Below are 144,179 nucleotides of genomic sequence, written 5' to 3'. Positions count from 1 at the left end.
TCAGGTCATTTCTGATGAGGGAAGTTTTTTCTAAGCTTTAAGGTAGATAACAACAGTATTTAGGCTTACTTGCTATTCCAAATCTGTTCCCAGTGGATTTATAACCATGGTCACACAGATTTAACAGCATCCATCATCAGATTATCTAAGTGCCACTTCTGTTCTTCCTGGACATTTGCCATGCTTTATCAGTCAAAAAAACTCAATTTTCATTTTTCATGTTCCTCAAAAAAGGGCAACTGAACAGTGAAATTTATTGAGATCACTTTATATTCTACTTGAAATCTACCACTTTGTTATAAAGCATGCATTTCCACTGCAAGTGTGGCTGAGAGCAGCAAAGCTACTTGTGGCATCTGGATACCTAAATATTGTCAGAGAGGTGAGGACTGGCACTATCAGTAAGACTTGTACGTCCTTCCTCCAAAGCAAAGTAAAACTAGAGATGAATAATCTGCACGTTTCAGAATACAGACAGAATTCTTCTGAACCTGCTTGGTCATTTTGAGCAGAGTAAATGCAACCTACTTGTGCTGACAGTTTCACAAGTCATATCTAAAAGAGCAATTAGTTGCTACTGGTATCTCAGCAATAAGAATTCAGATAATTTCCTAGTGTTGTCGCCTCCACTGACAATGTATGAACAAGTGTGACTGCTTCCAAGATTAAAATAAGAGTCAGGATACGCTTCATCAAAATGATTAATAAAGGCTTGAAAAAACAAATACTACAGCAGTTTTAAAATGTTACTCTAGCATGATGTTGCATGACTGTGAATTTTACTGAGGAACTGTTTCAAATTAATTCTGAAGCATACCTTTCATCGGTCTAGGTCTGAACCACTGGATTTGCCCCTTACAGAACAAATGAAAAGGCCAAAAAAACAGTCAAAAGGCCAAAATGCTGCAGTTTTAATACCTTACTATAACAAGTCCTGTTATGGAACTCCTGAGGGTTGTTTTTCTACTACTAAAGAGAAGTGTTATTATGGCAATTACTGAGCATGCTTTTATGGAGAAGGCTCCTCTGTGTGATTTCAAAGATGATTTTGATTTTTTTTTTTTTTTTTTTTTTTAATAAATGTTAAGAGATGACTGAAGGTTCAGCTCCTGTCCTGATGCTTTGCACTTCTGGTACAACTCAGACAGTTTTTACTTTCCTCTTTACAAAAGACTAGAAACTATGACACAACACTAGACATGTCAGTGAGCCTAAAACATTCCATGTAAGTCCTGTTCTTTTGCCTGCACACCTGGGTTATAATTAACATTTCTTGGAAACTAGAGACACACTGCTGTGTTGTTATTAACTGAACGAGACAATACAGCACAATGGATGCCTGGTGGGTGAATGACAGTGAAATGTGCTGTCATGCAACACAGGGAATTAACGTCCTCAGCTCTTAACTGTAGCAAAAGAACATCAGAACATGCCAAAGAACCAATATATCTCTTAATTCTGAAAACTGACCAATCACATATTGCAGGAATGATACCAGAGGCTGGGAAACAAAGTTTCAACAGATGTATTTTGAATATTAATAAAAAGCCTGCATAGATTCTTTCTTTCAGACAGCTCTGTTCAAGGCAACCAGTAGAGGAAAGATACACATCGTTACATCTCAATGCACAGACATGAATACTTTATAAAGAATAAGGTTTCCAATTTGGGAGAGGAGGGAAAATGTGTAATTTTTACACAAAAAAAGAATGGAGGAGCTCCACCTTATTTGATATATGGAACAGACTGTTGGCATGGAAAATTAACACCAATCTAAATTATTTAAGGAAGAAGTTGATGGAAAGTCAGTAAGTGTTAAAGAACACAAGCTGCACTGTGACATTTTGCTAGAGATATATTGTAGAGAATGAAGACTACAGACAACCTGGACAAAAGACTGACTGAAAGGCATTTTTTTATTTTATTGTCTGACACTGTACTAAACACTGGCACACAGAAACAAGTAAAAACTGCATACTCCACATGTCCAATATTAAAAGTCAAAGTAATTATAACAGCAACTGAGCATGAGAGACATAGGTTAATGTAACAACAGTGTCACTGAATGACAAATGCCAATGGGCACCATGATACCTTGTTATAAATTAGAGGAAAGTCAAATTCAGATGCAGAAATGGAAAACTGACAGACATGAAAACTAAGGGGAAGTGTCAGGCAGAAGGAAAACATAGTGAAAAGTGGCCACAAGCTTTGAAAATGAAGGAGATGCACGTTAAGGTACCAAGTGAAGAAAATTAGAGTGTAGTGCTTAGGTTTTACTGCATTTACTTCAAATCTGTCCAAAGGCAAGCAGCAGTAAGCTATTTATTCAGATGGTTAAGTCTACTTGAACTATGAAACTGTGACTTCAAGGAAAAAATATAACCTCCACTTCTCGTGACTTTAGAGATAATTATCTTAATTGTCTTAATCATCCAACTAGAGAAAAAATGCTGGCAAACAGAAGCTCTTTGTATCAATCTACTACTACATGATAGCTAATGATTAATGAAATAAAACAAAGCAGAAATTATTTTTTATAATCACCCTATTCAAGTATCTGCGACATTTAAGAAAACATGATGACACTTATGCATGACTGGGTAATGTTTCTAAACTTTAGTGAATTATGCAAACAGAAGAACACACCTGGTACAAACAGGCTACCGTTCCAAGAAAAAATGCAATAACATAGCTGAAATCTTCACCTTCATTCTGCAAGAATAAAACAAAAAGCCATGTTTTACAATGTTTCAGTAAAATACCAGGCATTTACAGTATGAAAGTTATGAATTATTGCATGCTAAAATAGTTTCACATAGAGATTTATAATAATTCCTTTACCGCAGTAAAATGAAAGTTAGGACTAACCAGTGCTTACTTACATGTCTGTGAACAAATCATGGTGATCTGGAGTCTGACCAAAATGTTTGTGCACAACAAACAACTCCTGCCAAGATTTTCAAAAGCTTTAAAGAAGTCCAGCTCTAACACTGGACACTTACCTTCTCCAGATGCCTTTGAAAATTCAAGTCTAAACACTGGTAACTACCTGTAATAGCAACTTTGTAGAATTGTGCCTTCCTAAAGCTTCAGAAAATGGAAATGAAGTAACAGAAAGGACGCAAACTGGCCACTAGGGTGGGGTAAAACTCTACACACAGAATAACGAAGGCAGCTTTGTGCTCATGCAGTGAGAGCGAACAGCAGCACAGGAATTTATCAGACTTGGAAAATAATGCTTTCTTGAAGGAAAGATGGAAAAATTTACTTGAAGTGACAGGTTTTTCTTCTATGTATTTAGAAAACAAAACAAATCCTTTAACTTTTTCAAACAAATTGTTACAGCTCCTATAGAGAGCTGAACAGAGTGAATTTACATGCTCAGTGACTATTTTACCTGCATTTCTAACAAACATCTGCAACCACCAAAAACTTTCCCAAGAAAACAATGGGTACTCATGCAAATGTTCTTCCTTGAGAGCAAATACCACTTTGAGAAGATGGTGGTCCATTCACAAAGATGTTCAGTGTGAAGCATTTCCATCTCCAATGTTGACTAGGAAAAACTTTGCATGTCTGCACATAAAAATGACTTCCACAACAGAGTAACTACTACCCAGTACGTCTCTGCCCCAGTGCCACTGCATATCTGGTGGAGTACAGTTACAGATTGTAACAGAATTTTACTAACAGCCAAATAAAAACACTGATTATAAAGCAAACAGTAATTCAAAGAGATGCTTTTGAATGACTTCTCAGAACACGTTCCATTAACTGTGTTTTTGATTACTTCTCCCTAAACCTTGTGGATTTTTCTATAATAAAATTAATTAAGAGAAATTTTAATGGATTTTTAGTGTGCCTCATTTGTCAGAAATGAAAATTATCTTCCATCTGTACTGCAATCTATTACCTCCAGACGCAGTAACATAGAGAATAAAATTAACTGGATGTCCTGTCATCACTTAAATCGATGAATCTAACATTGGCATTCCTTTTAAAAAAATCAGCTGCAGAAAGGTAACAAAATAGTTTTAGCAACATCACACTAACTGACAGAAATCTGTTCAGTACTATTTGTACTTGGCCTAGAGACCAAGACTTATAAGGAGCAGCTGAGGAAACTGGGGCTGTTTAGCCTGAAGAAGAGGAGGCTCAGGAGAGAACTTACTGCTCTCTGCAACTACCTTAAAAAGGACGCTGTAGCAAGGTGGGGGTGGGGCTCTTCTACCAAGTAACATGGGGTAAGATGAGAGGAAACGGCCTCGTTGCACCAGGGGAAAAATTTCTTCACTGAAAGGGCTGTCAAGCTGCCCAGAGAAGAGGTTGAGTCACCATCCCTGAAGGAATTTAAAAGCTTTGTAGATGAGGCACTTTGGAACGTGGTTTAGTGAACTTGGCAGCGCTGGGTTATGGTTGGACTCAGGTCTTTTCCAACCCAAATGACTATAAAGTCCAGATAAGTTTGAATAAAAGACTATCTATCAGTCAAGCAAGAGGATTACCATTTTCTTTCAGAAAACTTCCATGGGGCTTTTAGTTTCTATGTCTATCACCATAATAACAGCCACTAAATAGTAAGGAAGTCTTTTTTTTTCTTTTTGTGGCAACACACATGAACTTTCTGTGCATGCCTGCAAGCACTACCAGCATATTCACCTGAATTGCTTGAAAGCAAAAACCATTATTAGTGACACTGTAGCACTTGTGAGAATACAACCAGCACAAGAAATGGAATAGAAAGAAACTGAAAGGCTACAGGGAGGGTCACAGTAGAGATTTTACAGAAAATTTGGGTTTGGGAGACTTTGTTTGGGGAGGGGGGTGTTGTTTGAGGAGGTGAGGGGAGTTTAGAAGAAATCACTTGACTATTTTCCAACACTGATCCTTTCAGCACACAATGAGAAATAAGGTTTATTTTAAAAAACTAAAAAAGTTCTCTAAAAAACGATTTTACAGAATCTGTTTAAAGATTCCCGCTCTCTGGACTTTTCAAAAACGCTGCCCCGATTTTCAAAGCTGTTCATCATTTCACTCAAGTGCTTTTAAATAGCATCTATAGAAATTAAACGCCTCAAACCCTGGCATAAATTTAGAAAACAGAACATTATGTTCACATCCTCACTGCTACCAAGGTACCAGGGAAGGAGCTGGCCACCCACCTTCCACTGCTGTTGAAACTCACAGCCTTGATGAATGAGGCAGCACACTCAAGGAGGATGCACAGATCACAAACAATACAGGTTTCATAACAGAGGCCTGAGCTCACAAACAGTACTTCTGAAATAAAACTTAGTACTTCTGAAATATGACTTAGTTCATATAGCATCTTCTAAAATGAAAATTGTGATTGCTATGATGCATAACTTTTAAATTTATAAACATGTACAATACCTGGAGAAGGCTTTCTATGGCATGGAAGCCACGGATTAAATTCAAAGCTCCACATAACAGACTAAGCACAAATGAAACAATCCCTGGCAGAGTCACAGGTTCCAGACGCTGATGAGGAGCTGCAAAGCAGATCACAAAAAGATATCAAAGGTCAAAGCAATGCCTTCAGAAATTCAGTAAAATAACAATGTCATTTTTCAGTGGCTTCTGGCTCAAGAGATCACTGAAGCAAACCACAGAATGTCAAGTTTTTTTCTAAAAAGACAAATCTTTCAGCACAAGGTTTAGCAAAAAGTAAACTTTCCTCCAGTTCACATATATAATTGTCTTGTTATATTTAGTCTTTATCTCAATATGTTCCATTTATTCAGTATGGTACTGATGGCTGCTCAAACAGGCCAGGAAATCAATAGTAAAAGATGCACTTGCTAGTGAAATCTGTCCATAATTAGTAACCTGCTAAAAAGTCAGAGCTTCTCTCAAAACCTCTACTCTTCTTTAACACAAATGCATTAGTGAGACATTGAGACTGATTTAGCTTGTTTGCTGAACAGAACATTTGAGGCAAAGCTATCAAGTCCCCTTCCTTAAAAAACAGTGAGTGCTACCAAAGACACACATGCAGAGACAGCTCTGAAACTTCCAGATTGTGCTTAGCCGCTTATAAGTAAAACACATTAAATTGAAACACTCTTTCTTTCCATGCACACCCGCTCTTTCAAGCTTATCTAGGGTCACAAGTATGTAACAACCATGTATGTTCCTCATTACTGTCCTTTTCCATAATGAATAACAGAAAGCAAATGTGAAAAAACAATGCAAAACTCTTAACAGTCTGGGCAACACTGGGAAAACAATGGGACTACTGAGCTGCACTCGAATCATTCTGTTCAAATCAACCAAGTGTAAAGATGTGAACAATGAGGTTAATGAACTGTAACATTAATAGAGAGAGGGGTGTCAATCCCGGTTGTTTGTATTGCACAGATCCAGGAAAAAGGTTTCTCTAACAGTTTATGAAGTTATGGAACCTAAAAAAAACCCAACAAAAGCTATTTCACATTGATAAGCAGGCAGGGCTGTCTAATTATGAGTGTACAATAACACAAAAATAAAATACAGGATGAGTTCAGTTAATTCATTTGTGCTGAATTTAATAGTGTATAATTTAATAGTTGGGGGTTTTTTTAAACAAAGGCATAACCCACGTTTAACTTTGAGAGCTCACTGCTTTTCTAACTGTAGGGCACATTACTCCCAGTAATCACTCAGTTAAGGTTAGATATGCTAGATATGCTATCTGCATACCAAACCACTCTTTCTCAATGACTCCCAACTGGTTGTTTTGTTTTGGCTTTTTTTAAACCATCTCATCTAGAGAGTGGAAAAAGCTGAGGGTGTGTATGACTGTTTTTAGCCAAAAGTAATTCTATTCCATTAACTGGTGGATAAAATTAGTTCACTGCTCTCCACTCACAGCTCTCCAGAAAATCTCCTTTTCCCCATGTATTGGGTAACTTAAAATCATCATGTGCTAAAACAGCATTTAAAACACCTCTCTGAGAACCATGGAGGGAAAAGAGTCTGGTCAGCTAAATCAAGATGGTCTACGAAGGTTCTTAAAATACTAACTTCTCTTTTATTAAAATATGAAAAAAATCCAAAAAAAAATGTAAAGGACATTGTGCACCACTACTAATGTCATTAAACTCTCCAGAGACTGACAAATTTTAGTGTGACAATCAAAGCAACAAGGGTCATTTATACACAAAAAGATGAAGGCAAAACCAAAAGAATGAAGAAGGAATGTCAGAGAAGGCATGGTAAAGGACAATTGACTTTGAATTGGTACATCCATCAATCTTAGAAATATGGTAAGTGCTGTATCAAAAATTCTCAGTTCAAATAAAGCAGAAATTCTGAATTTAATGTTGACATTTAAATAAAAATTCAGGAAATTTACAGGACATGAGAAACTGCACTACTCATACGGATGTTTATTTCAAACTAAAATGTAAAAAAAAAACCCAAACCCAAAAGCATGGAGTATACCATCAGGCAAAAAACCCCTTCAATTTGACAACTGTTCCTTCACTGTAAAAAAGTTCAGAAAATAGTAATTTTATCCTAATCTGAAACATCACACATCAGCATGCTGTGACCCTATTTCTAATGCCTGCCAACACCTACATGTACCTTTGAAGCAAGATTCTATCCATAATCTGCACACTTTATGCTTCCCACATGCAGAATTACCCCTACTCCTCACTGCAGTGCATAACTCTCTGAGGGAAAAGGCCTGCTGCTGCAAGCACTCTGCCAACACAGGAGGCCTGGACACCATACCCTGGCTACACATCCAGTTACAGTGTGAGCAAGTAAGAGCCACTGCTTCCCCACTGCCCCAAACTAATGCCTCCAACTCTGCTATTCTGCATAACAAAACGAGATTTGCATCCACCTAACTTCCTACCTCTGCATGCTCTCCAACTTCATTTAACACAGTCCACTTATAGCACAGTCCTACTTTTTAACAGCACAGCATATTCAGGAAATTCCACTAGGCAAAACATATCCTTTTGTGAGAATCTGTCCTTAGAGCAAAAGGAGAAACTTGGAAGTCTAGCCAACTGAGTGGGCAGCAAACATGCAGGGAAAGTTCTTTTCAAGGGTGGAGAGAAGTGTTGAATGTAAAGAACTACAAAACTATTAGCAGACTTGCTAAAAAAGACTGTTATTCAATAGCATCTAAAATGTGAAGAGCTGAAGAAGGAGCAAAGTGCCAACCTCTCGTAACGTACAGCCCTTTGATGGTGAGTTTCTACAGCAACTCAAGGAAGGAAGTGGATAACTGAACAGAGATCTATGGAATTCAGAGGAAGAAGTTAAAAACAACTGAAAGAGAAACAGAAGAAAATCGACATGGAAAGAAAAGAGGACAACAGAACTACTTCTGTAAGCAGTTGTAGAGAGGTAAGTAAAAAAAATTAGAAGATCACCTGGAAATTATTCTCAAATCTTCTTTTTTAGTAAAAAGGGAAATGGTCCCTGTGTATTTTAATTTAGGCCTATATTACCTTCTAATACTCTTACCCAAAAAAGTGATGAAAATCACATCTCCCACTACAAGGACTACTTTTATGACACAGCCAATTTTGACACAGGCTGAGTTCTCTCATGCTTACTGCTTTTTCTCTTCACAGTTGCACGAAGTTCGAATCTAGACAATTTTCAGAGCTAACCAGCTGCCACTTCTGCCACCATTACCCTTTCCACAAAGCAGGATTACACCAGAACAGTAGGAGTAAACAACAATGTAAGAAGCAAAAGTGGCAAAAGAGTGGTATCACAGCATTACATACCTTTTAAAAGAGCCCACACATGTAAAAAGATGACAAAGGTATGTACAGCGCTTAAACGATTCCATTCTTTTAAACAATTTAAACACCTTCACACTTTTCCTTTATAAATCTTTCTGAATCTAACTCTAATACTGTTAAATTGCAAATACAGAGATTGTAAGCTATTTCTACACTGTCTCATAGCACCTGGAATTCTCAGAATCAGGGCCCCAGAGTATGAACAGGGCACCCTACTGATTTTGTCTGGTTTTCATCTTCCATAGAAAGCAGTTTTCAATCTTCTAGAGTAATCCTTATGAGTAAGTACGTAGTAAGAATACTATACAGGCAAAGAGATCCTATTAATACATACATATACATAAACTGCACAAAATCTCATTTATTACAACATTGGTTAGATGTTTAGATTTACAATTGCAATTCTATGATTTACGATTGCACCCTGACACTGTCAAGTGAACAGCATCAGTGTGCGCCTTCTCAGAATAATTTAGAGACAGAGGTACTTTTGGGAAAAAAAAGGGAAATACATTAACTAATTAAAATCAACACTTCCTTCCATTATATTTATGATTTTGCTTCACTAAACTTGGAGAACTGAAATCAGATGATGTCAGTTTCACATGTGGAGTCCATGTACCAGTGCAAGGATTTGGCATTTTCTTTCTGTCCTGCTGGGAAACATCTGAGGGTTGGCCTCAAACCAATTCAGAAGATTCACTTAATAGCACAAACCTTTAACCCAGCTCAACCCCACAATTCCACATTTAACTCCTACATGAAATAAATTAAATTCGTTTAAAAAAATTAACAACTACTTAAATGAAATTGGCAGTTTTGTACAAAATTGCAATTCTTAACATGGTACACAGGGCACTCATTTTAGACAGTGCATCTTTTAGCCAGCAGAGCTCTTTGGATTTTCACCATTGCAAAGGCTTCCAAAAGAGATGCTTCTCCCTCCAGCTGCTCTAACTCCTGACACTGTCCTCAGCTTATGACAACACTAAGTCTTACTGGACAGAAACAATAAAAATTTTCAGAAGGTCAGAAAAAGATCATCTTCTTGTGAAGTGTTCATCTTCATTTGCAGGGATTTTTTCCTTCAATAAAGCCATACACTTAAGAGACCCATTTCTCCCTCTGAGTGCCTTGGGAAAGTAAGCATTTGGAACAGGGGATAAAACAGACGTCTGAGCTAAAATACACATTAGGTCATTCCAGCTTTACCTTTTAGAAACATGAAAAAAAGCTTTTTAAAGAAAAACAATGAATTTTGTTGCATCTGTTTCATTTAAGGATACAACTACAGAAGCCTGGAACTTACCTGCAGATATCTTACCAGTATTCTTATACTCCCCCACAGATATATGTGAAAAGCCGTTGGCTGAACCAAGTTCTGACACAGAAATTTGGTACGGTGGTCTCAGTTTGATTTCTGTCTGCATATCAGCAAGATTCATCTTTGTTGACAAAGAACGTGTGTTGTTGTATCTCTGTTTGGTCCTCTGAATGAAATTATCTGTGCAAAATTTAAAATAAAAAAGTGTGGTTTTGTTATTTACTTAATCCAGGACCATGCATCTTTTCAGTTCACAAATTGAAATATATTGTTTGAAATATTTGTATTTATCTTAGATTTTAAACACTATTTCTGTTTTGTGCCTAATACATCATGGGTTATTTAATTCTGCAGTTCAAAAAAAATTAAGCTCTAAAAATATAATTACATAGTAACTGTGAATAAACCAATGACTTTTCATTGCATGAGACCAAATGCATTTCTAATATAATGGATTTACTGCACTTATTCTAGCTTTTCTGTTAGTTTAGTAAATATCCTTATGAAAAAATTATGTTGTGGAAGGAAAAAAGTGTTCATAGAAATTTTCAAAAGGAGGACAATAATGTTATATAGAAATTGTCAACAACTGACTGACTGAACTATAGACAGAAATTAACCAACTGGAATATCTTCCCCCATGTTTCTAAAATTGTTGTTCTTCTTGCTCTAATGTGTTTTATAAGAATATCCAATTACAGTAATTTCTAATATATAGTACTAAAGCAACATAAATTAATGGAATTCATAACAGCTGTTATCTGGTATATATGAGATGCATTTGGAGTCTGAAGATTAAATGCTTCCCTACATGTCAGACAAATAAAAATTTCTCCCTTTCGTGTATTGAAGAAAAGGTAGCATAGCTACGAGCTAACATGAAACTGAGAAATTTCACTTGAGACAATTTCTGAAGCTCAATGACTTCACAGGTTAAGTATTTCAACAGGTATGAAGTCAAACAACTCCTAGTAATATTATCTAGAAGATGAACTCCAGAGTTGGTCACACAAGGCTTAAACCAAAACCTACTGGAATGAACAGAAATAAGTTTGGACAAAACCCTAGTAGCCTAATTTAATGCCCCCAGAAGAATTTCTTTATTGACTCTAACAGGAGTTAAATCAGATTCTAAATCCACCTGAAACAGAGCTATAAACTGCTTTGGACATTTTTTGTGTGTGTGCATTAAGTTGCATCTATTTAAATACTCATTTGTCTTAGTACGAGAATGAAGGGGGGAAAAGTCAGATCCTTACCAAACTCTATGAAACAGTACGGTCTGATAGCAGTATTTGTCTTCATCATATTGTAGGTAGTGATGAACTCCTTCTGAAGCTCATCCAGGAAACAGAAAGCCAGGACACTGGGATAATTTTCAGTGCACAACATCATATAGCTTACTCCCAGAGAACTTATAAAGCTAGAATTGATAAAACATATTCAAAATTTCAAATTTAAATCCAGTGAATTAACTGCTTCTCTAGTCTGATCTCATATTCTATAATCAGAAAAACAAAAACTTATCTGGGACAGCAAAGGAATAAATGTTTACTGAAAAGTCCAACACTATTCTAGAAGAAAAACAAGTTACTTTTACGTGATGTTTTACTTGAACACCACAATGTAGAATCATGTAAGAAGCTGTATTACACACATGTGAAAGAGAAAACAAGAAAGCTTTCAGGATGCAGAAACACAGCAGGTTTGTCCCATAACGGCTTTACACTCATCTCAAATGTACAATATCTGAGCTGGTACAGCCCAAAAATGCAAAACCTTATTTTCAGATTGGGAGGGTAGGGCTGTTGGTTCTTTTTAGAACATGGGAAGAAAGAAAACTGCTCTGCAGAATGCAGAATTAATAATTCTCAAAAGATAGTTGCAAGGACAACCAGAGATGGCAAATATGAAATCAGAAAAGGACAGTTTTCAATATACATATTCCCTGTTGGATTTAGGCTATTCATTAGCGTTTTCATCAGGTTTTCATGATACATTCAAATATCTTCAAAATCTTGCTGAATAACTTACAGTATTAAAAGTAATCAAAGACAAAAGTAGTAAAAACTATCCTGATGAAGCCTTACATCTCATTCTTAAAAGTTTATCAGTTTACAGGCCAACTACAGTTGGCCTGCTTGAAAAAAAAAATAAAAGACTGAAACAATTTAGTCCAATCTGGGCCTTAATCCAAGAAATGCTGGAAACTTACATATCCCAATGGAAGATGGAGAGGGCTCACCAGGATCATTCTAGGATCATTCATGTGGTACACTTTCCACCACTGTAACTTCTACATGGTTACTAGAGGCTAAGATGAAATTACTCACCTCATTTAAAACATCTAAATTAGAATCAGAATTAAGGTCAGCTAAAGTGTAAGTGAACTATAACCAATAAAAAGTTCCTTCCAAATATCTAATCCAAACCTATTCATTCAATGTAAAGCCACTCTTCCTATGATGTTGTCCTATGATTTGGTGCCCTTGAAAAGGAACTTCCATGGAAGTTTGTGTAGGTTCAAATCTTCCTACAATTTCTCAGTTTTGAATCAGTTCTAAATTTCTGCTACATAAATAGTGCCAAGAATCTTATTCTGATTAAACTTTTCTAATGTGAACTGTTAACTTTTTAACTTACAGACACACATCACCCAGGATGTTGCAAATACACAAATTAGAAGCCTTACTTTATATTATACTGTCCAGTTTTCAGAGTACATCTGTCAGGAAGCTGAGAAAGTTTTTTTGAGAGCATTTTAAAATATTTTCTACATTCTTGCATTCCCGTGCTCTGGTCATAATCAGTAGATGCAGACAGTGGGAGTCCATCCCTCACACGGACCACAGAGGCAGATAAAATCATAGACATTGCCAACAGAGTTAATGACAACCTGCAACAAAACACATCAGGAGGAACCAGAATTAAGGTAAAAGCAGAAACAACAAAGTCAACTGTGATGAATCAAACTTCTCAAGCTGTACACTGGGTTCAGGCTTCAACTGGGGCACAGTGAGGATTTTCAACTATAACTCAGACTAGAGTCTTAACTCAACAGGACCTATTAATCTACACAAGCCACGAAACAGTTCTTCAAACCTTACATTAAATCAAAACATTCAAAAGTTTAGCTAGAGAAGTATTAAAACAAGGATTACTTATCTGCTAAGCATCAGTACACAAATTTTTTCTCCTACAAGTGGGCGAACTGCTAGAATTTATATGAAGCCAAAAGCAAACACTTCCTCAGCTCTTAACACTGCTCTGCAGACTCCTACCATATACTACACCTATCACTTCAGACACTATGAAAAAATATTTTTGCCTCCCTCGGATGATGGTACTCAAGTTCTATACAGTCACAAACTGCAAAAGGAAACAGATTTTTGGATACAGCTGAAATATGCTTTTGTGTGTGATACTGACATGTTTACAGCACCTTTCAAACCATGACGTTAAGGGTGCTTTACAAGCCTCAGCAGCTGAAGGACTGTATTCTCGCAAGTCAGAAATCCAAAATTTTCCCAAAAAACTACTGCCTCTTCACAAAAGAGAGGAAATAGCTGGTTTTTTAACCTGAACTCTAAACTTCTCTATTTCCCACTCCCCAAAGGTTATATATCCATTAGAATACTTAATGAACAATCAACAATATTCAGGTTTTTCAAGGTTATTTACTCCTCAGAAAAAAAGAGGCATATAATAATTTAAGCACTGAAAATGTGTTGTCATTTTCAGTTTAATAAATTCAGCTTCATCAGCAGTCAAACTTCAACCTCCTTTGAGAGCCATCACATTAGCTGAATAAATTCCAAGTTAATACCCTCGTATTTTACTTGTACAGCACATCAGACTTCCCCAAAGCTGTAACAGCAGTGGAAGCCACTGTTAACTGCAGTCTGATGAATACCTTGGGGCTTTTATCAGGTGCTCTTGTTATTTCAGCACTTCACTAGAGAATTCCCTCCTGAACAAAGTGCTTCCATCAGCTGGACACAGAAACAGAAAACAACCCCTACTCCAAGACTTCCTCTAGATAGGCCTGTTGGCATGAAGCATTCAAGAAACTAAACCCACAGTTCTAGAAACTTTTACCTATCTCTGAGTTCATGCACGTGTTCCCAGAAGGACAATGCACACAGATTCATTTTCTTAACTATGCTGCTAACCATATAACCAAGGCAGAAGCTCAAGAGCACGACAAAATTGCAGAGGAGCTTAAAACTGTAATGGTTCTCTGACAATAACCATCTTTACTGCTTGGAACTCAATCCTGACAGGGACTTTTGGGAGCTGTATCAATATAAACAAAAGAGCAATGATGCAATAGCAAAGTTTAAATACCCCTTCATTAACTTACTTGCACAAAATGTAATTTCATGGATCTGCATTTCCTCTGATGAAACAAATAACTTTTTTAGCACCTAACATGAAGAAAGGAATGTAGCTCCATGTCCTGTTTCAGGAAAAGGCGGTGAATAGGACTGCACTGCAGGAGAAACCCAGAATCCCGTAGCCAGATCTCAGAAGCAAAAATATTATTCTGTTCACTTTTTAAATGATCTCGATGGTTAATGTTCATGTTGAGCTATCTGATGAGATAAGAACAAACAGAAAAAGTTAGTAAATAAATTTACTGGCTAACAACATTCCTCAGCTCTTTTTGTGAGGGCATACATATTGGAAAGGCCTGAACACAGCCAAGGGAGATTACTCAAAAGATACTCAAAGAAAAAGAAAACTAGAATAACATGGATATTAAAATGTTTCTGTGTTCTTTAAGAGAAGTTCAGGAAGTCCCATCACTTGAGGCACTTAAAATGGGAAAGCAAGTTATTTGTCTCCACAGTACAGGAGTAACTCAGGTTTACACAACCTTTGACTCTGAATCCCATCATTCACCTCATCCACTGTTTAATTAATCCATAATCTCCTCTGCTCAGAACACTTCAGGAACATAACACAGAACAACCACAGCTGTATTTCCAAAGCATTAAGGTTTTCAGTGCTCAATCTCATCACAGTTGCTTTGCTCCTACAACTAAGGACAAAGAACATCAATACCACTAACAACAGCATGTATGCACACACAACAGACAAAGCAAATGATAAAGACATCTTTAGAGGTGTTCTTCCAACTTTTATGTCTATTCTGTGTGTAAATAAATATTTGCATAAATCTTGAACAAAACTTTCTTCAAGACTCCTACTTATATTCAGAGAAATGCAGGCTCTATAACAGAAGATAAGCCTTAATTGAAACCTGTCAATTCTCTTAATATACTACGAAATCACACAAGGTAGAAATTGTGTTGAGCTGAAGATCTTAACACCAGTCAGGTTGTTACCATCATCTTAAAAACCCACCCAGTGAAAATACAAACTTTTTCCTCAGCTTCCCAACAGCGAAATCAGAAAGCTATCTAATAACCAAAGTTAATAAAAGAAAATTACTTTGTTTGGAAGATCATACGTATGTCAAGAGATGTATAATACACATACTGCAACAGAACATTCAGCCTTACCTGAAAATGTATTAACAAAGAAAAAAAGTTTACTAAATCTACTTTACCCAGCTCTCAAAACAATACAGCTTTACACAAGGAGCCAAGTGGTAAATTTGATATGCACATATAGATTTAGAGATAGAAGAAAGATAAGAGCTATCCCTAGATGTCTTTTTTAAACATCAAGCTTCAAAGCTGCATGAAGTAGTTCACCAAATCATTACAAATTTCATATGTTTTCCTCCAAAAAATTCTATATCCCTCAATCACCTGAAGATGAGAAAAGACTGCATTTCCAGTACAAATGGTCTATAAATCTATTACAGGTGCAAGGAAATGAACAGGGGTTGGGTTCACTGTCCCATTCCATGACAGAATTGTGGAATAACAAATCCAGCCAGCAGGTGTTTGGCTCACAGGTATCACAGAGGGTCCCTCCCAAAACATGTCACCAGCCAGTGGAACCCCATGTCACAGGCTGTTGTCTGTGCTACAGTGTTATGTGATTTTAAGAGGCAACTGGAAAAGTTCACAGAAAAACTACCAGGGGTATTAAAACCAAATCACAACCCTTTGCTCAGCGGGATTCTGACCCCCACACAAACACCAACAGGGAGAGTACATCACAGAAGCACTACTCCACGTTTGCATTATTCTTGCTTCCCTTAGTTAGTATCTACTTCTGCCCCACCTTTATTAATTTCCCCTTACAACCCTTCACAGCCCTTCCTGCAAATGAGGACTGGGAGAACTCGTGGAAAAGAGGAGCATGGAGAAATCTGGCCACAAACAGATAAGAGTCAGCAGAGTGGCTATTGCTCTGTTACTTCACCTTCCCTAGAGCTGTCCAACTCCTCATGCACATGTCAGCATCCACAGTCTCACAAGCAGGAATTAGCACATGTGCCTGGTTTCATTTTCTACCATGAACGAGAAACCTCAGGTGATGGAAACCAGAGCCTGTTTCACTGTACTTTTTTTTAAGACATATTCGATTATCATGTTGCTTATTGCTGTGTTAAGATGGTATTTGATCCTGAAGCAGCATCTAGAAAAGTCCTAGGAACACTGAAAACAGAAAGTGGAACATTCCAGCCTTTTGTAACAAATTGGTTCTAACTTGTGAACTGACAGTTAATTGCTTTACATCTATCTGACATGGTCTTGTAACACTTTTGACAAGTGTTTGAAAGTGACCTGTGACTATGATTTGTTCAGAACACTTCACCTTAAAAAAGTCTAGCTTTCTCAAAATTCTGAGCAGATCTAGTGTGATGGCAAGCTTACCCTCCTGCACCTGACACCCTTCAGCACCAACTTAATCACAGCATTTCTTGCTGGGATGTCTGCCACTCATGAAAACCTTCTATAAAATATGAAATTGGGAAGTAGGTGCAAGCTGCACTCCTGTCCGACACAGAATGAAAACAAAACTTCTGTGTTTAGCTCAAGTGTACCTAATACTGTTGGACAATTTATTGTCCCCACTTCTGAGGGTTGTGACAGCTGCATTGCACAAGCAGGAGCCAGAATTTTTTCACTCTACAGCATACTACAGAAATTCGTGTAACAAACTGGAGCAGTACAGAAGGACACAACAAATAAAGCTACTTTGACATCATCAGGTATGATGAGACAAGGCAATAATCCTAAACCACGAGTCAATATAATCCTTTCCATAAAGCCAGGGGGAGAGAGATCTCAGAGGCAAAACTAAGATTCACAAAATCAATTAGGCTGGAAAAGACCTCTGAGATCTTCGAGTCCAACCTGTGACTGGACACCACCATGTCACCAGCCACCACTAAGTGCCACGTCCAGTCTTTCCTGAACAGGTGGCTCCAGGCACAGTGACTCCACCACCTCCTTGGCATCCCAATCCAACACATAGTCACCCTTTCTAAAGAAATTCCTCCTAACGTCCAAACAATTCTGAAAAACTAAGGAAACGGAACAAGCTGCATCCCAAAGTTTGGGAGCCGGACCCTTTCACCTACCACCTACTTACGTGGCAGCTCCGACACGACCATCTGCAGCCGCAGCAGAAGCGCTGACTCAGTGGTCACTGACTTAGGCGGATCCGCACCGCCCCAGGTCACAAAACGTCACACAACCTCCTGCAGAGCCTGGAGAGCGGCGGAGACCCCCACACACAGCGGGCTCCTGCTGCCAAGGGGCACTTGCAAGGACCCCGAGCGGCCCTCGCTGCCTCCCGAGCCCACCCTGCCCGTGGCAGCGGTGCTGCCGCCGCCACTACCACCACCCCCCGTGACGGCGGCGGCGCCCCGCGCCCACCGCGGCTGAGGCGCGAACGCAGCCGGCCCCGAGGCTCCGCGGCCGGGCCTGGGGCCGGCAGGGGAGGGCAGGCGGGAGGGGAGGGGAGCGGAGGTGAGGGGAGGCGAGGCCGCGGCGCGGGCAGGGCCGGGGGGAGGGAGGCGGCGGCGGCCGCGGGTCCCGCCCCGCCCGCGCCCCTCAGGGCGCCGGCCCCGCGCGGGGGGCGCGAGCCGTACCTGGGCAGCGGGGCGGCGGCGCGCGGGTCCCGCCGGGCATTGTGGGAGCGGACACGTCCGCGCGCGCCGCAGCGCCCTCGCGCGTTGCGGCCGCGCCGCTGCGGGGCGGGGCCGCCCTGAGGGGCCTCCGGGAGCTCCGGCGCCGTCGGGGCCCGGGGCCGGCCAGCTCCGCTATCAGCCCCGCTATCGGCCCCGCTATCAGCCCCGCTATCAGCCCCGCTATCGGCCCCGCTATCGGCCCGCGGACCCTGCGCAGCTGCGGTGGAGGATGCGGGGCGGCTCCGGGGCCGCTGTGTACGAAGGGGACGCCGCTTCCGCACGATGCCGGCGCCTCTGTGCCCCTGTCCCTGCCGTGCAGGGATCCCGGACGTGGGTGTCTCACACCGCCTGGGCGGGAGCAGCCGAGCCACCGCCAGCGCTGCCTCGCACAGCCTTGGCTGAGGCTGAATTTATCATAGAATCAGTCTGGTTGGAAACGACCTCCGGGATCATCGGGACCAACCTATGACCCAACACCACCATGTTCTGAGTACCACATCCAGTCTTTACTTTAACACCTCCAGGAATGATGACTCCACCACATCTCTGGGCAGCCCATTACAATGTCAAATCACCCTTTCTGTGAAGAAATGCTTCCTAATGTCCAACCCGAACCTCCCCTGCTGCATCTTAAAACTGTCCTCTTGTCCTGTGCCCTGGGAGGAGAGCCCGAGCCGCACCTGGCTCCAGCCTCCTCTCAGGGAGTTGTAGGGAGCGATAAGGTCACTCTCGAGCCTTCGCCAGAATAAGTCGCTCTGTCGTCAGCACATCTGAGCTTTAGGAGCTGTGCTCTTTGGGTTCTCCCGTGTAATGACTGCAGCTGGCAGGTGTTCACCAGGTTTAATGGATCACACAGCCCTTGGCATATGCCTGGCGCTGTGTGAATAACCAGAGGGGTGTTTGGGGTCCTCTGCCGGGGCAGCAAGGACGACTGCTGGCACGTGTGTGATGGGGATGGAGTAGCCACCAGGAAAAGTGCACTGAGATGAGACCAGCTGCTAGGCTACTCTCACTCATTTCCCAACAAATCAACTGGGCATGTTTCAACAACAAATGACAATACAAAAGTGAACGTTTGCAATCCTCATTAGTAACCCTAGAGTGAGGTTCGTATTTTAAAACTACTTTCTTTACTGATACAAGGATAATTTTCTCCCTGTACCACTCTTCACTGTTTTCGTACCAGATCACACAGTTTTAGTCTGTTGGCTCAAATCTCAAATGAAAACAGCTTATTTCCTTGCTAACGCCTTTTAATTTCTCCTTCCATCTGTTACTACTTCACTATCCAAGTGCCTGTAGCACTGCAGTGTTAGGATAGAGGTAACACACCTCACCCTCTGGACTCTCAGGCTCTGCTGGGCTCTACTCAGGGGCAAGGGGATCAGGTGAATGGTGCTGGAGCTCTCCAACCTCAAGTCTGCCTTCTCCAAGCAATTTTAAGTGGACACCTATGGCAACCGTGGATATCAGTGGGACACACCTCACTCCCTACTCCAGTGATCCAGGTGAGGAAAAATGATCTCTTGGGTCTTAGAACCAGGAGTAAGTTGCTATTGCTGGAGATTAATCTCACCCTTTCAGCCTCCAGGCCTTCTTCTCTGTGCTTCAAGCAAAGCTCAGCCAAGCTGAGGGCTCAAGCTCTCTGAGTCAACAAGGCCACTGCAAGGAGTACAAGATCACCTGTGACTCTGGGGCTGAGTAACAGAGGGAAAATTGGTAAAAAGGGAGAAATTGTATTTAGAGCAGACTCAAGACAGGGAAGTGGTGGAGCATGGGGTCAGAAGATGGGGCTGGTGTGGAGATGTGAGAGAGGAAGGAAAGAGCAGGTGAGCAGGGGGGCCACAGCAGGAGAGGTCACCTGCTTGGTGAGGTAGTTTTTTTCTGAACATAAAAGCTCAAGAAAAAGTGATGTCCTGGAGAGTCTTTCCTGAGCATCCTTCTCTCAATAAAAGCTGGCTGTTGGCAGGAACTGCCAAGGATATGCACCAAGAACAGGTCTTGCTAAAGCCTGACACGGGGTGGATGGTGTGCATGTTTGAATACACAGCTTGGCATCTCCAAGTCAGTGTCCTGGCCTGTCAGGAAAAAACTGTTCCCAGTCAGGCTTTTGTAGAGTGGAGCATGGGAACATCTCAATCCTGAGTGACTATGCACAAGTAAAGCACATGTTCAGAAGTTGATACATTAATCTGAATAATTTTCAGAGAGTCCTTACCCTGTATAAACAGAGTGCACAGTATTATAAGCTGCTATACAGTTTAACAGCTTATGATAGCATCTACTATAACACAGAGAACTGGTGATTACTTAATTAGAGGCTGTCTAAAGGTTTGTGATAAGTGCATACGTGTGTAATTTTAATTTTTCTAGTTCTTCTGAACTGTTTATCTTTCAACCCTAAAATTCTTTTAACCTTTCGTAAATGTTTTAAAGAAAAAAGATAAGCATTTTTCATTTACATAAACAGGACTTCAAGTATTGTATATACACCTATTAGTTATGATTCCTAGGGGGAAAAAAAACTTATTATTCTTTATTTTCAGGTGAACCTGGCTCCAAGAGGTTAAATAAATCACACAAGGTCACTTGAGGGAGGTAGTGGCAGAGTCAGAAGCGAGGTTACAGCTCCAACCCTCCCAGCTCTCATGGTGAGCTTAAATCATATCTGTTATTCAAGAATTTGCATGGCTAACAAGCCAGTTACACTTTAAATTGTGTTTTTTTCTTGTCCCATTGACTCCCCTAAGACACGGAAGCAGTAAAACACTGTCAGAGGGGCAGCGTGCAGTGAATGCATTAGTGAAAGCTGCAGCCAGAGGTAAAAGAGATTCATTAGAAGGAAATCCAGTCAGTGCAAAGGGAAGCCAAAGTAGAGGACTATAGATATTTCAGAATGAGGAGAAGAGACAAAGAGGAGCACGAGGCAGGGTATGGACAGTGTCAGAAATTGCAGAGAGAGCAGGATGGGATGGTCTGTTGACAAAGGAGTGCCCATGGTGCCAAACCCCTCAGAAATGCCAGGGAGGTGCATCTCCATGAGCACAGCAAAATAGAGAAGCTATGCACTTGCTGAGTGTGTCATCAGCTGAAGGCAAAGTCCAACAGCAAATGCTCAGAGATGAGTTAGGACAGGATTTACTTCACCAGTGATCTGGAAATTGCCCTCTGTGAAGAAGCTCTTTGTTGCTATTTCTCCTCAGTCACTGCAGGGAGCAGACATGTCTAGCTGCATTTATACACCTCAGCTTTGGATGACTAAAGGTGGGGAAGACAAACCCTTAGGCTCCGTCCACTGGATTTAAACATGACTTTTAAATCAGGTTTCCCCAAGGAAAAATATCCAGCTTGAGGAGCTGGCAGTAGTTGTGCTCATCAGTGATGGAGTCACAGGAGCAACACAGAAGTAAAGTTCTGAAAGAAAAACTCAACTTCAGTTTTCTTTGCAGCAAATTAAACTGTGGAATATATCATATTACTGATCCACTTTGTAACTGTTTTTGTGGGAAAATAAAAGCCTTCTCTGATTTAGACTAATTAAACCCAAAGCCTTCATCTCGTTTTTGCTTTTTTTTTTAAACCCAAAAGACAAAAAAAACCTCCCTTCTGTTTACTACACTTTTCTTGTTCTATTGCTCCTTTCTCTATACCATCTTTTTTTCTTGTATCTTTCTTAAAGTTTGGTGCTTGAAGCTGGAGGTATTGTTCAAGCTGGGGCTTTAGCTAAAAACCAGACTAACAACCATTAATATGCTTCCTGTTTCTTGGATAGTAATGCCAATTCCCATGAAAAAACAGGTATGTTGAATCAGTGAATTGATGTGGAGTGCAGCCCAGCTGCATCGCAAGGCCTCTACTCTCCGAATCAGGCTCCTGAAATCATGGCAGTGGCTAAAAGCCCATGACTTTCTAACAATTCTGCACTCTAAAAAATTGCACCCAATTTTAGAGGTTTTAGAGAAACCTGTGTCCATAATTGCAAGAGCTAGGATTATACTCACTGGAATGAACTGTTCTTGCTAACACAGCATCAGCGAAAGTGTGAGCAAGGTCATAAAAATCATCAGCAGAATATGCAGTTTATTTCCTTGCTTCTCTTTTTAAAAACCTCCTCTGCTGATTCAGTCTTAAGGTCCTGTGCTGGGCCCAAGAGTTTCTTTCATGGAATACCAGTATTTAACTCTCAAGGGCTTTACAAGAATGAAACAACCTTGTAATGTCACAGAAAGTCTCTCACTGGTAATAAATGCAGATGTTAGAATAAAACACAGTGTTATCCCAATGGCTCTCATTGCAGCAGGGCCCAGTATGATCTCCTGCTTAAAGAACATCCTATTTCTGAAAAGTAATCTTCACACTGCATCTCAATTAGTTTGAAAAGCAACGTGTTGTTAATGTATTTTTATTTACAGGACCATAAGCATTATGGGCTTATGGAAATAACATGAGTGAGCTTATCTGATGATCCTGTCCCAAGCCATTCCAACAGTGATGGGCTCTCTTTGGGGCTTTTCTGCTTACTTTATTCCCTCTCTGGTAGAAGCAGCTGATCTGAAAAGCCACATGAATATACTCCTAGTACACATAATCCCTTTAGTTCCCTGCATGACTCTAATTGAACACATTGGCAGACTTTGTTTGTATTTAAATATTTTCATAGAAGGGAAAGTCATTCCAAGCTGATCACTTCATGAGGCCAAAAATTTCATTAGGAGTCATTTGAACAATTACAATAAATAAAAAAAGCATTATTTGTCAGTACAGTTGTGCCATAAACACTATAATTTATATTAAAAGAATTCCTGGTCCGTAATGAAATTTGTCTTTGTTTATGATAATCACCACAACAAATTTATTGAGTAAGAAAGAAAACACATATAGCTTTGTAATCCACAGTTAGGTTGTTCTATTTGAAATTTAATTCAGAAGTATAGAAAGGTTTCTTAGGACTGAAGGGATTATAGGTACAGTAATATCTAATAAGATTATAAAATGGAGGTGGTGGCTCACTGTAATAGAAACCCACTAAAACACAGGATGGGCAGGACTTTCTGGGTTATCAAATCCAGTCCCCAGGTACTGCAGACAACTGGATCACATGATCCATTTAATACATTTTGTGAGCTTCATGCTAAAACTAGGTATGGTTTCATCCCTATAATTTTTATACCCTCACTATGCAGGTGGATAAAGAACACCTAATTGATAGTCTAAATTATTCATGGCAAATTTATACCCACTTGCTCATACACCAAGATGGCCTACCTTTGATATTCCCCCTACATGATGTATTTACAGAAAGCAATCAAACCACATCTCACTCTTCAGCTGCTGGGCTAAACAAGCCCCTTGTGCTCGCTGTCCTTTCATGAAAGGTTTTCCAGTCTCCTCCTCCTCTTAGCAGTCCTTTGCTGTACCCATTTCATTAAGAACCCAGCTTTCTTTTACACAATCAGAATAATGAGTTTTATTCCAAACAAAATCTTGTTGGGGTCTTATTCAAAGATGTTCTTACTTCCTTTGTTTTGCTAGAAATGTCTCTCCTATTGCATTTTAGAGTTTCAGTTGCCTTTTCCATGCCCACGCTGCACTGGGGCAACTTGAAATCTTTCTGTGTCATTGTAGGTTTCCTGGAGAATTTTGCCTGCTGCTTACCTCCCTTACTACTTCTGTGGCCTCACCCTTCAGGGATAGTCAGCTCTTGCTGTGCAATATTCTGAACTTTCTCTACACTGATGATACTCCTAACTTGTTGACTTCAATGTTTTTTTATGATCAGATACCTCTATTTTCCAAATATGTCACTGATGAAAATAATAACAGTCAGTCTTAAGACTTACAGTTTAGGAGCCCTGAATAATTCCCTTTCAATACAGTTCAGCTTCCATACATTCCATGTATGCTTTGCAGTTCGTCTATAAATCTCAGACTTCTCCGTGCAGGAGATATAAATTTATACACGGTTCTTCATCAGCTATTTTATTCAAGTCCAGATAGACAGATTTCCCTTCTTTGTCTAGCTAATTAATTACTCTATCAAAGAAACCTATCAAATTAGTTTGATATTATCTAGCCTTGGTAAATGCCAGTTGCATTTTATTCTGTTTTCCAGTGGCTGTCATGACTTTTACAATTCTCTCCTCCCACATTCTTTCCAAAAGCTTGACATAAAATATTGCTGTACACAAACCAAAATATATTGTGCTTTTTCAGTGAAAAATCCATGTTTTATTTGTCTTTGGTATAGATTAGTTATTTGCATCAATATACAGTTTTGACTAGCAGGTAATGTTGAGCAGCAGTTATAGATTGGTTGACTCTATATTCCCAGCCGAAATGTATATGCATCCTTTTTCATTCTAAATAGTGTTAGTATCATTTTTCAAAAGGATTGGAATACAAATTTGGCATGCTGGTCCAACTGAGACACAGCCCCACATGCAACAGGGTCTCTTCTTGAACAGCTTTACAGTCACCTGATACATATTACCGCAGGCCTGGTTCCTACAGTATATCACCATGTCCCGCAGCCATAGGAAGGAGGAGGAGGAGAAGATCCAGCAGGCAGGAATTGTGCAGCAAGATTGATTGATTTAATTATTTTACAAACTCTTTTATAGACTTTTTTCTTCATAGTCTAATTGGACAAAGGACCAGCCACCCCTTGGGGGTGATTGGCCAAAATCCTAAAACATCTGTTATCAAAATATTTTTCTACTATACCATAAACAAGACTTTCCAAGGTTGCAGGTGGCTTGGTTGTTTACATTCCCTGCTACCTCTTCTGTGAGAGAGAAAAGTCTCTCACGGACTTAGAAAATAACAAAAAATCCTCACTAACAGCATTTTTGTACCTACAGATACATGTTGCAGAAAATCAGAGGACATGTACAATGACTTGTATGGGGATCAGAGGCATTGGGCATGGAAGAAATACAGAAACAGGGAAGAGTTAGGGAGGATTTGGCTGAGAGGTGCTGGATGGTTGTTTCAGATAGAGATAAATTACATATGGTGTTGTTTTCTTTGTGCTTAATTTTAATTATGTTGTGGACAGTACACAAATTGAAAGAAGAGCTGGTAAGAAACTACATCAAGACTTGAATTTCAAGTCCACGACTGACCCACAGACTTTGTGTGTCCTTGGGCAAAAGGCTTTGTTGTTTTTTTTTTCGTCTCACTGCCTCATCTGTAAAACAGAGATAACACTACTTCTTTTATCCCAACCTGACTATTTACATAATAAAAGCCTTTCCATGCATGACAGACTCTTATATATTTGTACAGCATCTAGAATAATGAGGACCTGGATCTTGGGACTACAACACAAACAATACACAACAATTAAGATTATACATCCATCCAAAATATACCTAATGCACCTCATACTACAGTACCTTGCCAGAGAGATATGACTTTATTCCACAGTGAACTCTGTTTCTTTGATTTCTGTGGTCCCTCCTTTTTTGCTGCTCTTTTGCCTAAGAAAAGCTTTGGCAGAGAGGTAGGTTTTACGTAAGTCAGGAGTCCTGTGACAATCCTTTTATGGTGTCCTGCAGGTGGAAGGCATGATGGACCCCGGAGTCTGAAGGGAATTGCATGAAACTGGGCAGCATCTTGCAGCACCTCTGAATTTCTGCAGCAGCTCTCCTGTGGCCCCATTCACCTCCCACTGGATCAGGAGAGATCTGCCTTGAAGGATGCTTGTCCTTCTGTGAAAAGGGAAAAGAAAGAGCCTCTCATCCATATTGTCCCTGGGGAGGACTGTGTACCCACCGCAGGTGAGCCCAGCACAGAACTGTCTTCTTGGTAAGCAAATCCTACACCCTTGGAGAGGTCTCACTACATTCTGGGGATGCAGCAGGAAATGCTGAATCTGCTCATCCTATTCCATGCTTGTGGGGTGGGGTACAGTAATAAGCATCCCCTCACCATCAACCTGGAGGCTACAGGATATCGGACATCCGTTATTGTGCTGCACGTTTTCCTAGAAAATGTTCTCTGAAGAGTTTATGCTCAGCTTGGAGAAAGTCAGCTTTCCCACGCCAGAACCTTTGGGAAATGGGAAGCTTTTTCCCCCTAGCCTGTATGCCCAGAAGGTAATGCCAAAATAGCGTTGGAGGTCGGGCTTGGTCTGCACTGCAATTTCTCTGCGAGCTGAGAGAAAATAAAACAGAGGGTGCTTGGCTGCCCTGAGCTGGTGTGTCCAGGCCCTGAGGCTGGGCTGGCTCTGCAGCTACTTGGCATGGAAAGGAGGAAAAACATGCATAAATTAGGAGCTCTTAAGGCCAGTTTTCTTCTTTGGTCCCAGAATAACTGGCCGAGGGCACTTGTATTGCGGCAGCAGACCAGCCCCTCCCTACTGACAGGTGACATTCTTTAGTGCTTCACTTGTGCTGGCAGAAACACCGCAACATTAATTACACTGTGCAGCACTGCCCTGGCTAAAAAACATGGATGCTTGTCCCCCCTCCTTTTCTTCACGAGATTTCTACAAACAAAAAAGAACAAGAGAAGTGATGGTAACTGCATTATTAGTAATACATAGTTGTAACAGATTAGTTTACTTTCCTGTCCTGCACAAGGAAGATTGCATTGTGCTGTGCCTATTGTTTTATGGGAACTCAGGCTGGATACCAGGTGTCTGTTACAAATGTTGGGCACCAAATTAAACACCCACACATACTGAAAGGACCAGCAACACGACAGGAAGAATTATTCATTTTGCCAGCAGTAAAATGACAAAGCAGAGGAGTGACAAATGCTCTAGATAAACCCAGAGCTCCAATTTAATGCATGGGATAAGGACCTCTTTTTCCAAATAAAGACTCCCAACTCTTGCAGTTTCTTACTTCTCCATAATTTAACTGTGCACATATTTGGCATTTAGAGTGTGACGGATTTACACATTTGCTATCAAATGAGCTGCAAGAGCTAATCAGCTCGGGCAGAATTGCACATATTAATGAAGAAGGCTCTTCTGCATGCCTGCGATGTAGACACCCACTTAACTGGGGCACCAGAGACTAATTTGAAAAGATTTTGTTCACGTAGCTCTTTTCCTATGATGAATGCTTGCAGGGAATCATGCTGTAGAGAGGGAGCAAGCAGTATCTGCAAAATCTGGCTAAATGGTTCTCATTACTGAGTGATGGAAGAGCAATAGGAAAGATAATTTATTAGTGGCTCAAAGCTAATGAGAATAATTAGCACTATGATGCTTTCTAAGCATAGAATAACTGTCCTCAAGGAGCGCTGTCTCCCTGCAGCAGTGCCGAGTGCTCGGGGCAGGAGGACAGGACTTCCAGGGGCAGGAATCTTACAAACCAAGGACCAGGTCGGGCAGCTGTGTGGAAACACCCACACATCCTATGGCCTGCATTAGAGCCATGATTTCCTAAATTTTTGGCTAACAGACCACTTTTTTTATGTCTCAAAACCAGCTACACTGGGCTGATGATTTATACTTAGCTTAACTCCTCAGAAACCAAGGATTGGAAATTGCTGCCTTGGATACTGAGATTTTTTGCAATATTGCATCACACAGTGCCTTCCAAGACCTTGCAAAAGCCAAGCCAGTCGACAGTGCTTTGCAGGAAGTATTTCAGCAGCAATGGTCAGTCCCCAGGAATCCTGGCTGCCAGCAGAAAAAATGGCATTTGGCTTCATTTCCTTTGTAGACACCCAGGTATCCTCCTTCCTCACTCTGTAAATAAAAGCAGGATGTGCAGAGAAAACCTATCATCTTCTTATGACCAGTCAAAGAAACTAATGGGAAAAATTCTGGTTTCCAATCAGTTCCAGCACAGAGCAGTAATGTACACAACCGGATTAGCCAAAGGGCTGCACTCCTGTGGTTCCAGCAGAGCCATGGAACGCTCAGGGATGCTGGGCTGCCAAAGGCAAAGGAAATGCCAGCGTTTGGCTACAGTGCTCAGCACCTGCTGATAAAAGCTGATTTTCCCCGACCTCTCAGTTTTCAGAATTTACTTCTGCAATCCCAGTGTTCCATTATAGACCCAATCACACTAAAGTAAGCTATTAAATTAAAACGAGGTGCACGTGGGCAGCAGTCCCCACTCTCCCGAGTGTCATTTGGAGCAAATAGCTTGTTTCATAGTTTGTAAAACGCAGTTGGCAGGGGTTCAGTGTTATTCTAGGAAATCCATGTAGGCAACATTTCTTTCTTGTAATATAGCACTATCAAGAATATGGAGAGTGATTTTACTTTTTATTTTTTAAAAGGCAAACAGACAAAACATCTGTAGGCTACGTCACCAGGTCTTGACGTTTCTTTTGAACAGCAGTTCGCCTCTAAAATCAAAATCACCCATAAAGCAATTCCATCTGAAACAAGACTCTCTGAAGCATTCTCTTAGAGCTTACTCATAATGGGAGTTTTATCTGCTTTTTTACTCCCAAATTAAATGCTGCACGAACATAGACCTTACCTCTCTCATCTCTTTTCACCAGTGATATCAATCTATCTTTGCAGATGACTATTGAGAGGATCTTAAGTTAGCAAGATTTGGGGACTTAATTTGGTTTAGATAAATTCCCAAGGCTGTTTCACCCAACTGCAACTATTTAGGAAGGGCTTGGGGGTCAACATGGCTGTCAGATCCAAAATGCAATTTAAAGCAGGGGGAAAGAGGAAATGGAGGTTTTTTTAGGCTGCTTTTCTTGACTCAGATTGGAAAGCAAGTCTCTTCCAGCCTCTCTTGGAGGAGTTGCTCTGGTTTGATCAAGTGAGGCCACAGTTACTGGGTAAGAGATAGATGGATTACAACAGAGCCAAATCATCCTCTGGGATCACAGGGACTGGGATAGAAGCCTATACTCATCTTGGGACTCCCAACTTGTGTTTGCCATATCCCAGAGCATTCACTCTCCTGGGAACTTTTCCCTCCTTTTGGCAGATGAAACAAGTCCAACATCTCAGGCTCTTTCATTAGATGGGAAAACCATTTCCTCTTCAGCTTCCAGTATGCACAAAAAGCTTGGCTTTGCTGCCCTTCATCTATTCGTCCAACCACACAGCAGGACTAACACAGCCCTGTGGGCTATTTATATCTTGTTTAAGCCAACACTAGGGAACAAAGTGATGCACAATCCTTGCTCAGCCTCTCTGCTGTGTACATGTTTTACCCTTCCTCGACAAGATTTAATCTGTTTAGGGTTAACTATGTAGCAGATGTCCAAGACCCTTGAATCACACCTTAAAAAGACTGAAAGACCAACCCCATAATTGCAAGAGCAGAATCTCTGATTCACTGCAAACCATTTGTTATCAGCAATTAAGTTTCTTGCTGATAAATGATTCATGACTTGAAAGCCCAGATTACTCACTTTTAACCATGGCAGAAATTCCTGTGTGATTATGAACGCCTGGGCTACGCATCTACTGCGACAGGCTGGAAACTCTGAATGTGTGAAATGACCAACCATTTAAATACAGAAAATAAGAGCTCTTACATATATTTTTCATTCACAGTTTTTAGAAAATAATAACATATTTCAATTTCAATGTGACTGATGTGAATATAAACATAAACTGACTTCACTAGCAAATAAAAACACCAAGTTTTGCTTTACTGGAGGCAACAGAACTAAAACAGTGTGACTGATATCCAGACCTGGCCTACTAATTAAAAAGGCTTGGAAGCAAAGCTCCAAGCTCCTGGTGCACTCTAGTTCACGGTAACTAAGGCTTTTGTCAGCCATTTGATGTAATCATTTATGTTGTTCAAAACTGTATTTTTCAAAAACCATTCAGACCATAAATCAGATGAGTCATGACCCTGTAACAGAAGGTAAAGTATTCTCAAATATTTTATATTTGTGCGTTAACACATGATTAGCCAAGAAAAAAATGAATGCCCAAGTCCAAGAAGTAACTGACAAAAGACTGAAGGGAAAAATGAGAATTCCTGATTTTATTATGGTGTAACCGGCTGTAAGGAATTACTAGTCTGAAGCACAGTGTGCAATTGTCTTATCCTAAACATTTACTAAAGCCTATAATTCAGAATGATCCTGACTAGTGAAGTCACCATTGGCAAGCTATCATTTTTTTCTTTCTTATTTTTGAAGAAGTCTACATTTCTCACCAATTAGCACAAACATAGGCACAGCCTATGCACAGAAATGCTCAACATTTTCTGGAGGCTGTTATTTCGTTAGTGCCAGCTGCTTTGACTCTGAGATCAAAAGAGATGCAGCAAGTTCTGGACTGATCATATTTGATAGTTTGCTAAAAGCAGAAGAATTCCTGTTTGAGATCAAATGACATCAATATGTAGTTTCCTAAATGCAGGGTGGAGTGCCTGCTACTTACGTGAGGATAGCTTGAAATAAAGAATTACCATGATCTTCTGTAAAAGTGCTATACACAACATAAGTAACTGTGCTAATTGAAAGGGAAAAAAACAGAGTAAGAGACTTCATAAATTAAGCTACTTTTACATTTTAACATTATGTACTATCAGGCAGCTGATTTTTTTGGGTGAAGAGGCTCATCAGGTGCCTAATAAGAGAAGATACTTGGCACAGCTCCATGGCCATTCCAACTGATGTCATGGTTAACAAGCTGGCTACCATACAAGGCCAATCAGGCTGCTGGTATTCCACAATACTCACTAATGGCTTCAGCAGCTTAACGGTGCCAAATATACAGTGCCATTAATTAGGCAAGAGAGGGAAGGAAAAAACACCCAGGAAGGAGATAAGATGCCATTCACCTCCTGAGCAGCCCCTCAGCACGGCCTGCAGGTCCAAACTAGAAGAAAACTAGACAGGCAGACTGAGGAGCAAGAGGAATGTTTCAGACCCAGGTCACAGCTCTCTGCTGTGGGAAGCTGTTCTGTGCCCCCTGGAGTGCCAGGGCAGAGGGAGGCTGACCCTCACACCACCACACACCTGCAGTGCTGCCCAGCACTCCCCAAGGCTGGGATGTCCCAGCCACGGGCAGTGGGAACTCGTCCTGCATGCACCGGCTCTTCCTAAGCCACCACCAGCTGTGGTCATTGGCCCAGCGGGGAAGACGCTGAACAAGGCTGATTAATGATAAAAATACTTGTCTTTTTAAAAATTTATTTCTAGTTCAAGGTGAATCCTGCCCCTCCCTCTCCCCTCCTGTGAAGACAGAAGTACTTCCAGATCAACTTTTTTTTTTGCTTAAGCATCAAAAGTGTAACACATTTCAACTGCTGCTGATACAGGTTTTACAGTGATGACTGTCAGAGAGAGATTGTTTGTGCAACTCCTTAAGGAGCAAAAAGGAAAAATCCCTCCTACAAATGAAGATAAACTTTTGGAATGTAAACAGGTAATACACACAATTACTGCATTACTGTAAGTATTATGCATTTAGTATTATGCATTTATCAGAACAGCTGAACATAACACTTTACAACAGATATTTGATATGACCCAATCATAACTTGAAGGGAGACTGTTCCCTGTAAGAGTAACCATGTACCTCTATAAGATAATCATTCCTGCCATAACTCACAGATAATACAGTATTGATGCCAAAGAAGGAGGGTTTTTCATTTCACCCATGCTCTGCTGATTTTTGATGTGTGGCTTAATTCACTCAATAAATTTTATAAAGGTATGTAAACAGTTCTGATTTAAAGACCAGAGAGGTTTAAATGAAATTAACAGATCTGGACTGGTCAATGTTAATGTCTTCATTAACTCAGATACCTTATTTATCCCTGAGCACCTTAAAATTGTTCCCCCCAAATCTCAGTCACAAACACATAACTATTTCACAAGAATGTAAAACTGCATTTGAATAAATCTGTGACTTACAAATCCCATTTTCCTGGACTGATTTAAACAAAATGTAACAAAACAAACCCAAACCAAACCGTGTCCCCTCCCCTTTGTTTTTTACATATACTGCAATACCGGAACAAAAATTTCACCCTAACAAACAACATCACCTACAGACACACTACAGACTACAAAAATATTGCATAGGAGTGTCAGTGGGCATAGTCTCCCAACATGAGAGAGAATGCTAAGTTTTCTTTAAAACATTATGGCAACATTCTAATTTATTTTCCTTTTAAAAATCAAGTGGTTTCACTTTATTTCAAAATTGTACAAAATGGCCATGGCTATTTATAAAAAAAAAGTCTCTGTCTTGAGAATATGTGAAGTCTCAGGTGCATCAACAAAGGACCTGGAACCATTCACAGTGCAGCGGAAAGCTTCTTTTGAGGCAAAAACTACAGTTCATCCTTCTTCTTGCCTACTCTTTCATGATCTCTTTCTCTCAGGGTTCGCATGAAAGTGGTGAATCCAGACTCCTGGTTTTGAAGGAAGAAAAATATGGGTCATATTTTTACCAACAAAGCAAAACAATGCATCAAGAACACTTTGAGCTTCTGTATCCCAGCAGAATATAAACTAAGGAGCAGTTGTTTAGTTTCTGTACCCCATGGCAGAACAGAAACTAAGGAGCAGTTACTGCTTCTGCATTGCCTCATCATACCATGCTCTGCTCCAGTGCTGCTCCAGTGCAATGCAAGGGGAAAATATCCATGCGCATCCCACGTGTCAAACTTTGAAGAGATGGGACACAGAGAAAAAGGCCCTAAAACTCACAGGACAAGGTAAAATCTGTCACTAGAACTGCCATTGATGCCTTTTTGTTGAAAACACTCAAAAGACATTTTCAAGCTGCCTTGTATGTTATTTGTGTCATTTTAAAAGCAGTTACTGGATTGTTTGTTGACTATATACACACTTGCCACTCATCCTCTAACAGTTTTGATCACGATTTTCCTCCTTTTCCAAACATTCCAATGATGGAAATAACTTTTTTTTTAATTACTACTAAAATTACTATCAAAAATTTTCAACCTGGTTGTCTAGATTCCAACCTCTGTATTTCAACAACTTATGATTTAAGGCTGTTGAATGCCAGCAGCTTCCTTTTCCAAGGAAAGCTGTGAACACAGTTCTCAGGCATTTCAGAAGGCTCAGATGGGTGGAGATGTTAACACCTGTGTTGGAATACACTGCCTACTGGTACCCCAACACTGAAGTTTTCTGGGCAAGTAGCACTGCTCCCACCCAATCTGACCATTTTTGCATTTAAACCATCACACAATCTACCACTCAAAACTGATGATGAAGAGGTATTTTCCAAAGGTAGAGAGCAACTAAAAGAAGTCAAAGACTTTAAACAATGCTGGGGAACAACAAAACAAAATAAACCAAAACCAAACCACAAAGCTTTTAGAAGGCTGAACAACAAAAACACTTTCCTAAAACTATTGACTATTCTTCCACTGAAAATAAATGAAGTGACAAGCTTCGGCCATTTGTCACCTGGAGATATCTGGCAATCAACAGCCCCTACAAAAGGCACTGTGCTAAGCACTGCCTCCAGCATTACCATGATAAGAGATAAACCCTAATTCAATGCTGCACAAGCAGAAGCCAGTAGGTCCCCAGAGAGGTGGAAGGGGAACAGCCAACAGCAGAGATATTGGGATGTTCCTGTTGGGTAACTTTTACCCAAGAAAGGTTGGCTGCATATAGGGGATTTGTTAGTCCACTATCCAGCGTAAGGACAAGTATCTCCCAACTGCTGTGCCTCAGAGCACTCCTGTGTTGGATAGAAATTCTTTTTATGAGCCCCCACGGATCCTTTCTTTCATTTATAGTTTCTCTAAGTATGGGTTAGAGATGCAAAAACTGCGGCTGAAATCTTACTTCAATTGTTGGCTACTGCACCCATCTTTACTTTTAAGAAAAGATCCAGAATTGGAACTAAAACTCCATAACAACGGCTGGATCAGCACCATGAAATGGTAATTACTGGGGTCCAAGTATGCTGAAGAAAACTGGGAGGCGAAGCTTCATGAAAGCTTCCCCAAGATCCTGACTAACAGAGAACCTCAGAACCTGGCTTTTAAATTCATGCTTCTACATAATTTTCTGAGCTCTAAGAGCAGCAATAACTTTCAGGTAAGAATCTTTTTTCAAAATCACTGCATGGCTCAAAGACCCCAAGTTTTTCTTGCAGGTAATCAATGGCTGCCTGAGGAGTAACCTCCCTCTAGGAGGTTATGACAAAAGCAGCCCACAAATAATTTAACTGCTTCCTTATTTTCAGGCACTTTACAACCACTGAAGGCATTATGCCATTTCTGCCCCCATTTCTTGCCCTCATAGCATATAATTAGCTGGCCACAGCAGGACAAAAGAATGAAACTTCAGCCCAGGGGTAGATGGCATGATTTTTCTTCCCATCCGGAGTGCCAGGAGTGAATCTGATTCAGGGCAAATGAGATATTTACTTTCCCCTAGTCTCCAAAGGACAGCTTTGTCCTGGCCATAAAACCAATGGTCTGTCACCATTTGGCAGCCTAGTGGACCTGTAACACGTTTGCAGTGTCCATGCAATCCAGAACTGACAGGAGTTAAGTCCTGTGTTTTCTGGCATTTCTGCCAGCAGCACATGCAATAAACCCTTCCCTTTCACTCAGTCCAAATTCACTGACAGACTTCAGCTTAAAGAATAAAATATACAAAGAGCATTACCAAATCTAATCCTTTTTCCTCTTCTCATGTTCCTAAAAATAGACCAAGTGTGTTCCTAATGCAGAGATGTACAGGATTGTGGTACAATCCATGTAAGACAGCAACAGAGGCAGTTCAACATTCTTCCAGCATGGTAGAAATTCACTCTGCAGTGTTCATTTGCAAGGCAGGACAGCCAGGGAGACTTTCCTCCCTGTACCAGGTGATAACTCTTGCTTTCACTTACCCCTCGATCTCCCGTATATTTTTCCACAAATTTCCCATAGTTGTAATAGTTGAAGGTGGGGTAGCCATCAACCCCCTCCTGCTTACACAGGTCATGATTCTGTCCTTTGGCACAGTCCACTGCAGCGTAGGCGATCTGAAACACAAGAGATCATGCTGAGGCAGGAGAAGACAAAGCAAGAGCCCACTTCATGGTGATGCTGCTGCATCTTAGCCTTAGCAATGTGAGAGGTCCAAGTCTTCTGCCAAACATGCAATGGCTTCTGTAAAGGTTCAGCTGTGGAGGGAGAGCAGAGGATGGTCATCACCTGGCCTGTGCAGTTGCATGACATGTTCAACTCACAGAGCAGAAAATCACCTTCCCACTTAGCTCTGCATTCAACTCCAAACAGGAAATCCAGAGGCTGGGTTAATAAAACCAAATCCAAGCACAGTGGTCACAGCTCTGTCATGCTGCAATATTTTTCTTCCACTTTGGTTTTAAGTGATGAACAGTGACAGTGGCTTTGCTGACACTAATGATCCAGCTAACCCATCCTCCTTCCTGTGGCATGGCTAATGCTCGGAGAAGTTACCAAACATGGATGGTCACTTAGCCTATTCAGAGATTAATGATTTCTACTCCAAATAGCTTTTCTAAACTCCATGCAGCTCTTCCAAGGTCAAATGGGGATGGATAAGAGGACAGGGCATTGTCTACCAAGCACTGCACATAGGGAAGAAGGCTGCTTGCTTACAGTCTCAGCCTGGGTTTGTATTTCCTTTCTTGTCTTTTTTCAGGACTGTACATTATATGCAGCCATTAGCAAAATGGGCTTTAATTCCTTTTGAAATCTCTAGATGCTACTGTCACATAGACAAACCCTGAGTAGGAAAGAGCCTTGCCACACTTACAGCCTGTTGGCAGTGGAGCAACACCCTCAGTCCCTGCCTGCTTCCACACAGGCAGGGTGAGGAAACACAACCTCAGAGCCCCAGAGCAGCAGCTCTGAACATTCAAGTCCTGACTGTCTGAAGAATTAAGGAGGGGCTGCCCTTAACAGATCTGATGCTGAAATAAAATGTAATTCATAGGCTTCTACTCAAAGCAACTGAACCCTGTGCTGTGATTTCACCCTGACTGCTCCTGTGAGCAGCAGTTCGGGCTCTGAATGCAGGCTGCTCACACAAGCTCTGCCTTCACAGCGCAAGCCAGGCCCTGCTGAAGGGCAAGCATGTTAAAGTACAATCTATGTAAAAAAAAACAAACAAATCAGAGGAATGACATTTTGCAACTTTTTTGTGGGTTGCAATTTATCAAGTGCTAATTTCAGAGCAGACACATCTTAATTTGAAATTTCCGTTCCACAAGCCTCCTTCAAACAACTGATCGAAATACCTTTTGCTAGCATGACTTTAGGGATGCAGTTGAACTGTGCTTCCATAATTAAAAGATCACTTAATATTCCACAAAGCCCTCCTGCTTCATGGTGACACTGTCAAAATGAGAAAACCTGATCTCATTCTCCTAGCAGTAATTGAAAGAGATTGGCAAAGCCAACTTCAGTTAATTTGCTTGTTTTGTTACGACTTTGAAAGCCCAACAAGACAATACTCAGTATGATCTTGCTTACTCTATCTTCAGGTGGAAAGTACTAGATAAATGAACAGTGTTCTTACCTTAAATATCTGGTTTTTGATTTTAAACATTAATAAGGCTATTACAGAACCAGGATTCTTGAGAGCTGTTAAAAACATGTATGAGCCCTTTTTTTTTTCTTTCTGTAAACACAGACTCCTACACATTCAGGTCCAATTTAAATGAAAGGTTAGAAATAATAAATTGCAGAAGAGTTTCATCTAAGTATTCCTGCCTTCCTGACCTTAGCAACCAGCCAAAATTTAGAGATCTGTTGGCTACTTCTGTGTAAAGAAAGGCTTAGAATGGAGACAAACATTTATTTGATGACACAGCATGAAGGTAGAAAGAATACTGAAGTCCTGGTTTCCTAAAAACTAGAAGAATAAATAAAATAAATTTTTTCTCACTGCTCTAAATATCACACAGAGAGAGATTACAGCCAGAAAAAGGAGAAGGTATGCATGTACTCATCCAGATCTTAGTAGCTGGTTTGAGGCATGAAGCTGTTGTGACTGATGATCCATCTGTTCTTAGTGTCTTGGACATTAAGAAAATTAGTTTTTAGTACACTGGAAGGAAGAAGTAAGAGAAGCTCTCTTTATCTGTACCTCTGGAAACATCTAAACTGGTACTGGCTGGAGCAAAGAGTCCATTTTCATTTACAAAAAGCTTTTGTGAGAACAGCCCCCAGTGAGGAGAGGGTGCAGTGCAGGAATGCAATGCTACAAGCCACTGTTAACCTTGTTCAGAACATCTTCACCTGTTGCCTCACAACAGACGACTGATGGACGTTAAGGAGGTGGCTTCTGACAGAAACACTCAGTAGCGTCCTTGAGACACAGCTCTCCTCAGCACATGGAAACCTAAGCTGGACCATCTGTGTATTAGTTGTGCACACAGAGATCCCAGTCTGCGTCATCCACAGCAGCCACATGAGTCCAATGCTGTGTCTAACAGGTCTAATGGCACATCTGGAATAGCATTTGGGAGACATGTCCGTGGTCTGTCCTCTCTGCAATGCTCCTAATGCAAGCTCCCACACAGCCCCACCACTGCTCCTGCAAACACCGTTTTGAGCCCAGCTCTTCAGAACACACACATTTGGTTGGTTTTACAGCCAGTGAGAGAAGAGGACGGCGATTTTCAAAAGCCTTGTAACTCATACCGACGTGAGCAAAATTTCATAGAGAAACATCTGATTCCCAAGACTGTATCTGAGGCTGCATTTCAATGACTGCTGCCAACAGTGGCTGAGTAAGAGTACTTAGGAGAGCTTGAGTGATTGCTTTAGATTGGAAATGTTAAGGCAGCCTAAATATAGAGGCTGCTACCATCTCTGTGCACTCATTATCATAGCATCACAGTCCTAATTGTCTTGCCTGTCTCACAGCGGAAGATCAAATACAGTGCACTGAGAGAAAAGTGATGCTGGAAAACACTTGTAGCAAAACACACTTCTGGACTGAGGACCAATTCTTCTCTCAATTCTATCAACTCCAGACAGCTGAACTCTGAGACACACCAGAATTTCAACAAATAGCACTGATGCCCTTTTGCTTTGTGTTTTCATGGACTGTCAATACTGAGCTCCATTGCTGGTAGAGGTGTGTCCTACTAGAGTGAATTCCTGCATGGCTCTACTGAAAGGCTGCATGTAGAAAGATGCAGAGTCCTGGCTCAAGTGAGCAGTGATCCACTGTAGGTGGAGTTTCCCCTCATTCTCAACCCTCTTAGCAACAGGCAGCTTTTCTGCTTCACTAAAGAAGGAAACTGAGTCAGGAAAAAAAACACCCCAGAAAATCTCTCTCAAAATGTAGTCAGACTTCTGGAGAATATTCCTCTCAGAATTTATCTTCATATTCAACTACCTGCAACAAGTTACACAGAAGTTCACTGGACAGCACAGGTTCACAAGACCTACATGCTTTGACCTACAAACCCACTAGGTTTATTCAACCAGAAACTGCAGATATTAAGCATAAGGTATCTGTGATAGGTGTCCAGGAGCCAAGACACTTGGCATCACCTCTCACGAATTCCCTCTCATGAAGAGGCAAAAACCCTCTAAAAATCTGTGAAAGAAACTCTGCTAACACTGGTCTCACGTTTATGTGTGTTTGTATATATATATATGTCCATTATGGAAAAATCCACTGTAACAGCTTTCAGAAGGCAAGACTGATTTTATGGAGATTTTGATTGTTAGGGCTAAAATTTAATTTCTTGAGCTTTCCTCTAACCAGAGGGGAAAATCCACTGAAAAAACATTTCAGGGAGAAAAAACTGTAAGTGCTTTATCTGCTACATGCACAAAACTCCATGGGATTATGGATTCTCTATAACCCAAAGCCCTGCTGCCTCAGATATTGACAATACATCATTATATACAAGTTCTTTCTCCAGAGCCAATGCTGTTCAGGTCTATCACCAGCCTGGTTCAGCAGCTGTACCAGGAGTAGAAACATTATCAAATGAAAAGATAATCAATCAGAGACTGTGGACCCCAGAGGAAGTTTCTTGGAGTACATCCAACTTTCTTAATTTTACAGGTAGTTCCTCACCACTGGTATGCACCCTATAATCATTAATAATATCAGGTGAGTACGTGTAGTAATGGATAATATTGATAACAACAGCAACAACAATAACCCACAAAATAAGTATGCATTTTTCCATAGTAAGTACAGGTTAATATGAGTCTAGCAACATATGGGACTGGAAAATACCTTTACTTGAAAAAGGAATACCACAATAATTTTTCATGGTTTTACCAAAAAACTGGGAGCTTAACTACAGGGTTGCAAACTTAACTCAGTATGGCAATAGACCGTGAGCAGTGTATGAGCAGCTCTGAAGAGCTCTGAGGAAGTAGGGCATGGCATGTTTTTCAGATGAAGAGGACTGATCACAAAAGCTGAGCTGTTGCAAAAACCAGAACTTTTCATTTAGGTGCTTCAGTAGAAGTGGAGCTATGCTGAAAATGTGACCACTGATCTCCATGTGCCCCAACTGTACCAGAAGGGTGATGCCTTATTTTGTTACTAAGTGTTAGAAGGAAAGAGAAGTACTTGCAGTATAATCTAATCATACATCATGAATCACAGTTTCCATCCAACAGAATTATGAAATAACTTTTTGCTCTAGAGGGATCTTACAGGTAAGAAACACAATTACATTCAACGGTTCAAACAGCTGTGTAGAAAATTGAAAGTGGGATCCCTTGACCTTCCAGGTAACTCCTCCTTTCTGTTCTTAAAGCTCTTTCTTTTTAACAGTTTGTCTCCCAGTCACCATGTGATGATACAGTAAAAATAACCCCTGCAGTCACAGTTGCTCTCCTGTTAAAGTATGTACTGCCACACACTGGTTTATTGATTCAAGGAAATAAATCCCTGCTAGAGCTAATATTGACTTTTGTTATGAAAATGGAAGTGAATAGCTAACTGAATATTGATTTCAGAGAGGAATGATATTTGATAAGCTTAAAAAAAGCAAAAACAAAATTGCAGCATGGAAATAAATGCTTCCAACCAACATTTTTAAAGTATAATCAATTCCAGATGACAATTACCTGATTACTAGTAAAAAAGTCTGTTGTTGCCAAATGTCTTAAAAACACTTATAAATAAGACAGATGTGCATTCTTCCCTATGATTACTCCATAGGTTTTAATTGATGTCGCCTCTTCTGGATCCTGACAGCAGTTAGGGGCTGGTCTGCTAAAGCTTGTTGCAACGGAGCTACTGTTCTCAAAGTGAAAGGCCTTGCAAATGGGACATTCATTATTAGTTGCCCAGATGTGGCATGGCAGCATTACAGGAGGTGCAGTTCATCAGCTCTTCTCAAAGCAGGCCTATTTGCAAAGGGGACATCCATTAGTGCACCATGATGTACAGTGCTAACATCACCATATTTAATGAGTCTAATTAAAAAGAAATTCAGCACATGCTTTTTAAGCAAACAGGGATCAAATTCCTTGCCGAACTAAAATATTAACTCATTTGGATAACTCTGCACAGTCATTTGATTGGTATAATCATTTTAAACTGTGATTCACAATACACATCAGGGACCCACCAGTTTCACTGCTGACTGGCAGCCCCCCACTAACACCCCAGCTCACCCCACTTGCTGCACCCTTTCCAGCAATCTCTGCCACAGCTGTTTCTGTCAGAACTCACTAGAATGCAGCTGTGGTGCTCTGATTTGGGTCAATGCATTTGTACAGGAACAGTCTCCTGTGAAAATGGAAAGACTGGTCAAAGAGCAGTCCTTTTGCAGGAGTGCCAGAGATTTGTTACTGAGAGGCCTTGAGGAGTCAAGAGCTTTCCTTCTGCAAATCCAAGCTGGAAGATCACAAATCAGTTCCTTCAAGCTGAGCTTTAGGATCAGCCAAAAGGCAGAATGCAGATTTTTTTAAAGATTTCATTTTCAAGAAAGACTATGGAGCAGTTACTGAACATGCCTTCCTGCTCTTCAATCTGTTCAGCCAAGTGACAACCCTCACATTTGCATTTTCTGACGTCCACTGGTCACTGCCAGAACTTGAGCTGTGGGGCACTGGCCAAAGGCTTTCCCCTGGCAGCTGTTTGCTAAGGCCACAGCACCCCAAGGTAAGAATGCTCCAGATGGCTTTTTTTTTTCCTTTTAAATAACTGAAACAATACACTCACTGCCACTGGAGTAGCCTCTCCACTGATCTGGTCGTACTGGCACTGAATTTCTCCAGGAAGATGGAAAGATTGGAGGCTCTGGTTTGTGAGTCCCAGCCCAAGCCGTGCTTTGCAGCAGCCACAGGACTGCCCCAGGCCAGCGAGCAGGCTGGGGATTCCTGCTAAAACCACCAGCAGTGATGTGGCCAATGAGAGCTGACATTTGGGGCCAATGTTCTGAGCAGTGCATTTTTAAACTCCAACTCCAGCAGTGCAGATGATGAAAAAGTACAGAGCATTACACACAGCCCCGGGGGAGGGGGGCTCCTGCGCCAAAACCACCCCCTTGCAGTCAATCTGCAGAGCCAGAGACACATATTTAACAGCTTCAAGCTCTGCTCATCTTCAAAATTCCTATGTAAAGACTCAAAGTCTCCCAAAGGATACCTTTTAAGATACCATTTATAACCAATTCAAGGCTGGAAAGTTTTTGATTGTTCTTTCGCTTCTGCAGGATTAAATGTTTAATTAAAAGACCCTTCTTTTAAAAAGAAGATAAAGTTTAAATGCTACCATACTCTGTTAAGTGAAAAACTTTTCTCCAGGGAAACAAAAAAAGGACACTACTACAGAAATGAAGTAGTGAAAAATAACTACTACTTAAAATGAAAATTAGTAATCTTGCCCTGTTTTTGAAAGCATAAATATTCCTTCCTCTTTAGCAGTGATTTTACCTAAGTTTGAAACCCTACAGAAACTACAAATTAGTTTGAAGGCTCAGTCCAGTTTGAAACATGGGAATATGCCCCGTGCTGCTTCTGGAAACAGCAATGTACCCTTCTAAAGTCTAAACCAGTTTGTTTTCTTTTCCACAATGGCACAAACCGGCAGCAAGGAGCACCTTGGCAGGTTATAGCTGTACACAATTAAATAGGGGCTCCCAACATAATCAATCCCTGGCACTTTCATAAGTCATTGGGGTGGAATAACACCATTCTCCCTAACTGCACACACTTCTTTCTTTAAAACTGTACCAGCCTTAATATTCCCTACTGTCTCTCCTGTTCCAACTCATTACATTTTATATCTCTCCACTTTGGCCTTAAACTGAATCAAGAGTTGCAACTGTCAATCACTGCTCCGCTCTTGCAGTCCTTTCATAACCTGCAGTCTGAAGGAAAAGCTTCCCAGGCCTGCATTTCCCACCACCACCCTGTCCAACTAACTGTGCCATGATTCAGATTGCTTGTTGATACATCCTGGGGCTCTAATAAGCAAGTTTCACATTGTTTGGTACATTTGTTTCACCTCCTCTGACTGAAATTTTAATGAGTTTAGGAAAGAGAGGCTACCTTGGGAACTACCAGAAAAGTGGGAAAACAAGGATACTTTCTGAGAGAGCTTGGAAACAAACAAGTAACCAAAAGGCATCTGAGCAAACTAATTTACAGCAATAGGAGAATTAAAAGCTGCATGCCTATGAATCTACTGTGTGCCAGAGGGCAGAAGCGATGGACTCCTAATTTAATGCAGTCAGTGATACAAGAATGATTTGTTTCTTGCCAATCTGATGCATCTTATGTGAGTTACAGAACAGACGAGAGGAAAAGAAAAAAGTTACAAAAATTCTTCTGTTATGGAGTACAACTGTTACAAAATTACCTCTTCATTTAGAATGTAGAATAGGATAAAATATTTCAGTTGGATGGGACCTACAAGGATTATCTAGTCCAGCCGCCTGACCAATTCAGGCCAAAAGTTAAAGCCTGTTGTTAAGATGTTGTCCAAATGTCCCTTAAACACTGACAGGCTCAGGGCATTGACCACCTCTCTCAGGAAGCCTGTTCCAGGGACTGATCACCATCTTGGTAAAGAAGTGTTTCCTACTGTGCAGTCAGAACCTCCCCTGGCACAGCTCTGAACTATTTCCATGTGTTCTGTCACTGGATTCCAGGGAGAAGAGCTCAGCATCTCCATTTCCCCTCCTGAGGAAGGTGTAGAGAACAATTTCCATATTAAATTGCCAATCTTTTCCTTACCACACCTTAACACAAAGTAATTGTGAAGTTGGAACAAATTCAGAGATCAGAATGAAATACGGTTCACTGAAAGATAACAAACAGGTTCCTAGCTAGTTATCTGGTTAAATCCAGGGGCTCAAGTGGGTTTTTTAAAATCCTAGATCTGCATGTGCTGAGTTAAAATGGTTCAGCTGTTGCAAGGAAATTACCCAGTGTGATTCAGCCATCAGATGCATTTTCAAGGCAGAAGCATCAGGGTCCTAGAGGAACATCCTGGGCTCAAGTCAGCCAATTAACAGAAATAAATTGTATTTTGTGCTATGCAAGCAAGGATTAGTTATATGATTGAGGTTTTCAGGACTATCACACAACTTGTGGTTTCTCTACATGCACCCTAACAGCTGACAAAAGTTGAAGGGGAATGGAGATGATGTGAATTATCTTTATTTAATCCCTCAATGAGAAAGAATTGTGTTTCACTTCATACAAAGTAACTCTTACACAAAGACTTAAACATAAGACAGCAAATTAGGGAAAAAAGAATAGGTTGGAAGTATAACTCAATTTGACCAAAAAAGATACAACCCCTATGATGCAGATACATTTCTTTTAGTGTAACAGGAATTTTATCTACAAACCTATCACCTTATCAATAAGCAAAGCCTATAAAGTACAAATTATGGAAAGCATTCTTAAATATCACAGAAATAATTAACAGCAAGTTACCTTGCGATCTTCTTTAAAGACTTCAGCAGCAGTTGTGAAATGTGGAATGGCATTTTTACAGTGGGGACACCCTGTTTGACACAGGAAGAAAAAGACATCATAAACTTTAGTTGTAGGAAAGATACTGGGACAAAAGTCAAGACACAAGGTGAATCAGTGGGAAATTTGAATTAAAAATTATCCAGTCCTGGGATGAGAAGGACAGAGCATGTGTAGACCATGTGTCAGCTACACAAAAGTAGGCACATATTTAAAATGTCTCTGACTTCAAGGAGTTTAAGTGTACATTTCCAGTTACACAACATCCCATACAGGGGCCATGGCGTAGGGGGCTTTTCTGTACCACCAGTCCCCTAAGGGCACTTTAGGACCACCAGCCACAGACAGATCATTGCCCTGCTCTGTACCTCCTGGTATCACCATGTAGGTTATTACTGCTGTTGCCACAGCTACCAGCTACATTTGGGCATGGGAATAAAGACAGCATGGCTGGGAACAGAAGGAGATTGGAAGTTGGAAAGGAAGTTGCTGGGAGCATTTGTAAGTGTTTGGAAATGGCCTGTGTTAAAGCCAACCCATTGGGAATGTAAGGGAGGGGAAGAGAAGCAAATCCAAAAGGCCAGACACCATTCATGGATGGAGAGCAGGTGTCCAATCCCGGGTTAGGATGACTGTTGCTGGCCTTCCTGGAGACCTTCCTGCTGTTCACCACAAATGGACAACCCCTGAAGAGTTTCACAGACACAGCACACAGGAACCCAGAGTTTTGTATGGGAGATAGGCTGATACTTCTTTGTACCACTGCAGCATTGAACAAAAGGCCAGATGATCCCTTGCTTTAAAATACACTGAATTTACTCAAACATTTCAGAAGAAGTTACAGAAGGGAAACTAGAACTGCTGTCTTGATTCGAGGTCTAGATGTGAGTGCTCTTAATTCAGAAGCAATGTCTACAAGTTATTGTCTATGAATAATCTATCAAAACATCATTACTATACTAAATAAGGCTTTGAAAAGGAAAGTACCTGCAGATGTGTAACAAATTACTTTTTTCAAACCCAGCACAGAGGCTGATCCCAAGCAAAGACTCAGGACACTATTTTTTGCGTAGATGCATATTAAAAAAAGGCCCAGACTGTGTAATGCTGACGAAGGAGTTAATCCTGCTATTATTTCTGGATAGGAACAGAAAAATCACAAATGAGTTGCTCACAAACACCAATTATAGCTTATGCTAGTGTTGTTTACCAGTATTTTACATTATGAGCAAGTGTTACTTTGAAGTCAGGACTGAACAAATGCCCTCTTAGGAGACTTGCAGCCACCTTCCTAAGCTACACTCACTCTTTCAGCTGACAAGAAAAATATTACCTGTGCATAAACACTGCTCACCCCTTTCCATAAAGGAAAGGCTGAATACCCCTTTCAGCTTCACCAAAATGTAACTGCATTGCTTACATGCACTGGTTTGAATTGTAGAGCATTTCTTTCTTTGGAATAGGATTCTGAAAGCACTGCAGTGACACACCTGTGTAAATACACTGAGAGTCTATGCAGTAGCTAAGAACACCAGAAAGTCAAGGGAACGTTTCCTGGGAAACTGAGGCACTTCTGTAAACCCATCTTAATGGCTTCAAACTCTTTATGCAGCACGATGGCAGCTATCCTGTAGCAGCTGTGTTTCAGTGGGAGATAGTGCAGTGTTCTACAGCTTACAAACTATTAACCTTGTTGAGTCATTCAGCATTTGCCTGGGAGAAAACGGTCAAGAAAGAAAAGGAGGAGGAGGACGAGGAGGAAGAGAAGAAAGAAGAGGTGGAGGCTAGGGTTTCAGGCTGCTCCCATGTCCATCAGCCCACTTTGGTGACCCTTCTTCTCTCGTACCACTTGTCTGTCCTGTCTGCCTGATACTGAAGAGCATGCAGGTCAAGCCTGCCTATTAACACATCTTGGATAATTTCCTGTACTGTGGGGGATTGCCTTGGTTGACTTGTTAACATTGCTCTACACAAATAAATCAGAACTGGTGACAACATCTAAAAACAATTTCATAAACAAAAAATGTCATCTAAAACAGGAATACTTGTTCTTAACTACATGCTGCAGTTTTTCTGGAAAACACTTCCAACTGTTACACTAAAACATAAAGGCTCCTAAAAACTTAAACCCTTCAGGTTCCCTTTTTTTGCTTATGATCCTGAGCTTGGAATTTAGATTTCACCAAAGAACATCTTTTAAACCCTTAATAGAAGATGTTTCAGGACAGTAAGGCCTCTCTCAAAGCCTCTAGTGAAGCTGTAGCAGAAAAGCTCTTCATGAGCCCCACTCCTCAAGAAAATCAGAACACAAATAACAAGCATATTGTTCCACACAAAAATACCATATCTGATACCAAATCACGAGAGGTTACCTTCATTTAGCCATCTGAAGCTCCATCCCTCCTCCCTTCACTTCTCTCTTGGCCCAACCGCTTTTCTTTACTGCACTGTGCTCGCAAAACTAAAACACAACCATATGGCTTTTGGCAGAGCTGCCTCCACGTCCAGTAGGCATTTTGTTAGCCTTGGACATCCATCCACGGAACAGATGTGAATGCTACACTGAATTCCCGAGGAGTTTCAAGGAGTCACTGAAAAAGGGGGAAGGAGCACATCATATGGAACAGCAGAACTTCATCTGTTACAACTTAGAAGGATTGCCAAATGCAGCAAACACTTGGAAGTCACCCAACCCAGTCATTCTATTTAAAGCACACATGCCAAAAAAAATAAAAGCAGAGGTTGATGTCTTCATTTTGACAGACGGAAAACTTGTTCTCCCCATTCCCTCTTAGCACCCACTGTCACACATTTATTTTAAGTGTTAACACTATCTTCTAGATTCGAAAGTGCAAAGAAAGGAAATGTACTGAGCACAGTAAATGAGGATAGGAAGTGTGCAGCCTCCTTACAAAGGATTTTTCAGATGGGCTGCAATGGAAAGAGATTAAATCGGTGGCACATGAAGGTGTGGGTAAGGCATCAAGAACCAAAAAGTCCTGCCCCTTCTCAGTCACTATGGACTAAACAAGCGGGAAAATTTCATTTTCGTTGAATAATTTGGATCCTTTGGTAAGCACAGACTTCCTGCAAGGATAAGAAGTAGAGTTTTAATGGAGCAGCATTGAAAGCAGCACTTCTTGGAGCAGAGCCTTCTAACACAGATCCAGGGCTTTGCTTTAACAATTTTCTTTTTTCGTTTTTACAACAGTGTCAAATTTGATCTCAACAGGGTTAAGAGCAGATGTGAACTGAACAGTAATTTCCTGTGCCTGACTTGAGAAATGTGAAAGAAACCTGCTCCTGAAACATCCAGCCTTTCCACAGGATCCCAGTACTGGCACTCAAAACCTCTAATCACTCCTGCACATCTCAAGATAACTCCATTTCCTAATGTAGAAACACAGTTGCATCACCCAGTAGGAAAACGAGAGCTTGACATCTAAGGCACGTGCAGTATGTGCTGAGGCCATTCCCTGTTCTCAGTCAACAAACAATTTAATAGAGCCCTGGCAAGGCACTCTCACCTCTGTGCTCAGAATTTGGCTCTCTTGAGGACCCCCCATACAGTCCATCCTGACATCTGCTCTCCCTGACCTGCCAGGGCACAAGGGCTGCACACTTAAACCACAAGCCCCTGGATTCATGTGAGAACACCTGCAATCGAGGAGTTCTAAAGTTCTCTTTGCCTTTGTGCTACAAATCAGAAAATTTACACAAATCCAGTATTTTCTACAAGGTTTTTCTCCACCATTCCTTGTAAAGTTGGTAGGAGCCAGGAAGGCACACTGTGGTGCAGTCACAGCAGGCACCATCACATTCCTCACCCTGAAAACCAAGTAGTTCTCGACTGATCCAGTATATGAGAAATATGGTTTCTCTGGGAAAAATTCAAGAGGAATGGCTGATGAACAGCAGACAAGGGAAATCAAGCAAGCCAGCAAGCAGGCTTCACTCAGAGCCATTATCACTGAGGGGAGAGGGAGTCAGATTAAATCTCCTCTAATTAGAGAAGCATTTAAAGGAAAGCTAGTGGGTCTTTTGGGAGATGAAGTGGTGGAAAATATATAACCCAGCTTATTTTCCATGGACTGGATTTACTGATAGCAGGAACAACCTCAAGGTACAGCATCTTCTCTGGGTGTCTTTGAAGAAAGACCCAATGACCCAGCATTGGTTTGGGCACAGAAAGGTGCTGGAGCTTCTTTCTCATGGAAACACTGCTCTGAGGGCTGTGAAGAAATAAAGAACTGCAGGGCTGAGCTCGATGTGATTTCCAAAATGATGCCACAACACATTTGTTACATGATGTAAAACAAAGATATCACACAGGGAAATGGAAAAACTTAACTAAGTGCTCACATCATCTTGTGAACTGATTTTTTGTTTTTTAAACAAAAAGCAGACTGAGGAAAAAATAATATAAACCCACTTGTCAGGTAAGGTAAGAATGACACAAAATTGATATGATGTGGTAGCAATTTGATAAATTTTCAGACATCATATCCTGTGAAAACATCTTCCGTAATTGCAGGATCCCATGGGATGCAGAAGGGATACAAAGATTTCAAAGCAATGAAACAATCTAGTGAATAACCTACATGTTTTTATTACATTCAAATGGATAATTTTTCATTGAGGGGCTTCTTTTTTTTAACCAGTGAATTGTTTAGAGACGATAGTGAGTCAAAAGTAAAACTTAAGAGATTCTTAAAACTTCAGTGTACAAAGGTATTAGGACCAGATGGCAATTCTAAAGATGTCTCCAGTGCAGTGCATGAAACAGATGTACCCTGTTGTACAACAGTCACCTCACTACATTTAAAATAAAATTGTGGCAGATTTTCAGAATTGCCTAAAGTAATCAAGTCCTCTTTCCAAAAACCACAGGTTTCTACTTGCTTAAATATGAAAAAACATCCTTTAAGTTACTTCATGCTTTGTTTAATTTGAAACTACAAAGCCCAGTGATAAAATTTAACCTCTCTACAGCTGAACAGTACAAGGTTAATTCAGTTTCCCTAGAAGAGTGGAAGCTGTATTAGCATAGCACATAGAATGAAGGTGAAGCTGTTTTTTAATGAATATAAATCAAAAGCTAACAATTTGTACAAAATAGATAAAGGAAGCAAATGGACATCAAAGCAGTATCTACAGTCAGCAGAGGTAATAATGATGTTTTAACTATATAAGGGGCTTTAAATATATTAGAAGCAAAAGAAATCCAAACAATGCTAGCAATATAGCTTTGAAAGAAAATGATGGAGTTGTCAAAAGGAACTTCACTGAATATATAAATTAAAATAGTAAGTACGTGTGGAGAGCGCCTCTATGCCTGGTACCTCTGAAATGCTGTTTGCCGTTCTGGGCCCACAAATCAACAATAAGCTCAAACTGGAGGGGGCTCAGAAGACCCATAAGAAAAACATCAGTACTGAAAGATGTGTTTCAAGGCAAAGGGAGTCAAGTGTGTCAACAGCTTAAATCCAAAGATTAAGAAGTGATAGAAATGGAGAAAAGTCAGTCTCTAAATTTCATTATAACGAGCTATTCAAGTTGGGTGCCAAGAGCTGAATAAGCTCCAGAGATGGCTGCGTGCTGAAGCCAGTCAAATTTAGATGGAAATTCATATTCCCCATCACTAGTGATTTTTAGTCTGAAAGGAAATGGTTTTCTAAAAGAGAAGCTTTCACACAGTGGCTCTACCTGATCAGAAGGCAGCTGTCCTTGACTTGCATCACTGAGCTGAGACTGCTACAGCAGTGACGTGGTCTGGCTGTCCTCGTGTCACCATCTCCGAGTGGCCGGAGCTGCAGCAGCCAGCACTGCCTGCAGGTCAGGCAAGGACAACATCCCCTGCCAGCCCTAACCTGAGCATCCCAACTAAAGCACTACAGCAGCACAGATCGGGCATTTGGAGTTCAGAAAGCACTACCCTATGCCTTCTGCCCATCATTAATACATAATGATTTATAACCCTACCCATGTCGTTGCTGTGCGTGCTTTTAGCATCTTGTACCTAATAAAATCTTGATAAATAAAGTAGCAAAGTGGTGTGCATATATTTTACATGAGTTTTTTTTTTTTTCAAAGAGATAGTTTAAACATGCACACATTTTAATGTAGGCTGCTTTCATATTAAATACACTAACTTAAACTGTCAGTACTTCCATAACAAAGTCCTGGCCAACTCCTTAGAGGAGATCTGAAAGCCCAGTAATTTGTGAGACCGTGGCATTTGTGCTGTCTGTGCTCTACCCTCAATATGAGAACGGGCTCTGTTCCCTCCTCAGCCCCCGGCTTCCTTTAGTACCTCTCAACGGGTGATCTCAAATGCTTTAACTAATATCAATTAATTACACTTCAAATTGCCCCTAAGAGAGACAGATGTGATTATCCCCCTCTGTCATTACATCCAAGGTTAAATAGAATCAGGAAGAGGTTAAGTGACTCTCAGGGTTCACAATCCTGCCTGACAGGGAGCCGGGCTGCAAGGTGCTGACTCCATTCGTTCAGCTGCACAACCATCAGGGCCTCAGAGGGCTCAGCATGTGGCAGGATGGAGCCCTCAGTGTGCAAAGTGCAGAGCAGAGAATGACTTTCCAATTCCCCATCTCTGCTTGAAATCATCACTGCTTAAATAACAGGGGTAGATAGTGCCCGCCGTTATTGGTTTTTAAATGACTGCAATTCTAAGCAAGTGCAAGCAGCAACCCTGCACAGCTATCAAAGCCAGCCCGGGAGCTTGTACACCGCAGAATCAAGCTAAGCCTATTTCCACTTCAAGAGTTCCAAGCAATTAACTAGAATTAAAACAAGAATATTACTTGGTCAATCAAGGAAAGACAGGCCACAGACAGTAATTGCACAGATAAGAGCTGAAAAAGGGTATACTGCTTAAACCAATGCAATTCATATGGCTACAGGAGTTACTGAATCCACAGGCAGATTTCAGAAAGGCATTTGGAGATGTTACTGAAAGGTTAATTCACTTTGTTTTATCAGTAGAGAACTGGAGGGCCTTTTAATTGAATATCTGGGCCCAAAGCTCATTTGATGACATGACCTGACACCACAGTATAATCATATTTCTAAGACACAAGATATTAGTAATTGAAAGAGGGGGATTTTTATTTTGATTTGAAAAATGTTATGAGGTTTTCAGTTAAGCATCAGGTCAACCAAGGCTTGTCTTACTACTCTTAACAACAGGCACACTACTCCAAATTTCACAGCCTGCTGGTGGATTTTGTTTTTTCCCAAGCTATTGGAACTCTTATTTTGTAGCACTTTGGAGGTATGCAAAGAAGACAAAACATAAAAACCCCAATTATTTGAAAACCATAGCCATGAGACATGAACAATTGCAACAGCAGCAACAAAGTCATTGGAACAGGTCAAACTGCAAAGTGAGGAGAGTAAAAAGACTTGGCACAAAATTCTTGGACTGTTTTATCCACTACAAAAAGCAAGGATATGACTGACTGCAGTGAATTACAAATGGCATGCCAACACTCAGCATTTGGCAACAAGCAATCCTTTTGAGATGGAAAGCTGTACAGCAAGTCACCTCTGGACAGAAAGCGTTAAAGAGCAACAGTTACACCCAGAACAAACCTTAGTGCCAGTTCCAGCAGACCTGCATTTTCCACTGTGTCACTGGCCTATGTAGCTCAAACAAAGCTAGCAGCAGTGGTTAACCAAGTCAGCATCAGCCCTGGTTAACTGCAAACACAGCTACAGTGCAAATGAAAAAATTTTGCCATCTGACATACCAGAAAACATAACTAATAGAAGATACACTGCTGAGTTAGCAACAGCCAGCAGAACACTGGAATTTCAGCTGTGCTGATGTTTAAAAGTAGCTCCTGTTCAGACAATGTTACACATCACCAAAAAAAAGCATCTGTCTTATTGGAAATGGGTTTCCTAACAGTGTATAAGGATGGGTGACATATTCACAGTCTCCTAACGTACCCACACTGAGACTGCACCAACACAACTATGTGTCTGCAGGGAGAGAACTCCATGGGGCAAGAACACGCCCTTCCCTCCCCTTCTCACAAGCTGGAGCTGTTTATATACAGGCAATATTCTGCACACCAAATCAAGCAGCTGTAACACTTTAGGGTTACAAAACAAGAGGAGCTGGATCACCCCAACAAATTTTAGTTTAATGCCCCTGCCCCACCACAGCCACCTCTGAGCACTCTGTGACAGTTATGCACAGCTGGGGAAGCACCTCAACTTCTGAGTTGAGAGCAGTTCAAACTGTTCTCTCAGTGCTAATTATTCTCCTCGGCACAAACACTGGGGCTAAGAGCAGTTCTGCCAGCCTGATTGCAGAGACCACTCTGTAAATCCATCCTTTACCAAACTTAGCCTGTTAAGAGGCTCTGTGGCATCAGCACTATTTACACCGACAGAACACACCTCTGTAACGTGCCTGTAACAAGAGCACCACGGATGCAGGAGAGAAAGCAGTTAGTGGCAGAGCTAACATATCAAAATTCTGCAGTGCCAGCCCACATGGGATTTAAAGCCTCATTATCAGAGGGTCCAGATCTCACCTCTGCCTCCGTCAACAACCAGAAAATCCTTCCTGCAAGGTTTTTTTCCTTCAAAGGGATTCTTTCTGTTCAGCACATTTTTAATAATTTTTTTATAGCTTAAGCTTCATTTACAAACACATACATTTTGTTCAGGCTCTTTGATACAGCCTCCTAATCAAAATTTAACAAGATGTGCTTGCAAGTGACAGGAAAACATCTTGGTGGGAGCCAATCCAAGGCCATTGTGGGACACTAAATTAATCTGTGCTGCTGCTTTGCTCCGCACATCTGAACTCATAAACTCAATTGTCGAGTATGTTCTCCCCCTCTGTGCATACTTCGCACAGAACTATGTCACCCAAGTCTGCTGAGTGACACACCAGAGACCCAGACTGCTCATCTCAGGCCCAGAAGCCACAAGCTGAGGCCTCACAGCCAATAAAATTTGCCATGTTTTGCTACAGCAGTGCAACTTAGCCAAAACACAGCATTATCTCCCCAAAAATGCCTGGGTAAAGGCTGAGATACGATGCAACCACCCTTGTCCAAGCTTGCTCCAGAAAATAGGAAGGATGAAAAGGAAACATTACTGCTTCCTTCAGAACAGCTTTTTGATGACAGCTTGGGTCCCAGGGCTGGAGGAGCACACTGCCCTCCTGGCTGTCATCATTAATACCTAAAAACCATATGCACTGTCTGTGCACACAGTGTGACCCACTCTGGCAAGGAATCTCAGCCAGCTGCTTTTTGTCATTGTATATTCCTTGATGCATAACTTGGACAGAAGAAACCAAGCGGTTTTTGTTGTGAAAACACAGAGAAGGAGCATACCAGGATACAGAATAATTAATATTTTGAACAAAGTTTGTGGGTAAAATGAATGCAGGTTTGCTTAGCTCTCAGCATTTTATGCGTTTGTGATGAAACACACAGGAGTGGGCAGGACTCATTTAGTCAGATCCCTGTCTGATTTCTTATTGCTGAAGAAAGTCCTACCTGATTTCCCACTTATTTCTTAATGCTGCCCAGGAGTTGACCCATCAAGCAGCAGTGATGTAAATATTCCTGCTTTACTGTCTTTGTTTTACATCAGAACAATACCCAGGTACCATCTCCCACAAACAGCTTAGATTAACACACGGCCTTTTAATGGCTCAAACAACATCCCAAAGTCTTCTGGGACTTTATCAGATGCAACACCAATTAGGCACCTTCATTCACTTCTTCCAGCCCTGAAAGAAAAACTCTACAAAAAAGTTTAAGTGAAGAACCAAGGAGGCTGATGTCTTTAACTGCACATCCTCTTGCAGCAGTACAGCCACTTGCTCCATCCAAACACCTCATTAAAATCATCCTCAGGATGGTTTATTTCTGGGTGCTTTCTGGGTAACCCCCATGGGTCAGGCTTCACCAGAAAATTAATTTCATCAGCTGGAAAAAGTTATTTCCAGTGAAGTGAAGTTTCACTGCTGAACACAGAACCAGAATTCAGCTCCCAGCAAAGCATTTATTAAAAATACCCATTCTGCAAACCCTGTTGAGTCCCACAAATCGAGGCTATTTGGCAAGTTAATAACATTGGCAACTGCCACCCTTATGAACCATTAAAAGGGAGCACCTTCCCTTGACTACTTCCCATTGCTGCTGAAAGTCTTTATTTTTTAAGAGTGCTTATTAACTTGTGTTTTGACACTAAAAGTAGAAACTGAATGAGTTTGCTCAGTGCCGAGTCCTGCCATTAAAACTGACTGATCTAAAAACAGAGTGCCCTCCCCCCCATCATTTGGACCTGTTAATGACTGGTCTATTACACATAATTCCTTTCTGACACAGTTGATTCATTTGTAGTCTCTTTGGAAGCAGCAATCTCAACCAAAAAATGACACAAATGTGTTTTCATGTGTTGGTCTCTCATTCTTCTAACTCTAAAGTGGACATTTTCTGTTTCTGTTTGAAAATTAGCAGGGGATGTTATTAAGCCTTTCCTGTTTAGAGAAAATCAGAACTGGATGAGAAGAGGGAAAAACAACCCAAACCACCACAATCAACAAAACCAAACCCCAAACCCAAACTCCAGTATAACTATTCCTAGAAATACAGCATTGCAGTGTTGGAAGGCACTTCTGGAGACCATCTAGTAAAACTCCCTTGCTCAAAACAAGGTCAACTACAGCAGGTTGCTCAGCCCTGTGTCCAGCTTGGGTTTTGAGTATCTCCAAGGATGGAGCCTCTTGGGTCAACCTGTTCAAGTATTCAACCACAACCACAGTAAAAAAATCACCACTTCTAAATGTTTAAGCAAACTTTCCTGTGCTTCAATTCGAGCCCATTGCCTCTTGTCCTGTCCCTGGGCACTGCAGAGAAGAGTCTCACCCAGCTTCAATCACTCTTTTTCCCCCCTTAATTCTGTTTGAATAATGCAGCAAAAACACCTCCAACTGCAAAGACATTATTTACTGGAACTTTTGATACCCTTTGTGATTCTGACAACTAATCACAACCAACTGCTTCTATTTTGCAGTTTTCAGTGCTACAGTAGTAGGAGGTTAAAATTTAATGCATTGTCAAAGTCAAATCTCAATTATCTGGAATAACAGAGTGGAGAGAGCACATAAAAGTAAAAATGCAGATAAAACACATCCAGATAAGCTATATGAACAGGGAGGACAAAAGATAAAGAAAAGTCAGGGCGCTGATCCCAGTAGAGGCACTGGTGCAAACGGGTCAGTCCAGGATGCCTGGCTTTAGTGCTGCAAGCCTTGAACCAAGCTCTGGCTGTAGAGCACAGACCTGCAGCCACTGCCCTCCTGACCCTGGCTGGTTCAGCACTGCAGTCTAACTGCTCTTGTCCATTTGGCTCACTTCCCAATATGCTCCATAGCCCCCAAATCCCGATCATCCACGTACCAGGCTCTGTGTGCACACCAAACTATACTCAGACTAGTTGTCTCCTCTCCCCATTTCTGGACAAAGCCAAACAGTTATAAAAGAAAACCTGGAGTAGTTCATGGAATCCAGTACTCCAAGGACTGGATGAGGGAAAAAGTACAGACACAAATCACATAAACTCTCCCCAAAAGCTTCTTAAATGCTTGTGCATTAATCTTACTGCTTTCAAATACTCCCCTAACCCCTCACAGCAGTCCCCACATGCACCTGTGGCTTCATGCTTCCCTTCTGCAGATGGTATCACTGTCTTCCTCTTATTTCAGGCATTTGAACTTAGACACATGAGTGGGATGACAATTACATCTTCTCAAGAGCTGCACAAGGGTCCAGAGAAGAGGTGGGCAGGTGCTGTGCAGCACAGATGCCAGCAGCCTGCTCCAGGTCCTATCCCTGAGTAGCTCTAACACATGCCAGCCCACACTTCAAGCCTGTGTGGCATGGTACAGACCTACCCAAAGGACATCTGGATGAAGATCTGGTCCCAGGTCATTAACGGCACAAGTAGCACTGGGTTTTCTACAGCAGGCACTTTTTCCCAAGTCAGTATTGGGAACCTGCCCGTAGTCCTGCCTCCTGCCCCAAATCAGTCACTACAGCACACACAGATGCCAGCAGGCAGGAATGGGAATGTGAAATCAAGATCTCTGTGGGTGTCAAGTCCGCAGGGGCGGACTTTCTCCCCCAGTAATTTCAAGAGTTTTGATTCCAATTCTCAGTCCTTAAAAGACTCCACAGGCATGAGGAATAACCTTTATGCTTCACCCATATTCCAGGAGACAGAGTAATGAGTTACCTATCTTTTCCATGTGGATGTAGTCTTCTCTTCCAGAGCTAAATCACTGTGAAGCACTGTTCAGTACCATTAAAGCCCTGCTCAGCTCAGTCCTGAGTTATCAGCACAGCAGCACATTGGTGGCTCTCCTATACATATTAAGTAATTTGGACAGCAAGCTGACACAGAAAAGCCAGCTCTCATTTTAATTTGCATCTAAGATATATATCTGTGGCCTTTACCTAAAGGTTTGTCACTCTAGCTGAAAGCTTGACAAAGGTCAGAATACTCAACTTTCTGCTTTAAATTCTAATGACAGATGAGAGATACATTTCTTACCATAAATATTTATATGTAAACATACTTTATATATGCATGCATACACACACCCCCCCAATCTTAAAATATCTCAGCATATGTGTAAGTGTAACAAATACTGCCACAGAGTCACAAGTGAATGGAGTAGCATACTGTGAGTCTGCCCTCACCCAAGATGTAGATCTGAATAGAAAAAGAAAATTATTTGAGGTAATGGGACCTTGAAACTTTAGCAGTGTTCCTTCTGCACTAAAATAAGCAAGTTAAGATTAATTGGCAGTGTAAGCTCCAAGAGGTCTCAAAATTGAGAAAATGGTAAACAAAAGCTAATCTATCAAATTTATCAGGAGGCACATTATCACTCTAAAAAGCTGAAAAAACATAATGATTTGATTCATTCTAATTATTCTAGTGCATTAATGTTTATTTCATAGAAAACGAGGATTTAAAATATTAATCTGGTGCTTTCCTCTGCACCCAACAAAGTGCAGGCTCGTTGCACTCCCTGTGTGTGTCTTTCTGCTTTGCTCACAGACACTTCCACATTTAGAGAGAACAAATCTGACAAATCAGAAACTGTGTATGACTCACATACTGACACCACAACAGCAACGCTGTCTTAGGAGTCATGGGAAGGCCAGACAGGGTTCCAGTTAACACCTCTTTGTCCTGTATATAGGTGGTCTCATGCAGCACTGTGTCAAAAACAGTGCAAAAATGTGTCTGAAGTGCAGCCTCGAAGGACCCAACAGTTTTACATCATGCAAGCCTTGCTTTTACAGCCTGCTCATGCAGACAGGGCCAGGCTGACCTCCACTCACCCCTTCTGAAGTAAGGTGGTGGTGGAAGTCCAACTGCAAAAAATTAGCCCATCAGGCAAGTTGCCTCATGCTTTCAACCCTGGGAGCTGCATACTCATCACACATAAAGTCTTTGCTTTAAACATGGCCTTCAAAAAGACCAAGAATCTAACTGCTTAAAAAGGTGCAGCTAAAAACCAAAAGTGAAATAAATCTCTCTTATGCAGAAAGTCACTAATTGGGAAAAGAGAACTCAAGAGACAGTGAACTCCTCAATCTTACCATTTCCTGTGCAATCATTTGATTTTAAAATCGCAATTTGCTCTTAACCAGCTGAGGTCTATGAATCAGAAATTCCTGCCATATGGCCAATTTTTAGTCAATAGGTGGTGGGAACTGGAGTGGAGAAGGGATTATGTCCCCTTCTCTTTTCTTTTACAACCTTCCAGAAATCTCCCTCCTGAATTGCACCCCTGCTTTCTCCCACATCCCTTCATGGGAGCCCCAAAGCATTCATGTTTAATTCTCTAACAGAAAAGCAAAATAAGGGGCAGCCTGATCAAACATTAAGGACCTTTTTCTCTCTTTATGGAAAATACCTTCAGTTTAATGGGAACAAGTTGGTAACTGTTTATCTGAAGGTTATCCATTAATTGCTGGCTATGTGATATGGAAGAATTTTTTTTTGCATCTGGTGAGGCTGTAAAGGCACGTTAATAGTATCTAATAATAAATGCCTGGATTATCTTCTCCCTTTGAAAAATCCCTCAAAAGTTAAGAACTTGTACCTAGTCTGCCTGCCTCTGGGACAGCACAGGAACACAGAAGAGGTTCCTCTCATTCACCTTATTTATAAAGGCCTGATTCTAAACTTCTCTAGAAATATTCTCAGGAGCTTGAAAAACAAAGAGATTATGTGGTGCATGCAAAACAATCTAGGAGGAGGAAGCTATGTCCCTAGTCCCAGTGGAGACTTAAATGCAGATTTATTACATGCAAAATTTACTCCATCAAAATTTGTTCTCTGCCTCGTGGACTGGCTCCTCCTACACTACTGTATTGATTTCACTACTGAAGTGCTGCACTAATGAATCAGGCTCTCCATGTCCACTGTGCTACTATAAAGGATCACATTTTGTTATATGGACCATAAAATGCAGCAGAGGAAAATAAATCTGTTTTGTTTTTGTATTGCTGCCAGCTTTGGTGTCTGCATTAAATAATATAACCATTATATACTGTTTTGTTTCCATTTATAAAGATACAAATGATTGTGCCTATGATGGTCCCATGCACTTATATTCAGAATCAGCTCTTTACCCTTAAAAGTCTGGGGACAGTGAGGGAATTATTTCAGGATTTCATAACAACTGTAGGGCTTATAATACCCATCCATGTAGAGAGGTTATTTACTCACATGGTGCATAGAACATGACAAGGGTGTGCTTCTTCTTCTTCAAGGACTCCCTGAAGTCTTCTCCAGCAAGGTGGATAACACTGGTCTGTTTTTCTTCCCATGCAGGCTCAGGTGGAGGTGGTGCTTCAGGACTAGAAAAGAAAGACAATGAAATTGGTTTGAAAATGTTTCTGGAAACAGATAAAGGGACAGCATCATCCTGGTCATAATTAGCATAAGGGAACTGATGTGAAAAATCCTTCAGGGTGCCTGCACAACAGAAAGACATACTCAGTATTTCCAACACCAGGGAACAGCAAAAAAGATGCAAGTTAATTTCTGGAACTCAACAAAAATATAATTTAAGGTATTGTAGTCAGGCATATGAGTAGAAATGTCGAATGAAGACTTCCTACATTGCATCCAACATTTGGGTGGAAAAAACATGGCTTTGTATCACTGTATCATCCACAGGCATGAGCTAAGAAGAACAGCAAGCAGGTGGAATCAAAAGGCAACCGATATAGAACAGCATCTTCCATTCAACCATCCTTTTTGTACTCTTTATCGCCATCACGCAAACTTCTGTAATGAATTTCATGACCTTCTCTAGAATTCAGATATTAAAGCCCAGATGCAATAATCAGCATTGTTCCATCTGGAATACTGGGGGTGACTGAACTGGAATATTTCACCTCGGTAAAGAGAATGTCAGGTTTCAATTATGACTGCACATACTGGCTACATCAGAGCAATCCCGCACACCTAGAGCACCTCTAACAAAAATTCTGCTATTCACTAGCTCACAGACTTCTCTCAGACTCATTAAATTCATTCCTGCTGTATCTTAAATAGTGATTACTTATATAAAATCATCAGAATGGTGCCACAGTATAAAGACCTTCATATGTCGCCTTGGTAATAAATTAGCTTTTCAGACTTTCCTGACACTTTGAATGACACCATATTAAGTTGTATCAGGTACATAAAAACCAAGTGGAGAAAAACTTAATTTTCAAAGCCCTTTCTCAAGGTCACTTGGTGGACATTCACTGTGTTTCCATTGTTACTGATTTTCCAGTTGTTAGAGAAAAAGTTAGATGGGCTGAATTTTCCCACAAACACAGTTGTTTTGAGCTATCACTGATTACAGTTACAGAGGTGTGACTTATTCTCACAAAAACTTTTCCATGCTGACCTGGAATAAGCTACCTAGGAACTGGTAACAACCTAGTGTGGCAGCACAATCACCAGAGAGGAACCAGAGCCAAAACCCACATGGCTGCAACTAGACCACCCATTGAGACAGGTCTCCACAAGCTGTACTTTTATCACCAGCCTGCACCCCAGATGATTCCCTATTTCCACCACCTTCAGTGCAGCTGTGAAAATTCTATCCCTGGTCAGAAAACAAGGATGCTATTCTAATGCCTCTCTAGCTGGGAGAACATTCAGGAGGCAAGAGCAGGAGACAAGTTGTCTGGGTTTCACCTGTATTGCTGACTAGCTGAGGCTGCAGACAAAAATATTCCAGAGGCACAGCAGGATCCAGAAGAATTAACACCCCTTCCCTGTTCCTCATTGCTTATTCACCTGCCAGTATGTACAGGCAGCATCAGCCTGACTGTTTAACTCAGTATAAATTACACAGTGCTCAAAAGAGTCGAGCAAAGCAGTGAAATGAGGACAGTGACTTAACATACAATATGGATACAGCAGCCTGGAGCCTGCGTGGGCAGGGAGGCCATAGGAGTACCATGTCTAAAAGTAAAACACAGATAAAGCTTCCCAACATGCTACAAAGATACTGCCAGACCATATCTATTACCTGATATGAAGCCATCAGAGATGTAATGAGAAAGGAGAAAGGAGAAAAGGGGGAAGGACGAAAGGACAGGAACCAAAAAACCCCACACAACCTCCTCCCCCACAAGATAAGTGGGGAAAAATACAGATTACATTCCTCATGCCAACTGCACGTAACAGTTAAATGATTAAAATATTCACAAAACTCTGGCAGGTTTTCTTCCCCTTGACTAATGCACAAAATACATTAGGCTTACAGTACCTAAAGAAAATACATATTTTATATATATATGCATACTTTTACATACATGCATATATAATGCAAACTTAAAGAGAGAATTTTACCAGCAATTTAATTTGAAATGGAATTATTGTCATCATTTTTATAGCAAACTTAATTCTGCATATTTCAGCACACCACCCAAGAAAAGCTGGTTAGTGCTCTCAGAGGTGCTGGTTTTGTTGGTCTTGCTGGCTTTCCTTCAGCCCCACGTGGGTGGAATTCTAGGCATTGGCTCTGAAATGTTGGAAAGAGAAAAGTACAACTGTAGAAATTCACTTACTAACACTGTGATCTGCTGCTTTGTATAAAGAGGAAACAACAAATGTTCTGTTTATTTTTCACAGCCATTGCTATTCCTTCTCTGGTGAAAGGCTTAAGGCATATTTGAAAAATATTTATTTTGGGAAAGAAATACTGGGACAACTATGAAAAACCCCATAGCAAATAAAGGATTTGGTGTATTAGGGACCATAATTAACATACATGTTTCTGTGGGTTTGAATACTGGAATAGTTTAATTTTGTTAGCAAGGGATTTAGGCAGTGTTGAAGCTCTGTTTAGTTCCTCACCAAAGCCATCTGCAGGAGTCACTAACCAGAAACCCAAATACTATCTCAAAACCCTCAAAACTTACTTTTGCAGCCAGTCAATGATCTTCTTCTTTGTTCTGAGGTGTGGCAGAGTGTATTTCTCCTCTCCATCTTTAAAATATTTCAAAGTAGGAAACCCTGAGATGTGGTATCTTTCTGCCAGCGCCTTGTTGACAGTAGCATCGACTGCTGCAAGGACACCCGGACTCTGAAACAGAGATCACTTACTGTAAATCCCAGCCACATACACACACCCCTTCAGCAGGACACAGTGGGCTTGGGGGCAATCACTCATGGTCTGGGTTCCTTTGCTGCCTCCAGGAGGACATAGTCTTAAGCTGTGCCAGGGGAGGCTTAGATTGGACATGAGTAAGAATTTTTTCACAGAAAAGGTGATTAGACACTGGAATGGGCTGCCCAGGGAGATGGTGGAGTCACCATCCCTGGAGGTGTTTAAGGAAAGACTGGATGTGGCACTTGGTGCCATAGTCTGGTTGACAAGGTGGTGTTTGGTCATGGGTTGGACTCGATTTCAGCGGTCTTTTCCAACCTGATTAATTCTGTGATTCTGAGCACAGACATACAGAAAGACAGAAAGGACTGATACAAAACCAGGAAGGGACATACTATGGACTAAATGTAACCAGAGTCTTACCTGTTCCCCTCCCATTTCTGATAGTATTGTCTGTATATAATTCACTTTATAATGCTTAAGAGCCGTTCTCAGAAATTGCATTTCCTCCCACAAATCCCTATTTCTCCCAGAAGAAACAAGCACTGCTAAAGACAAGTTTACAAATTAATTCTTCCCTAACTTGTGGGCATCTTTTTGTGGATCACTTTTAGATGCACAGAAGAACAGGCATTCGTAGAGTGTGATTCATTGGGTCTTTGTTTTTCTCATCTCCTCCCTCTCCAACAGCAATAAAGGAACTCTAGATGTCTCCACAGAAGATGCTTAAAGTATGGGGGAGACTAATTCTACTTCTCCTCCTGCATGGCATACACAGCACGAGACCAAATCAATAACACTAATACTTGTATTATTGGATCTCTCTTCTCCAGAGAGCTGATGGAGCACTTAAGATGAAGCTAATGGAGCGCTGCAACCATTAAAAACAGGGTATTTGAAACAGGGATCAACCCCTTTTGGTTTTTTCCAAATCTAATTCATAAATAAAAGCCTATGTTTCTTCACATTCAGTGCCTTTAAGTAAGGGGAAAAAAATCCATTTTTGGATTTGATCATATTATGTATAAGGCCTACAGCAGAATACATAAACATTTTTCGATTTTGTTTTCGTTCAAGACAGAATGTTCTTCCTCAGACTTTGGCAGGGCTCATGCATTAGCGATGAGACTGTACTTTGGAAGCACATTTTGAAGGGTCCTGTGGGAGGATGAGAACAGCTGAATTTGTTGTAGGGAGAAAAGTCACTTTTATTACTCTAGTTATTTATTACTGATTATTTGAAGGATTAATAAAGGAAATTAGCTTACATCACTGGTTACATGGAGAAACTCTGCAGCCTTCTCATATTCTGGCTTCATTTTCTTACAGTGCCCACACCCTGCCAAAAAACAAAAATACAATTAAGTTGTATACACCATGGTTATTCATTGACCCATCCAGCCATTATCAAAATCCAAAACCATGTGGTAAAGATTTACTTGAATTTTGTATGCATTTGTAAAGCCTTAGTATGATACAGGATTTTTTCCAAAATGGCCACAATAGTTTAAACAAAGAACTTAATCTATTTAAAAAAAAAAAAAATTAATAATAATAATACACCCCCTGATTTCACACCCACACCTTTTTCCTTACAAAAAGTACTATAAATATTTATCAAGCCCATTGCTTCTAGCATGCTCTTAGGCAAGGCACAACTTCACCCATTTCAGCTTCCAAATCTTTATCTGCTTTAAAAAGAAACAACACAGCTCCTCATGTGACTTTGTGACTTTCAGTGGAGGCTTACACTAGTACAGCTTAATAGAGTAATATAATTTGAATTCAACTGCACTGATAATAAGCCCCGCTTTACAGTGCTGCAGCATGTCCCCCTAGCAAGGATTTGCACTGATTTAATCACATCAGTGTAATTACACCACCACATATGTTCCCAACATAAGCAGGGTCTGTAAAACCGAGATAATGGTGCTTTCTCACTTGTGAGAAGTTCTCCAGAGATCTGCCATTACTTCATTGCTAAGTGCTGACATTACAATAAAATAAAATGAATGCATGAGTGAGAAAAGCAGACTTAGAATAAATTATTTGGGTGTAAATTAAACTGCTTTCAGCTGGTGTAGCTGCTTGCAGGCCCAGGTGAGGTTCCTGCAGCGATGTGAAGTTACACTTTGGTACCTCCAGTGTGATGCTGGGCCTCAGTGACAGCTCCTTCCCTGTCCCCAAGGGACTGGCACAACGGCAGCCTCCCCTGGAACAGTGCACAGGGACGGAGTGGCCGGGATGGGCACCTGGCATGGCCAGGGTCAGGTCTGACTGGAGGTGCAGGGAGCTGGGACAAGGCGCTGGCACAGCCCCGGCACACTGCCCTCACCTGCCCAGTGCGCTGCAATCCCAGTGCAGTGCCTCGCTGCACCTCTCCCTCTTGTCTGCAGCAGCAGCCAGCTCGCTTTCCTGAGCTGTTATTGTTGGAATGGGCACTTGAAAACCCAGACTTCGCTGAGCTTTTGGAAGTTGTATCAGAAGATACGGCTAGAAATGTGTTTCAATGCATGCCAGCAAAAGCCGACGCTGAGGTGTGTGGGTAACAGGGCTGGGGCTATTTTTACACCATTGTCCAAAAGAAAATAAACGAAAGACTCTGAACCTCAGCACTGCTTTGTTTCCCTCTAATGGGATGACTGCTGAAGCCAGCAGACACAAACCTGAGCCTGAACTCAACAAGACAAGCATGTTTTATACAGCACAAGTCAAAAAGCGTTTGCAGCCAAGAGGCGATAAGACATCCAGGTGTAAGTAACTTCACCAGAGCAAACAGAGCTTCAGCCACCACAGCACATCATGGAACACTTTCAGGGCATGTTTATAGAACAGGGTGAACACATTTGAATAACAACTGCAAATCCCACCTAAGAATTACAGCAAATACCGAAGCGGTTGATCTCAGACCAAACCCCAGTTCAAACACCAGCTATAGTCATACCACTTAGTCACCTGCACAGAAACCACAGCATTAAAGAGCCTCATGCCATTCTTTTAAGCAAAACCCAATAATGTGGTAGGAGCAGCAGAACAAGGGGAGGTCAGCTGGTGGAGAAAGCTTTGCTTTAATTTTACACCGTGGTGTGAGAATGCTGGGAACCTGATGTGGCAGCTTCACAGGTGAATTCAGGAAGAAGCTGGGAGAGGCTGAGGAAGAGTTACTGTCTCAGCACTGCTTATCTTGGTTAAAAGCACAAAAGAGGCTGGCAAAATGATTTATTTGCCACCCACAGAAAACTTGCAGGCATATGGCTTTGTGTAAGGGGCTGACAGATCCCTTTGACACCTGCCCAAGTTGATTTATTTCTCCTTCTAGGAGCAGCGAACTTTATTCATTTTGTGCTCTTCCTCACTTCTAAACAAAGGGCATCTCAACTCCCAGCTCAGATACCCGGGAACCTCTCTGAATTAGGTAGCTTAAATTTGTACAAACAATACTTTTCTGCAGGGCTAACTTCACCCTGGTGGGCTTTACACACTGAGTCCTTTAGCCACAGCAAGGTTCATACTATGCTCTGGCCACAGTATCCACTCTATTCCAATTATATTACAATCATTAATTAGATCTGATCAACCAAAGGCATTAAACAACCAGAGTTTTCACAAAGCTATGCAGAGGGGGAAAAACCCAAACCAACAACCCAGGCATATTTTGCCCAGGAAATGAAAAAATATCCAAAGCATCTGAAATTCATGCAAGTAATATTTTGGATCAAGATATCCAGACCATGAAATGCCACTGTTCCAGGTTCTTTCATGAACATCACACAGACAGCACTACTGACTGCCACAAAGCTAACTCACTCATGCTTAAAATAAAGGGAAGAAGCATCAGATCTTTAAAAGGCACTTAAATGCAAACTGAAGTCTTCAAATCTTTATTGTGAATGCTTGTTCTACCCCTGACAGAGGACAGCACGATGTATCAGCCTGGAAAACAGTCACCACATTAAACTGAACCTGAGAGAGGGACAACAAACCTTAAGAGCTTCTCCCACAATAAATGATGCTTTTCTGGCTGTTTTTATGAGAATTTTGCCATTGTGAGCTACAGCCTGCTTTTACCTACCACTGCAGAAAAGGGGAGATACAAATTACAAGTCAGACCTACAAACTGCAAATCAAATAATCTCTCCTATGATTATTTAGCCTATCTTTGAATAATCCTGTGAAGATTGCCATTAAATTTTCAAGGCCAATGAAAAGTTATTTAAATGAATTCCAAGGTCACTGCCTCTCCTTTGATTGCTATATTAGGTTGTTCAGCAGCAGCTTCATCCCTCTGTGCTAAGCTCCTCTAGTTTTAAATGCTTTCTGTTCATAAAATGAGTGGGAAAATAACAACAACCCTACAGACCCTGAGCCCAAATGCTCCTGTGTGCTGCTGACACAATGGAAGGAGTCCACAGGTCTGCAGTGGGCATCTGTGACAGATGTGCTTCTAGAAGATGCACTGTCCTGTTAAGCATATACTGACATTAAAAGACTAAGCAAGGGAAGCAACTCATTCCATCCCAGGTGAGAAGAAAGGCTGCAATCAATACAAGGATGTCCTGTGCCTACTCCAAGCACTGCCATCCTCTGAGCCTCTGTGGGTCATGGCTGGTGGGAACACCCAAAGGTCTTGTAGGTGTCTATCCAAGGGGACTCCCACAGCCTCGTTCTTTTCTTGCAGAAGACAAGTAGCTGCCCTGGGGGTGCAAGACAGAGCTACTCTCCATCTGGCAGCAGAAACCAGTCCAGGTGCTGCTGACCAGGTCAGGACAACTCCTCTGACCTCTCACCCCTCATCTTGATCCTCTTGCACAAAAGGAGCCCCAGGCTGCAAGGGCCATGGCTCGGCTAGAAAGAGCACACAGATGAGCATAAAGGAAGTGTTACAAGACAGGGAAAAGAAGTCAAAACTTACAACAATCAGTGCTAGGACATCTGGTATGCACCCTTGCTAAACATTTTTAAAACAGACGTCTAAATGAAGCAAGAATTCTTCTTTCCCAGTTTATTTATAATCAATCTTCTCATTTGCACTGTGCAGATGGGCAGATAAGCAGCTCTTTCCTTTGGTGTAGTCACTGTCACACAGCTTAGCTCAGCTGCACCCCCAGACAGTGGTGACCAAAGGTCCCCACATCACCTTGGTCACTTCCCTCCAGAATCCCACTGCAGGGCAGAGGACAACACTTGCTCAGCACTATGTCCTTCATAGAGAGTGACCATATGCAAATGTAGAGGCAAAGGCCAAGCGTGGACAGAGCAATGCTGAAGTGAAAGGGTGAGCAGCACACGGACAAAGGAAAGGCTAACAAATGTACCAAGCAACTCTTTTTCCAAGGAAATATCTGTATTTGTTTACAGGAGCCTATTTGGCACCATGGCAAAGATTCACAACACACAGTTGCTCCAAATCTTTTTAGAAATGAACTGATACAAGCACTTCTACTGTTAAAACCAAGTTTTACAGGCAGAAAACCAGTCAAGCAGCTCCAGCTAAGCTCCTGCATATGCTGTCTTAGTGCTGGCCCAAGAATATAAATCTCTGTTTCTGTCATTCAGTGTTTGCTTCTTTCAGGTTATTATGACTATATAAATAAATGCCATGCTTTTGGTCATGTCCTCTCATTTCAAGACAATATTGTCTGAGGATCTGAAGTGTGTGTGACAAGCAAGAGATAAAAGACAACATCCAGGCAGTTGTGAAGAAGCAATTTCTGACATCAAGAACCCTAGAGGCAAACTAAATTGCAAATAAAGATTTTAAAGAATCATTATATTTCTGTCATCAACAGACTGCTCGAATACTCTTATCATGTACCAGCTACTTATTGTATCATGCCAGCTCTACATCCATCTATAGCTGCATACCAAAAATACCTCCATTAGCCTGATGAGAAAATGAATTTGAATCACAAAACAAGTCCTGCTTTCAGCAAGTGGGCCACTGGCAGTTCAGAATACACTCACACTAGATTTACGGACAACTTCAAGCAAAGAAAAAAACTGTCAAAAATTTCAGATGCATCTTTGCTCTCTAAACATTTAACACCTAGGGATGGATAACACTGTTGGTTTCTCCATTCTCAATCCCAAAGGAGCAGTGACCTCTCACAACAGCAGAATAGCCAGTTCTTACATGTGCCCCATTGTTGATCTTGAACTTGCACCCCTACATATAAAAGCAGGAGTATCTACATGGAGCAGGGGCGACACAATCCTTGCAGCCACACACAAATCCCAGCCCTCTTATCACCCATGCAAGAACACAAATGTATTCTCTTCTGCCATGGAAGTCTGTAACACACAGAGACTTCTAATGCATCATGTAAAAGAGGATCTCTCACGTCTGACATGAGGCAGTTTACAGTTCCTTCGCCGGTACAGGAGAGCATAAACTACAACAGCTGCAGACTCCCTTGCATAATTTAGCCATCTGCATTGCAGACATCTGATGGAAAATCATCCACAAATTTGGCAGGGAGGGAGGATGACAAAAGCAGCTGTTTCTCCCCATAATCACAGGTACGATTTGCAATTGTGTTGGTTGCATGTTCACTTAATAGTCACAATAGCCAGAGCAGTCAGGCCGTGCCAGGATCTCCACGTTTCTGCTAAAAAAAAAAACCCAAAAAACCAAAAAAATCCCCCAGAATCATCTTAGGAAGAATCAGGAGCCCAAAGAATTTTGCACCACCTTTTCCCTCTGGGTACTTACTCCCACCAAACCATCCATGTTCTCACCAGCAGCACCGTGCACCCAGGTATAATTCCAGATACTTAAACACAACGAGGTTTTAAGACTTGATGCCTTCTTATAAGAGATGCATCTTCAACATCTTTAACACAATACTGAATTCAAATTTCCAACAGGTAGCGCACACACAAATCCAGACACACGCCACCCCCAATACCATACACTTAAAGGCAGGTTTGGTTTGACCAGGCACTACATTGCTTAGAGATCAGTGACAAGCAAACAGCTTTACGGCTTTACAAAAGACAAAGCCTGTGAAAGGTCAGCCTGGAAAAGACTCCGAGGAACGAGAAATACAGCATTAGGAGAAAGACACTTAAGCAGTCTGGATTATTGCAGTCATGCTACGCTGCTGCGGTTGCAGCCTAACGCCGTGGCTGCGTGGGCTGCACGGTTCATCCCAGCGACCGGAGAGCACGGAGCGACTCGGCCCCGCCGTTATCACCATCTCACTGCCATTACCATGAACTCAGACTGCAGCAATCTGTGCGTGCAAGGAGCTGTGCAAATCCAGTCCCCGCATGGGCACACAGAGGAAAGTCTCTGCCTGCTTCCAGGAGCCCTTCAGTGTGAAGGTGGGGCACAAAATCTTTACAAATTGGTCACTCCTCTTCCTGTCTGTATGACTTGATGAGGTGGTAGTGACCCAAACCCAGACACCATCTTGTCTTTTCTATGGTGGCGTAATTTATTCCCTCCCAGCATCACTGAAACTGCTCAGAAGAGTCATAACAGTTTTAGACAGTTGTAGTATGAGTTAAAACTATTTACTTGTTTTTGAAAAAGACAGTCAGATGCATTACATGAATCAGATCAAACTGAGAAGAGAGCTTAACTATACGTGTCCTCTGGGAAACCTGTCTGTATCCGTGTTGTGTTCACAGCTCTGGCAGAAGGGCCACCTTTAGCCAGCAATGGCCCTTGGCAGGGGAGGGCTCAGCACACGGGGGACAAACACGGAGCGGGTCCTGCAGGCTGCCTCCATGGGATTTAAAAGACAGCAGCTCTGGTGAACTGCACAACACACACTTTCACCTTCATTTCTGGTCACACTGGAGCATATCTTCTTCTGACTCAGGCTCAGGGTAAAGGGTGAATATTCTCCAAGACTAACCTCAGCCACAGGCTGCTGCCTCCCAGGGATTCCTGAGAATCAAGCAAGGAGAGAGATTTCTGCTCTATCTTGCCCCTCACTGTGCACTCTCAGCTTCTGAGCTCACAGGGGGCCGTGGCTGAGCTGGACTCCTGACAGCAGCCTTTGAAAAAATACACCCCATCTGCACAGCACAGACTCCAGCATGCATCCAGGAACAACCTTTAACCTAATCATCATTTTTACGTAAAGTAAACTAAAACCAAGAATCACATGGTTCCTTATTTTCATTCCAAAGGTGGTTTCAGCTTCCAGCTGCTGGAGATTACATTGCTTGTATATACCAAAACTGCATGGATATACCCTCTTACTCAAGACTGTGGTGCAACTGATAGAAATCAGTGTTGGGAGATGATAGTGCCTCCTGCCATACCTCTTGGGAAGGAAAAGAAATGAAGGAAGGTGAATCAGCTGGTATTGGAAGATATGAATTACACTTCCTACACCAGCTCTGAGGAACATGGCCCTGAGTAGGTGTTGAAAATTAATCTTCCCCTACTGAAATGTGAGACAACAGCATGGTTGCCTTAAGGTGAAACTGTTGAGTTTATGAAAAATACCACCAGAAAGTTTCCTTCTCAATTAAGCCAGAATTATTCCACATCTAAAAAAGACTCCCCCCTTTCTCCATTGCCAGGTGAACAACAACATTTTACTTTGAGGAGGGAAGAGAAGCTGCACTGCTTTCCCTCACACTCTTACCCCACTATGGAAAACTTTCTGCTTTGGATTTAGCAATGAAAATGCCAAAGAACACGGGTTAGATGAAAGAGCTTTGAATGTTCAGCTCACAAAAATAGCATAACCTAAGAATTACTTCCTAGGATGCAATTTGTGTAAGACATCAGCAAAATGGATGCAACGCAATGAGATCTTCCTAAAAAGGTACATCCCAAAGAACTCAAGCGTAGGGGGCAGGGAGGTTAAAAGGAACGGTGGCACTGACTGTTACTGTGAAGATGTCTGGAAAAGACAAGTGTCAAGAAGAGATACTGTGCAGAATGCACATTTTTTGTCCAAAATCACAGCAGAAGTGGCTACCAGCTGAGACCTATTCACCTATTTAGGAGAAGCCTGCCGGCACGGTTGCCAACCACAAGCAGTCACAACTCCAGAAGACACAGCCCCACCATCAGCACAATGCCTCAGTGTCCAGGCAATGGATTAATGTATTAGTAACTCAGAAAAATGGCATCACCTGCCAACTCACCATCTGAAAGGGCACAAGGAGCAGACAGGCAGGCAAGCAATCTTTCACTCTAGGTTTCTCTGTTCACTATTTGCCCTTTACGTCAGTTCTCTACCTTTCATGGAATAAAAGTTGAAGCCATAAAGTATTTAGGAAGATAAACTTGACAGTGAAAACTCTACTGGTAAGGATTCAAGTAGCAGAGATACTGTAAGGCACTTTCCAAATGAGAGCCCTGCACAGTATATTGAGCTTATCCAAGTGAGGAAACTAATTTATTTCAGAAAAAATAAACCTGGAGTTTAATTCTTAAAGCTAATTCCTACTGTTAACCCATCATTAGAGGCAAGCAAAGTAAACCTATAAAAATAAGTTATGCTTCACTCCTATCAGAACTCATCACAAGAGCATTAAGGGCTTACATGTACACTGGGGTCAAGCTTGCCAGGATGACAGTCACCCAATTCACACACTCAAAAGTGGATTTTTAACACCTAAAATTACTTAAGTCCTCTGAAAGGCCCCTCTGAACACCTAAGTAACTGACAGCAAATACCCAGAGAATGGGCCAGTCCCTCTTCAGCTGTCACCTCAGCTGCTCCTTAGTGCTCCAGCAGCTACAGGCTGAGTCAGTTGGTAAGGACTCGTTAGGAGAGAGGGAAGGCAATAGTAATGTGAGAAATGAGGCAGCAAATCCCCAAAGAAACTAATGTTCCCTTCACACCACCTGCCACACATTCACATGAAGCTTTTTTTCTGATTGGAATAGCCTTTGCAAACATCTTCTTTAATAGAGAAACTAATTGCTCCTAATTGGAGGCGAGCATACAGCAATGCATTTTGAGCAAACCTCCCAAATTTCACAACCACCAAATATCTACATTTTGTCTCCTTTCCTTCTTCCTTTACCTATACCCTACATTCTGCTTTCAATACCCACAACTGCTACCAAGTAAGTTATTCAATGTACATGCTGTATCCCCCGAACAGCATCATGCCATGGAGCAAGTCAAGATCCAGCCCAAAGGTAGAGCAGCCCAAAATACCCCAAGTTTGCCACTCTTCCTGTTGTGAAGCTCAACTAGAGCAAGTCAAGGCTCCTCCCATTTAGTCCCGGCATGAGCTGTAACCAGGCTGTGAGTCATCAGCTCAAGCTGCGATAATCTTGTCTGAGCTCTGTGCTCACCCAGCAGCAGATGGAGTTTCCTAAACTTGGGGGACAAAAAACTGCTGTCTGCCACAAGCCAGGGAACACCAAAGGCAGAATCCTACTTCCTCCATGTTAATCAAGACTTTGCAGTGCTCATATGCCTGCCATATCTCAATTCCTGCAATACTGGAGCAGCTTGCAGTCTGGCCATGGCTTGCTAGATAAAACTCCCATGCAAGGTGAAATGTTATCTCCACTTCACAGGTTGGAAACCGAGACAAATATTTAGTGACTTGGGTCGTGACTGTACAAATCAAAGCAAGGCAAAGAACTGAACTTTTACATCTCCAGGCCAAGGCTATCGCTCTTATCATCAGATCATCCTTTTTTATGACCATACCCTGCTCAAAGCGCACAAGCTGCTTCAAAAAGACAATAATCCCATACGAACTGTGTGTGCCAGTATCAAAAGACCAACAGAAAAGAGACAGTGGAATCAGTTGTTACTGTGTTCGCCCCTTTCATTAGGTATCCTATCAAGTTATACTGCACAAGCTAGTTATTAGGATTTTTATACTCTTCACATGCCTATTTATATTAAGTACCACTAAAAACCCATACTGACTTTTTAGATCCTTGAGAAACATGAGTGGTACTGTCATTAAAGAAAAAATCCATGTCAGGTTCTTCATTTTCCTGGATTGTTGCCTTTCCAAGAACTTCTGCTTTGATGTGTGATTAAATCTCCCTGAAAATAATTTCTGTAATTAGTTTAATTACAGGTCACTGCTCTGGCAGGTCACTGTGCTGAACTGTTCACACCCCCTAAGATTTTTGGTGATATTCAAATATATGTAGTATTGAGCAACATCTTGTTGTGGACTTCCACGCTGTTACATAATGAAGAACCCAGTCTAAGAAGAACCCAAACCTCCTCTCTCTGAAATCAACAGTCAGGACTTGCTCACCTCTGGAAGCAGATTCTGAAGCTAAGAATGTACCCACTTCTAGCTGGTTCACATGAAGAATGTATCTGCTCCAGAAGCCTTCAGGAATGTTCAGCTGAGAAGTACATACGTACAATGCACAGAAAGTTGGCACAATTTATGCCTGTACAGGAGCATTTTATTATACATCCCATTAAAAACACACTAAGGCAACATTAAAATTAGGAGCCTATGGGACACAGAGAGTCAGGAAACATGCTTCTAAAACTGAAGCAAATCTTTTCTCTTCAACAATCTGTCCAGACTCTTAAACAGCAACATTCATCATCCGAGTGCCCTTGCACAACAATTCAGTTTTTGGTGATGAAGGCAGTGCAACAGCCCATCCTGACATCTGCAATGCTCCACCAAAAAACCCACCAGAGACAGGCACTGCCTGTGACCCACATAACAGTCCAGAAAGTTTGACTTGTTCAAAGCTTTCTATAATTGCTCTGAAACAAGGAGAACATTTTCACAGGGTCTGGTATGAACAGGACTGAGCCCACAGCAAGCACCCTGACACATAAACGTCCCCTTGTGTATCTTCCTATGGACTAGTATATAGCTGTACCACAGGGATATGGCATCTGACCTGATTCCAAATGCACAACCTGCCTTACACACCACAAACTTCCAGTAATCCAGACCTGCACAGGTTCACCAAAACCAGCTTCCCACCTACCTGTTGTTTGCCTTTATCCCAGAGGCTCTACATCTGAAGGCAGATGCCAAAGGCTCTCTATGTAGCCACTGAACACAAACAACATTTTATTTTAAAAATCACGTATGTCATATATGACAGGGACAAAAAAAAATTAAAGGATGTTTCCATCCATGTTTATTGCTGCTGGATGTTTGGATAACCTACAAGCCTTTAACCTCTACTGGAACAACTGTGTTGGCTGACATTAAAAAAAAAAAATCTTTGATTGAATCATGAATTAGCATGGAAAAACTTTATTTATTTACAAATAATTTAATTTCCTTATTTAGCACAGGCTGCCAATGTTGGGCTGCTGCTGACCTGTGCTAGAAAGGCAATTTTTTTCAGGCTGCAGAGTAGATTATTCCTCAGCCTTTTCAACTTGTGGCCTTTCGGTTGATGCTGCCAACAGACATCCCAATTAGAGCTCACAGCATCATAGCTTGCTTTCAAAACAAACCAGTGGGGGTCTGAAAGGGAGACATATTTATTTATAGTTGTAAAACATGGTTTGAAAAAAAAAAGATTTGATTTTGTGCACACATTTTGGATTCACTTTACTTCATATTTAAAGCGAGCAATGGATTCCTACATCCCAATTTCACCATGTGCAGCAGTAAGAAACAAAACCAAGGCCACTGAAACCAGTGATGGTGCACTGGCTGTGAGAGATCCAAGTTCACTACTTGGTTAGAAGCTGAGGCCTTCTTCTTGTACTGGGCTAATTGGTTGGGATTCTTAATAATGAGTTCACAAAGTCGCTTAAAGCCCTGGGTTTTAATGCACCCAGGGAGGAGGGAAGGAGTGAAGGGTGTGAAAAGCTGTTTTTCAAAGCCAAATTGATAAAACCGCTCCCTGTGCAATTAAAAACCTGAACAGCTGAATAGATGACTTTGGAAAGCAGCAACTGCATAATTTATTGGGTTGGTTTATAAAGGGAGAGAAAATATCCGAGGACAGGAAAGGAATTTCACGGACATTTCAACAACACATGAAAACTGTGGTGCATTTTATCATTTCAAGATTTATTTTTGCACTCCCTTCCACTGGGAGGAAGCAAGCAAAGGTCTGTTAGGTTGCATTTTCCCTGTTTTCCCTCTTTATCACTGGAGGAAAAACCACAATGGCTCCAATATCCTACTAAGGATATGGACATTTTTTCTAACCTTACCTCCTGCAATCAGCTTATATGGTCTCTGAAGGAACCCTATGAAGGGGACTGGGAAGAGCACAGGTTTAACCTGAACTTAAGCTCACATACAAGGAAGAAATGTTGCAGGAAAAACATTTTAATAGTTTAATCCTTTAAAAAGCAAATGCACACTCACATTAACAGTACAGCCAAAGCACTTTTTTCTCCTCTGTTTGTTACCTCTAGCATCAGTACCAGACCACAAACTTTGGTCTGGCTGATGGGGTATGAGAGAGGGTAAAGAAGCCCCAAGCAAACATCAGGGGTGACTACAACCACCAATCAGCATCAGAGACTCCTCAGATCCGTGCTTGCTGAAGGTACACGGGGAGGTTACAGCTCATAGTGGCACCAGGACGTTATTCTGCATTAGGCTGCAAGAACAGGTATGCTTTAATGTTAGCATGTGTCTCTTGTGAATGAGACACAGTTAAAATGTTAGCAGTGTCTCTTGTGTTAACAAAACATAATGAAAAGTAACTCCTGTGCATGAACAGCAGACACTGCTAGAAACCATTTCTGAGTTGACTTGAATTTCAATCCTGGACTTCAAACACCTTTCAGTGGCATTTGAATTGACTTAACAGTGACTTAGTTGGGTTTATTTTGTGACTGAGATGTGACTTGGAGAAAAATGCTGAGGAAAATGTAGAAAGGACAAATGTGTAGGAGGTTTATTCCTTTGACAAAACAGTCAGAAAGACTGCAACCCTCACTAATTTGGCAAATATTTTGGGCAGAATTATTTTAAAAATTGCATTGGACTCAGCAAACAGTTTGATGAGGAAACTGAAAACACAAACAGGGCTTTTTTTTGTGATCAAGTGACTCCGGAGCATTTTAAGTCCCAGTGAATACCCATGACACTAAAGCATTTAACAACACTTGACTGGCAGCATAACCCATATTTAGAGACATTCAGAACCCAGCTGTCATCTTGGGCATCTAAATAAATCAATCAGCTGTAGGCACAGATATCAAGAAGCACACACAGACATGGACTCTTTATTCTCATTGCTAGCAGAAGCCTATCATAAGCAACAAGGCTGCCTTTAGTTATGTTATAGTACAGAAATAACTCTGGTTGGTGCAATAAATCCTTTGTTGTAGCCTCAGAAATAGGCCTGCTAACACAACTCTGCTATCTCATGTTACCAAATACGATCAATCCAAGTAAAAACTCCAAATCCTTTGGGAAAGAGGGGCCTTTCTTTGTTCTTTTGTACAGTGCAGGAGAATTCAGGTTTTGGGTACAACAACAGATTGAAAAAACACTTCAGATGTCTGCAAGACTCCAGTCTGAATATATCCAGGATAACACGATTTACGAAATTTCAGCAAAATGCTTAAGTAAGGAGCACAACACTGCACACACCCTTCACAGATGGCTGGGGAGGAGAGTGCCTTCAGAGCCTGACTGGCTGGGTCACTATTTACCTATGCTAAATATTCAGATTTATTGAACATCCTCTTAAGGGCTTTACAAAGGAGTTTCAGCAGGTTAAAAATCCTGCTCTGTGTCCCCAGTGACCTGTGAAACAAAAGCAGGATGAACTCATCCTGCCCACCCACACTCACCCACATGACCTGAAGCAGCACATCTTCTGTTTAATGGTTGTGATAAACTACTGCATAAAAGGTATGGTGTCTCTAATCCCAAGAGGTGCAAGCTGCATGCTGCAGACCTTCCTGATGTGTTTAAAACACACTAGGCTGCTCTCCTTGAACTTAGTTATGCCAGGCAGCACTTAAAATGCTGCCATGCCTTTGACTAGGCTAGTAAGTGCAACTGTTTGTAAATAATGACAGTGTGGTCCTCAGGGATGATCATTAGTAGCCACAGGCACGGAGACCCAATTGGCCACATCCATCACAGTGCCTAATGGTGCAGTTCACAGGTATTTACCTGGGATGTGTTTGGTTCAGCTGTATCTTCAGCACTGGGGGCAGGGGAGCAGATAAAACGCTGCCAATTCCCCACTTTTCCATCTTTTCATACTGCACTCTGTTAATGCACTGGCCACCTGAATAGGCAATTAAAGCATCACTGAAATAATTCTCCTCTACTAAAACAGCTCCTGGGATAGAGTTCATTTTCTTCACAGTAGCTGGTATTAAGCCATGAGTTGGATTTGTTTTGGGAACAGTGTTGATAATTCAGGGATGTTTTAGCTATTGATGAGCAGTGCTTACAGAATCCAGACTTTTTCTGCTCCTCACCCCAACCCACCAGTGAAGAGGCTGGGGGTGTACAAGAAGATGTCAGGGGACACAGCCAGGACAGCTGACCCCAAATGACCACAGGGATATCCCAGACCACATGGTGTCATGCTCATCATACAGAACTTGGGGAAGAGGAAGAGGGGGGACATTTGGAGTAATGGAGTTTGTCTTCCCAAGTCACCATTATGTGTGACAAAACTCTGCTTTTCTCGGAATGGTTGAACACCTGCCAGTAAAGGCAAAGCGGTGAACAAATTCCTTGTTTTGGTTTGCCTGTACATAGCTTTTGGTTTTCTTATTAAACCACCTTTATCTCACAAACCCACGAATTTTCTTGGCTTTGCCTTTCAAATTCTCTCCCCCATCCCAATCTGAGGGAGCAGCTGTGTGGGGCTGAGCTGTGGCTGAGGCTAAACCATAACAGTGTGCCAGAAAAACTCCAAGTCACGTGTGTGTTGCGTGGTGACACAGGAGTTAAGTACTTGCTAATTCCAGGCCAGTGTTGAAATCCCTTTGATTATTCTTAGTTACTTAGAAGTATATCCTGTGTTATGAGCCTATTTTATAGATGTTTTGACATTTTTTTTTATTAATACATAATTTTTAGGAAAAAACTTCCTCAGCCTGAGCTACCAAGGTCAAAACAAGTAAGACATTCACTGGTTTTACCACTTCTTTTACTGGAAAAATTTATCTCCTAATATTCGTAAGGTGACACCATTAGCACATTTAAGAAGTGCTAAGAGAAGAGCTTTTAATCATGGAGATAACTGTTTATGATAGTTGTCTGTCATTAATTAGTTTGCAAGCCTTATATTCTGCTGAGGATGCCCAGAGAGGATTCTTACAAACACAGATCTTTTACACATGTACAAGCTGGATTCTGCATGTAGGCAGAATTACCATTACCACCTGAATGTAAATAAAATGCCCCAAATATTCGACTTGCATTTAAAATACAGTTGTTCTGGCAAAGAACACTCTTTATCCCAATTCTGAGCAGCTGGAAAGTGTTATCAGAAGATTGCAACAGCCCAGTTAAGGCATTTGATTTACTTTTAAAACAGCATTTGCCAAAGTACTGCTGTACCTTAGTGCAGAATGCTCCTTAGTACAAAATATACCTGTCTGGAAGCACCCCTCCTCTCAAAACAGGTCACGCAATATTGTTATCCCTAAAATTGTGTTACCTGTGTTCTTGAAAATACTAAAAAACCACTAAAAACTCAACAGAATCCTACTGAGATTTAAAACTAACTTGAACTTACTATAAAATTTGATTGCAATTGTATGTATTCATCTATTTTTAATCTGGCTTCCTAAAGGATTAAATTTTGCAGGGCCAGCTGTTGATTTCTTCCCCCTCTTCCTCCTCCTGAATACACGACTGGACTCCTTTGCCCATTTACAAACTCAAAAAAAGGCAAAGCTTTAAAATACTACTAGATCTCTAAACATGCTGAGATCCAGGGCTAAAGAGAAGGGATGCTTATCCCATGCCATTGTGCAGAGAGAGGGAGAGGAGGCAATTTAGGAGTTACATTTGTGCTTGGCAGCAGCTGCTCAGCAAGAGCACAGCTGCCGAGGAGCAGCAGCCCATGCTGCCACTGGCACACCGGGGTGCAGGGAAATCTGGGGAAGGAAGGATTTGGGTAACGAAGGATAACTCCTGAGCAAACCAGGCCTCATCAGTTCTGCTACTTGTGTTTGGGGTTTCAGAGCAGGAGTTCATCTCCGGTCCCACTTTCATTAGTACAAATAATCCAGGGAACACAGCAACAAAACAGCAGTCAGTCCCCTGCTTCAGTAGACCAAATTCTTAGACACTTCATCAGGCAGAGGAAATTCATTATGGTACGTTTTTCAAATGAGTCTTATGAGCAGACCTTCAAAAAAAGGCATTTTAGAGCTAACTCCTGCTGGCACAAAGGGAAGCAGGATTTCAGCCTCTGTGCCAAGACCCTCAGCTGTGAGCACACAGTCTGCCTCCAGAGCCCTAACCTTTAAATCTATGCCCTTGAAAATGAACATCTCACCCAAGTAGTACTGCCAGCACAGCAGCAAGAGGAGAGAGAAGCTGTGTGTCATCCAGCATAGCAGATTCAAGCTTGAACTGTCCATCACAGACAAAAACAATTGGAAGAACCAGCTGTGTAGCTGAAACAAGTTACATCCACAGTGAACAGAGGTTAATGCACTCTTCTCTTCCACCCAACAGCATACAAGAGAGAAGCGTGGCTGGAACAGCTTCCTGAAGTCAACCCACTGCATTTTACTGCTCAAGCTAAAACCTCAAGTCATGAAAAAGATCAGTTCAATGCATTCTCAGCAGAACAGTAAGTAGTATCACCACCTACTCTGCATTAGTTAACAAAAGTCCTGAGGACTTTCTAAACTTAGGTCTACTTTTGGCATAGTTCAGCACAATATATAATGGCAATCATCCCTTACATTGCCAGAGAAACTGTGGCAGAGGAGTGAAAATGCTCAAAATGACATAACAGCAGCCATGGACAAGAACCCAGGAGCTCATGGTTCTCAAGTTGAGTTGTTTACTCAACCAGAGTTCTGCTTTGAAAGCAAACAATACTGAAGAGAAGTTGAAAATGAGGAATCATGCTGTAGAGTGATGAGTACTCAGACTATTTATGCATCATTACACTCAATTATGTTTTGACTCAGCCTACAAAGTGTCCCTCTTCCAGAAGCACATCTCCATCCTAAATGTGAAGTCACCAACTTCACAAACATTTCATGCCTTGTGTATTTAACAATCATCACAAACAAGAAAAGCCTGGACTTTTGAGTTCATGGTTCGGTGAAACTTCCACAGAAAAACATCACTGATTTTGTTAGCAAGCATTTGGCTCAGAGTACAGAAGAGAAAACAAACTCACATGGTGCATGGAACATCACTAGCACAGATGAATGATCTTTTATAAACCTGTCGAAGTCCTCATCGGTCAGGTGATAAACTACATTTTCTTCATCTGCCCAGGGAGTCTCTGGAGCCTGTGGCTGAGGTGCCTGTGGGCTACAAGACAAACAGACACAGCTTAAAGGCAGCTCTCTGGTGCTAAGCAGCCATCTTGCAAAGTCAAACAAACCTATGAAGCTTCCATAATTGTACTCATCCAGAACTCAAAGGCACTGAAACACAGATAAAACTGGAGGAGGAATAAAAAAACCTGCAAGAAGCTCCTGAGGACAGATCAGCAATGGAAGGGGATGGAGCGAGGAGATAACCAGACTGCTTGGTTATTACATTATAGAAATCAAATGCATTTTCTACTACTCTTTTACCCTCCTCAGCAGGATGCTCCCCTTCTCACAGCATTCCCACTTCGTAGTTCACAGGAGTCATTGCAAATGAAAGAAAAAAGCAGTGAGCAGAAACAGCCAATTTAACCCGTCACCTTGGATACTGACAGCATGATTAGGGCCAACAGAGAAAGGAGGAGTAGTGTTGGGACCATGAGCCACCTACACACAACACTTCCCCAGGAATACATGGTTTTACCCTTAACAACTCTTGTGAGCCAGAGAAGCATTGTTATGTCCTCACTCTGCAGTGGGCTTGTAGGCCTAACTCAGCAAAGCTACTCAGCTGCATGCTTAACCCAAAAGGCAAGTGATGTGTTCTACCAGCTTCACTATGACTGCACATGAGTTCAACTGTCTTTGATGGGTCAGAGCCACAGAGACTGCTCAAAGACACAGTGGCAGGTCTGGAAACTGAACCTAAGCTCCTCTGGAGCTCCTCATCCCAATAAACAATTGGTTTTGGCTTTCATTAATGTACATTAAAAAGAGAATTTGGCAGCTGTGAACTAAACTATGCTAATTGACATTTTATTTATTAAAGCAATGTTCACAAAAAAGACACCCAAACATACAAACATTGGGAGCCAGACTCTGAAGCTATTTTATTCTTGTCAGTTGCAGTAATGAGTTCCAAATACCCCCTAAAATTCCCTAAATTCTTTGGCAAAGTATAGGTCTGGATGTGACCCCATATCTGGTGAAAGCAGATTTACTATTTTTTATTAAAATGTATTATTGTGTTAGCTGCCTGGAACAAGGAATGGCAAACAGATGATAACTCATTTATCCTGCCTTACTCATTTCTAGGCTGAAAGCCTAGTTTGATTAAAAAAAGCAGTAGAGATACACAGATTCACACAGCAACTTCTGTTGATGTAAGCAATGGGTGTGATCCAAGAATATTAAGCAATCCGTGCAGAACTGTGATGCACACCTCTGCTGCTGCTTCTACAATAAACAAACCAAGAAGCAAACATCAAAGCAAAGGTCAGAGCTGCACCTGGCCAAGCAGCCCAGAGAGCAATCTCCAGGTATCCTGGCAGAGTGAAGGCTTTCCAGCAAACACCATGACACTCAATGGATTTGGGAACTGGGCTGAGTAGGCAGAGCATGAGGAACATGGACACAGTGCCTACAAAGCACTGGGAGAACGTGGTGTCTGGAAGGGCCTGGTGTGACCTATTTCAGTCAGGAATCAGTAAAGCAAGGCACAGGATGTTTATTCAAATGGCCTAATTTAAAATGTTGTGCATGCTAATAAGCCTACACAGGAGTTGGTAAGAAACACCTCAAGGCCTGGAGAAAGCAATAAACAAAACTTAAAATGTCATTTAGCCCAGACAAAAGGCACACCCAACATCTGACTAGGATGACAGAAGTCTAGAAGAGTTATAAAAAGCTAATTCAATTGAGAGGACAGAACAAGTTCTTGATTTAACGGAGTAGCTGATGCTAAGGAAGGGCCTGAGGGGAATCTATAAAAACAGCAAGACAAACCAAGCAGCTATTGAAGGCACCAAGAAGCTGGTGGGCTTGCCTACCATTCAGGCTGATACAGCTGTGTACCAGAGTTAACAAAAAAGTGGTATGTACAAGATAGTATCTCTACTGTGCTGCATTAAGGCTGTATGATGGTTTGTCTCTATCACCTCATGAAAACATCTGAAACTCCCTAACATAGTAGCCAGTGCCTATTAGAAAGATAAGAAAGGTAAAGCATCTGCAAGACTGATGCATTAGCACACTTTCAGCATAAGAAAGAAGCACCTTCTTTAAGTAGTAAGAAGGAAAAAAAAAGAGGTGTTGGAGCCCTCCAAACTATCAGTTCTTGTCCTGAGAGGAAAAAGCATGGACAATGATTTAAATAACTCTGATTAAGTTATAACATATTCTCCTTCACAAATGAGCCTAAGATCAACCACTTTCAGCACTTTACCAGTAATATTTAGAGGGAAAAAACCAAGAAGAGGGACAACAGCTGCTTTTCTGAGGAGTGTACTTATTGTCCACACAAAATAGGCCATTTCATATGGCTCAATGTCTGCTGGATTTGCTTTCAAGACTCTACAATGACAGCATGCACTGTATAAAAATGCATTGGCTTTCCTTGCCACGAAACTGCCATGCCCTGGTTCTCAGAGCAACATTTTGTACCAAAGCAACCTTTCAATATTTTAATATTATGCTATTCTGAAACACAGCCTGTACACCCTGCAGCTACCTAACTGCACTCCTTGGCTTTCCTAAAGCCCTTGCCATACCATTTTGACTACCTGTACTGCAGATTCCTCAGAACAGTATATTATGTATGTAGCATGTTTACCCTAGATGTGGTTTTATTAATAATTTGATTTATCATAATTTAAGCATCAATTACTGGCAAAATATAAGTACACATAATTACTTAATGTGGTTTCCTTCAAACCTTGTACTTATTACACAGAACAGGGGCACAAGGCTACTGCTCAGATCATCTTCTGGGCAACTAATAAGCATGCACTAAGTGAGGACGAACAGCTGTCTTTAGCTCTGGACTGCTGAAGTATCAGCCAAAGCCCACAGTGGCTTGTTAGCAGAGATTATCATTGGCAAGAGCTTGCAGCTGTTCTGCTTTGCCTCCAGTAGCTGTGTTCACTTGCTGTCACAGCACTGATATAAAGGTACTGCATATTGCAGGGATTATCTGGATATTATGTGGGCAGACAGGGGGAAAAAACCACCCCAAACAGCTAATGTTTCACATATGGTAGCCAAGAGATAACCACATCCTTGCAGAATTGAAAAGCATAACAAAGTGCAGGTGATTAAGCCCCATCCCTGCTCCAAGGGCTGATCATCTCCTTCCAGTTGCTGGAGTTGCCATCTTGATCATGCACATTTGAAGGCTTAATTGACTACACGAGGCTTAATGACTATGGCTGAATTCCTCCTGTTTGAGCCACTGGGCAGTATTTGCTTGCAGTGTTTGTAGCTCCTGATGCTAACAGGAATGCAGCTCTCACTTCATTTGTGGGTTCCAAATCCTGAAGCTACTGCTGCTGAAGAGCCTGGGCTACCTGCCACCATATGCATGTCCCCAGCACAGCACCACTAGTTCAGCAAAATATACTTATTCTGAGCCAATTCTGCTAAACTGTACTATTACAATAGTTTGCAACAGTCTGTTCTTTCCCATGTGTTTGTTTCCTTTCATTAGGGTCATTTCAGTATTTTTCCCACGACTGCAGCAAACATGGGAGGCTTACAAAGATGACACCATGCCCAAGAGCCTGGGTGCACTGCAAACAGGATTTCTCCATCACCAGATTATCTCAGCTCTCTCCAGCTGCTCCATCAGCTTCACTGACCATGGGGGGTTTGCACCAGTTGAAGAGCAGCTATACACACACACACTTTTCCTGTCTGTCTCTGAACTGCTAGTCCCACAGGCTCACTCAGCCCCCAAAATGTTTATGACTGCAAACAGCTCTCTTTAGGTAGAACAAGGGGCTTTCAACACTTTTCACATCATTACAGCAGACACAGATGTTGTAAAAGTGACTACCTATCCAGGGTGCCTTGATCTTCAGCTTGTCTCTGAAAGACACTTTAAAGGTTTCAGCTAAAGGCTGATGAACCAACAAGAACTGCACACTTCGTATACACATTTTTAATAACACAACAGGAGTCAAACCTTTTGCACGGTATTAAGTTCAAGCACCCAAGATTACTGGAAATTTAAGCTGGCATTTTTAGCAAAGCTGAGATCTGTGTATCTGCATTTATTTTAGTCCACAGTCAGTCTCCTATTACAGCCAAAATGCAACTGTGAAATGCAAGGCATGCATGCTAAAATACAAACATTAGTCAATCTCCCTGTACGAGTTTAGCTGATCTCAGCCGGGTAGTTTTGTTTGCTCTTCTGAGCAGAGGGAAGGAGAGAGAGATGTCTGTTCCTAAAGCATTACATTCTGTAAATAATGAAGAGTACATAAAAGATGGAGTGCATGAAGTTGAAAGCCTTACTTTTTCAGCCACTCTGCTATATCTGCTGCAGTAGCACCAAAGTTCTCGAAGTTGAACAGGAACTTTCCTTTCCTGTTAAAGCAACAAAACAAGGTTCAGTCCTTGCCCTAAAAGATAAAAAGATGCAATTATAGAAGAGTCATGATTTCTAAATTAGTAGCAAAACATAACTGACTCAAAATAGCAGATTGTAGGATATCCCCGGACATTGAATTCTTCCTTTATCCTTTCAAATTCAGCAGAGTAAACATTCATCCCCGCAAGAACCTGGAAAAAGAGCATAATCTTACTGATTCTTATAATACAGCAGGAACATCACATCATTTGTTTGAAGATTTAAGTAAAACCCACTTCAGTCTTGGCGGATTCTGATTTCATTCATATAGCTGTCAAGCAAGGGGCTCTCTGTAAAAGGCACTGAAGTTTTTCTGATTTTGTGCAAGGCGGAACAGAACAATACTTGAGTCTAATCCAGAGAAAACACACACCAGTCAGCATGTCACCTCTTCCTTGCTCTGGAAGCATCTCTGTTTCTTTTTATTCACCCACTAACAGAAATACCTGAAGGGAATTCTTTCAATTGCATTACTTGTGCTCTTCTTCGCACATTTGGATTTTTAGCTACAAGTGTAACTAGATTTTTTTTTTCTTCCTCTGCAAGTAGGAAAAAAAAAAAAAGAGTTCTCAGTTCATATCTAAACATTAAACAGGACAGCAGAAGTTCCACCCTCAGCTCTCTAGTTTCCACTTCAGCAATGAATTTTCAATCTCAGCTCATGCCCAGAAGCTCCAACCAACGAAGCACTGGCATTATCCCAGTTCAAAAATGCACTTACTGAAAGGCAAGGGGAAATCAGCACAACTTTGATGTGAAAATAAAATGTGCCCTATTTCCATGAGCTCAGGAAATAGCACATGGCCTTTATATCCTTTAAATATGTTAACTTGGGTAGGGTAGGGTATAATGAGAGTTAAGAATTAACCTTGTCCTACAGTCTTCAAAAGAGAGGCACAGAAGCACAGCAGCTTTTCAGACTAGCATGCAAAAAAAAACTCTCTCCTCCCCATTCCTCACCTCTTTCCCAACCCGTCCTCCATCTCAGCAGTCCTTGAGCTTCAGGTTCAGGGCTCCTGTGACTTGTACTGTGCCCCGTGACTTATTCTGTGCCCTGTCCAAATGTCTTCCAAATATTTCTGACATGAAAATTGGAAGATGGGATTGATTCCAAGTTTTTGTGGGTGTGCACTTCACACAGAGGTCGTTCTGCTGTCAAACCTGGACCCAGCAAGTTGCTGAAATACCACTTCCTGATTAACTTAGTTTAATGGCATTGACGGCTTAAATCATTTTAGCAGCAGGGTCTTAATCCAACCCCCTCCTCCTTCCCTCTCCAAAAACAGGATTTTCTCCTTCCAGCTGAAATACCACATCAGAATTTAATACCACGTTCCTGACTGCAGCAAACTGCACAGACCAACCAAATGTGCTCAGAGCCAGCATGAAATAAATCTTAAAGCAGAAAATCCTCATTTGAAGGTCAACCGTTTCTAAGAATGTGCTGGAAAGTCACAAAAAGATACTTTGTTTTCTCTTCCCTATCCTAAGAAAGGATAAATTGAACAGAGGAGAGTACAGAAATAAGGTTTATACTTGCTGGCCTAGTCTCCCACTTTGAATTTTCCTTGTAGTTCAAAGAACCAGATTGACTTAATTCATATGAGATTATCTAGACTCAATTCTCCCCTTTCCTTATCCTCCATGTCACCACCTAAAGGGAGGTAAATGCAATAGGATCAAGATAACAGTGGTTGCTTTATAAAGCAAGAACCTGGTTTGTTAACTAATAACCCAATAACACTAGCCTACCAGATTCCATGTTTGCTGTGAACTTTCAGAGGATTTCCTAAGAATTAAATGGGCATCCCTGGCCATTTCAGACAATTTCACTGTGTCCATCCAATGGTGATTGATACAAGTCAATAACTTGGATTCATTCTTGCGTTCATTACATTATATGAAGCATAATTAGCAAAAAGCTTATTACAATAGGATTTATTTTTAATGACAAGAGTAACAGCTTTAGCTGGCTAATAATCCAGAATTATGAAATATCAGGCTGTCAGAGACCATCAAAATACACCCAGTGCCCAAAGCCAGGGTCCTCCTGCCAGACGTCTGGCGAATTTGCTTTTAGCAAATGACTGAATGACCCCAACTTCAATTTAAGTCCATTACCTCTTGTAATAGCCATTGCAGAAACAAAGATCAGTTTACCCCTTTCACCTCTGCAGTGAATTATTTCACTGAAATATTTCAACACTTATCTGCTCTCCAACAAGCTACCTATAACCTAAACCACCTCTGAATCCTTCTTAGCTGCCCATTAATTTGGAGCTTCTGACCATTCCTGTTCAGCTGTGACCCCCGACCTTGATTCACGGTTTTCTTGATGGGATTGCTCCAAAACTCGTACCTCACAGCACCAAAAAAATTAAAACAAAACAAAACAAAAACAAAAACAACAAAAAAAAAAAAAAAAAAAACAAACAAAAAAACAAAAAAACAAACAAACAAAAAAACCAACCAAACCCAAACAAACAAAAAAACCCAAGCACCAAAGGAGAAAAGCACTTAAGCATATTCTCAAGCTGGTCTTTACTGAGCAGAGCCTTCTGACACACTCACAAAGTCCATGGGCATTAGGGAGATGATGAATGGTTTGCTAATAACCACTTCCCCCCTGCTCTGGGGCCACAGGGACAGTCACTCACCAGAGCCCAGCCAACCCTTTAACCACAGGAATCTTTCCTGCCAAGGATAAAAGTAAGCCCACTTCTGATTTGGAGCACTTTTTCCTTCTTCACTGGGTGGAACGGAATAGTAAGAGACGACCACAATATAAACTAAAAATGCCACCCTGCCTTCCTCTCAGTAACAGCACGGGGACAAGAAACAGCCAGTCCCAAGAGAACACAGTGACCAGCAGCAGGTACAGTGCACCTTTTCACTTTTATGACCTCTTCAATAGGCAATACTGTACTTAATTTTCCTGCTATGTAACAGCAATAATCACTTTTGAGCCTGGCACATCCTGACAGCTAATGACAGGTCAGATTAAAAGGCCAAACCTTCAGCTCATCCAAACCACTCATAAACTTTGCAGCAAAGTCTGATCTGGAGGTCAGCATCACTCTAAGGCACTACATGAATAATTTATGATGGGTACAGCATAGTTAACTTTAGAAATGGCAAGCTGTGTACACATCCCACTCAGGAAGCTAATTGGGTCAAATTTTGACAAACAGACCGATTTTTGTGAAAAACATGGGTGGCAGTGGCATAACTGGACTTTCCTCTGAACTGATCCTGCACTACAACACTCCACTGCAAAAAACTGTGTCCCAGTCCTGTCACTCAGCTGTGCAGGATTAGCCCGGATCTACAGAAACGATTTCCAAGTGAGGAAGGAAATACTCAAACCAGAATAGATCTAGAGTTTAAATTCTCTGGTCTGAATTTAATAAAATGAGCTGCACATGGACGAGGAAGGGATAACTGCAGGAGGACACAGTGCTCTGCAGCATGCCTTCTCTTTGGCACTGTCTCTACAGGTGATGCTTTGCATTTCTAATCCCTCTCGCCCCACACCCCACAATGTACTGCCATGCAAGGCAGGAGTGCCTTCCCAAAGGCTGCAGCACGTGCTCCTCTGAGGGGAGATGGCATTAGAGTGCTGCCTGGCTAGACAAAAACACTCTTGAAAATATCTTCTAAGGGCTGTGCCGTGTCCTAAATAAATCTGAGTAAATCCCACTCATTTCAGCCCTAAGCAAACAAGGACTTAAAGAAAACACTTCTGAAAACAACCAGTTAGGAGAATGTTGGGCAGTCTGACAGCACTAGGTGGTCATGAGAAGGGATTGCCAGAGCTGCCCTAGTAATGAACTGCAGTGCTTCATCTTTTCCTCACAAGGAAACCTGTAAACACAGCAGTGAATGACCCAACAGGCAGGATCAGACCAAATCCTACTACAGCCATGAAACAACAATCCTATTTCTTCATCCTTTACGTGCACTGGCATCATATAAATCATACGTTAAGCACATTATAAAACCTTGACTAGACAAGTGCCTTTGACTTGCTTACAGAGATCAATACACCTTATAGGTACAAAGGGGTAACTAGATTACTGTGAATCCTGTACTTCATTAGAGTCAAAACTTACTTTCATATCTATGTGGCATCAGTGCTAACTTTGACAGAGCTACAGTTCAACTGTAAGACTATATTAATGCTGAGTGGCTAGGAAGGTTACCAGTTGCTTATGGGAGGGGCCTCTCCCTCCCACAGCACTGTGATTCTCCACTAAAAAAGTGGATTAATAACTGCTTTAAGGGCATCCATCCCTGACCTTGCTATGAAACGTCAGGCCAAAAAGCTGATCAAACCCATTAAGGCAAACATTTCTTTCTTTACCAAAATGAGCTCAAAAGGTCTACAAACTCACAAATTAGAGGCTAAACATAAATCTACATAGTGTCAGAGCCTGCATCTCTATGGAAAAAACTGCAGTGGCTCTAAAGGGCAAGGGAGTTGACATCTCATTCTCCAATGTTTTAGCAGAATAAAAACCAAGATAGAGAATCCTGAAGAGATCTGGAACGGAGTCATTTATTTCTGTTTTATTTCAACTTGCTTAGAAATTGATAATTTTGATAAATATTTGTGGGTTTAAATACTTAAAAGAAAGTGTTAAAATGATTTTTGAAATGTCATATAAATCTCATTGTCTCACTTACATATTTACCCTTGAGTTCTGTTGCTGCTTGCTGATAAGATGGCATCATTCTCTTACAAACACCACACCCTGATAAAAAAAAATTGTGTGAGTAACATGCCAACAACTCTATTCAGCCTCTTCTACAGTATCTATGTTCCAAAGCATATGAAGTAATATTTAAAATCAAAAAATCTAAACAAAAATTCTTTATCTACTTCACTAAATCATTATTAGATTATTAGTTTCTAAGGATGTTACTTCTTGATACAAGCCTCTATTTTTGCACATTTTTCAGGCTCTTCATTTTCATATTCATTTCTCATCCCACTATGAAGAGAGTGTATATATTATATATATATATATATATATATATATATATATACACATATATATATATATATTCCTCAGGCTCTGAGCTGAGCTGAGATAAAAACAGAGGAGAATACAAGATGAAACACACATATCCAAAGTCAACAGAAGATGTCTTAATTTTGAGCTCAAAACAAAAAGCTTTGTACATTTCTGGTCTTTGAAGGGACAGGGGGAGGTACTTCAGATTCATCCCAGCTTAACAAGGCATTGAAATTAATTTGAGATGCATTTCCTAAACACATTACACAGACATCAAGTATTAAACAGTGCTCTCTTAATTGAGCAGACATAGCTCAGAAGCAACAGCCCTTGGAAGATACAATATTGTGCTGCTGTGGAAAAGACAAAGGGCAAGTGAGGAAGACCACCAATGTGTAGTTGGAGTGTGCTAAGAGCTGTCTGATGATGCTCTGCAGGGCTAAGCAGATTAGCAGTAAATCACCTTGTAAGCAGCAGTTTTCACCCCTGCCAAGTAAAATCCGTGCATGCAGATGGAAGGGGCAGGAGTGCAGCCAGCATGAAAGAAAGGTAGCTGGAGCCAAGCACTCCAGACACTTATTGTGGAAACACTCAGTCCACCACAGGACAGTAGGCAACACCTCTGTTCTGGTTAACAGAGTTTTGAAAATATCTTCCAGAAAGGAGGAACAGATTTTGCAGCCACTTGTTTAGGATCATATCAGCATGCCTGGAAAGGAACTTCCTTTAGTCTGAGAAAGGAGAGTTCTTGTTTCTGTGGTCCTTCCACCTTTGATCTCTCTGCTCAAATTGACAATGAGGTTGTTAAATTAGTGCTGGTTAAAACGACAATTTCTTGGGCGCAGACCACTCACTTAAGGCCCACTGAAGTCTTGCAGCTTCATCCAAACCACTGGACAGACATCAAAAGATGTGAGTTGACAGACATCATCTTCTGAATCCTCTATTTCTTCTCTGCTCAGGAGCCTCAGGCCCCAAACTCCTTCATCAGATTTTGCTATCTTCCCCTCTTTGCTCTCTTGCTGCACCCTGGAGTACCTTCAAGAGCACAGGCACACAGCAGCCTCCTCCACACAGCCATCACCCCTATCACCCCTCCTCTTCCCAGCTCTGCTGCTGCCTCAAACTTGCTGCTCCCAAACCCACTTCAGTACATCCTCTCCTGTCCTTGTATTTCTGGGTTATATTGTTCAGGATGCTGCCAAGCCACATATACCCCTCAACATGCATAAAAGGGGAACCTCAAAAAACCCATTTTCTTCTGTTCTTTCTTCTTGTATTTTGTCCCAAAAGAGGGAACTTAATTAAATACACATTAGTCTTTCCACTAGTTAACACCTTCATTTCTAAAGCCTTGTTTTCAATCACGTTTATAAACAGCTCCTTCTTGTTGCCAAATCCAGACAGTCTCCTGCAGGAGCCTTCTTTGACAGTTAACTACAAATACATCTGAATGCCTTTAAATATACGTAATATTTCATCTTTAGTGCTGTCTGACTTTCTAATATAGGTCCGAAAGTACAGTGAATGGTCTGCAAATGGCAGTAATATCTTCTGAGGAAAGCAAGCCTTTGCTCTGAGTTGTTTTACCCAGACCAAGCATTCCTGAAATATTAAAGTAACTGCATCTAAGTCTGTAGTTGCTTTCATCTCCCCCTGCCCATTTCCTATGAATCTGCCACAATTAATCTAAAGCCCCTGCTTCTAACAAAGCAGAGAAATAAGGCAGCTTCCAGATAAAGCCTCTGATGTCCTCTCTTGTCAAAGACCTCACTTACAAGTAAAGAAAAGCAGAATTTCTTCCAGTGACCAGTCTTGATTTCCTGCTCCCAGTTATGAAAAGTAACACCTGTATGTAACCAATAATTTCAGCTGCTCAAAGCCCAAAATTTAATGCAACTGCTGGATGTATTCTGTCTCCAGTAAGAGGAGCAAGAAAAGAAAAACTGGACAACAACCAAGTCAGAAGGTCTTGTGTGTTAAATAAAAGATGAGGGAGTTACAAACTGAGAAATCAGAGAGGAAGAAAAAAACCTCACAAGTAGACTTCCTTCACAGCAGTTTGGAAAGCAGCACAAGTATTACAGCACTGAAAACTAGCAGGTGTTTTGCCACTTCAAAGAAGAGAAACTGGAAGGAGGAGGGTTTCTGGGGGAACGGTTCGAAGAGAACGAAGGGTTAGATAAGGCACATTTCAGAAAGAGACCCAGTTGTGGAAAACAATAATTCCTGATAAAGGTAAACTGTGAAAGCACCAGGCAGCAGCCCAACTCTCCCCGAAGGGACGATTTACAGCAGAGCAGCCGTATCGTCTCCTGCTGATCTGAGGCAGCAGCTGCTGGGAACAGCCACACACCACGCCAGGCCACACAAGACCACACTACTGCAGTCTGAAGGCACAGAGCCACAAGTGATTTCATTAAAAGAAAAACCATCGTCTCAGTGATGCATCAACTAAGTCTTGGGTAATTTTGGCCATCTTGGCAGTGCTCGGATGAGAATAAAAAGGTAAACTGGTATTTCAGGCAGTAATTACAAGAGAAAATACACTGAGAAACACCAGACAATGCTGCCATGGGACAGAGTTTTAAAGAGAATCAGCCAGCAAATTGCTTGTGGTACCTAACATCAATTTCTCTATCAGGGCAGTCCTGGGAGGCTTTTCTAGCTTAGGTCACACATTTATTCCCCTCTCATGGCTTCCCTGCTTCCTGAACTGAGCAACAACTCAAGCGCAACACTATCTTGCTTAGAAGAGCTGGAAAGCCTCTCACACAGCAGTCACCAGGAAACACAAAAAGGCAGCTGTAAATCTGCAACATTAAGGAAAAAGCAGCCAATGCAATGACAAAGTAGAAGCAATACAAGGTCAAAGTCACAAAAGAAATGGAGTGACTCCAATGTGCTCTTCTCTTCCTGAAACCCCACTTGCATTTGAGTTACTCCTGCCAATGCAGGTAGGAACATGCAGGATGCCCCTAGGATGGAGCAGGAACAACAGCCCTGCTCCTGACAACTGCACTGTTTCCTCTGCCTGCAGCGTACAGTGTTTGTTTTGTGCAGCACAAATCTGTAACAAAATCACAGAAAGCAGCTGCTTAAAAGAACATTGAGCGAGAGTCATCATCACAAGAGAAAGAGACAAGACTGGGATACAAGTGATGGATAACCAGGGAAAAACTGAGGACAAACAGGCAGAACAACACAAGGAGCTGAATGATAAAGGTGGCACAAGATGGTATTATTAGTGGAGCACAGGTGATGCTTCTTGTCAGACCTGGACGTCTCTCAGTGGAGAAGGGAGAGAGAGAGGTGGCAAGACATGCTGGGCTACTTACATGGGGCATAGAACATCATCAGAAGGGGCTTGTCTTCCTTCTTCAGAAGTCTTCTCAATTCCTAGTGAATGAACCAAAGAAAATAAAAAACACACTTATACTCAATGACACCTCTTATTATTTGTATTGCAACTTTAAAAAACTAATATATGTATTCATAGAACACAGGCTCGTTTATCTGAGGGAAAAGGGCTCATCTTTCCTAACAGACAGGACTCAATTTTTTTTCCTTGCTCAATTTTAACTTGAAAAAAAGATGACAGAATTTATTATACATTCAAATATCTGCTGAATATCCTAGACCAGTATCTTCACTGTTAATATGTGGAAGTTCCACGGTTTAGTTCATTTTCACTGCAAAATCTCTGACTGGAAATTCCTTCTTCACTGAGACATCCAAAATCCATATTGCAATTCAAAAAGTCAGACTCAATAATAACAAAACAAGTTCAGTTTTCACACTGTGAAACCTTGCCAAACCTATGAGATGCCATGAGAAAAGGATTTTTCAAGTACCAGCATGATAGAAAAACTAGATGAAGTTTTCAAATTGAATGCAACCCTTGGAAGCCTTGTAACAGAGTACAGAGGGTGAACATTAAAAATTAATCTTCCTACAAAAAACTGAATGTCAAAATAACCATTTCTAATATTAAAAATGAAAGCCAGAAAATTGAGAAAGCCCTTTACAAAATACCAGCTAGAGTCCAATCAATTAAAGTTTTAAAAAAATCTATAGACTAGAAAACTAAAATAGAAGACCAAGCTGATTATATTAGAAAGAACATAATGGGTAACTGGTGGCACTGGTAGTTTTTAAGGTAGTTTCATCACATTCGCTGCTTTCCCACTTAAGACTGAGAGGACAGTTACTGCACAAAGCTAAAGCACTCAAGATCCAGATCCTGTTTCTTCCTGCTCCACGCTTCCTAACCTCAGGCACATGAGGGAACCCAAGGTTTAATGACAAGCTGCAGTTTGAAGAGCAGCATTTTATCTCCTACTTGTATTCTGCAGTGACTGCATCTTGCAAGCTGCTACACCTCCCTGAGACAAAGAGGGCTGTGCCCCCACACCATCCACAAGCTCTGACACTTGCTGTGTAGCTGGCAGACTGAGGTTATGAGCACATGCAGGGCAGAGGAGGGTGGGAAGCAGAGGACTTTACAGTTATCACAACCCACAAACTTGGTCAAATCACTTCAAACAGGTTGGGTGCTTTAAACTTGCCTTCCAAAGAAACAAACTAGTGGTGTTTCACTAAGAGTTAATACACACATACACACTCCCTTCACCCCTTATATTTATAAAACAACAGAACATCTATACAGCTAATGTACCTTTTCACTGTCGACATGCACAATATCTTTAGCTTCAGGATCTTCCTCCCACAGTGGAGCACCTTCTGGATCCTTGAGAAAGGCCACCATAGACTGTAATAAACAGGGGGGAAAAGCTTTTAAAGAAACACGAATGGAAATCATGAGACATCCAATCTCAAATCCATGCTGTGATGCAAACCCCATCCAATTACTGCCTTTGCTTTTCTGCTCATATATTCATCTGCTCTAATGCAGATTAGCACAAATCTCCTGTTTCAGAATGAAGTGATATGTGGGTGTGTACCTTCATCATAACTGGTATTCAAACTTATCGGTTCCCACTCCCACTATAAAACTGGGGAAAACAGAGTGGAAGTGTACCAGCACACAGAGAAATAGCTTCAAGGATCCTTCAGAGAGCTCTTTCAATGGTACTAGACCTTCCACAGTGAGTCCATGGGTCAGTAGGAAAGGCTTCTCTTTATGTAGAGGTCAGGCTCCCATGCCCTTCACCGTATCTGAGTAACAGGACTAGCTGGAGGGCACACTGATACTTGCTGTGAGCAAAAGCAAATGAACAAACACACTTGCAGATCAAACTGCTCATTTGGTCAAAGGAAGAACAATCCACCAACAGTTCCCTGTGTGACCCACCTACCTAAAACATCCACTGAATGCAGTTTCAAGTGTGAGAATAAGAAGCAAATGTGACAGAAGAAGTGGGAAATACAAAACTCCAGGATTCTGCAGCTCCCATGTCCAACAAGTCAAGTACACGTGCACACATAATTCGTAACTGCTTTACCTGACTGACATACAACCAAAACCACCTTTCAGCAGACCACAGATATACTCTTTACCATAAGGAAATATACTTTGATAGGTCTGTTTTCAAGCTGAGCCTGAAGGAACTCCAGCCCTCCTAAATCAATGAGAGACTCTCCATGGATTCTGGAAGTCACAGTAAGCCCCATTTCCAGCTGTACATGGAAACACAGGCTTGATCACTTTTATCCTCAGATGTCTGTGCTCTAGGAAACATAATACCTGGTATTCCATGTTTATTCACCACTCAGAACGGCCCCACTGCTTTCTCTATGGCACTGATTGTAGGTCTGTGTTCATTCCCATATAGGATCTCTGCCACAGCAGAAACATACTGAGGTCCCTGAGGAGCTTCCTTCAGTGTGAGAGTGAGTGGATGAAGCTGCCACAGCACTAAGTGAGCTATCCTAACACACACCAGTTCTATCTAAAAGCCTGGGTGTGTACTCCACTTTCTTGGGAGCAGGTTGGCAGCACACCTAATAACATCCCACTGCTGGAACCGTCTCAGAGACACTTTTGCTGCCTCTCTGCCTTTGGTGGGGCTGCTGTGGTACAATATCCCAGCAGCTTATCAACAAAGAGGGGAGTTTAGCCCATTTTCCTGCCTCTCAGTTGGTACTGCAAGGCTCGGGAGGATTCAGACCTTACAGCAGGATCCATTTATTGCATTTATGTTTCTGTCTGCTTGCACAGCTAATATTGAAAAGATTTGTCTTATCACAAGAGGCAGCATGTATCAGTCACCAGACAGCAACCAAAACACTTAATGTACACAGCAAGAAGGGCCTAATGGGTGAGGGTGACAAACACTTCCAGAAGAAATTCGTTTTATAGGGGCATTATCAGGGAAAGGAGTTAGCTAGGAAAAAATATATATAAAATCAAGTAATTTACAATGGAGTTACAGTATAAAAAGCTCTAGACTTAGAGGCATTAACATCCCAAATGACGCCCTAAGACTAATAATACATGGGGAAAGGAAAGATGAGGACAAAACAAGGGAGATGTTCTACCTTTAGGACAGCTGCATCAAGTTCTGCTCACCCTGAGCATGCAGAGACCTCAACTATACACTGGAGATGAGGAGAGAGGGGTCAACATCTTGAATGGCTAATGAGTGTAATTGACTCTGCTAGTTTCAAGAATTCCTGCATGCCAAATTCAGACATGTAGAAACAGATGTGGTTAGAGAATGCAGGATTAAAGAGATTTAATTCGTCCAGCCTCTCCCTCTCAGCCAAGACAGAAAAAAATTAGATGTGTAATGTCTTCTGGCAGGAGCAGGCAGTACGTTGCCTTGCGCTCAATTCTTCATGCAGTGAAGAGAACTTCCTCTCTTACTTTAAACAACAGCCAAACAAACCACAGCACTTTCTAATTACAGAAAAGCAGTGGTCCCAAGCTGCTGTGTTAGAGGCCACAGCAAGATCTAGGGCACAGCAACCCTGGTGTTGTAGAACCAGCTTCACTCCAGTCCTGCCGTGGTACAGTCAGGACCTGTTTTGACCCCCACAGCATGGACAGAGCCACGATGGGCTGTAACCAGCTGTGCCAGCTTTGAACTTTACACCTCGATTCAGCACAATACAGGACATGCTTCATCCAGCACATGCTGCTGAAAACAAGCAAGTTTCAACAGGAGAGCTGCTAATCATATACATGGACCTAGGTTTTAACCTGAAAAAAAATATACAGAAACACATCCTTGTGCTTCTCACTCCTTGGAAGTATCACGCAGTAGGGATGCTAATAACAAGACCTTCCTCGATTTCACACATACACTCCTTACAACAGCCAACTTGAAAACGATTCGGGGTTTAGAGCAGGACCAACTTATTGGGTTAGTCTATTCCCTTTGCAAGTACTAAGCAGATTCGTACTTCAGTGAGTTTTCTCCATTTGAGAAGGGTAAAACTCTCCCTGTACTTTATACTCCAGAAAAGGCTTCCTCATGTAATAAATACAGCCTGGATACTGGCATCATGGCTCTCCTGAGAATTAGACATCGTGTGGCTAAAGCAACATGCGAACAGACATTCTAGGTAAGATGAAAGGCTGATCTAAGCTTAGGATTTCAACAGCAGATGACTACAGTTACTTGGGGAGAAGACAGACTAGTACTTACAGTTCTTATATAGCATACACTGGCACATGCTGTCCATTTCTGGCAAAAAGAAATCAAGTTTATGGACTCTGCACAAGCTGCTGTATATGGACCTCTGTGCTTTTTAACTATCCATGGATCTATCTCTAATAACTATCGAAAACTGTTTTCCAAACTCCTAAATTCTTCGCTTTCACAATATGTAGCTGCAAGTTCCAAAACTTCTTTTTTGAACATTGCAGTTATTTGTTTCAAATCAGCCATCCCAAAATGCCACTGTTTGCCCTCAAATTTGGAGAAAAATGAAGTAATCCCTCCCTTTTTTAAGCTACTCACAGTTACAGAAATATCTACTGGAATCTCCTCCAGCTGTCCTTTTTAGTATTGTGAGATCCTAAGCCCTTCTGCAAAGAATTGGAAATTTTTTTTAAACTATTCCTAATGATTTTGCATCACTCAATTTTGTTCTCTTGCATTTCATCTCCTTTTCCTAGATACCCCAAACAGCTCAGATCTTAACAAAAGTCTCAGCAGCAGGAGGTTCTGACTGCCAAGTAACTTCCCCCCACTGTGAACACTGAGTTATCCTCTATTCCTCATTTTTCTAACAGTGAAACCACAAGGGCATCTCTGCTAATTACATAAGGATTTAGCTACTTTAAGAAATGAAAAGCTTTTCTAAAAACCCGAGTACACTATCAGCTGGATCAGCCACAGCTACGAAATTGCTGATTACTCCAGAAGAATCCTTTTACAGTTCTTCAGAGCTGTGTCCATCTTTCTCCAAAATGTCGTACATATATTAATATGTCTACTGGATGTCTGGAAAGAAGATCCAAGTTTTATTGCCACAAGTTTGCTGAATGATGTGAAACAAGTCCTTTAATCTCCCTGTTCTTCAGTGTGTCCACCTGTCCATAAAATGAGTATGATACCCTATGGAATTGTGTTGCTCTGCTGCTCTCTGTATGTACTGGGAGACTCCTGACAAACACAGCTGAGAGAGAGAAACAAAGGTCACTGGCTCAACAGAGGAAAACAGGGAGAAGTGGAATAGAGGGGAAAATACAGAAAATATCCAGGCAGCTGTGAGCAGCAGAACAAACACTCAGCTGAATTATTTGACCACTGCCCAGATCTGATCCACTGCTCAACCTGTAAATCATTAGTGGCTGGTTTCACAGGGGCAGTTAAATTGAGAAAGACTCCAGCACCTAGAGTGAGGGAGCTTCAAAATCCCTCTTCCACCCCCAGTGGAATCCCACATCCCTGTCCACGGGACGCTGCTTGCTGCTTCCCAGCAGGCAGGGCAAAAGGGAAGGGCAAAACGCTCATCACAAAACAGCTGAAGGAATAAAGGATCTGGTTCCTGTTGTGCTATGATTGCCTCTCAGCCCAATGCTCCCTGGAGCACTGCAGGTGCTTTCCACTTGATCTGATCTGTAAGGAAGAGTCACAGCACTAACTCCTGGTTGCAGCATTTTATGGAGGGCAGGAGAGACACATCATGTATTGTTCAAATCACCCAAATTTAGGCAGCTACCAGGTCTCCCTTAACCCATCACTCACCAAGAAGGAAAAATACAATCACCAGCTGCATTTCCTCATTAAGTACAGAAGCTGGTTTAGGCAGTTGCTGACTGGGCTGGGTATTTAACATTGTCCTTCCTAATGCCAAGCAAGATTTCTACTGCAGGAGATGGGAAGATACACGGCCCTACTCTCCCCACCTCAGACAAATCCTGCATGACAGCCTCAAGCGAACACTGAATGAATTCAAGTCAGGGCACACTTCCAAGACAGTCCCCCATCACATACTCTCCAACTCTGGCTGTAAAAGCAAAGTCCAGAGCAAGAGCACTTAGGAACAGCCACTCTGGCAGACTCAGGTTCACACATCTCACACAGGCTTTCCTCCATTCCACGGCGATCCCCTGAACAAGCCAGAAAGGGGAAGTACATGGAATTACTGGCGTGATGTCATCAAGTCTTCAAAAGACCAATGACTGTGCAGAACCCGGGTTTGCTGGAGGAGGAAAAGAAACAGGAACTGGACATCAGAGCTGGACAGAAGTGATTTCTGGAAGCCAAGTCATTGCCGGGCCCCTCACATCAGGAAAGTTCCAGTGCTTCACCAGGGCTTTGCAAAGGGAAGTTGCACACTTTTGGCCTGCTCACTGTGCTCTTAGTTCACTGTTTCCACAATCATCTGGATCTACACATTCATATTGTGTCTCACCCCTTCTCACTTCCCTTGCCCACAGAATGTTGCTTTATGTCAAGATTCGCCAGAAAAGAAGAAAGGTCATTTTATACCTGATGCACTCAGAGCACTTTCATAGGAGCTGTGGTTCCACAATCTGATAAAAGATAAGGCCATTCAGCTCTCTTTAAAGTTTATAAACACAAAATCTAAGAACTTCAGAGAAGCCCTTATCAAAATGCAGTATCAGCTAATACTTTTAGTTATACTAACACAAAGAGCACCCTGCAATTAAAACAAGAAAATCCTTATTTGTTACCAGTGTGCAAGTTAACTTACAGTTTACCTTCCTGTTCAACAAGGGGTCAATCTTTTAAATAATAAACAATTTTCCTGGATCTATGGTTGACAGACATGTATGCACACAAAAACCTTTAGGCCCTTCTGACAGCTGTTTATGAAGATTAATCCCCTCCCTTTGATGCCTTTAGCATGAAAAAATACCAAAACCAGTTTTTAATCCACAAATGTCTCACCCACATCTAGCAAAACCGAAAGAATAATAATGGAATATTTAAATTTACCTTCAATGTGACCGCTCTGTTATACACAGTATGAAATGCACCATCCCTGTTAAACGAGGAGTGGGGAATAGTGTTAACTTACAATAACATTACTGCAATTCATACAGCTGCTCTTCCTGACTTCTCACTAACCAGAACATCATTATCCTGCTGAAGCCACAGAACTAAGTAGAATTTACAGTACAGTAATTTAAGGGGGGTGGGGTGGGGGGGAACAAGAGGAAGGAAAAAGGGAGGGTGCAAACCAGTGTAAAGAAAACAGTTTCCTAGTAAACAATTTCCTCCCTGACACTTTAACAAGAATATTTACTAAGGCATTATCTTTGGAGATGGAGATACAGCTGCTTGGTGTACCTAACAGTACTCCCACTCCTATTATTTTCAGGAAGAAAAATCTCTTGCTGTCTCACGACACTTGCCTTTCTCTACTCACATTATGAAGGACTATCTCAAGTCAGAAAAGCACAGAGAGATGAAGCAACTTGTCCAAGGCACATTCCAGCAGGCAAGTGACAGAAAGCAAGAGAGCTCAAATCTCAGGCATCAGCCCCGTGCACTGGGCAAATTTAGTCCATTGGACATCTCTCCCTGGCCCCGCTTATGCTTTTAGTGTTCTCTATTCAACAGTGGAATAAATTTAACTCAACTTCTGTCACAACACATGCTTGCAAAATGAAGAAACAGCAATTAATTTCATATGTCAAAGGATAAAAAATAAGTCATCTTAATGCTGCAGCAGCATGGGGCTGAAAGGAGAATTAACAGTCTTAATGGGGGCATCAACAATTATGAACTACAAATCCCAGCCCAGCACTCACTTATAATGGAGTAAATCCACTCCCTTCTCCTTTGAATTAGGATCTACCTTCATCTTCTTGCATAATTTTCGGCTTTCAGTATCACTGCAAAAAACACATATTGGAAGAAAGGTTACCAAAAAAGAAAATCAAATGCATTCAGTTCTGAGAACTCATTGTTGTGCTTCCCCATCAGCAATCAATTCCAACTAACAGCAGTTTGGAAGCTGTTTAGCTAAGTTTGTGGGACAAGCATTGTGAAAAGCTCCATTAGTCAATTTAATTCCTCTGTTTGCTTGGTCAGGACACACTGAACTGTGTTAAATTTACATTCCAAAGCCAAGCCCTAACCAGTAGAGAAGCAGCTCATTCCAGCATGTCCAAGGACCTCAGCAGATCTTCTGCCCGTGAGATTAACATAAAATTTAGGAAGACAAGTTTTCATTAAGACCATGCTACTGTTAGGGTGGTGGTCAAAGAACACTGTGAAAAGATTCAAAGAGAAAGAGCAGCTTTTACATTTGGCAAAAGATAATAAAAAGCCAAAAAACCCCATGTTCATGGTATGTCCAAGTCCAAATCACAAGCATTTAGCCTTAAAAAGGTCTTGCAGAAAACAAAAACCAATTGAAATTCTGGAGCCCCAAGCCCAGCAACCCCATTCATTCTAGGTAGGAAAGATGTGTCCTGGAGCCACACCTGGCAAGCAGAGGTAAAAACAACTCCTAAAGATGGAGGGAGGTATCAGCAGACAGAACTGCTGGAGGTGGTCTTCAAACTCAACAAGACTGAACCACTTCCAGCACCAGATTAGGCTGACTTGAAGAAGAGAAGGGTCATGGGAGAGAACTGCAAATACATTTGTTTCAGTGGGCAGGTAAAGGGTCTTCACGGCCTAACTGCTCTCCTGAACAGGGTAGGAGTGAAGCCATAAGGAGACTTCAAGCTGAAGTGAATAAGAAGCTGGTGAAAGATCTGGGGAGATGAGCAAAACAGAAAAGAGGATGATTCACATTGACAAGGCTGTTCTCTGCATTGACAAACAGCAAGATTAAACAGCTTGGAAACTTGTTCCCAGCAGAGGACAACTTGTACCTTTTACGCAGATAAATCAATTTAGAAAATGAAAACACTGAAAACCCATCAAGTTTAAACTGATTAGGGACAACAAGATGTAAGACTTGCAAGAGCCCCACCAACTTAAGTGCTGCTGCCAGCACTGGTGCTAATTCTCTCGATGTTCTCCAGCTGTCTTTCTACAAATGTGAAGAACAACAAACACCAAGTTCACAGTGAGCTGGAAGTGAGAGTGCACCTCAGCAGAAACTTCCCAAATGCTTCTGGTACATGGAAACAAGGAGCGATGTGCCATGGACACATGCAGCAAAATCAGAATATTATGCTGAAGATGGAAATGAGCATTTTAAGGAACTAACAAAGCACACAACTACCACACCAGGAAGGAGCACTTGTAATAATCTCAATTGAACAGAAGCATATTTATCCAAAGAGTCTTACTGAATTCATGTCAGTTTTGCATTTTTAGATCACTGTAGCCCATAAACACTCTCTTTGCTTTTCTGGAAGGCTGGAGATCTGAGTTTGAGAACTGAATACCATGGACATGTCTCCTTGTAACAAAACTAGATCACGGAACAAATGCCCTGGATTTGGAGTTATGCCAAAAAACCATGTTTGCCACGTGGAGTTCATACAAAAAGCCTGCAGCAACATCAAACCCAGGGGTCAGAAACATCCTGTCTTTTCTCTCCTGCAGTTCTCCAATGGTCCCATGGGCTAAACCTAAATGACTTGAACGTCAAGGAATCTTCAGAGAAGACACCAGTATCAGATCATTCTCTTGTCTTATCCCAGACAGATTCAGAGGCACAGGGAAACTCTTGTGGCCCTGCTGCAGTTGAGTGCCAGGCACTTAGCTACAGTCAGCCCACACAACAGTCAACATTGGTAAATGCTCCTCCAGACACTACCAGACATTCCCAGTGTACACGTGTATCTGTGGCTATCCCAGCTTTGCCAAGACAAATGTTAGGTGGCTGATGTGAACAAGTGTAATGCTGAAACCTCAGCAACAGGGTCTGTGAAACACCAAGATGTGCAGACAATTGCTCTGGCATAAGCAGACGATTACAATGGGTATCAAAAGAATCTTGTTGCCTGTTCTACCACCTATTTGGTGCAACTTTAGGTTATGGTCTAAACCATAATTTTCCTTTATGTGTCATTTAGAGATCTGAATGGATACTAACGTTCTGCAAGGTTTATAGTGGAAAAAAAGCTGCAAAGCATTATTACTGAGCTATACCTGTGAGTAAGCAGCTAGCTTCAAAAGTCCTACCATTTCAACTCCTAGCAATTCATTTTCTGTTTGCATGAATTTCTATTTAAAAAAAAAAGAATATTAAGAATAGCTACATAGGACCTAAGTGTGCCCTGCGTTCAAGATTTCTCCATTTGCAGAGATTCACACAGCTGCCTGAATGCACAGCCATTATCACAGGAAAGAAAGCAGCAGTTTGCTCCAGTATGTCTCTTACCATTTAGTGGGCAAATTCTCTGCACCACTGCATTGAGAGTTAAGCCTGTTTATGCAAGCTATCTGCACTGATGCACGGGATAGAAGAGGAGCAAATTCCAAGAATAGGAAATGCTAAATATGTATCAGTAATTTTTTCATGCATCAGTGCAGATTTTTGCACATGCCAGACCCACCAGCTCAGATGCTATACTAACAATTATTTGGAAAAAGCAGAAAAGGAGACGTGCAGAAATGGCAGAGATGCTTTTCCTTCTGCCTTTACTTACAGACAGACAAAAATAACCTGCAAAGAGCAACACACTCTGATATCACTTGGTAATGACCATTATTCTTAATAAGAGTAAATATCAACACAGATGCAGCCTGCTCTGAGTTTTGTCTCTTTTGAATCTCAGCCAACAGCCTCTCTCTGAAGATGAGCTCCTCAACTCTCACATGGGAGAGGGTAATTAGGACTCCAGTTCTTGCAATTTAATTATATCACTTGAAGAGGCAGTGTAAGAGTTTGTTATAATGACTAAAAGTAAAAAAAAAAAAAAAAAAAAAAAACAAGACACCCAAAACAGGAAACAAAATGAAAAGAAAATAAAAAAACCCACAAACCAAAAAAACCCCCAAACCTAAAAAGCCAGAAACTATCCCCAAAATCAGCACTCTACCAACCCAGGCCAAGCCACTCAAGACAAGGCACTAGGCTCAGGAAATGCAGCCTTGAGGATGAGGTCAGTAATGTGTCCCCAGCAGCCATCCTCAGCTGCCTCCTGCCATTTCTGTCCAGAGCAATTTGAACCCTGCTGTGCTACTGCTGAAGGAACTCTTCCAGACAGTCCTACAATCATCCAGCATTATCTCCCTGGAAAATCATCCAAAACATCAACCTATTTTCAATACCACAAGGACCTAACCAGCAGCTGTCTATGTGGTAATAAGGTCAAACCCTAAGTGGCACAACAGCACGGCTTCCCTCCACTCCCACAGGCATGTTCTCCATCCTTCCCCTTCCACAAAATCAAACCAGGGCTCCAAAACATGCCTTTGCTGGAGAAGTGAAGACATATGACAGCTTGGTAAAAAGAAGAATAAAATGAACGATCCAGGCTGACCTCAGCAAGAAGCCCAAACAACAACAAAGGTAGCGTGCGTTGCAAAGATTGCGTGCACGCTTCATCCCTTTCCACTCACATCCCCATCTCCTCTACCGGGACATACTTCTGTCATTGGGGGTCATGATGGAGCTGGCAGGAAGCCCAAAGGGAGCACTCCCTGTAAACCCCTGGGGTCCCTTGTCAGTGTTAGCATGCATGAATAATCCCTTAGCACAGGCAGCCAGCTGTTACCAGGGCAGGAGGGCAGCGAGGGACTCGTGAAGGAGATCTGGCCTCCTTTGGCTCACCACCAGTGCAGCCAGCTCCTGAAGGGGACGAGTCACAGCTGTTCCTTAGGAGTGGCACAAGATGCTCTGCCTGTCCAGGACTGCCCACAGGTCTGGACACTCGTGGTCATAAGAATGGAGAAGCAGTGAGAGATACTGATGGCAGTCCCCAGTGGCAGGAGGAGCACGAGAAAAAGGCTTTTGCAGCAATGTGTCAAGGTAATTTGGAGAAAGAACAGAGGATAAAGCCAGATGGGAGGAACACAAAATAAGACCCAGGGGTTTTGCTGCAGTTAAGTCCACATGGTTTCTAAATCTAAAACAAGTCCAAGCTGGATGGATCTCAAGTAAGAAATGGCTCATGGAAGTGGAAGTGCAAAATGCCCTCCTTGAGGCAAATTCGAATATTGTCCAGTCAGGTCCCAAAGGACCATAATAAGATCAAACATCCTCAGCACCATTCTCTTTTATGAGCACAAATAACATCTTTTGCAGCTTCCTAATTATTTCTATTATTATGTAATGTTGCCCACTGGCCTCTCATGAAGAAGGGAATACAGCCCCACAACCACATCACTGGGGAGGCAGGATCTACAATGACTGTCAAAACCCTCTTCAGCAATGACAAAAATGCCATCCAAAAAGGTTCACATCTCCAGCTGCCAATGTAACAGCAGCGTGTGCACGTGCTGTATGGCCACATCACTTCCACACCACTGCCCTGGCATCCCCTAACACTTTGCAATGCAGACTGCACCCAGCTTTCTTTTTCACCCATACCTACAGGGTTTCCAGGCACAAGAGAAGTAATTAATAAAAACGCTGACAGAACTGATTTAAGTAACCAGGTCAGTAAATCCGCCTGCACAAAAACTATCTCATTCCTCTATCAGCGTATGACGTAACCACATGCAAACCATAGAGCTCACAATTTCTGAACAGATTTTCTCTTTTATCTGTACATCTCTCCATCTGAAACAGGGCTCAATAATCCATGTAAATTGTGCTTCAGCAGTCCCTTATATCACAGCTGTGCCTGTAGACTCTAATGCAATGGCAGTTCTGTTGTATCAGTGACTGTACAAAAACACTGTCACTGTCCCAACATCTGGAAGAGACAAAAATGAGCAGGGAAGGAGAAAGAGCAGGCTCCAAGAGCAAGGGAATATGGCAAAGCAGAAGCAGGACTGCCTATAAAGCAAGCCTCCCAACACTGGAAAAGCTTCAGAAGGTATACCAGTCAAAGCTGTCATCTTGCTACCAGCACGCTCTCTCATTCTTGTCTCTGTTGTTCAGATGCTTTCATTCTTTTATGTTGTAGTGAAAACCATCACAGAGAACTCCAGTTATAACTTCAGGGAAGTTTGACTGCAATTTCAGCCCAGCTATCAAAAGTGAATTATCAAGCAGGGTTTCCCAGCCCAATGCATAGCCTCTGCAATACCCTCTGGCTACCTTCCACAGAATACCCTCTCCAGACAATAGACTGATGAACATCCTGAGAAAGCATGGAGTTGAGATCCTGCCAAACAACTAATTGAGCTTGTGACCCCAAAAAAGCAGCAAAAGAAGTGTTAGCAGCAAAAATTTCCTCAACCCTCCTAAAAGTATGAAACACGTTTGCACATAATCTGAAGAAGGAAGTCATTTACAGCCAGTTGTAGTCAGATGTGCTCCTACAAGGTTTTGAAATAAAAAAATGAAATTCATTAGCCATTGTTGGGGACAATATGGGATTTTGACTTATGTTCCTTGTAGTCATTGATTCCACCCTCCAACAAAGACTGTGTGATCCATTTACAATACAGCAGTTTGTGTACCTTGCTGACCAAACAAAAACAGATTGATTCTATCAAAACTCTCCTCTTCTCATACTGCAGGCATTGCCTGCACCCCTATCATCCTCACTTCTCCCTCACATCCTGGGCCAGCAGCTGTCACAACTACTGCTGCTAACAGTACGTCACATTTGTAATGCTCCTCATACTCTATAATGATCCCACACCTTCCTGTATCACTCACCCGAGACAGATCTGAAATCAGAAACAAAAAAAATTCCTAGGAACAAAATCACTTCTCAAACCATCAGGCTGGCATGCACTTCTCCAAAGAGCTGGATGGTAATGACTTACACCTACTCGAACAGAAAACCCATATACAGCCATCAGTGCAAAAGGCACTTTGATACTCTGCTCCTGAGTGGGGTTTAAGGACATGCAGGCACCAAAGTAGGAACAGGACCCAGGAGAAATGGATGCAGAAGTAACGAGCACAGGAAGCTTAAATACAAGATTTGTCTTGGAAAACAAAGCAACATTTTGCACCCGTTCTGGGTTCCTAATGGAAATTATCTTCTAAAAGAAGTAACAATAGCAACAGGTTTCCACAGCACAGAACAAATGAACCGCTCAAACAGTGCGGCAGATGAAAAGCTTGAATCTTCTAAGGGATGGGGGAGCATGAAAGCCAAAACCAGAAAACATACTGCTGGAAAGAATTAAAGATAGGGATTAGCAAATGAACAGCACAGAGTCTCATGTGAATTTAGGGCCTGACTTTACCCCATAGCATGCACCAAAAATCACCACTTCAAGGGGGGATTGCAATCACCTTGCAGTTGATTGCAGCCTTCTGCTCCAAACGCTCCCCTGGAACGTGCCAGGAATGCAAACAGAATAATCCATGTGCTGTGGAGACCCAGCACCACTTGTCACCCAATACAAACGACTCCCTGTGCCCATTAGTCAATTAGAGAGGCCAGAGATCTAGAGAAATAAGATTAAAAAGAAGTATTTTCCAAAAATTAAAACCCATGAGATTAATTCTTACTGCAAGCAAGAGCAAGCCAAAAAGCAGAAAGAAAACCAAGGCAAAAAGGTAACACGTATCATCATATCGTCAAGCTAAAACAATTAAGGAAAAAAATTATAAGCTCCAGCCCCTGCAGAAAGTCACGAAGTTATAATGATCAGTACTTTCCATGGAAATATAAATTAGCAAGAGGCACTTGGCAGCCCACGTACCTGCACAGAAATAAGGTAAACACTCACAAGAGCTACCAAAGGCTTTGCAGGAACTTCTAAAACCACCAAACACTCAAATTCTTTGCAAAGCAGCAGCTTCCCTTATCCCACAACATGGCAGAGGGGAACACGGTCCCAGCCTAGGATACAAGATGACTACTACTCTGTCTTTGAGTTCACACGAATCTAAGAACCCCAAAATACAGGTTTTGAACACATCACCCATGGGCACACAGATGCTGCAGCCCTCTGTACACCCATTTATGACCTTTAGTTGCACCACGGGCTTGGAGAGGATGGATGCTAGAGGATGTTTTAAATTAAGTACTGGGTGCAGGAAAACAGAGGTGACTTCCTTTACATTAAATCTGAGCTCACTTACTCTTCATTTTGGTCTGAAAAGCAGGAACATTGAAGATTTGGTTAATGAGTAACTCTAGGCAAAACCCACGGAGTATTTAAGTTTAGGATGAAACTGATGAGCTCAGGCTCATACACCCAACCATTGTTCTGGACTTAGTTAATTGCTCTGCAATTCTGAATTAATGCAATACACCAAACTGAATGGGTTTATGTTAGGAAGTGAGAGCTTACTTAAAAAAGGATTTTTTTCAGAGTGGTATAACAGTTACAGCAAAATAAAAGGGTTTTAATGTGAATGAGCATTAACCACACAGACAGGTTATGACAGAGACAGAAGGAAGGCATCGAAAATCTATGCTGTAAATGCAGTTTGCCCTTATAAATGGCACTCACACAAGGACCACACTGGCAGTATAACTCACTTGCAAAGTGTTCCTGAGGGACACCTGCCTTACCTCCCCTGCACCAGCTGCAAACAGAGCCCCTGCTACCTCCCCCAGGCTGGCACTATGAGCCATCCTCTCCTGAGCTGCCCTTCACCTTCAAGGCTACTGTAGAAAAATGCAGAAATCCCAGACACCACAAATCTGCTTGGATGGAAAAGGCTGCACCAGGGTAAGAGCCTCCTTTCTTTTTTCTCTCTCTATTAGATCTGGTTATTTGCAATTTCAAAGCTTTTTATCAGCTTTAAAATTCAGCTGAAAGTAAAAAAGATGAGTAGACTTATTCTCTTGAATAAATCCTACTTCTGAGTGGCTTTATTGGATGAAGGTAAAAAACTAGAGAGCAAAATTACTCTTAACACCATCTGTACCATGAGCCTTATTTCTGAAATTTCTCCCTGCTATGTCAAGGCATTAAACACATTCATTTACGACTGTGTGGAGAGGTAAAGCCATTCTGTATCAAAGCATCAGGAAATTAGAAATTTGAGGAGACCTCATCTAAAATACAGAAAAACAGGGATATTAGGGAAAATCCCAGAAAAGACAAATACTCATTAGATTTGGCTCTCTCATGAAGCAGCATGTTTAGCTGTGTAGGTTTGAAAGGACTGCTTTGCCAGCCAAATAATGGTCTCACCTTTATGCTAAGTGTCATGAGACTACTACAATAACAAGTAATTATTGGGGATGGGGACTTACAAGAATGATGCACATGACACACAAAAGGGACTAAAAGAATGACACACAAAAGCAGAAAAAGTGGGATTAAAACTAAACAAAAATTAGTCAGACATTTTAACCAGATGGCATTTCCTCTTCCTAGCAGTCTGATGTGCTAAAGCCAGGCACACGCGCTATGACAGCAGATGGAAATCACACAGCTTTGTTTATGTTTGGGACCTACAGTAAAGGGAACCATGCAAGTTTGAGCAGAGAATAATTACCCAGAGCCAAAGAAATGGGTATTTTTTTAAAAATACCAATCCACAATTGGGCAGGAGTTATAGTCAACAAAAACTCAAGACAATTCAGTACCTGGAGAACCCAGGAGTGTTCCCTAAAATCATATTCATGATGGAGAGAGCTACTTTCAACCTCTTCAAAGCTGTACCTGGCCACAATGCACTTTATAACCTGCCAAACACATTTTCTTCTCTTCAACAAAGCCATTTTACTTTCTTTCCACTTCACCCAAACTAGTTACACTCTTCCAAGTAACATCAGTCCTTGGCTACACTGTGGTCTACCACAAAACCCACTTAAGAAGGCTAGAGAATAACTTTGTAATGACTATTCCTCAAAACCTCACCTCGGGACATCACAAACTGGGACTAGAGCCTTGTCTGCTTTAAAGACAAGCAGCAAGAATTTTGTCCATCACTCAAAAGTTAATTCCACCTTACCATGTTCCCAGGCACAAGACTTTGTACCTTTTACTTGCCACCACAAGGATTTGACAGGAGTTTCTGTTTTTCACAAAACTCCTCTTTCACTTGACCACATCAATGCTTATCCCCTGTTTACCAGGCCTTAAAAAACTGAGGTTTTGGGAGACTGGGGGGACTGAGGCTCTGCAGCACAAACCCCAACCTGATGTCAGAGTTGGCAGCAGCCAGCCTCTGAGACAGAAAATACCACATCCTTTAGTGGTTTTTTGCAGACATCCTAAGCTTTCAACTCCGTATGATGCCCTTCAATTTTCCAAATTTCTATCAGCCTACAACTAAAAAAATAATTCAATAAATAGCCCAACCTTCTGCTTTCTTATGTGCCCATTCAAATTGCATCTGAACGCCCTAAAGAGCACCCATTTGTGCTGCTGCAGCATTTTTTCTTTCAAAGTCCTCCAAACTCTTTACACATTGACTAATGAATCAGGCAATATTTACCCAGTTGCCTGGAAAACAGATACACCTTTTGTAACTGCACAAAGTAACAAGAAGTGACTCATTAGCAAAGCCAGGAACAGAAGCTGTGACTCTCAGCTCCTATTAACGTGGCACCTCCCCAGACACGAGTCCCAGAACATTTGCTCCCAAGGTGCTTGATGCATCTCTCTGGAACACTGAAGATTTAACAACCTGCAACGTTGTGCTCCGTGCCCCAAATACCATGTATCTCACCAGGCACAATTAATTCAGTATTTTCTTGTCTCTCACACCACCACTCATTCAATGTCAAATGCCTCAGCAAGGACTTCCTAATTAAAACATGTAAAGGCTAAAATAAAACATATTTTTGTCACATCACTGCTGGGTCTTTTATTCACAATTGAAACAGCTTCATGTTTAACTGTGTACAGAGCCACATATGCTATCTCAGCACACAGCAGCAAACAGTGACCCCTTCAATGCCGTGAGCAGCTCTCGAGCTGCCCCTTCATCTCTAGAAGGAGGCGTCGATCTGGCTGCAGGAACTGACTGAGCTCTCCCGAACGAGGACCTTATCTACAGTGCCACATGCAGGGGGTCACACAGCCCCACTCCAGCACGGCACTTGGCACAAGTGAGCCCAGCTGTGCAGGAAAGGCTGGCACATGGCATTCCCAGTCCTACACCTCCCAAGCCCCAGCACTCTGGGGATCTCTACTACCCTGCCTCCAAGTGACAAACTAAGTGGCAACCTCCTCGACACCACACTGGCTCAGTAAGAAACCAAGTATTTCCCTACATCATACTGAGAAACAAACTTCCCTCTCTCCCTGAGACCACTCAACCTGTAACTGAAAGCTCAAAGCTGATCTCTGTCTTATACCACAGATACAATAGAAGCCAAGGCCAAGGAGCACGGTTTCCATGCAAACCAGCATTAGGAAGTCCACTTCCAGCCACCAACCTGCACACTCCCCTCCACTGCATGAAATACAGACCATGCTGCCGAGACTCAGCAATCCACACTGATCTCTGTCTGCGCAGCAGAATGTTCTTGCCTTCTCCTGAAAACGAGGGGAAGGAGAATGACAAGAAACAAAAAAAGCACCGTCAGTAAAGAAAAAGGAAAGAAAAGGACTGCTGTCATCGCCACAGGGAAGCAGAGGCACAAACCACGACTCTGCATGTATGCCAGCCTTGCCAATGCTTGGATCTGAAGGCAAAGAAGCCCAGTACAGAGGGATGTGAAGAGCAAAGCCAAAATTTCCTGCTAAATATTGCTGCCAAACAAGACATTTCTTGTCAGTATTTGTAAAACAAATTGAGCCTGTGCTGTAAATATCCCTGCATCTGTGTGCTGTTTGTTTCGGCATGAAGACTTGCAAATAAGCCTCTCATCATACTTGCTGCAAGAGAATGGTTTGAGCCACTCTGGTAGGACTCAGCTGTCCAGGCCCTACAACTGGCCCTCTGTGAGACAGCACTATGGCAGCCTCTGGTATTACCACTGCAACGAGGTGGGCAGTGGTTTGCAGCCACCTGTATACAATTTTTTAGAAAGCAATAAGCAAAGGAAAGAAACCTTTCATGAAAAAAAAAATTGTTTAAAAGCTACTTCAACACTACTAGATTGATTTCAGAATGCTTCAAAAGCTTAACAAGCAAATTGACCACAAAACTTGGTTCGTGGGCTCAAACTATTTGTTTAGGGTTTCTTTTTGCATCCACCAAAACCTCCTCTACCACAAGCCAGTCTTCCAGCTCACCTTGCCCCATGAGGCAGGTTCACAAACTCTGTTATGATAACCCATAGCAGGAATGATAGAAGGGGTAGAAGTCCATCTCTGAAAAATGCCCAGCTATTTTTTCCAGGTTCTTCCCAAACAAGACATGAAAGGCAGCTCTGCTTTACCTCAAAGAGAGAATTACACCTATTGTCATGTTACAACATCCTGGTCACTGCCTGCCACTCAGCAAGGAGCAATCTGATTGTAGCAATATTGGCATCAAAGAAAATTTGGGGGACCTACTAATCTATTCCCAGGTCTTCCAACCCCTTACAGCATGACTTTCACCAGGCTGCTTCACTGTCTGATATTAACTCACCTTTCAACAGAAACCAGAAGCTTAACTTAAATATTTCCCTATCATGGTGAGAGGAAAGGCACTGCAAGTACCAAGCTTCCTATGAAAAGTATTAAAGCACTGAATGGGAGAGACTTGAAAATACATTTCTTGCAAGTAACTTTCATAACAAAGCTTGGTCTAGAAGTCAACATTTGGAAAATGAGATTATATTAGGGTTTGATGAATTGAAGTTTATTTTACAGCAAAACCAAGCAATACATTTCCCTCCCCATCACCATTCCTTACAAACTCAGGAGCAGAGACTGACCCGTTGAACTAAGTGACAAAACTTCTCTGGATTTTAAACTGAAGTCCTAAACATGGAATCTGTCTTTCTCCAACCCAGAATTAAAATAAACCCTGAAGGGAGTTATTGCTTAGTTGTATTACAGCAGCATTTTGAAGGGCCAGCTGAACAGCCTCATCATCCAGCATTTGTATACAGATGCCACATACACACACACAGAGTAAGCAGTAAGTCCTCCAACACAGAGGTAGCCTAAAACAAAAGACACAAAAAGGTAGCAACCAGTCCATACTCAGAAACTGAAGCCAATTAGAAACTGAAGCCAAGAGGCTGGCTCAGTACCCTATTTGCCAGCCCTCACTGTTGACAACAAAAAATTACTTATCAATGTTTTCATTAGAAATGAGACTGGTTTTCATGGATTTCAGAGGTATGCCACTGGCTTTTTAGCAGGTGGCAAGTGGTGCAGGCTTCACTGACCTCTGAGGAACAGCCCTGCTTTCTGCCAACAAATGGCTTGGAACTCTGTCTGCACCAGTTGGGCAGAGATGAAAGTGTGCGTGCACTTGGACAGGCCCAGCAGAGCGCAAACAGAAGGCAGAGGCAGAGGACTCCACAGGAGAGATACCTGCCTGGTGGCAGGAGGAGAACAGGGCAGGTTAACTAACACAAACCCACGTTAACTTGCATTAACCAACAACTTATTCTGGGTCACTGCTTGATGGATGGGGGTTAGTTTCAAAAGTGTAAATTTTAAGGGAGCCACATGATGTGCAGAGCTGACTTACATTCGTGCACAGTGTACATGATGTATGTAACAGTGTGTACAATCTGTTCATACCATGGCAATCCACCCCAACACACAGGTAGGCAGCAAGCTGCTCCTCTGTAGCACAAGAAGAGGAACTTGCCACCTGCAGGCAAAGCTCTCAAAGCTGCAGAGGCACTACAATACACAGGCTAAAACCACAAGCAACATGTTATTGAGTTGACCCACAGCAGAGATTTTCACATCTGCAAAACAGAAAGTACACACCTGTTCACTCCTCCCCACACACACAACCACTTACAAAAACAAGTTTCTCTGCCTTCACATTAAAAATTGCCAGGAACCTATACCAGCACAGAGGAAGGTCTTTAAAAGAAAGCACATTTTATTGAAAAACACAAATGGGTGGATGCTTCAAAACCAAGTAAACAGGCTTACTGCTCACACAACATTTGCTGTCAGAGCAGAATTGCATTGCCCTCCAGCTGAGGCACAACATGTGGGATTCCTCCTCCCCTGGCTTGTGGAAAAAAAGCTTGCACTCTGTGTGTCCCCCATGAAAGGCAATGTTAGCTGGGCTCTCAGCTTCAGGCTGAAAAACATGCTGTCAGAGAAGTAACAACAGCCATACGGAAAAAAATTATCCCCCTCCACACAAAGGAAGAGAAGATGGGAAGATACAGGCTCCCTACAGAAGAAACTGCACAGAATTATGTGGGTCCAGTTAAAGACAAAAAGTTTCAGAGCCATCAAAAAAGCTAAGATAGCAATAAAAGCCAGAATGGGAAAGAGAAAATAAGAAGGAAAAGAGCATGACACGTACCCACAGTCTATCCAGCTTATAGTACCTCGTCCTTTCACCTCCTGGGCCACGCTGGACAGTAACCTGAGCGAGCTTTCAGCAGCAGCAGCTGGAAGACAAAATTAAATAATAAAACTAAATTAACAACAGCATTACTAGTCCACACAAAACAACACAATGTTGCATTTCTGTGTTCTGAAGCACTCAAAGAACATTTTGTCTCATTTGAAGAAACCAATATAACAGGGATCAGTAAAATCTTCTGTAAACTAGAAGGAAAGCTGGCTGCAGCTGAAGCTGGGTGGCTTTCCTCTACCCCCTTAATCAACACACTGAAATTGCTATTTCCAGACACGCTCCCTGAGCTACATTTATGGAGGCATACTGTGTCCTCTCCTATAGCTTTCATCCCCACACTGCCTTTTTCCCTATGGCTGGGCATGAACCAGTTTGTACCACTGCCTGCTAATTAGAGCAATTTCATTTAGGACTTTCATCAGCTGTAAGGGCAAGTCATTCAGCATCTCTGCCTCCCTAATTCTACCCCAGCTATACACAGAAAATAACAGACTTTATTCTCCTAACTCTGGGAGATACCCAAACCAACAGTCATGAGCAGTACCCGGAAAAGGTCCTTCCAAGTACTGGCTGTATTACACTCAACAGAGATTTTTATAATGCCGTGCCACATGTGTAGATTTTGCAAAACACCACAATTCCTAAAAGAGTCTTATAAATGGTATTAAAAATAAACAGAAGAGAGAAAAATATAGCAGTACAAGTAAGTATCCATTCCCCCAAAAAACCTAACAGGAACTGCTTCCTTCCTCAATAAACAGAAAATAGAAACCCAAAGCCTCTTCCAGATCTCCACAACTACTCCAAGTAACTGAGTGTAAGAATGGCTATATTGGGTCAGACTGAATGTTTCTGTAGACCAATATCTTGTCTCCAGCATTTGAGGAAGTGAGGGCCTGTAGATGTCAGAGCAGACAAGTAGAGCCAGTGTGTAGGGATATCCCACCAAACCATCTCTAAACCTTCACAGATTTTACCTCGACAATCTCCTGAGCCAGAAACAGCCTCTTTGTATTTGACAGACTTTGCTTGGGCCTGATGCCATCAGAGACACCAACCCACAAACACCAGTTCTCAAGAAACTCTCATACCCCCAATACCCAGAACATGCAATTGCCACTTCTTTCCAACACAGGGACTTAGGACAGGTGGGGGAATTCTTTGCATGTACTTAGAGTGGAACAGTTTGACAAATACACTTTTAAAAATAAGCATTCAGCGACCCACTCATCCCAGCAGACTCAGTAGCTGAGAAGCCCTGGCAGGATACCCAGCTGGTAGGGGGCACTAAACATCCCCTACGAATTGTGACACCTCCCAAAACCAATGAATTTTCTGCTTGCAATAGAAAGTGACAGCTAGTTTGCCCAGATAGGAAGCAAAGCCTTTGTTCCAGCAGTATGACCAGCTGCCAGCCAACATCTCATCACAGCTGGGGGATGTATATCTGGGATTGAAACTGCACCTCCAAATGCCCATCTCTTTTTTTCCCCTCTCCTCTTTCTGGGTGACAGCTGAGCAAGAGAATTCTAATTGTGCAAGGATCACTGTTCTAGGAAGAAACATTAATTCCACAGTCAGCTCTGCATGCAGTGCTTTAGACTGCTAAAACCAACCAATTAAATAACAAAAACAGAAAAAAAGAAATCTCCATAACACGGCTTTTGAATAATGCCCATAGGGCAACATTTATTAGATGAGTGTCACAGCTGAAGTGTTCTGGTTGTGCTGCTAAAAATGAAAGCAACCACCACTTAAAATATTAAGCATAAAAAGAAAATTTTCCCTTTAAGAAGCTGAATAATACAGATGTCTTTTTATCTAAAGTGTTCCTTTCAAAAATCAAAAAGCATTAGAAACTCTTTTATGATTTTCACTTTGAACCTGTTACTACAAAACGATTTGACCAAGTTCAAGTGCTCAAAGTTCCCCACTATAGCAAAACACAAGTATTTTAACAAAAAATAAGCCATGTATATAATTTTAACTGTTTCAGAATAAGCATATCTTTAGGAAAAAAAGTTAATTACTCCAGCACCTGCACATCTTTGTCTGAAAAATTCTCTGATACTGGGGGGGGGAAGGGGGAGAAGGATATTGGTCACCATATATTGCTCCAATTTGAGACACTACGAACCCAGAGCAACTCTACCACCACTGTGTTTAATTGACACAAGACCCTTGCAACAGGTCAGAAAAGGAGGACCCAACACCCAAACAAGGCATTATCTTGTCCTGCCCGCCTAGAGGAAGAAGAAGGAAGCAGTAACAAAAACAGTACAGCACTAAGGAAAACTACCTTAGTGACACATTTTATTTCTTGCTGTCCAATGCCTTCCACATTCACAAAAGCATTCTGCACTTGAGTATCGAGTTTAAAGACAGTTTCTTCATTTTACATGGTGTCACACAAAACATCTCCCAAAAAACCAAGGCAACAAAGGAGAAAAGGTACAGCAGGAGCAGAACAGAGCAAAGGAAGAGCAAACAGGTAAGTAAACAGCCAGAAAGGTGAGTCTGAATGACAGAGGAGACAACAAATAGATTCAAGGGGACAGGTGGCATAATGTGAGATGAGTCATTTTCCATCTTACACATCAGTTCTTTTTTTATTTTGATATTTTGTTAATTAAAGCTGAAAGACAACCACGGGACACTCAAAACTGTCAGAAGCAAAGATGGATTGATTTCAGTACTGTAACTATTCATTAAGCCTTTCAGTGTCACCAGGAAATCGAAACTTGCAAACTACTGTGATAAACACACCAGAAAGCTCTTATTACAGGGAGCCAGTTCTGAAGACAAAGCCAGAATAAAGTACATTTTTGCCAATGTGACAGAGCAATTAGAAGGCTGAATTAAGATGACTCCAATCTTGAAACATCAGGAGCCTCTAAATTAAAACAAAGGACACCAAAGAAGTCCTGAAGGAGCCCTTGAAGCTCACATAGGAGCCCCTTGGTACACACCTTGCCGGGCACAAAGAGCTGTGACATAAAAAAAAAAAAAAAAAAAAAGACTTACCAGATTTGGAATAGAGCACTAGTACGTTATTCCGTGTCCTGAGAAGCTTCTTAAAATCCTTGTGATCACTTATTTTTTCTATGAGTGGAGACACCTTCAATGAGTATGCAAATGTTGGCAAGAATGCCTAGGGAAACAGAGAGCCAGAAAGATCAGTCACAAATACAAAGACAACCTGCTTTTGCAAATTGCCATGATGTTTTTTTATAATCTTGAGACATGCTGCCTTAAAGAGGCTATCACATTGATTTGATCAGCAAAACCAAAAGAAAAAATGCCAGACGTGATTTATTGAAACTGGGTCAACACCATTCCTAACAAGTACCCTTAAATGGAAAGATGAACCCAACTACAAGAAATACGGTTTTATTTAAGATGCCACCCCCTTTGAAAGTTTGTTCCATAGTTAGACAATGGGATAACAATTCTTATTCTTAACATTAAATATACTTTCAAAAAGAGAAGCAGCAAATTGCCACTCTTGTCCCTAGATCTCAGAATATGCTGCAAACGCAATCCAGTACTTTGATACCCTACGGAAGACAGCGAGAGCCATGAAGTTAAAATAACCCACACTGACAGGGAGCAGATGTAGGAAATGAGGACAGAAAATGCAAGTAATCCAGCATCCGCATTACAGCACTAATCACAGCCCTCTCCCACCCACCCTTCCAAAGTGGAGCAGGGCTCATGTTTCTCAGTGCCCACACCGTGTCACACACACAGCAGTGTCTTGTTCAGCTTCCACTGGCCCCATGGAAGACACAGCATTTAATCTCTCTGCATCTCCGTTCTGTATCTACACAAACAAGTTATTTTCCATTGCATCTTTTGGTCTATTTAAATCACGACAGTTCCAGAGCAGAGCTGGTCCACCATAAAGTAAAACTCCTATCAAATTATGACCATAACCTCAGCTGAGGCCTTTACTGCTTATTCTTACTGCAATAATCTTCAATAATAATAATATAGTAATAATCTTATCCATCAGGCTATGCTGCTTCCCTTCTGCACTGTACTGAATTCGTGCTAATGGAATGATTATGGGAATCTTAGCTGGAGAAATCATCTAGCTTCCATTCACCTTACAGTAAAACCTTTAACACTTAATTGCTTGGCTAAAAGCTTTAGCTCATTTGCCTAACACGCACAAGAGGTTCAACATTTCCTTAATTACAGAACTGATTTTGATCGTGCCTCACTCCAACCAGGCTGGAAAATGTGTCCACAGTGGACGTGAAGAAGTAAAAGGCTTTTCTTGCATCTTATGTATTACATCATGCAGCATTTAAAGGAGGGACTAAGCCAATGAAGTCAGGATACGCAGCCCTAGGCACACACTTCATTTAAATTCAGCTATTTGCAAGCACCATAATCACTGAGGCACAGAAACAAAACCCTGCACCTACCAAACAGACTGTAAAAACGCCAGAAGTCCTTACATGTGGAGAAGAGAGGGGCACGAGGGGAATCCTGGGACACACAAGGTAACAGAGAGAAGCTCAGCCGGAGATCATCCTCAAAACAACCAGGACGTTTGAGAACTTAGAAGTTACTAGAAAAGACACCTGTAACATAAAGCAGGATTCCAACCACTGGGCTCTGCTGACCAGACAGTCAAATCGTGAGGAGGAAGCGAGCACATTTGTGAGTCAGCCCCTACCTTCAGCATAAATGTCCTTGATGCTTTAATTCAACTGAAAGACTCACATTCTTCTAAATCCAGATGTCCGGAGCTCAGCCTTCCTACTCCAGGCTGATGTATGTGAATCATTTGTGTATTTTCTGAGATGAATACATGGTGTTGCCAATCAAAGCAGGCAAATATAGTTGTGCTAAGTGAGGTGACACAGACATGAGGAGTCCTGCCCAAAACCATCACAATCAGGGGCTTCACGGGAGAAATTAATCCAAATTATGGGCAGATATCTTTACTGCTAAGTACTTTTTAAAAAACTTTTCCCGTCACCTCAGTTTTTGTAACTATTCAAGGGTCTTATAGTTTTATTTATGCCTTGAGTTACAGAAGACAAAACCTAAGCTTAACTGAAACTAAAGCTAAACACAGGGAAAAAGTGAAACTACAGGTTGCTTGTTCAGTTTAAAAAACTGGACTCAATTAAGGATAGTCTAGTCTATGGACTCTCTATCAAAAAGAAGTAATTGGACTAAAAAACCCCACAAAAGCCACTTTCAACATGACACCAAATGATATTGTAAACTTTGTTTACAGTGTTTACCAATAGCTCAGAAGAGGGGTGTTAGAACGAGATGATCTTTGAGCTCCCTTCCAACCCACACCATTTCATGGTTTTAAGTACAGACATTCCATGTCTTTTCCGAAAGGCTGTTTTGCCAATTTCAGTAGATTTTCTTTTTCTTTCTTTCCTTATAATGGCAGAGCTGTAAACCTCTTGAAAAATTGGATTCTGAAAACAATGACAGCTTTAACTACTGCCCTGTCGGTGTTGCCACTAACAGAAAACTCTGCGCTGGTGGAACAGCAGGTGCTTGGAGGGAGATGCATGTCACATTGCATATATCCACTGCTTCATTGCCCAATTCCTCTCCAGGTATCAAATCAATACATGTTACTCATTTTCCTGCAGTTTTACAGCAGTAGCACTCTGTGTTCCGATGGATTAGCCCAAAACCCACTGGGAAAGGCATTGTGCATACAAGCACACCAGTCAGCCCAGCTGAATAAATCATCATCTTCCTTTAGTTAAGATTAATGTTGCAGCCTTTCCTGGTTATAAAACCCAAAAGGTCCAAGCCAAAGTCATCTAGTTGGACAGAAATGCCCTGCCTGCACATCTAAGGCAGCCGCAGCAATACTGGGAGGCTATCGGCTGAGCGGAGAACTTCACCGGCTCCAATCCACATTTGCACTATATGATGTTTGCAAACTGATAAGAATTAAGTAGTTCTGCACTCTCCAGCTTTCTCCTGCTGGAATTAATCAAGACCCGACCCTACCCAGGAATAAACGAGAGGCTGTTTTATGGTTAAACCTCCAGAAGAACTTCTGCCTTCCCTACCCATTGCCTTCCCAGCTCCACTGAAGACAAGGGATGCCAAGGAGTCAATTCCACCAGATGCCAATCCCAAACACGGGGCTGCTCTGCCCTGCTCTAGAGTCACAGCAGTGATGACTGTACCAGCCCCTACAGCCTCACCAGGGCTACAGCCACCAGTTCTGGCAACAACGAAAAATTAAGAGGATGAGAGAAAAGAATTCTGTGGAAGCAGTTTCACACTTCTTTTCCACAGAAAACCAAACACATGTTCCTGTACAGCCCATAGGTAAAGCAGCAGTAAAGATGAAACTAATTTGAATATACTGTGCTACATGAATTTAAGTGTAAGATATGACTCAGGTAGCTTTACTCCAGACATTTTGCAGCAGAGCTCATTACCCAGGCACTGCCCGATCAAGCACACTGCTTTTTGTTTAAATCCAGGGCACAAGATGAGATGAGCATATATTAAAAGAAGAAGAGGTCAAGAAAGGTGACAGTCCCTCCTGGGCAGGAAGCCTCTTTTCATATGCGTCAGGAAGTGCTACATTCACACATATGGAAATCTATAAATAAGAAACAAGCTAATCTCTCTTGTCACTTAAGCATCCTAAAGCTTTAAAATCTACTCATGACCATCACTGAAAAGTTAAGAAAGGCTCCAAGTATTTTTCTCAAGAAGCTGCCCACCTCGGTACCTGCCAAGGTAAAAGGCATAATAGGACTAACATGTACAACATCCCTGCCACCCTTGCCAGTTATGGCAATGAGAAACTGCAACAAAGCAGAGGAAAGGTCTATTTTATTTCATGCTGTGTTTGCACAGTTGCCTATCATAACAGGTCCTCATCCATGGCTGGCTCAGTGACACAAACGTCACCTGGTGTTCTCAGATGCAGGAAACTTTGGTGGAGACCTTCAAAAAAAGGCAGACTACAAGTGGCAGACTATGAAATGCAAATCTCATAGCAATTCTAGTCTGCAGATTTTCCCCAGCTCAAGATCGCAATATGAATTTATTTTCACAGAATTTTTATGGTGTAGGTGACACATCAGTCATGTGACCGTAGTGTCTGAGATGCATGAAAGACTCTCAAGTAAAACATAAGTGAACCCAAACCCTCAAGAAAGTCAATTCAAAACTGCTGAGACACTGCTATCCAAGTACAAGGTACAAAACCCCCATGTGTTCTAGCTGTCTCTGTTCTTCAAAGTATGTATTTAAATATATGATCTTGCAAACTTGGTGGCAGAAGTCTGATCCGTCAAAAAGGTTTCATTTTCTTTTTTTTCCCCCCACTCTCTGGCAATTCCTTGCAGAGCTGCCAAACATATGCATGTGTTAAAGAGCAGTAAACCCTCCACAACCCCACTCCCTTAGAATTGGTACCCAAGGAATATCTGAGCTTTCAGAAACCCAGAGGCAAAGAGTTACAGGCAGATAACTATTTGCTAATTATACTTCCAGAACTGACACTATTGAAAAATGTGGTCATCCCTCAGGCCGCATTTTCTCAAAATCATCAAGGATCTGAGAAAGCAGAGTTTATTTCTTAAGTTTTTACTCCGGTCTGAATCTCATTTTAATATGAAAAAAGGGACTATCTTTCAAACAGCCACAAGAATGTATTTTCATATTTTACATTTATTATTCAAATTAAATGTGATAAATGCTTAACTGCTGCTCCCACAGAACCCAGTTCAATTTATGAGTTGTTCCCCACAAAAGCTTTGTGACAGCATGGTCTTTTGCTAAGGATAAGCAGCATATCTGGAGAATTACTTACGTATTTATTTTTCATCAAGGGCAGTGAAAACACAGTTTTAAAAACAAGAAAATAGATCTTCCTTCTTTAATTTGATTTCTATCAGAAGAGTAGAATTGTACACTGGACAGAAAAACTATTCCCTATTTCTCCTGTTTCCAGCTCAAGAGCCTGAAATATATACTTCCCTGGACACAAATAATGCATAAAAAGTATAAATGGATATGCAGCTGAAACAGTGCTTAGGTAGCTGAATCCATATGTCAACATGCAATTTTTATGCGCACACTAACACGTGTATAATTAGGCAGCCAATTTGCACACTATTCATCAAGAATAGCTGGGGCTGTGACAACACTGATTCTAGCACAACTGCTGCTTGGCAGGGACACAGCCTTACACTCGACCACAATTTCTAAACTCCACTTCTTCAGCAAGACATTGACTCTGATTTCTGTCTTAGCTTAGCCACCCACTGGTGTCATTCTCATTTTGGGACAACAGCACTCAACCCACTGTAAATATGATCAATGAGCAACCCTGTGCATATGAAACAGATTGTGTCTGACAAGGCATTTTATAGGAGTCTAGTTGAAGAGGAAACCTGCCTCAAAATTTCAAGCAGTAATGGAGATGACTGAATTTCATTTCATTTCATTATTAACTTCTTTGGGAGGGGAGTAGTTCACGTTCTGAACAAAGGTCTTGTCTGCCACAGTAAAATGGGGGGGGGGGGGGGGGGGGAAACAGGCAAGAAATCCCAACGAGAAGACAGAATCTCACCTTTCCTTCTCCATTTAGCTCCCAAAATGAGCCCTGTGATAGACTGTGCGCTTAACTTCAGAAGGCTGAATTGAAGGAACACCTCTGTACTGTGGTGACGGAGGTCTGTAAACCTGCAGATCAGCTGGTGACACAGCCAGGTCCTGTGGTGCAGACACTGTGCATGTACTGACAATACCAGGTCTAAGTCATCTCCAGGCAGGCAGAAGGGAGAAACCGACCTATTGCTTCCTTCCCCGCAATTCCTTCTCACTTAAAACCACAAGATGTTCAAATCCAAAGCCTCCTTGCTTACAAGAATCACAGTTTGACTGCAGATGTTTTATCTTCCTTGTTCATCATACAAACCACTCTTGACCTTGTGCAATAATTGCTTGCTTTTCACTCAGGAGCTCTCCCTCTGCTGCTATTTACATTCAGGGTTGTGCTGCTTTGATCACTGAGCCATTTGTAACAAATGCCTTCCAAGATGGATAGTGATAAGTAGGACAGTCCCCTTTTTTCATTCATGATTAATATCTAAAATAGCTGTGGAAACATTTTAATCAAATCAGATGGGAGGAGACAGGTTAGCTCTGTTACCCAAAGGTAGCTCAAGGAAGCCTGGTAAAAAATTATTATGTGGAGAGGGGAAGAGAAAGGGTAGAAACTCTTGGGTCTCAGACTTCAGGGGTCACAACTGAAGTGGCCACTGCAGCAGTCTCTGCAATCCCGCTGGAATCACAAAACCATCTTCTGCCACTTGCCCCTGCAGGGGTTCCTGAAGTGCAACCTGCTGAGGACCCCCAGCACAAAGGCTGCTCGGTGATGTCTGTGACCAACCCGAAAAGCCACCTATGGTCTGAGTCAGGAGCAGTGACTCCCACACCTACAGCAGCATGGGATGGCCAGCTGAGGAGCACTCCAGCCGCATGGGATGGCCAGCTGAGGAGCACTCCAGCCGCATGGGATGGCCAGCTGAGGAGCGCTCCAGCCGCATGGGATGGCCAGCTGAGGAGCGCTCCAGCAGACACAGGGGAAAATCAACAACTTCTGCACTGCAAGACCTACAGCATTTGAAAACCATGGGTTTGCCTGACAGAATTACATTTGCAGACATGCCCACTGGACACTTCCTGGGTTTTGTTCATTCCCACAAGCTCTGTGGAAGAGCACATTCTTACTGCATACGTAATCCAGATCAGTTAACTCTCACCTCAAGCCATTCCAGAAATTAAAAAACTGAAGCACTACTAAAGCACTACATTTTGTTGTGGGGGGTCGTATCTGTAAAGAGGCAAGTGTCGGATTTTTTGTTTTCAAAGGAGCAAATTAAATTCTGACACATAGTGTCTTAGTACTCTTTAACTTAGGTTGAAGAATGCTACAAATAAGGCATTCCACTTAACGTGGTGCTTGCTATGTTCACTTTCCAAATATAGAAGGTAGCAAAAAATACCATGGAGACGTCAAGATTTGACTAGACTCTACTGTTCATATTGTTCTTAAACAGTGGGGTTTAAGCTACAGGCATAATAGTCTATACTAAAGGATGTTCTTAAGGGCTCTGAGTAGCAATTTAATTGTATGGTTTATCACTGGGTTTCAAAGGCTCTGTGAAGGAAAACCTGTGCAACTATTTACTAATTAACAACTGACTGTAATAGGATCAATTACTAACGTTGACAAAGAACTTTCTCGTTATTCTGAATGTGAAGCTCTCTCTCTTCAAGCCCGGCACTGGCACCATACATATATTAAACAAGCTGTTGATGAAATAATATTTCAAATATCACTTCTGAATGAGCACATTTGACTACAGAAGTTAAGGGCATGAGCACAGCATATGCCACATAATCCCCTACTAAAAATTGGGTTTTCGAGAAGTTTAAAGAAATACCACCTACTCAAGAAGCACGTAGGAGGTACTATAAAAAGAAGACAAAAACACTATTAATGGGATTTATAAGGAAGAGAGGGCAAAAAAATGACACCTAAAAATCTCTAGCACTTTATATGGCACTTGTTATCTTCAAAGCATTGCACAAATGTTAACTAATTAATCCTCACATTTTTCTGCCAGGTGATAGGAGACAAAGCTTAATTTTAATAGTTGGAGCAAGATTCACACAGAAAGGAAGTGATCTGCAAGAGGCGAAAGGAAGGCAGCACCAGAACAAACCAGCACACAGCTGATCCTAGAGCAGCACAACCACACAGTCATGCTGTACCATGTCCTGGAAAGGTGAGGAAGGGTAGAGAAGAGTCTCTTTGCAGTCACCCAGCAAACAGGCTATATGACTCTAAACCCAAAGACAACAGACAGGATGTCATCGAGACAGTCACAAATTAAATTACCTTTGTTATCTGTGTTCTGCAAGTGTGCAATTCACAGCACCCTCCACCAATGCTACCAGCCACTCACAGCCAGCACAGGGCCAAAACTAAATACTTGCTTTGCTGTCATTTTCTGCCATTCACAAGCATGAAAAGGTGGCAGGAACAAGGTAAACAATATCTTACTTCCAAAGTGACCCTGCCTGCATCAAGAAATTTAAGGCAATGCTAGTCAGAGCAATGCAATTTGCAACCAGAATCACTGAGTTTCTCCATTCAGACCTCCAACCACAGCTCTGAAGAAATACCTCACTGCCTCCATTTTACTGAAACAGGGGAATTCAAGGAACTCCATCACCAAAAGGCAAAAGAAGTGGTCAACAACAGAACAAGCACCTCTTCCATCACCAACTGCTCACGACACCATGAACTCACCCTGGGGCAGAAACACCAGTTCTGATGACCACACCACGCTTGTGTCAACATCCCAGGGCCTCTGAGGTAAACAGGTGCTCGGGCACCAAAATCAATGGACTGAAAACATCCCACCAAAAGGCATGGAGTGGAGTAACAAAGTCAAGGTTTGATTTGGGAAGGGCATCTCAGGAGACAGAGCATAGCCCATGTCACAGTTTCACACACCTGTATTTTGAAGACAGAATGGACAAAGTAGGAATACGAGGGGGGACAGCAAGTAAGGGATTTGTCTCTGCAATATCTTCCCTCTGCCTGCCAGGAAACGCTTTCCAAAGAGGCTCCTGTAGTACAAACAATAAATGGATGGGAAGAGGCACTCCTGAATTCAAGCCCAAATGCCATAATATGAAACAGCACCTGAGCACTGCAGTTGTGAAGCAGTACTCACACCCTGCCTGCAAACTCACCAGAGGCAAAGCCACTGCTGCCACACTGCAGGGCTACCTGCAACACAGAGGGAATCATGCCCAAGTCCTCCCTGCAGGCCTGGATTCACAAGTCAGTGTCAGTGCTCACTAGTGCATTCCCATGACCCTACTGGCAAGGATTAAAGAAGTACTTGAGGAGCTGGAAGCCTGAAATGTTCCTTTCAAGCCCTTCTTTGAAGGCACTGGGTTTGAGGGGCACCAGGTCACAAAGTCTGCTTCCCAGCAGCGCTCAGTCAGCCGGACTCTTGACTCAGTTTCTCTGTCATTAAGCCAACACTCGGAAGACAAACTGATCTTTGCCACACTGGCACGAGATAACATTCATCGGTGTTTGCAAAGCAAACAGACCCAGATGCGCAATCCTGTTGGAAGCAGTGGCTGCCTTCTGCTAGGGAAAGCACAGCACCTGATGCATCAGAAGAAATGCTAATCCACCTTCGTGTGAAACCCCTTCCCAGTGCCTTGAACAGTAAATTCTGCCCTTTGAGCATGAAATACAGTCAACCACTTGATAAATCAAACAGGGAACCCACAACTTCCCCATGGCTCTCCAACTCATTCAAGAAATAAAACTTTACAGCAGACAGCAATCACTCCACCTTCCTCATATGTGTATCACACATCCACAGTGATGCTGCAGGTAACAAATTAACATCATGCATTAGAAAATACTGAAATGTTTTCTTCATCCAGCTTTGTAGGTTCCCTTTTACATAGTAGGAAGTCTTACAAAGATAAGGATTTCAATTCTCGAAAGAAATCTTCAATTCTAATTTTGGGTCAAAAAATGAGCCCTATTTTTCAGAAGTGCTATGCATGCACAACTCTAGCTGCTGTTCCAGGTGCACTGCAAGTACTCAACACTTCCAGAAAAACAAACAAACAAACAAAAAACCCAAGAAACCAAAACACATTTGGGTACATGAAAAAGGACTGGCTGGAAGGAAAAAATGTTTCTTGTTGACCTACCAAGCAGCTGGTATTACCTTCGCTTTAACTTTACACACTGAGAACCACCTGATTTAATAGCCCCACATCACCTCAAAAAAAAAAAAATTAAAAGCAGGTTTTGCTATGTCACAGCTGTAGGCTAGTTTTCCAATCCTGGAGTACAGCGAGTTACATATTTCAAGATGAAAAATCACACCTTCAAGTGCAAGATAATGCAAATTGGAAGAAATAATTTAAACTACTTGTATACAGCAAAGGGGAAAGAATTAGCTGAATCAACAGCTCAGTGAAGACATCTGCTCAGCATGCAGCATCACAGAGCAAATAAAATGCTGTGGCAAATTAAGAAAGGTAAGAAAGAATAATGTGGATAAATAAAAATGGCTTTGTATAATTTCACTGACAACAGCAGGCCCCCTCTGCTCATCTCAAAGACACCAGCTCTGCAACACAAAATGTCAAAGAGGGTAACTGGAACAATTAGGAACAACAGATTTATATGAAGAAAGATGGGGAAAAAATCTTGTTAATCTACAAAGAAAAATCACAGGAAAATATTTACATTAACATAAAATGAATGTTACAGTACGAGAAGGTCTGACAGTCACAGTGGATATAGTAGGAAATACCAGAAATAACTCCATGTGCTTAGCTATTTTGAAGGGAGGGAAAATTCAGTCCAATTGTAACTCCACTTGGTCCATAGTATATGCTCTATCTGAGGAATGCACTGCCACAAGTATCACTGAGAAAACTACTGCATATATTAAAGATGAGCCACAGATGAAAAAAAACCCACACCAAGACCTCTTCACCATTTAGGGAGAGTTCAGCGTGACTTCAGTTTCACTTGAAATCAATAAAGTGCAGATAGCAGAGGTCTGCAATTCTAGACCAAGCTTAAAACAAAGCAAAAACTGTTCAGAATGCACAGCATTTCTTTTCACTCCTGGATGAGCCAACAGCTATGGCCCTGCCAGGGGCAAAAGGCTACATCAGACAGGGCCGAATCTTTCTGTCCCACAAAGGCAATTCTAATATTAGTACAGAATAAGCACAGGGCAATTAGCAATTCCACACTTGATTTGTATGAATTAGATGAGCACTCCCCGGTCATGCATTTCCAAATACATTTCAGATCACTCGTGCATAAAAAAATTAACGTAATTTTTTATTATTAACTCCATTTGTCTGGGCAGAAGGATGAACTGTAGTTCATGTCAATAAAGTGAATAAAGTAGCGCTTTAAAGCGTGCCTTCACCAATCTTTTAAGCTATTTATGCTAAATTCTGTGGATTAAAAAAAAAAAAAAGAAAGAAAAATCAGACTTTGAAATATTGCTGGAAGTCTAGGGGCCTCCCTGAGGTGAGCAGTGCGCTACTCAGTGTAATGTCAGCGAAGCACACCCCGACACTCCGGAGCGCACCAGGATGGACAGCGCCACATGCGAGGGGCGCAGGGCGGCAGTGCCCGGGGCGGGGGTGCCACACACAGGTGCACAAAGCCGAGCGCGGCAGCTCCGCTGCGGCACGGCCACCGCCGGGGGAAATCCTCTGGAAACCCTCTGCTGCCGCACCGCTTCTCACGCGAAACTTGGGACCGAAGCGCCGGCGGTCGGAGCCCCGGGGGCCGGGGCAGGCGGAGACCCCAGCCCGCCGCCGCTCGGGGAGCCACCGCCGCACGCCGGGGTGCGCTTTCTCCGGGCGGTGCTTTGGGAGCCAGAGAGAAAAGGAAAGGGGAAGCAGGAGAGCAGCTCAGGGGCTGAGCGCTGGGAAGACACCCGGGAGGAGCGCTGCCGGCGCCCGGCCATGCCGGGCTGTGCCGAGCCGAGCCGAGCCCACCCGCGCCGGCGGCGGGTGCGGGCGGCGGGGAAGGCGCCGCGCCCGGTCCCGGGGGCCCGTCCCGCTCCCAACTTTCGCCCAACTCCGCCGGCCGCACCGCGCCCCCGCCCCGGCCCGGGGACGGTGGGCACCCCGCACCGCCCCCGCCGCCCCCCACCGCCACTCACCGCCAGGCCGAGCAGCAGCAGAGGGAGCGGCGGGAGCCGCCCGCGGCGCCGCGCAGCCCCCGCGCCCTGCCCCGGCACTGCCATCCCGCCGCCGCGCCGGACCCGCTCCGGACCCGCCGCCGCTGCGGCTGCTGCCACGTCTGGCGGCGCAGGCGCGCTCGCCGCCACCGCCCGCCCGCGCGGCGGCATGACGGGGGCTGTAGTCCGGCCCGCGCCGGGGATGCTCATCCCCGCGAGGGACGGGGCAGCTCCCACAGCCAGCCCGCGCATGGAAACAAACGCCCAACCCCCGCCGAAGTGCTGCCGGCAATCACACAGCAATCCCCGTCCCGTTTGTTTCAGCAGGGCTTAAAAAGTTCCAGCTATTCTCTCCCGTCCCACTGGCCTCTCCTCCAGGGTTAGTTCTTTGTGCCTCCGCCTTTCTCCCGGCGTGTGCCTTACTCCAGAGAGCCTTCTGGCACAAAGCCTCTTATTTGATGTTTATTTGTCAGGGGTTTTAAAAGCTTTTGCTGGTCTTAGATCTGGAATAAGAGGTAAATAAGGGAACAAAAAATAATGAAAGGGGAGAGTTAACTTGTAAAAAAGGCTTAGAAACTAGGACCTGTTGTCCTTGTAAGTTGTTCCCACTCATTAAATCATAAAGGGTGAACTGTCCTCTCACGTCAGCAGGGATACCAAAGTGCAAGCAAATAAATACACACACTGAGTCTGACCAGGATCAATTTGTGCAGCCTCCATTACAATCACAATATTGGAATGGTTGCTGCATCCAGGCGAACAAATCGGTCTATGCCCTGAGTCTGGCACAACCAGTGAGCCAGCTCTGCCTCGCAAGGACATCCCAGATGTCCTGTCAGTAATCTTAAGGGCAAGGCGGGTCAGCCACGTTATAATTGGCTTCCCACAAACAGAAGGGATCTTCACCAACCGCCCAGTGGCTGTGTGAAATTCTTCCTTGGCTCAGAAACATCAAAGGAAAATCAAAGGCATCTTCGAGTCTGATCCTTACAGCTGACTGTCACCCGAGCATTAGACTAAGAGGCTGGCTGCAAGGGAGCAATTTGTAGATCCACACAGCTGACTGATCACTTCAAGTGGTGATCATGAAAACTGAATGACGTTGACATTAACAAGTCCCCTGGTGGAGATATAATTTTGCAAAGCAGAAACACACATAGAGAAAGTTATTACTATTAACATTTACACTTTTGTGGCATCTTTGGCAGCAGAATCAGAGCACACTTTCTCAGTCACAGCTGGATAACCTTTAGCAAATCATTTCACAGTGCTATGCCTCGCTTCCCATCTGCAGAAGGCCTTGGTTAGCCTGCCTTAAAACAAGGTTAGCAATCCCAGCTCTTGCTAAAATGCCAGTGAAAGCACACATGAGGCACAGCCCAGGAGCCATCAGAAGGAGTTTGGGATTAGAAGGGATGGATGGCTGAAGAGAGGTTTAGGGAAGGAAAAAGCCTGAATCTTTACACTTCACAGTTGAAGGACCCAAAACAAAACGTCCTTTGTGTCAAACATCTGTACCCCTAACATATATACTATCCACACTGCCACTTCTCACCTGCAGCCCTTACTGACTGCACTGGGATGGACAGACAGACAGACAGACAGACAGATGGATGGATGGATGGATGGATGGATGGGTGTGCTGCACTAGTTACCACCACTCCTGGTGCCAACGTCCCAGTGTGTAATAATCAGCCTGCTAGTAAAAGGGTCTGGATACCCAGCTGAAACCCAGTTCAAATAAGCTATCAAAAACTCCAGAAGTAGGTAACCTCTTCTAGATGCTGTTCATCTTCAAATCCCCAGCCTAGAGCTGAAAGGCTTCTGCATGCAACTACCCTGACTCATCCAGACCTCTAATCTCAGCTGGATATACAGATCCTCAAAGACTGTTTGAGTCCTCCTGTGACTCTTTTGTGTAGAAAAATGTTATATCTTCTGATGCTTCACATCACAGTTACCATTATCAGGCAATGTAAAAGTAACCTCAGTGTGGTAGAATTTCTGTGCCGTGTCATAACCATACAGGACATGCTGCCATTGTGATAGGAAAGGATAAAATCATGGGAACATGGTTGTTTTGTCACAGCAGTACATTTTTATCATGACGGCAAGAGGAAACATTCTCAGGAAGAAAGAAAAAAAGAAGACAAGCTATTTCAAACTAAGCTTCTGAAAGGTTATGTAAAAAATCCAGTTTGGGAAGCTGCAGTTTTTATATACAGGAGAATATAAAAAAGGTATCCATGTGGCAACTACAGCTTCTTTCATTCAGTTTGGCTCGATAATTTGTATTGACATGACAGGCACTGCCAAAACTTAAGAGACAAGATCATTGAGCATCTGTCACAGGTCAAAATAATATATCAAGTATCAGCTCTAGACAAGGCTTTACGCAGTGGCAACTACTTAATCAATCCAGTCGTGCATTACTAATGAACTCATTACAGTTGTATCTCAGTGCACTGCTATACAGCATCCCAAGTTTACCCTGTATCTGTTTGACATTGATATCATATGTTCCTTGCTTCTCTGTAATTGTAATATTTGTATACAGCACTGCAAAACACGCTGAAAGTATTTGTTAATTCACCACTGAGAAGAAAGCATTACTACTCTTGGATTATAGATCAGAAAACAGTAGCAGAGAGATTATATGATTTGCTCAAGGCTATAAAACCAGACAGTTTCAGATCATGTTCATTTCCAAAGCCTGCACTGGGTCTGCTAATCCTTACTTGACTATCTACACTCAAACACCTTTTTTACCAAGAATAAAATACAAAACTGGACTGACAGTAAGTATGTCTGTAAGGAATTACACCTTCCACATTTTCTCTATGTTTCTGCTTTTTTTGACAAGCTTTATTCTTTGTTCTCTTTTTAACCTGAACAAGTCTCTGTCGGCTTCTCACAAAAGGTAAAATGAGTCACCTTTACCACAAAAAGTGATAGCAGAGGAGACAGAAAAACATACAAGTCAAATTTGCAAGCCATACGGAATCCAGGGGCAACATAGGCTCTTCTGGGACCCAAAACTACATGTCATTTGCCCAGAATGGAAGCAGAATTTGCTTACTGCCTTAACTACACAAAGTTCTCTTCCTTCCTTCCAGTAACAGCTCTTCCTTCTTTAGTTCAGCTTCAGCCAACTGATTTTGATCTGCAGGCTTGTCTCCTGTAAGTTTTGTGACATCTGTGGCATGGCACTGATTGCATCAGCTGAAAAGAGACATACGAGCTGGTTGCCATCAACAGATTGATGGTATCATAGCCCTCGGCTCCTCGTGACCTTTCCTACAGCTCTTCAGCATATGATGAAAAGGAAAAGAGACAGGACCAGCCCCTGTAGGACTTTACGTGGGAGTGGTCTCAGAGAAGAGGCACAGCTGTACATTGCTTTTCTCCAGCTGATGTCTGTCAGAGGGGAGAGCCTGAAGGCAGCTTTCTGCTCCTGCAGCCTCCTCAGCACCTGACAGCAGGGCTGCAGATGCAGCATATCCATACACATCAACTAGCAAGTTCCACGGAATACCATGAGCACACCATAATGATGGAGACAAAGGTGCAGCTGTTACATAAAGGATTGTTTCTTAGGCCACACGTTCCAGTTTCATACTGTTGCATGAACTCTTTTTAACACTATTTTAAAATACATCATGAGTCTCAAGGGACTGCTGTTATTCAAGCTGTGACATATTTGTGCTTTCCACCTGGTTCGCTTGCTGCAGTCAATGGGAATGGCATGGAGGCAAGTTGGGATGGAGTTTAGTTGGAATGCTTCAATAGCAATGCTTTGCAATGGTGTTCTATGCAGCATTGAACTCTGGGCCTCCATTTGCTACATCATATCCTTTTACATTTTGGAGACCTAGAAGGACTCTGGACTTTTTGTACAGACCTTGCACAGCACAAAGGAAAAATACACACATACAGTGTGCTTTCATGGGAATTTTACTTTTGTACTTTATGGTTGCTGTTTCCTTCATTCTAGAATAAAAGTACTTTTGGACCACAGGTAGACAGATGCTCTTTATATACGAGAGGAAAAAAACCAGTTAGAACTGCAGGAATCAGTTAAAAGTTGAGTACAGATATTTTCCGAATATTTCCTCCTAGATATTTTCTATTACAGTTTTTATTGCTTTCTCTAAGTCTGAGGTCCGCATGCCCCTTTACATTTAAGAGGCCCTACTGTTAACACTGTCGTTTTTTTTGACTGAGTCTCCAAAGCTGGATATAATGTGTTCCTGAGTAACATAAAAACCTTCTACAGTACAGGCACCTTGCTGGCAGGTAGTAGATAATTTATGTCTCACAGTTACCTGCTGAGAGAATAGTTAAACAGGATTAAAACAACCATTGGAGTCTAGCTGTTGTGCACTGACTGCAGCACTGCTTCATGTTCCCCAGGTACTGTGGTCAACAGTTTTCCAGTGATTTGCAGAAGCTCTATAAAATATTTAGGCTGCTTTACCTTTACTGTATCATCAGGAAATTGTGGAACAATGAGCTTGTCAAGAGGGCTGAGGTCTGAATTCAATGCAGAGTCCAACCACAGGTTTCCTGCATGAGGATTTACACATCATGTGATCTAGCGGGGGTTGACGTCTCCATCTATAAATCAAAAATAGGTGCATAAGTGGAGTTTAGCTAATACCCCCTGGATTGTGATGGCCTACATACTCTAGTAACAGGGGCCTGGCTGGTTATTTTTGAACAATATAGGTCGCTATTCTGCTGGCAAAATGTTTGATTTCAGTATGCAAGTTCATATAACAGGACTGATTCTGCCATGTTATCAGGGATATCCTCACACCAACAGCTGGCAGCACACAAGAAGTTGGGGCTTCTCCTGCAAGTAGAATTATTATATCTCTGGTCTGGGTGCACAAAATATTAATCCAGATGAAGGGCCAAATATAAAGCCAGGACTATAAATATACAATAAAAACACTGTTTGGTGTAAAACAGTGCTTGCACTACTGGCCTCAGTATTTAGTGGAGCTGTATCCATTCACAGTAGCTGTGCATCTGTCTTCATATTATATCCAGAAATGTATTAACATTCAACCATCAGCACATATTTACTGCAGACTATGATCTACCAAAATATTTTTCATACATCTATCCTATGAGAATATAACCAATACATCCAATATATACATATTCAGTACTTTTCCCTCTCCATACATAGATAACTTTGTATGTACTTTTTTTACACATGCATACACACACACACACATGTGCACACGTGCACACATGTATGTGGTAGGTATTAGAGACACTTTGTGAGGATTTACATGATTTTATAATATATTAGTAAATATCCAGTCAATATTGGGATTTTTCCTCTATTTTCAGGTTTCCTGGAATTAGTTTGTGTGATTAAATACTGCCTGTTTGAGCTCAAGATCAGCAGACTAAATTAAGTGTATGACAATGCAGTCACTAGCTACAGCATGTAATACGCCAAAGTTTAATGAGAGGGATTTTCTTCCTGGAAGACCTTTGCAAGGACCACTACTCAGAGCCATATGAAAGAATCTGTGCTGTGATGAAGCAAGCATAAAAAACCCCCTAATCTTATGATCAAATCCCTTGGCTTTCTGCATCTGTGCACTCAGAGTAGCAATTTAGCAATCCTGTAAGGAATTTACTAGGTCCTTAGGATTTTCTCTCTGTAAACTTTCTTCCTTCCCTGCATATTGCAGTAACCCATCTTTTGGAAGGAAAACACCACAGAGAATGCTGCATAGGAAAAGAGATTGCAGAAGAAGCAGAGAAGCAAGCAGGAATAAGACCTTGATCCTCAACTCTTTGAAGGTAATGGATTGACTTCAGCAGGCTTTGGCTCAATCCCCAGCTGTCAGGGAGAAGTCAGTAAAAAAAGGAGGAAAAACAGCTGAGAATCAACAGGGAAAAAAAAAAAGAAGCAGAAAGAAAAAGTACTCGAGAAAAGGAAGAAACCAGAAAGGGTGAAAGGTAGAGTGCCAAGGGAAGAGAGGCAGAGGAAAGCAATAGTGGACACCACTGAAACATAAGCAGAGAAGAGTGAGAAAAAAAAGTGAACAATCTGTGAAATGGACAGTGCAGGAAGCTGATTTGCTCCTGGTTTTTAAGCTGGTTGCACATAGCCCAACCTCATACCGTGACTGAGACTGTCACTGTATTTGCCTGTTGATGTGCTTCCTGTCATGCCCTGTGTCCCAGCTCCTCTGGGCACCAGGCCAGCACTTCATAGAGAACACCATGGCTCCCAAGTGTTCTCTGCCTCGAGGTTTCCTGTACATGGAGCAGACTGGTGTGCACCTGGGTCTCCCCTTGGGTGTGGGGGTAAGCTCCTGCAGAAGTCAGTAGGAATGGAAGGAGCTCAGTGTCAGAGTAATCCACAGTCTTGCCCCTTGCTCCACTGCAGCAATGAATAAATCATTTAACATAGATCTTATAAGCACAAGATTGTTTTGCAGGCCAAGAACAGGAGTTAGGAGACCTAAATTCTGTTTCAAAGAATGTTGACTGTTGCCTGTCACAAAGCTCTGGCAATTGTCAATAAGTCTGTAAAATATTTTTTTTCTCATTTTCTTCTCTTGAAATATGCATACACCTGATTTAACTTTGGTTTTGACCTCTTGGGAGCCCACAGGCTGAAAAGTATCCCCAGGATCAGATCAGAACTCAAATCAATCTGTTGGAGGTCAGGATGAGCAAGGAAACATGACCAGGAATCAGTGTGAAGGGCAGCTCTAAGTGAGGCTGTGTAGAGATGCAGGTAGGGATGGTGGGCAAAACTCATGGGTGGATGAGGAGTCTGTTGATTGCATGAGGAAATTGGGGACAGAGTCTAGGACTGATTAATGGATTGAATGAGGAAAATGCAACTAAATTTTCAAAACTGGTGGATGAAACTTAAGGTAACAAGACAGGAGCTAGCAGGACAGCAGAAGCTGTAGGCACACCCTCCCCCAGAGCCATTAGATTCCCAGATTTCTGCTCTCAGTCAGTATGTACCTCAACACACTCTTATCTCCAGATGGCAATTTGCTATTTCTATGAGTTAATTCTGGTGTCTCAACAACCAGGATGGTGATGTGGAATTTTACTGATGTCAAAGATAGAACACAACCTGTAAAATGGAAATCTTTTTTGTCTGGATTACTTTTTTTAAAAAAAAATAGGAGAGCACTTGCACACAAAATTCTGTTCAGAGGGAACAAAGTGACTCACTCAAAAAGTCAGGAGATGCGGGATTAGGAATGCTTGAAAAACTGTAGTAGCCTCCCTTGAACGTGGTTTGTGGAATGGAGTTTATAATGACACAATTATTTTTTCCTCACAGATTGCCTAAGCTGTTTGTTGCAATAGTTGGGAGATGTATAATTAAAGGCAGGAGATAACTGAAAGGAAAAAGATGGTCTTATCATTAATGCAATGTGACCTCTATAACATTGGGCAAATTGCTCAAATGAAAATTTCCCCACATTATCTCAAAATGTTCCTATCTCTGTTTTTGAGTGTCCAACTTGGTATCTGAACAGATCTGTAGAAATGCTGAGCACTCATAAGAGAAACTGAATTGAATAGGAGCAGTGCAGTGTGTACTTAATGCTCTGTACAGCTGACTATTCTGAAATAGGAGATCTTTGACTGTTAAACTGTACACTCAAAATAGGAAACTCAACCATATATTCACTATCTACGAAGTGGAAAGACATCCTGTTTTATTCTACTATGTAATGGAAAGACAAGCTTATCACAGGCACGAAGCACTTGAGCTCTTAAATGACATGCAGAAGTATAACTCACATCAAAAGGAAGTCTGAGAAGCATACAGGGAGAGAGGCAAGGGACATACATGGATCATGGAAATTAAAATATGAAAGCTATGCACCTACTGAGCACCATCTACCCTGTGCATGGAAAAAGGAAAGGGACTGTGGGAAAAAAGTGTGGTCAAATATTAACAGATGCCTGTTTATCTAAGAAAATAGTTTTAGAGGAAACGAGCAGTGACAAGACAAGAATGTGTTCAAAAACATTCTGTCAAGCCTATGCAAAAATGTGTTAAGGACCTATAAAACTGAGATAATGATACTTTTCCTTGCAAGCAAAGTGCTTGGAGAACTGCTGGTGAAATCTGCTACAAGAATTAATGCATTTTTCTTTTCACAGGAACGATAAGATCTTACCAAGTGACTCCAGGATAACTCAAAGGATGAATCTGAAGACAATTTTAGTCAGTGGGAAGTTAGTTAATTTCAGGGGTTTTGGAGCAAAATCCATGAGCCATCAAACTCAGTTCAATTTTTTGAAGTGACTTGATGTCATGAACTGTAGACCCTAGAGACAAAACCACGGAGTTGAGGTTATTAGAGTGACATAAGCCAGGATCTGGGTTTGGTTTATTTTTTAAACAAGTCGTGTCTTGGCAGCAACCCAGAAAAAAAGCAATATACATAAAAACAATAAGAGAAAGGATAGCATGGTCATAAAACAGCCACTGAAGTCTGTGAAATATAAGAGGAGGAGAGCACTGAGTCTCTAATAAGGCATTGTCCAGCTGAACTAGTATGAAGCAATAGAACAAGGCTTGGCTGAGGCTGATGGGGTCACCTCAAGCTCATATCCCCACACTTGCTGCAGAAGGAACTTAGCTGAAAGGGACAGGTTTGTTTCCCTTCTGCCAGTTATCCAGCAGGAAAACTGAGCACCTGCTGAAGACTCTTGTCAATGATAAGCAGCAAATGGTAGCACTAAAAGTGCAAGGCAATGTAGTGAATGCAACCAGAGAAATACAGGCTGACAGTGAAAAATGCTGCTGATTTGAAGTGCAGCATAGTTCTCCAAGTTTATGAAAGCAGTACATCTGGGCAGCTTGCACGAGAGACAGTGACAGGGCACATGTCTGTGATGTTACTGTGGAAAGACAGCAAGAGCAAGGTACTAAGCATCATTTAGAAATGGAGTCTTACCACTATAGTGAAGAAAAGAGAACATTACCCATTTTTGTCAAATTCCTGGGCCACTCCTGTTGCCAGATTTGCAGGCCCTGCTCTAAATCAGTGTTCCCACCACGGTCAAAATACTGCTTAAGAGGCCAAGTACCCAAAAGCTTCTGCCTGTCATAGGCAGAAGATCTATTCCTCTGTGGATTCCCATGTGTAAACTTTTATCTCACTTTGCATATGGTTTCTCTGAGCCCCACGGAAAAGGGCTATGTGTACATTAGTTCTGTAAGTAACAGGGAGTTACTGTCACTGCAGCTGGGCTGCAGCTCCTCTGTGTGGGTGAGGGTTTGATAGACTGGGTTTGCAGAGTCTACAAAAGTAAAGGGACACCAAGTATTTTCTTGAGTAGGTTATGCTTAAAGCCTGCTCTGATGAGAACACGGGCAATGCTGGATTCAGTGAATTTGTCTAAATGAAGAATTACCAAACACTTACGTACTTCTAGCAAATCTCAAGACAAGAGCTCTAAGGTATAAGCACTTTTATTCTGCTGTCATCTCTTTGAAAGAGGAATCCCCTTTTCTCTAGATAACATCTTGCACCATGGTGTTCTGATCTGATTAGAAGACCTTAACACAGGCAGGTTGCAAGTAATTGTAGTAATATGTATTTTCCTTTTCCTCTTGATTCAGTCCTGAGGTGGTCAGAAAAAGATAGAAATGGAAATGTTCAATTGTGTGTGATCTATGAACTCTTCCTTACCACCTTACCTTCCACCTTCCTTACCTTGAGTTTGTGCTTTTCCCTGTCACATTAGTATCTGATTGGTTATGTAGGCATAAATGCCAAACTTCTAAGTGGGAATTAACTTGTTTTTAATATTGTGTAATTACAGGAGGATTTTAAGGGCAAGGACCTTTTCTTCAATTGGCATATAAATGTAATGTAATACTGTGATAAGGAACATAGATATATTTGGATGACATAAATCAAAACACTCAATGTCTGTACTACAAGAAGGATGATATGCCTTATGCAATGGAAAATCATGACTCTCAAATCTTCTGGAATTACAAACCCACAACTTTAATCAAAATCCGTTGGTTTTTTCCTGTTAGTACTTAAATATTACAACACATGGAAGAAAGATTACATACTGAGTCTCAGCAAAATAAGTTAATTTTTCTGCAGTGTCAACTCCTGTTCCTTTCTTAAGGCATCTTGTGTGGAAAAAGCACAGCTGACTTCTGATACAGTTTTGCTTTTGTAATTGGATTTACGTACTGTTGTAAGATGCCCTTTTAAATTTCCTTCTTTTCAAATCTGTTTATTGTTTTTCACTTATCATGTTGACAATACTACCACAAGGCCTATTTGATTTATAATTAGATTTTGGCAGACAAATTTGTTAACATAAACATCATATTTATTTGCCCACATTGCTAGTAAAAAATATTTAAAATAATTCAAAAAATCCATTTGACCTTTCACTTTTGGATGTGTCATGGAGTTCTGAGGAATTTCACCAAGTGTATGAGTAAGACAGCTTCCTTCCTTTGGAGTAATTTAATGTTTTATGTAATAAGAAATGCAGAGAAAATAAATGTTCTTTGTTTACAAACAACAGACTCCCATTCAAGTGTTGAACAACTGTTATTATTAATTATTTACATTATGATAGCTCTGCAGAGACACCAGCATGGAGCATGGCTCTATTTCTTTAGCTGCTGCTATATAAACATAGATGAAAAAGATGATTGTGACTATTTCGTATGCCCAATATGCTAAGTTGCTTAAGGTAACAACCATTTGTCTATAAAAAGCAGGAAAAGGCTTGCATTAATCCAAACAAAAAAGCCTAACTCTACTGCTAAAATCATTTGTGGTAAGGAAAAAGGAAACACAACTAGAAAAGAATGTATTGCATTAACCTCACATCTGTTTACTCTTAATAGAGGGATCAGCTATTCAAATCTTCAGAAGGGCCATTAAAAAACAAGACTGAAGAAGAATCAAGATGGTCATTAAAGGAAAGTGAAACATTTTTTAATGACTACTTCCTACGTCACCGGTGTGCTGAATTACACCAGTGCACTACTGGAGCAGACTGGGGTCTAGAGGAAGACCTTGGTGACTCATTACTTTTGCCACCTTTGGCTTAAACCCGAACAAGCACTGAGATCCTGTTCATTGAATCACAGAATATCCTGAATTGGAAGGGACCTACAAGGATCATCAAAGTCCAACTTCTGGCCCTAGGCAGGACACCCCAAGAGTCACGCCATGTTCCTGAGAGCATTGTCCAAATACTTGAACTCTGCCAGGCTTGGTGCTGTGACCACTGCCCTGGGTAGCCTGTTCCAGTGCCCGACCACCCTTTGGGTGAAGAGCCTTTTTCTAATATCCAACCCCAACCTTTCTGGACACAGTTTCATGCCATTCCCTCAGTTCCTGTCACTGGTCCTGTTGCTCTTTCTAGTGGATCTTTTTTCTCTTCTGTCTATCTCTTCTGTATCTTTCTCCTTTTAGCTTTTTTAAATAAGTGTTTTGATTAGTTGGCCAGGATCTCAGGCCTTGTTGCTGTGACATTAGGTAGGCTGAGATCCCTGCATTCAAAATCCCAAGTCCTATTTAAATTTTTAAAACTGGAATGTGAACACACTTTAGATCCCCTCATCCTATCAAATTTAAAATAACAGTGATGGAGGAATCTACAATCTAGGAGCATTACACTTATCTAGACTTATAAAAAAGCTATTGTACATTCTAATTTTGGACCCAGAACTATTTGAAAATGTTTCTGTTATTAATAAAACCAGCATCAGAAGGTATTAATCCCTTAGAAGTTGCAAGTTTAAAAGATGGATGCAGGAAATCTGTGGCATGTCAGGACACTGAAGTCTGTAAAACTACATTATCATTACTGGATTGCGTTTCTTCCTCCTAGCACATTGCTGTTTCCAGTAGATTTGATTCATTATTGTTGCTTCATTTTCAGTGTTATGCCAGTTTCTGGGACAGCCAACACAATAGACTGGGTTCCACTGAATTCTCCAGAAATAACAGCCCCCCACAAAACCCCACTCCCTTCAGAATGCCTATTTAAGATGGGATTTGTATGTGAGAAAACAGTCAGGCATGCCTTTTTCTGTATGCTTGCTAAATGATACTTAACCTACTGTGCCAGAATCTTGAGAAGGCTGTTTTCTCCTAAGACTTTTTCTGAGGAAAAAATTGCTTTCTTTCTCTCTAAGGGGGTTGTTTCCATCAAGCTTTTGGGGAAGCAATCTCTGCTAGAAGGCATGATCATGATCATAAAGGCATCTCAGCACTGCAATTCATGTATGAGAATTAGAGGGAGCAGCCCCTGTCATTTAATCTGATTCACAGGGGGCTGGGAAAGAAGCAGGCAGAAGTAGTGTCTGCTCAGTTTGTCAACAGGAAATCTGACCAAAAAAAGTCCAGTTCTAGTCTGGTTTAGGTGAAGAGCTGAGCTTTTGATAGAACTATTTTAATTAAAAATACTTCTGGTCAATGGTGCTTGTTCTCTGCAGAAAAATGCAGCTGAAGCAGTGGTAATAATCCTACTATTCCAATTTTGTAACATTACTGAGTCGTTCATATATTTCCTTTGATTGTCTTACACTGTTCTTTTTAGGCTGTGTTATCCCTTTGGTGTGTTGTGGACTGCTGTGATGCACCATTTCCCTGCACAAATAAAAGTGGAAGAGGAGGGCATTTTGATCTACTTATTTCAGGGAACCCAACCTACAGTGAAGAATGTAATTTTGCAATACCTGGACTACAGTTCCCAGGAGGCAGAGCAGCTATATTTAGGAATCAAAATATTTTTCTTTTTCCTTGCCATTTTAAGCTATTCTGTATAAAACAAGGTCTCCTTTACTGCCCATTTTCCAGGCAGAACTAACCAAGGATCCACAACGACACAATAGAGGAAACCTACTTAAGGAAAAAAAAAGAAATGTAGACTTTTTTATATTTCATCGTCTTCTAATGAGTTTATTTTCTTTATGTGAGGTACTTAAGCTGATTCTTCAGAAAAATTGGAAGTTAATAATGATCAATCTACATTTACTCTGCACATAACCAACCATAGAGCTTATGATGCATGGCATAATTGCAGTGTACTGAATGTTTCCCTTTTGCAGCTGGCTGCAGAGACTGTAATAGCCTGTTACTCATTTCTAGGTGAAGGAGTTCCTCCTTCAGTTTAGGAATTTGTGCTTCTGCTGCTGAAATTTCTGAACTTGATCCTGACTGGTAGTTGTTGACAGCTGCTTTTAATTATCATACAAACAATATTTGTTTATCATTTTCCTTTCAAAACAACCCCAATACACCTGACAACAATGCTGTATCAAATAAGCCAAAGATGCTCTTGGAAAGGAAGTTTTCCTAAATGCTCTTCTTTACAGCTAGTAATTTATCACGTGCTTTAGGTGTTCTTGTTTCTTTGTTTCATTTCTCTTTCCCTCAAAGACAATAGAGAAACAGAGAAGACCTAAGGTTGGATCTGGCATAACTCTAACAGTTTGTCTCTTATTCACCACTTAATTATTTATCTATTTTCCCAGGAAAGACAAACAACATGCAAACAAAATCAGGATGTATTATGTGTATTTACAAGAGAGTGAAACACAATGAAGATAAAAGAAAGATTTGAAAATTTAAATTATTCTTGAGGAAAAGACACCAGGGATAAAGTGAAATTTCATGAATGCATTCAAGTACGTTACCCCAAATCCATGCCTGCTATTAATCCATAGCTCATGGATGAATTAGTTTCACTGTTATTTAAAAAGAGAACAAAACCTGAACTGGAGCTGTTACAATGAGCTGACAACCTCGGCACAGAGTGCAATGTAGTGGATTAGACCACAGAAAACACATTTAGTTAGAGAACTCTCACCAAAAAGTAAGGATGAGCTTGTAGCTATGGCTTTAGTGCATGACTGGCAAGGGCTAGATTCACGTCTTATGGTGTGAAAATCTCCCCCTCTCTGTGGGTCTGTTCCCTGAGTAAAATAAATCAATTTTTACCATTCTGCACCACGAAAACCTTCAGTGAAGACATGCTATGCCACCATTTGAGACCAAACCTGGGCCTTGGAAAGCAAAAGCTGTGCACCTCTTCTGCATGAAGGACAATCCCAGCATTCTCCCAGGTCCTCAGGCGTCTCAGCCAAAACGCAGCTAAATTTTGAAGGGAAGGACGTAGAGATGCTGTTGTCTGTGCTGGCCCACAGACGGGATGAACAAACCAGGCAGGAGCCCCACAGGAGGAGCCACCGCACAGGAGGACACTCCTGAGGGGCAGCGCGGCCCAGCCCCGAGGCCCTGGTGGGCTCCCTGGCTCTTCCCCTGACAGCAGTGCCCGGCATCCCCCTTCCCTCCGGGCTGGTGTGGTGCCCTGACGATGCTGGGCATGCAGGGAGGCAGAGTCGGGTCCTGCTGCCATCTCAGGAGCTCTCTGGTGGCTGTCACCCAGGAGGAGGTAAGGCTGGAGGCACGGGGTCTGTCATCTTAGGGGTGATGGCAGATCATGGTGTTCAGAGCTCCACATTCTCATTTACAAATGATTTAGAGAACCTATGAAAGGGTTTCCTGGGTTTTTTGGGGAAAACTTTAGTCTGTCCCTCCTGAGTGTGGCAGGAGGTCTCCAGGTAGCCGTCAGGTCCCTGTCACTGCACTCATCACCGAGAGGCCCTTTCATCAGTTGTGAAGGGACAGAATGATTTTGGGGAAAGTGCTGCTGGGAGGTCTGCAGGGGACAGCCCCTGGAGTCTGGAGGTCCTGAGGGGACTGGCCCTGCCTGGCAGAGCAGCTACTGGGAATGCCTCTCTCAGGGCAGCAGTCAGCACTGAGGGAGCTGCCAGCTGGTGGGGGCCGGAGGGTGTTACTCACTGTAGGTTTCTCTGTGGATTCATGACAAATATTTGGGGAGGGGAAGGAAAAGACAAACTTTGTTGTGCTGCTGCACAGGGAATCTATGTCAGGGAACCATAAGGACTGGTGGTTCCCTGGGTTCTGGGGGTGGCAGGACATCCCTTTCCAGGGATCAGAG

At 41.9% G+C, this 144,179-nt stretch overlaps 2 protein-coding genes across 2 annotated transcripts in view; both read right to left on the bottom strand.

Moving 5' to 3' along the window:
- SEC22A (SEC22 homolog A, vesicle trafficking protein) overlaps positions 1-18,147 on the bottom strand; it is a 19,786-nt gene extending 1,639 nt beyond the window's left edge. Inside the window, exons 1-7 of the mRNA XM_082285570.1 lie at positions 18,122-18,147; positions 14,465-14,696; positions 12,794-12,997; positions 11,361-11,524; positions 10,087-10,281; positions 5,398-5,516; positions 2,650-2,715 (exon numbers count right to left, since the gene is read on the bottom strand). Of these exons, the coding sequence (XP_082141696.1) occupies positions 2,650-2,715; positions 5,398-5,516; positions 10,087-10,281; positions 11,361-11,524; positions 12,794-12,975 (726 nt within the window). The 5' untranslated portion in view covers positions 12,976-12,997; positions 14,465-14,696; positions 18,122-18,147. The remainder of the gene's footprint in view (positions 1-2,649; positions 2,716-5,397; positions 5,517-10,086; positions 10,282-11,360; positions 11,525-12,793; positions 12,998-14,464; positions 14,697-18,121) is intronic.
- A 14,090-nt stretch (positions 18,148-32,237) lies between these two features.
- On the bottom strand, positions 32,238-129,255 carry PDIA5 (protein disulfide isomerase family A member 5). The gene is made up of 17 exons (XM_082285508.1): positions 129,129-129,255; positions 117,379-117,505; positions 114,298-114,385; positions 100,718-100,801; positions 99,900-99,945; positions 94,199-94,291; positions 92,859-92,919; positions 89,189-89,256; positions 84,563-84,654; positions 84,388-84,459; positions 79,956-80,092; positions 62,977-63,047; positions 61,521-61,684; positions 58,819-58,949; positions 43,972-44,042; positions 34,953-35,087; positions 32,238-32,481 (listed from the first exon to the last, which is right to left on the bottom strand). The coding sequence occupies exons 1-17, from the start codon at positions 129,210-129,212 to the stop codon at positions 32,401-32,403; spliced, it is 1,605 nt and encodes a 534-aa protein (XP_082141634.1). The 5' UTR covers positions 129,213-129,255; the 3' UTR covers positions 32,238-32,400.
- Between the last annotated feature and the right edge of the window lie 14,924 nt (positions 129,256-144,179).

Source organism: Coloeus monedula, assembly GCF_965178545.1.
Source record: "Coloeus monedula genome assembly, chromosome: 7".
NCBI classification, from domain to species: domain Eukaryota; kingdom Metazoa; phylum Chordata; class Aves; order Passeriformes; family Corvidae; genus Coloeus; species Coloeus monedula.
This window is presented reverse-complemented; position numbering and strand designations above follow the sequence as displayed.

Excerpts from the sequence above, each read along its gene's own strand:
- PDIA5 (XM_082285508.1), bottom strand. The coding sequence starts at position 129,212 with ATGGCAGTGCCGGGGCAGGGCGCGGGGGCTGCGCGGCGCCGCGGGCGG. Across the intron at positions 61,685-62,976 it reads TTCTCCATGTAACCAGTGAT|AGTCCGGGTGTCCTTGCAGC; the intron begins GTAAGCTAATTT and ends TCTCTGTTTCAG. Across the intron at positions 58,950-61,520 it reads ATCATTGACTGGCTGCAAAA|TCCTGAAGCACCACCTCCAC; the intron begins GTAAGTTTTGAG and ends TTTCTTTTCTAG.